Source organism: Rhinolophus ferrumequinum, chromosome 18 (assembly GCF_004115265.2).
Source record: "Rhinolophus ferrumequinum isolate MPI-CBG mRhiFer1 chromosome 18, mRhiFer1_v1.p, whole genome shotgun sequence".
Classification (NCBI taxonomy): domain Eukaryota; kingdom Metazoa; phylum Chordata; class Mammalia; order Chiroptera; family Rhinolophidae; genus Rhinolophus; species Rhinolophus ferrumequinum.
This window is the reverse complement of record NC_046301.1, coordinates 61,095,821-61,231,876: the sequence shown is the minus strand read 5'-3', so window position 1 is coordinate 61,231,876 and position 136,056 is coordinate 61,095,821. Positions and strand designations below refer to the sequence as shown.

At 53.9% G+C, this 136,056-nt stretch overlaps 5 protein-coding genes and 1 non-coding gene across 20 annotated transcripts; 2 read left to right on the top strand and 4 right to left on the bottom strand.

Moving 5' to 3' along the window:
* Positions 1-6,699: 6,699 nt before the first annotated feature.
* Positions 6,700-27,373, bottom strand: BTBD2 (BTB domain containing 2). The gene is made up of 9 exons (XM_033134313.1): positions 26,991-27,373; positions 17,084-17,203; positions 13,640-13,796; positions 12,375-12,480; positions 11,878-12,075; positions 9,472-9,664; positions 9,151-9,238; positions 8,637-8,783; positions 6,700-7,755 (listed from the first exon to the last, which is right to left on the bottom strand). Exons 1-9 carry the CDS (start codon positions 27,362-27,364, stop codon positions 7,594-7,596), a joined length of 1,545 nt encoding a protein of 514 aa, XP_032990204.1. The 5' UTR covers positions 27,365-27,373; the 3' UTR covers positions 6,700-7,593.
* TRNAS-GCU (transfer RNA serine (anticodon GCU)) lies at positions 21,360-21,433 on the top strand. The gene has a single exon. It is a non-coding gene; the product is annotated as a tRNA-Ser (tRNA).
* Positions 27,374-43,322: 15,949 nt separating the features above from the next.
* On the bottom strand, positions 43,323-54,675 carry MKNK2 (MAPK interacting serine/threonine kinase 2). Of its 6 annotated transcripts, none has more exons than XM_033134113.1 (14): positions 54,521-54,675; positions 54,245-54,379; positions 51,502-51,601; positions 51,315-51,416; positions 51,134-51,231; positions 49,175-49,254; positions 48,799-48,872; positions 48,420-48,524; positions 48,199-48,254; positions 47,985-48,080; positions 47,328-47,522; positions 46,565-46,729; positions 45,765-45,808; positions 43,323-45,475 (listed from the first exon to the last, which is right to left on the bottom strand). In XM_033134113.1, the coding sequence occupies exons 2-14, from the start codon at positions 54,293-54,295 to the stop codon at positions 45,238-45,240; spliced, it is 1,404 nt and encodes a 467-aa protein (XP_032990004.1). In that variant the 5' UTR covers positions 54,296-54,379; positions 54,521-54,675; the 3' UTR covers positions 43,323-45,237. The 6 variants fall into 6 exon arrangements, with proteins under 6 accessions (XP_032990004.1, XP_032990006.1, XP_032990010.1 ...); XM_033134115.1 differs by lacking the exon at positions 54,521-54,675 and adding an exon at positions 51,704-51,797 and having other exon boundaries at positions 54,245-54,378; XM_033134119.1 differs by lacking the exon at positions 54,521-54,675 and adding an exon at positions 51,798-51,814 and having other exon boundaries at positions 54,245-54,374.
* Positions 54,676-64,071: 9,396 nt separating this feature from the next.
* On the bottom strand, positions 64,072-83,541 carry MOB3A (MOB kinase activator 3A). Of its 3 annotated transcripts, XM_033134563.1 has the most exons (6): positions 83,303-83,541; positions 78,355-78,501; positions 77,925-78,013; positions 71,926-72,445; positions 68,117-68,319; positions 64,072-65,421 (listed from the first exon to the last, which is right to left on the bottom strand). In XM_033134563.1, exons 4-6 carry the CDS (start codon positions 72,344-72,346, stop codon positions 65,392-65,394), a joined length of 654 nt encoding a protein of 217 aa, XP_032990454.1. In that variant the 5' UTR covers positions 72,347-72,445; positions 77,925-78,013; positions 78,355-78,501; positions 83,303-83,541; the 3' UTR covers positions 64,072-65,391. The 3 variants fall into 3 exon arrangements, with proteins under 3 accessions (XP_032990454.1, XP_032990453.1, XP_032990452.1); XM_033134562.1 differs by lacking the exon at positions 77,925-78,013; XM_033134561.1 differs by lacking the exons at positions 77,925-78,013; positions 78,355-78,501 and having other exon boundaries at positions 83,303-83,540.
* A 294-nt stretch (positions 83,542-83,835) lies between these two features.
* IZUMO4 (IZUMO family member 4) lies at positions 83,836-86,486 on the top strand. 5 transcript variants are annotated; one of them, XR_004425524.1, is made up of 11 exons: positions 83,836-84,114; positions 84,211-84,291; positions 84,376-84,447; positions 84,769-84,783; positions 84,954-84,980; positions 85,078-85,153; positions 85,333-85,380; positions 85,463-85,477; positions 85,808-85,825; positions 85,968-86,056; positions 86,391-86,486. XR_004425524.1 is itself a non-coding variant. In XM_033133467.1 (11 exons), exons 1-11 carry the CDS (start codon positions 83,901-83,903, stop codon positions 86,479-86,481), a joined length of 672 nt encoding a protein of 223 aa, XP_032989358.1. In that variant the 5' UTR covers positions 83,836-83,900. The 5 variants fall into 5 exon arrangements, 4 of the variants coding, with proteins under 4 accessions (XP_032989358.1, XP_032989359.1, XP_032989360.1 ...); XM_033133467.1 differs by having other exon boundaries at positions 86,042-86,056; positions 86,391-86,481; XM_033133468.1 differs by lacking the exon at positions 84,769-84,783 and having other exon boundaries at positions 86,042-86,056; positions 86,391-86,481.
* Positions 86,487-87,942: 1,456 nt separating this feature from the next.
* AP3D1 (adaptor related protein complex 3 subunit delta 1) lies at positions 87,943-123,685 on the bottom strand. Of its 4 annotated transcripts, XM_033134028.1 has the most exons (33): positions 123,339-123,685; positions 113,811-113,906; positions 112,942-113,022; positions 111,769-111,849; positions 109,480-109,587; positions 107,779-107,908; positions 106,842-106,981; positions 106,604-106,677; positions 105,299-105,348; positions 103,720-103,769; positions 102,917-102,965; positions 101,906-102,051; positions 101,679-101,827; positions 101,377-101,607; positions 100,741-100,972; positions 99,798-99,943; positions 99,235-99,376; positions 98,800-98,871; positions 98,010-98,085; positions 97,565-97,761; positions 97,180-97,253; positions 96,768-96,942; positions 96,532-96,597; positions 95,867-95,971; positions 94,861-95,004; positions 94,476-94,523; positions 93,969-94,158; positions 93,696-93,784; positions 93,431-93,519; positions 92,690-92,811; positions 92,511-92,590; positions 92,135-92,246; positions 87,943-89,181 (listed from the first exon to the last, which is right to left on the bottom strand). In XM_033134028.1, the coding sequence occupies exons 1-32, from the start codon at positions 123,432-123,434 to the stop codon at positions 92,172-92,174; spliced, it is 3,603 nt and encodes a 1,200-aa protein (XP_032989919.1). In that variant the 5' UTR covers positions 123,435-123,685; the 3' UTR covers positions 87,943-89,181; positions 92,135-92,171. The 4 variants fall into 4 exon arrangements, with proteins under 4 accessions (XP_032989919.1, XP_032989917.1, XP_032989918.1 ...); XM_033134026.1 differs by lacking the exon at positions 92,135-92,246; XM_033134027.1 differs by lacking the exon at positions 92,135-92,246 and having other exon boundaries at positions 93,431-93,516.
* Between the last annotated feature and the right edge of the window lie 12,371 nt (positions 123,686-136,056).

Sequence of the window (136,056 nt, the reverse complement as noted above, 5' to 3'; positions counted from 1 at the left end):
AAGGCCATTTTCTCGAGGGGGCACTGTGGGGCGTTGCTGCGAGGGTGTGCCCGCCCTGGGCCTCCCCAAACCAAAGGGGAAGGTTGGGCTGGGGGCAGTGCCCCAAACAAAATGCTGCACCAAAGCTTGGGGGAATGGTGTGGCCCACAGGTGTTCTGCCACACCTGCTCCTGGAGCGCGGGGGCAGCCATCCGCATGGGCACTCGGCCGGGGCTTGTCGTGCCCGCACTCAGTGCTGCGGAGCGGTGGGAGACGAGCGCCTTAAAGCCCCATCCCAGCCCGTAGCTGCACTGGCAGCTGCAGTCCGTGGGGTCAGGGGTGGGGGGGTCCTCCGGGTCCCCTGGAGGCCACCGTGCTGCCCGCGGAGCACCTGGGGTCCCGGCGGCAGCGTGTGCGTCTAGGTCTTGCTTTACAAAGTGTACAGAAATGGCACTTCCGTTTCTCTGATGCTTCTTGGAAGCCATAGAACTTAGGGGCTTTTTTAAAAAAATAAAAGAAAATGAAATCAGTTCCAAGTGTGGTGTCGCAGTTTTTCCCAGAGGCTTGGCTGAGAGGGGCAGCAGCTCAGATTACCACGTCTCTGGGAAGGGACAGGCTAGGAGGTGGTGATAAATGGGGTGGGGGGGCGGGAGAGTGGTAGCCAGAGAGAAAAATGGAAGGTCAGAAACAAAGTAACAGAGCTACATTGAGTGGGAGAGCTGGGCTTGGTCATGTTATTGGAGCAGAAGTAGGAAAAACCACCATCAACGTAATGATGAGAAGCCGAGAGATCACAAGCACGGGAACCGAAGCGCAGTGGGTCGCCTGCTGAAGACAGTGCCTTTGGAGCGCTAAGGGCTTGTTCTCTCGCCCCCTGGGAGGGCACCAGCTGCGTCAGGATGGTGTGTCCTGAGCGCACCAAACAGCACCAACTGGGAGGTGGCTGGGAGAGCGGCAGACGGAAAATCCCATCCCCTCCGTGGACTGAATGTGTTCTCCCTAATCCTGGGGCGGGGGTGAGGGGGTGGGAGGAGGGGGTCCTTTGGGAGGTTACAGGGTTCCATGAGGTCATAGGGTGGGACCCCGTGATGGGATTGGTGTCCTTGCCAACAGAGGAAGACACCAGGGCAAATCCAGACTGTTCTCTACCTGCGGACAGGAAACCCACCAAGGTCATCAAGACAGCAAGACTTGGCCCCAACAGCACTTGAAGGTGTGAAAACCATCTTGGATTAGACATTCAAAAACTAAGAACAGAAATGGGCAAGAGACAACCGAAAACAGCAGCTTGAATTCAAGAAGGAAATGTGAGTAAACAAGTGAGTTTAGAAATGAAGACTACAGTGCAAGGTCTGAGGATAGGCCCTGACCCAGCCCAGGAGGCGGAAGACGGGCTGACCACGCAGGGTGGCGGCAGGCGGCGGAGAGGCGGGACTGGCCGAGTCCTTGAAAAAGAAATCCACAACTAATGTTTAAACCTTGTTCAAAGAAACCTTCCAGGCAGAGAAAAGAGCCTGCATCTGTGTTGAAGAGACACCAGGGGAATTTGAGAGCCATCACGACAAGACACAGCCTAGTAAAAGGATTCTGTTTTACAGATGACAATCCTCATGGCCACCAGAGGAGACAAAACAATGTACAAAGGGAAGAGAATTTGTCGCCAGACTTTTCGAAGCTGACACACCGAAGGAAGGTGACAGTGGCTCAGCAGACATTCCCGCAGGTCCAAGTGGCAGTCAGCTGGTTAAAATGAAAACGTGCGTCCAGAGGACCTGCAACCAGAAGACCTCTGACTATTCAGCTTTTGGTTGCCTGAAATGGCTTTATTCCACCTGCATTAATGAAGAGTGTTTTCACTGGGAGTGGAATTCTCAGCTGGCAGGTGGTTTGGGTTTGGGATTTTTTGTGGGGTTTTTTTTTTGCCGTTTAAAAGACATCATTCTGTTGTTTCTGATGAGAGCTGAGTTGTTGGCAGTATTCCGTTTAAAGTACTGTTCCCTTTTTTCTGGCTGCTTTTAAGAACGTTATCTTTTTTTTGAAGTTATTTGACGGTGTATTTGTTATTATCTTTGTATTGTCATACCGGACATTTACTGAGCTTCTTAGATCTGTGGGTTGATATCTTTCATCAATTTTGGGAAATTCCTGCTGTCACCCCTTCCAGTATTTCTCTTGCCCATTTTCTCTCTTTTTCCCCCAGAACCCTGGTTACCTAATATGTAGAACGAGCTTATATGATCCCACAGATCTCTGATACTCTGTGCTGTTTTTTTCTACTTTTCCCCCTTTTCTATTTTTTTTAATCAAAATGACTCTTTGGATATACAGACAGTTCCCCAACTTCATGATGGTTCGACTTCACAATGGTGCGAAAGCGATATGCATTGAGTAGAAACCATACTTTGAGTTTTGATCTTTTCCAAGGCCAGCGATTTGCCCTGTGATTCTCTCGCGATGCTGGGCGGTGACGGCGAGATCATTTTGCCCAAGTGCGCGCTTACCGCGGCCGGGCTGCAGGCCGCGCTGTGATACGCGTAGGTTAGTGTAGCAAATGTTTTTTCCACTTACGGTATTTTCAGCTTACTGTGGGTTTATCGGGACGTAGCCCCCTCATAATCAGTCAAGGCACATCTGTACCTTTCCTTTTGTGCGTTTTGTCTGCCCTTAAGCTATTCAGTAAAATATGTTCAGATTTTTTTAGTTCTGCGGTTTGTTTTTCTCTTTGTGGAGTCCCTACTTCTCAGTTGAAGTCTGCCATCACTCCACCCCATTTTCGTCTGTATTCTCTCACAGACTTATAAGTGACGTTACTATCCTTGATATCTGATTTCAACATCCGGGTCCACTGCAGGTCTGCCTCTGTGGGCTGTTTTCCCCTCTCGTTTGTGGGTAACGTCTTCCTCCCCAATGTCTCGTCATTTTTATTTTATTCTGAACACTGAAAGGATGATAAGCCAGGTGCATTTCTCCCCACACAGCCCTTCCTTTACCAGGCAGCTTGGCCGCGTGGGCTGGGCTCTCATCAGGGTTTGGCTGGCTTCCCACTTGGGTTAGCTTCATTCACCCCTTGTTCGGATGTCTTGAAGTTTGTGTCTTGACCTGTCTTATTTTTTTTCGCCAGCGCCACGTTCTAGCAGGACTTTGATTTCTGTGAGTGGAAAGGCTGCAGGAGATTTCACTCCACCTTTCACCCCCACCCCCACCTCACCCCCCAAGCAACAAGCAGAGTCCCATGAGGAGAATCTGCCGAGGTTTTCAAGCCCTTCCAGGTTCTGGCCCATTCTACGGGCCCACAGGGCACCAGCCTTTCAGCAGCTTCTCCCTAGAGGACGCCCTGCCCCCAGTGCGCCCAGCTCAGAAGCTGCTGCGGGGACGCTCCGCAGCCTCTGCTCACCGGGAGGGGCTCTCTTCTCCCGGGACTTCAGTCCCTCTGGATTTCTTAGCACCCTATCCCTTTGAAGTATTTACAATTATATGTGATTTTTACATTTAGGGTATGCAAGGTGATGAGCTAATATCCGTATACATTGTGAAGTGGTCGCCACCATGGGGTAACTGACACCTCCAGTGCCCCACTCAGTTAGTTACCTTTGTGTGTGTGTGGTGAGAACGAAGATCTACTCTCTTAGCGCCTTTCAGGGACACCATGCTGTACACGAGATCCCCAGGACTGAGAACCAAGTGTGCCCTTTGGCCAAAACCCCCCATTTCCCCACCACCGCCCTGCGACCACCATTCTCGGCTCTGGTTCTATGAGCTCAACTTCAGTGTTAAATCCTCCTGTAAGTGAGATCGTCCTTACCCCCCTCAGCACGGCGTCATCCAGGGTGTCGCACATGGCCAGACCTCCTCTTTTAAGGCTGAATCATTCTGTTGATACATATACATGTGTGATTGTATGTGTCTGTATGTAACGTGTGTATCACCGTCAGTGTCCTCTCCTCCGTCTAGGACACTGAGGTGGTTTCTGTGTCCCAGCTGCTGTTAATCATGCGGCATTGAACGTGGGAGTACAGGTATTTGAGATACTGATTTCATTTCCTTAGAGATACACCCAGCAGTGCAATTGCTCAGTCGTGTGGTAGTTCTAGTTTAAATTTTTTGAGGAACTTCCACACTGTTTTCCGATTTCTGCAGTGAATGTGTTCTTTTTCTAGTGTTTATTTTTAACCAGCTGAGGTCATGGTCTGCCGTGACAGCCTACTGCTAACCAGAAATCCAGCCCCTTACCATCTCTTCGACGTCTGTAGGACCTTTGCTGGTGTCCCCTTTGCATTCCTGGCACTGGTCTTAAAGTTTTAAACCTTTCTGCTTTTCCAATCTATACATAAAGTGTAAATTTCCCCCCAATTCTGCTTTAGCGGGATCCTCAAATTTTGGTGAATTATAATTACAGTATCCAAGTATTTCCTAATTTCCATACAGTTTCTTTTTTACTCTGTTTATGTAAAAGTGTTTCTTGATTACCAGATATTTGGGGGTTTTCGTTGTTGTCTTCCTGTGGTTGATTTCCAGTTTGGTTCCACTGTAGTCAGAAATTATATTTGTTTAGAATTGCATTAGGATACAGAACATAACCTGTTTGGACCATTGTTGGGTGTACTGTCCTGTGTGCTTGTCGATTAGGTCAGATCTGTTGTTCGTGTGCAAATGGTAAAGACACGTCCTGATTTTTGTCTGCTTGTTCTGTCACTTAGAGACAGGTATTAACTCCAACTCTGATTACAGATTCGTCAAGTGCTCATTTTTTGTTCTGTGATCTCTTGATTGAAATATTTTGAACCTGTGTTATGGTGCATAAATATTGAGGGCTATGGTACTATGTCCTCCTGTCGAATTGCCCCTTTTGTCATTGTGAAATGTCCTTAACTTTTACTAACTACTTACTGCCTTAAAGTCTGCTTCTGATACAGGCACATGGACTTTCTTCTGGTTAGTGTTTGTACAATGTAACTTTTATCATCTTTATAATGAGACTTGTCATTAGCAAATAGTTCGGTTTTGTTTTTGTATCCAGTCTGACAATCTTTATCCTTTAATGGGAGTGTTTAAATCTGCTTACAGTTAATTAATGTGATTACTGATACAGTTGAGTTTGTCTACCATCTTGCTCTTCCTTTTCTTTAGACTCTATCCATCTTTTGTCTTTACTTTCATTTTTGAAGGGCATAAGATTCTAGTCTGGTAGTACAGTAGTCCCCCCTTATCCACGGTTTCAGTTACCTGTGGTCCAAAAATACTAAATGGAAAATTCCAGAAATAATTCATAAATTTGAATTTGCACACCTTTCTGAGTATCGTGATGAAATCTCGCTGTCCTGCTCCGCCTGCCCTGGATGTGCATCACCCCTTTGTCCCACGTGATGCGCCCCACCCGTTAGTCACTGCGGAGCGGCCTCTGTCACACTACTTACGTTCACGTCGCCCTTACTTAATAGAGCCACGGTCAAAGCACTTTTACTCTATTGTTGTAACTGTTCTGTCTTAATCCCTTACTGTGCCTAATTTGTGATTAAACTTCATCATAGGTTTGTATGTTTAGGAAAAAAACACAGCATATATTGCGTTTGGTACAGACATCCACAGGGGATCTTGGGACCTGTCCCCCACAGATAAGGGAGATGACTGTACTTTCTCCTGGCTGCTTTTAAGATTTTTTCCTTTGGGTTTTAGCAGTTTGAATTTGTCTTTTGTTGTTTTTTGTTTATAATCCCACTTTGAGTCACTGAGATTTGTAAACATGTGGATTGATGGCTTAATTCTGGAACATTCTTAGCTACCTTTTCATGTGCAGCCTGGGCCCCCCTCTCCCACCCTCCTCTGGGACCCACTGACAGGTGCTGGGACCTTCATGTCCCCATCTCCTGTGCTTTGCTCTGTTTTCCATTCTTCTTCCTTGTGCTTGACCTTGGGTGTTTTTCACTGTGGTCTCCTGGTTCACTAATCCTGTCTGCTGCTGGTCACTGAGCGCCTCATCACAGATCCTGTGTTTTTCAGTGGTAGAAGGTCAAACATACATTCCAACTCTTGAAATTCTCCATTAATGCATCGATTCTGTTCTTCATTTCCTCCTCTGCCATGAACATATAAACTCCCAATTTCTGACCTATGTGTGGGTGTCTCTGTTTTCTATTTTCTCCCTTGCTTTGTAGTTCTATTTCTCGGCATGCTTTGTAATTTTTAACGGGATGCTGGACATTGTCATGACAACTAGCAGTGACCAGCAGGGGCCCAGGTCAGATTACCCACCCCTGCACAGGTGCGGCCTGGGGACCCAGCTGAGCACTTCTAGGTGCCTATACATACCAGGTGCAGCCCCAACTCCAGAGAGTGGCGCCTACAAGGTCCCTGTACAGCTCATTGCATGGGATCTCTGCTGACACTCTGGAAAGTGCTAGCAGGCTCCAAGGGGCACAACCCATCTGGGCACAACCCCCCAGTGTGGCCTCTGCGGGTGGCCGTGGCCATGCTGCCCACCCACCCAGGTCCCCCTCTGCTGCACTGCAGTGGCAGAGCGGGTCCCCAGCCTCCCTAGAGTCCCCCATGCACTGTGGATGCCTCCAGGTGGGAGCTTGGGTTGGGAGACAGCAATTCCAGATGCAGACAGGGGTGCCAAGCTCCCCTCTTACAGTGGTGGAAACAGTCGTGGAGAGGACAGGCCCAGGTCCCAGAGCTGCCAGGGTCCTGCCGGCTGTGACGGGAAGAAGCACACAGGTCAGGTTAGGTATGTTTTCCTTTATTTTTTTTAAAAAAAACATTTTGGGGTGTGGTGTGAGGCGGGTACACCTTTCATGGCTTCAGGGAGGACACAGGTTCCAAAAGGAATCACTGGGGCAGAAACACATGGGAAGGACCAGGGGGTCAGGGGAGGGGCTGCACCCTCCAGCACCTCTGGGACGGGTGGGGTACAGTATGTACAGGTGGGCAGTGCCCTCCAGACCCCATGGGCCAGTGGGGACGTGGCCACCACGGCTGGCCCACAGCATCGCCCCTCGCAGGCGGACGGGCTGAGGCCTAGGCCCTTAGCTGTGGGCCAGGAGGGTCCTGTCCAGAGAGGCTGAGGGGGGCCTGGCGGGAGCCAGCCTGCAGGACCTCGAGGGGTGCGAGCCCCCCATCAGTCCTACCGCGCAGGGCTCAGGCCTGCATCCTGGGGCCAGAGTCAGGGTAGCCTGAGCGGCCCCAGTGAACAGACCGGAATGAAAGGAACACAAGACCCCAACCGGCACACTAGGGGTGTCGCCCACACCCTCTCCTACCAGAGAAATGGAAAGCCGAGATGCACTGCCATGTGCAGTTACACAAACGAGACCATGGCCCACATGGCCCAGCATCAGGCAGCTGGTCAGGCGGCCCAGCGACCTGGCTGACCTCAGCTCAGGCAGGGGCAGGCCAGCCCTGCCCCCAGTCCTGAGGGATTGTCACACGGCCCCACCTGCCCAGCCACTTGCCAGCTCCTCTGAACAGGCAGCCATGCTCGCCCTGGTGCAGATGCCTGGAAACGTGGTGGGAGTGGACACTGCCTGGGGCCCGGCGGGCTGGCGTGAGACGTGGGGCAGCCTACTTGTCTCAGGTGTCTGGGCCGCTGTCCTCACGGCCACGCTGGGGCTGGCGTGCCTAAGTGTAGAAGATCACTTCCGGGATCTGGCCGTCCTCCACAGACGTCCCATTGTTGTTCCCTGCTGCGTAGCAGAAGGTGAAGCACGTCTTGGCCCCCGTCGTGGGCGACTCATGGGTCACCTTGCGCAGGCCTTTGGTGCCGTAGTGGGAGTCCGGGCCCTGTGGGTTTGGGGCCACAATGTGGTCAGGACACCCTGGGACTGGGACCCCAATTGGGTGGAGGGCAGCAGAGCCCCAGCCAAAGATGTCTGCTGTGGGGAAGCTCAGGTGGCAAACCCTCCACACCCACAGCAGATGACCACCCTTCCCTGCCCCATACCATTGCCGGTGAGTGAGGGAATGTGGGTTGGGGTTCAAGTCTGGGTCCTGGAGAGGGATCCGGGATCAGAGTCAGGGTCGGGTCCTGGGTGGGTTCAGGTAGGGTTTTCAGGTGGGAATTCCCGCCCGTTCTCAGGAATTTCGTTTGCTTTCCCATTCCCGAATCCCAAGCTATAAACTGTTTTCTGTTCTCTACAGTGAATTGTCTCCACAAAGTGACGGCCGATACTACCAACCACCTGGGTTCAAGGAGCCAATTCTCCCAATTTCCCAGCCCACTTCTCTCAGGATTCATGAATGGAAAAGCAAAACAAATTCCCGAGAAAGGGCAGGAATTCCCACCCGGAAACCCTAGTGATAAATAGGAAAAATGTCTAAGAGATACATTGTGTGTAGTACGTTTATTTCCCATTGTGGGTATTACTAGGTTCAAGGAGTCGATTTTTCCGATTTCCTGACCAACTTTTCTCGGGATTTGGGAATGGGAAAACGAAAAAAATTTCCTGAGAACGGGCGGGAATTCCCGCCTGGAAACCCTAGGTTCAGGGATCAGAGGCAGGGGTCTGCATAGGTTTCACTGAATAGAGTTGAGGTTCAGCAATCAGTCGGGGTCAGATGTCAGGGTCGGGGTCCTAGGTAGGGTTCACTGAATAGAGTTGGGGTTCTGGGTATGGTTTAGGGATCAGAGTTTACTTCAGGGTCAGGGTTGGGACCAGGCACACCTTGAGTGTGGCGCAGGCCGTGTAGTTGACGTTAGGCAACACTTCCACTGGCTCCTTGAACATGACCCGGAAGGTGCTGGCGGAGCCGTCGCAGCTGAAGCCCGTGTCGTTCTGGCCTAAAACTGTGTTGCTGTCTGTGTGGATGATCTGCGAGGCAGGAGCCAGGCCCGCTCACCTGAGGCCTCCAGGCCCCCTGCCTCCACCCACGGGGCCCTACAGAGGGCCGGCACCCCAGGGCCGGCAGTGCCCACCCCAGGGCCGGCAGTGCACCGTCCAGCCTGTGACCCGCAAAGGAGGCCCATGGGGTGGGAGGCGTACTCCCCATGGCCTCCAGAACATTCTCTCTACTACGGGGTGTGACACGGAGCAGATCCTAGAAGGGGAGGGGCGATCTGAGGGGGAAACTAGGGGGGCGGGGCAGAATGGGGAGGCAGGACACAGGAGGGGCGGGGCTTGGGTGGGAACGGACTGAGTCTGAGGGTGGGGCGGGGGCAGGACGAGGGTAGGAGTGCACCTGGATGTTCACTTGGTAATCCGTGGGCCCGTGGATGGAGCCGTATAGCCCGAAGCCAACCACGAAGATGCGTTTGTTGACCGAGAACCTTATGGACAGGAGCGAGGTACTGAACTCCAGAAGACCACCACCCGCCGAGAGAACATGGGCGAGGAAGCCCCACGGGCTTCTACCCTTCCCTGTGCTGGGGTCTGGAGGACCCCCAGGGTGGGGCCTACTCGGCCGGCAGCAGGAAGCCCCCTTCCAGGCCTACGCCTCGCTCCCAGCGCTCCCCTCCCCCAGCACCACCCTCCCTGGTGCCCGGCCTGTCCCTGTGCCCACCTGATGCGGTCACTCGTGCCACTGTAGCCCCAGCGACTCTCCACCTGCTGGAAGCGGTTGATGCTGCACTCCTTGCCGCGGAGGCAGCAGCGCGGCCGGTCGATGAAGTCCACTCGAGGCTTAGGGTTCACGGTGAAGTGCAGGAAGAGGCTGACCACCTCGCGGTCCACGAGGATGCCCGACTGCGCGGGCCCTGCGGGCACAGGATGGGTGGGTCGGCCCCGGCGGGGTCTGGCCTGAGGCTGAGGAGGGGGCGGGGTAGGGAAGGCAGGGATGAACACCCGGTACAGAAGGCGCCAGAATGCACAGGCATCTTGAGTTCGCAGCATCTCTGAGATGAAAACGGATTTTCTGCAAAATGCGAGGGATCCAGGCAGCCCTTCTACCCCACCATTTGGAGAAGAGTCCCACACAGACATGGGCTGACGCTGATTCGCTGACTCATTGGGCAAAATACCCCATCGTGCCCAAGGTCTCCTGGGCTGCCCTGGGGACCACCCCTCAGGTCCACCCCTACTTGACAGAGCATGTGGCCATCAGCAGCCATGGGATGACTCCCAGCTAGAAGTGGCCTGGGGCTCTTGGCCAGGCAGCACTGACATAGCAGGGGGAATAGGCCGAGACAGTCAGTGAAGGGGACCCAGATGAAGAGATGTGACAGCAACAATGGAGGCCACACGAGAGGACCGGCGGGGCTGGGGGCTGCTGGCCACAGGCGGAAGCGGGAGCCTAGGATGCTTACACAAACCCCCAGGGGACAGAACACAGGACACAGGCCTCACACCTCACAAGAACAACTCATTCCCCAACTGTAAACCCATTTACGCAGAGGGCCACAGCGTCACTCATGGCCGCCCCAGCGCGACACATCAACAGAGGCCCTCACAATGGGAGAAGAGGCGGGTAAGGATTCAGTGAATAAGGAAGATACAAAATTGAATGCAGAATGTTGACCATTGTCGTTTTTAATCTCTGCATAGAAAATGGAGAAAGAAAAATACATCAGACCTCAACAGTGATGCACAGAGCAGGGTGGGGGATTCGGGGGTGGGGCGTGTCATACTTCTACTGTACTTCGAAATGAAACATAAGTCAGGGAATCCCCTGAAGCAGAGTGACCAAGGACCAAAGCCCCACGGGACCCACCACACAGGGACAGGCCCAGAAAGACATACACACTGTCCTTCCGGGAGCTTTTCAGCTGGCGGGAGGGGTGTGAGGGGCTGGTGCTTCCAGAAGGTGGGCCGGGTGAGCTGTGTCACAGGGGCCTGAGGCTCTGTGGGGGCTGGGCAGCCAGGTGGGCTGGGGAACCTTGAGGAGAACGGTTCTGGGGTGAAAGCCAGGCTGCAGAGGGAGGGCCCAGCAAGGCCCTGCAGATGTCTTAGCACAGGACGGTCCGATGCTGTACGCAGGGGTCTCCCCCAGGGGATCCTGGCCCCCCAGGGGACCCTGGGCCATGTCTGGGGACATCTCTGGTTTTCACAACTGGCATGTTCCTGGCATGGGGGCGGGGCATTGATGCTGCTCAACACCCCACAGTGCCCAGGACGGCCCCACACAGAGGGAGGCCGCCCCATGACTCCTAGGACGCAGACATTCTCTGAGGCGTCCCCTCAGCACTGACGTAACACTGGGCTGTCAGAGAAACGCGGGAGAGCTGGTCCACTCTGACTTGCAGATCAACAGGACATCTGCAGGGTAAGTCTGTCCCAGCTGGTGCGCGGGAGACATTTACGCTCAATTATTTGCTCTTGTTGCTAAATCTGGCGACCCTGAGCCCAGGCAAGAGCAGGGCAGCGTGAACCCAGGACAGACAGGATGGCGGGTGTGCCCAGAGCGCCACCCAGAACCTTCCGGGCCTATCTGACTCCCGGGCCGAGGAGGCAGCACAGCCCAAGGGGAAAGGGTTCCACGTCGGCCACTGCTGCCCAAATGGCCCCAGGACTTGGGCGTCCACATGGGGCAGGAGGCACAGCCTGGACCCCAGGCCCTGCAGCAGGGTCCCCACAATGCCAGCCCCTTCCCACCCCTTCATGGGCTCGTCAAGGGCACTGAAGCCAGAGCCCAGCCCCCAGGACGTGAGCCCAGGACGGGGACCCGCAGTGGCGAGTACATTCATACACATGCATGTGGACATGGGACACACGAAGGAAAGGAAACGAGATGCGGGATGCACAGACGGCATCTGTGGGTAGTTCCATCTTTATACCTTTGTGCACAGTCCGAGCTTCCTGTCAACACGGCGAGTGTCATCAGTAGAGAGGAGCATACTTGTGTTCCTGGCAGGGGCTCTCAGGCCAACACATGGCCAGCGCCAGACCCAGTGGGACACGCGACTGAGTCACACACAGGGTCCCCGGGTGTCACACTCCTCCAGAGAGGCCCTGCGGCCCCCCCGACCGTTACCTGCAGCAAACTCCTCGATGGTCATCAGCGGGAAGCGGATGAGGGCCAGCGCCTTGCCCAGGACCTTCCGCTTGTTCTCGGGCGTCACCTGCAGCTGCTGACGGTGACACTCAGCCTCGGACCAGCGGACAACGGCATTGAATAGGCGCACCTCGCGGATGCCCAGCGTGTCCCGCTCTAGGACGGCCACCAGCGTGTCTGCGGAGGACAGGGAAGCTGCGTCAACGTGGACACTGTGGTCTCAGCCAGGGGCTGTTGGCACAGAGTGTGCGGTCTCTGCCTGTGCTGGCAAATGAGGTTCACCGGCTCGTGGCCGCACCCGTCCACCATCCTCTCACCAATGGCTGCACAGTGGGGTGGACTGGCAGAAGCCCTGTGGCCAGTAAGGCCGAAAACACAGATCACTGTCTGTGCAGGACGAGAGTGCCCACCCTGCTTGAGGATGGCGGGGCCCCAGGATGCGAGGTGATCCCCCCCAGGCACCCCGCCAGCCTTACCCAGGTCGATATCCGTGAAGCCCTCTGCAGTGATGGCGTCGGCCGTGTTTTTGTCAATGTTCTCCAGGCACAGGCTGGCAAGTTGTGGTTCATCGAAAAGCCGGGCCTACAAGGGACAGTGCGTCACCATCGAGCCCCCAGACAGGACCCAACATGCATCCCCTGGTTCAAAACTTGTCACAAATTTCAAGTCTCGGGGCCTGCAAAGTGTCAGCCCAAGGGGCCAGTGAGATTTTCCCCAAGTTCAGAGACTGGGGTGGGGTCTGGGGAATGAAGGACCGGCTCCAGCAGGCACCTCGAAAGCCGTGCCACCTAGCGGTTCAGGGCTGGAGGCGGGGACAGCAGACAGGGCCAACCCCCAGGGAGGAACGCCATCCCCCCCACCCCCCGACTCAGGCAGGAACCCTTGGGAAGAGGACCATAAATGACCAGTGGGACACGGAAGCCTGTGCCCTGAAATTGCTACATTGGGAACCCACACACGAGGCAGGGGCCAGGGAGGGGAGAAGCTTCTCATTCATTCTGCCCAGTAGCTGGAGGCAGGTGAGACCCGTAACCCCTTGGCCTCCACTGTGCCCAGGGCCTGGCTAGGACACCCCACATGACCACAGCTCTCAGCAGATGGCTGGGGGCAGCTCTGGCCCTTCAGAGCAGCTCAGTAACTGGTGGGTCAGGGCCCGAGGCCCAGGTGCCATCCCAGCAAAGGGTTTGCAAATCCAACCTGTCTGGGGGTAGCTGTGACCCATCCAGGAGAGGGCGCACCCCCATGCCTATTTGTGCCCAGGTATCTTCCCAGCCTCCCAGTCATCACAGCCCCACCAGCGCCACCACAACCCGGCTGACCACACAGAGCCTGAAAGGGACCTTCTCCAAGAAACAAGGACAAACCTTTCTCCCCACACCTGAGCCCTGGAAAGGGGCATTAGAGCCAACCAGAAACCTATAGCCTAATGAACAGTGACTAGGTGCCAAGGAGGCCTAGAAACTCACCCAGAAAACTCAGGAGGGCCACCATGGCGGGGCGGGCACAGGGATGGGGAGCACTCTCCCCGGCGCAAAATTTAAGGGGAGTCAACAACTGAAGAAATTCCCCCCATGCACCTGCTCCCGCTTCCCCCGCTCACTAGCCCCTGCACGCCTGCGTCTTCACTCGTCTGCCCAGCCCTGCCTTTACCGCCCTGCCCACTGGCGCCTCCACCCGGTGTCCCCCACCCTCACGTGCCGCGCCCTGACCCGGTCCCCCGCATCCTTGCCCGTCCCCACACCTGTGTCAGCAGCATGAACGCATTGTCCGCGCGCAGGTTCTTCTTCAGGAACTCCACACAGTGGGCCTCGAGCGCGGGCACCGCATACTTCTTGGCGGTGTACAGCGTGGTCATGACCGTCTCGGGCCCAATCTGAACCTCATCCGAGTAGAGGAACCTGGAGGGGGTGGTGGGAGGCCAGCGGCCATGAGGCCAGGGCCACGCAGCCTGCTGTGGCTCCACTGGGACCATCAGACCCCCAGCAGGGACTCACACCAGCCCCTACCCCATGGGCCGGCCTGAGGAACCTTCCAAAACCAGAGCCTGTTGTCCTCTGACCTGCAGACAGGACCCCATAAAGGCCATTACCAGTGAAAACCCATGAGGCTAAACCACCCACTTTCCAACACGGGAAACACATCTACTGCGCAGGCCTTCTCCTTTCCCAGACACGAAGGCTGAAGGCCATCATGGATTTGCTGGGGAGACGGGACGTCTCTACACCTCCAGACCTGCAGAGCAGGCCTGACGGCAAAGCTCAATGAGGTTTGGGAAAATCACGGGACTGGAAATGCCAGCCTGAATCACGGAACACTCATGGACACTGACCACTGCCATCGCCGGACTTTAAATGTGGGTCAGAAGTTGGGGGATCATAAAAAAATAAAATGGCGAGGCCATGGAGATATCAGAGACCTTTTGCATGGCGGATGGGGGTATAGAACCAAATACGCCAGGAAGGGGGCACCCCCTCCTGAGTCCAGGCCCCCGCGTGCGCCAGGAGCCCAAATACAGCCCAGTAGCTGGAGTCCCTGAGGCCAGGGAGACCCTGGAACCCTGCTGGACACCCCACCGTGACCCACCCTGATGTCAGCAGTGCAGGGCGGGACCCTGTAATGGGGACAGGCCCGATTACATACAAAGGGACAGGTGTCACACATGAAGGGTGACAGTGTCAACCTTCTCAGGAGGGCACATCAGCATATTTATCAAAAGGCAGAGACAAAGTTTAACCTAAGGCAACGTTTGGCAAACTGCAACCTGCCACCTGTTTTTGATTTTTTAAATTTATATCATTTTATTTTTTTTAATTATGGTAAAATACACATAACATGAACTTTACCATCTTAGCCAGTTTTAAGCGCACAGCTCAGTGGCATTAAGCACATTCACACTGTCATGCAGCCGTCCCCACCATCCATCTCCGGAACTTTCCGTCTTCCCAGACTGACACTCTGTCCCCACTAAACCCTTATTCCCCTGCCCTCCCCCAGCCCCTGGCCCCACCATCTACTTCCTGTCTCTGTGAATCTGACTCCTCTGGGGACCTCGCATAAGGGGAATCACACAGTGTTTGTCCTCCTGTGTCTGGCTGATGTCACTGAGCATCATGTCCTCAGGGTCCGTCCACGCTGTAGCGTATCAGAGTGTCCTTTATTTCCAAGGCTGAGTAATATTGCAGTGTGTGGACGGCCCACCCTTGTTGCCATGCATCTGCCTCTGTCCGCCTTTGGCCGCTGTGAGTCGTGCTGCTGTGGACACTGGTTTGCAGGTTATCTGTTCGAGTCCCTGCTCTCAGTGCTTCGTGTGCACACACAGCAGAGGGACTGCTGGGTCATATGGTGACTCTGTGTTTAAATACTTCAGGAACCGCCATCCCATTTCCCACAGCGGCCACCCCATTTCACATACCCCCAGACGTACACAAAGGTCCCAATTTCTCTATGTCCTTGCCAACTCTTGTCATTTTTCTTTTTAAAAAAAAAATTTTATAACTGCCATTCTAGTGTGAAGTGACATCTACTTGTGGTTTCATCACCTGTTTTTGTAAATAAAGTTTTACTGGCACACAGCTCCACCCATAGTTTACAAACTGTCCCGACTGCTTCTGTAGTCACAATGGCCACAGTGGAGACAGAGCCCACCAGCCGACCAGCCGAGAAGCATCCACCCACCATCTGGGCCAGGGCCGAGGGAACCATTTGAGAAGGCGCATAGAGACAGATAAAGGAGCTTGTTCCTCAGAGTGCTATTGTGACCTGGAGGACACTGGGGACAGCCACAGGACCCAACAGAGTCAAGGGTTACGGGGTATCCACAGATGGAACCAACTAGAACAAAATTATACCCAACAACGCACTGTGGACACCAGTGAGAAAAGGGGTGAGGACACAGTGGGGGGTAGGGCGGCTGTGGCACATCACACACACGGAGCATGAGCCAGGAGGGGCCAGCAAGGTGGTGTCCTGGCTGTCTGAGAGGGGAGCACAGGGTTACCCCACTTTGTTCTTTATGCTTCTCCGTATCAATTTTGTGTGTGTGAGAGCCTGTGCCATTTGGATCACCAGGAGGAAAAAAATAAACTGCATTGAAAAAGATGTTTTCGGGGTGGCCGGCTAGCTCAGTTGGTTAGAGCGCGGTGCTCTTAACAACAAAGTGGCCGGTTCGATCCCCACATGGGCCACTGTGAGCTGCGCCCTCCACAACTAGATTGAAACAACTCCTTGACTTGGAGCTGATGGGTCCTGGAAAAAAACACTTAAATAAAAGTTTTTTTAAAAAAGATGTTTTCACTGTTTGGGATAATCTTTAAAGTTACCTATGACAATTTACACCCAGCGTTCCTGGGAGCCAGCTGGACCAGGAGATGGTCCGGACGTTCTCGAGAGCTCACCCCGCTGGGCAGCCAGGACCTCGGCCTCTACCTGAAGCCACTGCCTGTGGTCACCGCCCAAGCTTTGCCTCTCCTCCCCTCTCATCCAAGTTGGCTCCATTTTCTACAACCGTGTGACAACCCCCATCCCCAGGCATTCAATGTACTTGAGAAAAAATTCTGAAACTTAAAAGGAAAAAACAAAGGTGGCATATAAAATCCTTCCTTTATGCTACTTCTTTAACTCTGTCGACTACAAAGGATCAAAATGAGGGGTTCATATACACACGACATACAACGTGGGTGACCTTGAAAATGACGCTCAGTGAGACAAGCCAGACATAAAAGTCCACATGGTGTGTGATTCCATTTACGTGAAATGTCCAAAACAGGCACATCCACAGACACACAAAGGGGGTTAGTGGTTGTTGGAAGCTTGGGAGGGGGATGGGAGTGACTGCTGATGGGGACGGGGGTCTCCTTTCTGGGGTAATGGAAGCTTCTGGAATTAGAGGCAGTGGTTGAACATATCTATGAATATACTAAAAACCACTAAATTGTACACTTTAACTGACTAAATTGCATGGTGTATGAAGTACATCTCTATCAAAAACACAAAGATTAAAATGGGGTGGGAGCTCCCAGAGACTCCCTCACTGTGGAAGCAAGTTCTAGAAACTTCCAGGGAGCCAGGGCTCTGGAAGCAATGTCACCAGGGTCTCTATTTTCTCCAAGTCCCATCTGTTTTCCGATGTGTTAAACCATCCGGCGTCCATCCCGCCCCTCAGTGGTGAGGCCCCAGAAGGTCTTACTTGAGCAGTGCCAGGAAGGCGGCTGGCTCCACATCGGGCAGCTCGATCTCGGTGGACGTGGTGGCCATGCCCCCATTGAACATGGCGTCAAAGACAGCGCTGCCCACAGCCAGCACAAACCTGGCGGAAGAGAAGACCTGGTTACCTTCTGTGTGGCCCTGCCTGTCCCCGTCACCCGAGCCTGGGGCTGTGGGAAGGGGGGGGAATATGTGTAAAGTGAGTGTCCCCAATGGAAATTCCCTCCCCAGAAAGCCTGGGAGGCACTGCAGCGGCAGCTTCTCTGCCAGCTGCCCCCCTCCCACACTGTGCCCAGAGCATCTCCGTTCATCCAGCCATCCACTCACTCACTCACTCACTCACTCACTCACGTGCTGGCTCTACAACATCTGCCCTGTGCTCAGGCTTGGGGCACTGGGGCCCCCATCTTCTTGGAGGGGAGCAGACACAGGTCAAGGGCACAGAGAGCCTGACAGTGGGATAGGAAGGATAACGCAGGGCTGTGAGGGGAGCAAGGGGCAGGGGAGGTCTGACAGGGACATCTGAGCCAGGCTGAGTCTGCGGAGAAGGGTGTCGAGGGTAAGGGAATGGCATGAGCACAGGGGAACATCAGGAGGCAGTGGCCGTGAGGAGACCTGTGGGTTCTGCCAGGAATGACTCACCCACTCAGGGCCACCTGCCCGTGTCTCCTTCAACTCGAGGGGCAGGAAGTCCCAGTGGGTGAGGAGCCCCCAGCCTTCCCTCCAGCCAGCTGTGAACGCCCCCGTTGGCCCTGCCCATGGGGGCCGGTAGGATTGTAGGGGGATCCATGGCATCTGCACTCAGGATGGGGCCACCCACTCTGTGCAGTCCATGCTCAGTCCTCCAGGCCACCCCGTGACGTCCTCCCCCAGGGAGGCCGAGGACTCAGGCCACAGCCTCGCAGCGCACCTGCTGTAGAGCATCTGTCCCCGGGTCTGCGAGGCCCCTGTATCAACCCCCGCCTGGGATCCCCACTGTGACAAACACAGTTCTGAGCAGCCACCTACTTGGAAACCTCCAGAGTCAGCAGACACCGGCAGGTGTGACAGAGCCAGCCCCACCCTGCACCTCCCGGCCTCTGCCCAGTGCCCGGGATGCCCTTCCCACAGCTCCCAGCAAACCCCAAGCTGGGCCTCCCCCCACTCTCCCCAGGGAGAAGCCCTATCTTTCCCTAGTCCCCACGTCCTCCTCCGTCATGAGACGCTTGTCCCCTGGCCTTTCCAGCCTTTTTCTGGTCTACAGCCTGGCCCAGGACTCGACCCCACCCTGAGGGCCAGACTGAAGACAGAGGGCCAGATGGGAAACCAAGTGTAGTGGGATGAACAGTGTGCCCTAAAATGTACATGTACGGAAAGTCAGCAGGGGACCTCATCTGGAAATCGGGTCTTTGTAGGTGTAATTAGTTAGGTAGGATGAGGTCACACTGGAGTGGGGTGGCCCTGATCCAATGACTAGTGACCTTATGAGGGGAATGTGGGTACAGACACACAGGGAGAGGCCATGGGATGATGGACACAGAGACTGGGATGGTGTGGCCACAAGCCCAGGGACGCTGGAGCCCCCAGAGGCGGGAACGCGCAGGAAGGACCCTCCCCTGAGGTCCTTCCTCGGGAGGGAGCGCAGCCCTGCGACACCTTGGGCATGGGCTTCTGGCCCCAGACCTGAGAGCACCAATCCCTGTGGTTTGCCCACTCATCTGGGCCTGGCCTGTGTTTGTGCAGAGATGCCCCACACTGGACGGTCAGGGGCTTCACACGCCCTCGGCAGCAGATGTGAGGACAGATCCCAGGTCCTGAAAAGACCGTGGGCTTCGAGGCGGTTATGTCCCGTCCCCGAGCCTCCTCCACGCCGGCCCTGCCCACCTGGCCCCTCAGGGCCTTCGTGTTCTGGCCAGCAAGCCCGCTCCCTCGGCACCTTGCTAGTTCCTGCCTCCGGCCAACCACAGGCCCCAGCCCCACGCTGAGGGCCTCCCCGTCCGTCGTGTGTCTTCTACCCTCCTTCTCCAAAAACATAACAATAAGTGCAAATCAAAACCACGGCGAGGCACCACCTCACCCACTAGGATGGCTAGAATTAAAAATAAGGACAATGACAAGAGCTGATGAGGATATGGAGAATCCTCGTGTGTGGCTGTGGGAGCCACGGCGGAAGGCTGGGGGTACCGCAGTCAGCCATGAGCGGCCATCTGACCCATCTCACCCATCTGACGCCTAGGTGTCTGCCCCACAGAAACACACGTCCACACAAAACCTGAACACACGTGTGCACAGCAGCATGATCCCAATGGTCAAAATGTGAAAAGAAATCCCCAAACACTTGGAAATGGAATGACATACTTCCAAGTAACCCAAGGGTCACAGAAGGAACACAGGGACATTAGAAAATGAAGATAAGACACATCCAAATGTGAGGGAGGCAGCCAACAGTGCTCAGGGGTAAATACCACGCACCTATTAAATAAAGACCCAAAGTCAACAAGGTTAGCTTCTACCTTGAGAGTATAGAAAATGAATGGGGAATCAAACCCAAGAAAAGACGGAAATAATAAAAGTAGGAGCAGGAATTAAGGAAATAGGGAATGGGGAAACAGAAAACCAAGGAAACCTGGTTTTCTACTTTGCTACTCTTTGGAAAAAAAAAAAAAATCAGTTGCTAAAACTTCAGCCAGACCGACCAAGAAAAGAGAGAAAAGACAGCAGTTAGCAAAATCAGGAAAGAGGCAACTTCACTGCAGACTCTACAGAAAATAAAAAGTCGTAAGACAACTTCATGCTGACAGATTAAGACAATTAGATGAAACAGACTATTCTTACTTAGAACGACACAAGCTGCCCAAAGCAACTGATGAAGAAACAGAAAATCTAAACAAATACATAACAAGGCAAGAAAATGAACTCAAACGTTAAAATCTTCCGCCAAAGAGAAGCCCAGCCCCAGGTGGCCCCACGGGGGATTCTGACGTACATTTCAGTAGAAATAACACCACTGCACCCACATTCCTCTGGGAAATAAGAGAAAGGGGAGCAGTCCGACTCATCTACGAGGCCTGAGGCTCCACAGGGGTCTGGGGGACGGTTTCTCACCATGTCACATGTAAGACTTAGGCTGTTGGGTCGGCCGGATGGTTAGAGCGCGAGCTCTGAACAACACGGTTGCTGGTTCGACTCCCACATGGGCCAGTGAGCTGCGCCCTCCAAAACTAGATTGAAGACAACGAGCTGCCGCTGAGCTGCTGAAGCGGTGGCTGGATGACTCAGCTGGTTAGAGCGTAAGCTCTCAACAACAAGGCTGCCGGTTCAATTCCCACCTGGGATGGTGGGCTGCGCCCCCTGCAACTAAGATTGAAAACGGCGACTGGACTTGGAGCTGAGCTGTGTCCTCCACAACCAGAGAAGGACAACGACTTGGAGCTGATGGGCCCTGGAAAAACACACTGTTCCCCAATATTCCCCAATAAAAAAAATTAAAAAAAAAAAAAAAAGACTTAGGCTGTAATGCATCTGTCCCACTCCTGGGCATTTACCCAAGAGATAGGAAGCACACCGCCACACGGTCTGTGCCCACCCAGGGAAGCATTATTCCTGCAGTGAAACACTGGAGACGGCTGCGTCCCCATCGCTGGTGAACGGACAAACCGTGGTCTATCCACAAGCGGCGTTTGGCAGGAAAAAGGACTTCTACTTCAGCACCGAAAAGAAACAAGCTCCTGAGAAGCCAAGAATGAGCCTCTAAGAATTTACGTTAAAGAACCCAGAGACAACTAGTACGGAATCATTCCAATTACATGAAATTTCTAAAAACAGCAAAACTACAGAGACTGAAAGCAGACAGCCCAGTGATTGCCTGGGGTTCGGGGTGAGAGCGGGGTCCTTTTGGGGTGACAGTTGTGCTCTAAAACTGGGCTATGACGGTTGACAACTGTATAAACTTTCCACCCAGTCATCAAATGAAACAAGGCCAAATCCAGCGAAAGCGGTTCATATCCCCACTCTCACACTTCCTGAAAATTCTGAATAAACGAGGGATGGACAGAAGGTTTCGTACCTTGTGGCAGAGAATGTGAGGGAAACCAATCTCAATGGTCACTTGTAACTGTGAAAAGCACCAAGGCTGCGTGCTCTCACCTGTTATGGAGCAATGCCCTGGGGATCAGAAATGCAGTAAGAACAGAAAAAAATAATGCAGGAATATGAGAGAGGAAGAGAAAAGATCTGCCTGTACCCACAATTCTCTAATTTAAAATTCCAAGCCCAGGGGTGGCCGGTTAGCTCAGTTGGTTAGAGCGTGGTGCTGCTAACACCAAGGTTGCCGGTTCAATCCCCACATGGGCCACTGTGAGCTGCGCCCTCCTTAAAAAAAAAAAAATTCCAAGCCTGCACTGTCCAAGATAGTTGCTACTGGCCACACAGGGCTATTTAAGTCTAAATTAAAATTCAAGTAAATAGAAGATTCAAGTCCTCGGTTGTGACGGCCACTTATTAAGTGCTTGGTAGCCACCTGTGACCAGTAGTGGACAGCATAGATCTAGAACATTCCCATCTTCACAGAAAAGTCTACTGTGTGGGGCCAAACCGATGAGATGAACAATTATGAATCTAAGTGTTCAGAAAGAAATCGTTCAAATAACATAAAAATAAATAAGCCCCCAAATCTATAGCTTCCCAGCTAGAAAAATACAACAGAGAAAAACAAAAAATACCTGAGCAAAAACTCAGCAATAAACGTGCAAGAGCTACACAATGAAGAAAACTACAAAGCTTTTGTAAGGATGCTGAAAAATGCCCTGAATACATAAGTGGATAGAGATCTCATGTTCTCAGATATATTCTAAATTGCCATTTCTCCTCAACCAAGCATCTCTGGGAAGACAATTCCCCACTCAATTCCTTTAACGTGTGAAAAATTAATGCTAAAGATCATAAAGAACCACTAGAGGGAGCGGAGTAGCAAACTCAGCCCTGGGACCCAATCCAGTCCACTTGCTTTTGTAAATAAAGTTTTATTAGAACATAGCCATACTTGTTCATTTATGTCACTGTTTTTTGCGCTGCAAGACAGAATTAAGCAGTTGGAACAAAGAAAATATTTATTATGTGGCTCTTTACATACGCTTGGTGCTGCTGTGCTAGAATGTAAGTTCCACAGGGAAAGAGATGTTTTTCTGTTCGCACCATGTTTCAATGGCTGTTGGGTGGAGGCGCAGACGGATGGGTGATTCTGGAAGACTCAATATGTTAGACCAGCTGAAAAAGCCTTGAAGCAGAATAAAATTGGGAGCAACTTCCTCAGCAATTCTCAAAACACACCACAGCGCCACCGTCATAATAAAAAGATGTCACCGGACTAAATAAAAACACACAAACAGGTCGATGCCACAGAAGAGACCCCAAACACAGACTACTCCACATTCTAGACTCTCAGTGGGGCGACATTTTCCATGAGAGAGTGAAGACAGTCATCTGAGATGCTGATTGTGTGGGGCCACCCGATTTGGATACCCACGAAAATGCCACAAAGACATTTGCTGTTTGCTCAGAGCAAATCTGAGAAAGAAGACACACATTAGATTCCAGCATGCTGGCCGACGTGTATTTACTGAACACCTGCTGTATGCCGGGCATTCTGCTGGGCATTTGGGGTGCAGGACAGAACGAGACAGGCAAAGCCAATGACAACATAATATCAACGTCGGGCGTTAGGAAGTTAGAAGGAAAAAGGTGTGGGGAAAAAAGAAGAGTGGGGACTGCAAAGCTAAGCAGAGCAGGAGCTGGGATGGGAGCTTAGCCAGAGACAGCCCCTTTCACTGTCAAAAATGCCCACCTGTGTTCTGGGGTCCCCTGCCCCAATTCACCCTGCACCAAGTTCACGGGTCACTCGGAGCCCCAGCAGTGACCACCCCAAGCCTGGCCCTGGGAGCTGTGGCTCCAGACCACACCTTGAAATCAGCACAAGCCTCAACCTCACTCTGCTTTTCAATCAACCTCAGGCGTTGTTCTCATGTAACCATTTTGGCCCAAATGTCCTCTTTCTGCCCCAGGGCCCCATCCAGGACCCCACGTGGCATCTCATCATCCCTTAGGCATCTTGGGCTGCGACAGCTTCTCCACCTTTCTCTGACTGTCCTGTCCTGGGCAGTCTTAGGAGCACTGGCCAGGGTCCAGCAGGTCTCCAGTCCGTGTTTGTTGGGGATTTTCTCGTGATTAAACAGGACAAACTGGTCTCCTGGGGCTGCTATCCAAAGTGTTGGCAAACCAGGTGACTTGAAACAACGGAAATCTATCTTCTTACATGCAAGAGGCCAGACGTCCAAACTCAAGGTGTTGCAGGGCCATGCTCTCCCTTGAGGGTCTTTCCCGTCTCTTCCAGCTGCTGAGGGCTCCAGCGTCCCTGGGCTGGGGACCACATCACCCCATCTCTGCCTCCATCATCACATGGCCGTCTTCTCTGTCTCTCCTCTGTGTGTCTCATGAGGACAGTTGTCATTGGGTTTAGGGCCTACCTGGATAATCCAGAATGATCTCATCTTGAGACCCTTAACTTAATCACAGCTGCAAAGTCCCTTTTCCCAAATAAAGTGCCAATCACAGGTTCTGGGGATTAGGATGGAAACATATTAGGTTGGTGCACAAGTAAGTGAGGTTTAAAAGGTTAAAAATAATTGCAAAAACTGCAATTACTTGTGCACCAGTCTAGTATCTTTGGGGGGACACCATTCAACCCACTACACACCAGGGTTATAGATTTGGGGGAAGAGGACACCCAGGTGAGATACCTTCCCGTCAGAGAACCCCGACATACACACATCACCCTGAGATTGACCTTGACCACCTGGCTGAGAAGGGGGCTACTTTCCATCCTACTCTTTACATGGAGTCCTCAAATCCAGCCCCCCAGAAGGGGGTGGGAACAAGGTCCAGCCAGGGGTGTTACACACACCGTGTTTCCCCGAAAATAAGACCTAGCCAAACAATCAGCTCTAATGCATCTTTTGGAGCAAAAATTAATATAAGACCCGGTCTTATTTTACTATAATATAAGGTTGGGTCTTATATAATATAATATAGGACCGGGTCTTATACTAATTGTTGCTCCAGAAGACGCATTAGAGCTGATTGTCCGGCAAGGTCTTATTTTCGGGGAAACGCGGTAGAAACAGGAACTCTCCAGACTACTCTTTCCCACCACTCGCACATGTTCAATCATTACTCTCCATCGCGCGTGGCCTCTGGGACATTAACTCTGCATTGGCTTATGTCCCCATCTTTATCTAAGCTCCTGGTCCTCTGGAGGAGCCCTGAGTCATGGAGTCGATCTTCCCAGCAGCCCCAGGACTGAGGCGTCTGAGTGGTATGTCCCAGTCCACAGGCAGGGAAACTGAGACACAGCAAACCCAGGGTCACTCACTGGACAGTCATCCACCTGACCATTACAGGTAAATTTTTCACAATTCATATGAAATTATAACCCAAAGGCTAAAAATAAAAAGAATTTGAACCTTCTATTGGGGGATCCAGAGTAGGGCATCAACACCAGGGAAATGGGACAAGAAAAGTGCCATCAGCCTGGCCCCAGACACTCTCTGGACATTAAGCACACAGGGAGACAACTGATGGGTGCAGGGACCTGCGAGGTGTGCTAAGGGAACCAGGCAGAGCGCCATCAGGGGACATGGGACTCATGAAGCTACAAGCACAAGAAAGTGACAGGTCCAGAGGTGGGCCAGTCTGATGGTGAACGTTGGGGTGCAGGCACGCACCCCCACACCCAGAAGAGCCTGCACCCCATACCCCATTTCGGGGTGGCTCCTTGCTGCCATTCCTAAGCGCCCTTTTGTCCACACGCTGCCCCCAGGCTACCCCACACACTCCCACCAGTACGGACCCCTGCATGCTGCCGACCCGTCACACGTCCCTCTGGTCATACTGTTTCCAGCCATCTCTCTGGGGTGTCTCAGCCCCCCCCACACAACATGTACTTCCATGCCTGTCCTCCCCTGGGATGCTCAAGCCAGGAGTCCAGGAACTTCCGCCTGGTCCCATTTTCCCTCACCTGCCAAGCTACCTCCTCACATCACAGAGAAGTACCATCCCCAGAGAAGCTGAACCCTCTGCTTCCCAATTCTGCTGCCCCCACTAAGCCCATCATCTCCCGTAATGTCTGTGGCCCATTCCAGCCTTCAAAGCACAAGAGGTCACTGTGGCCCACAGGGCCCTTTGCTCCCTCTGCTCTGGCCTTGCTGTGGCTCCCACTTGCCCACCCCTCTGCTCTCCAGGCCTCACATCCCTGCACTCCCCTCCCCTTCCCCTGCTCTGCTCAGCGCCACTTGCTCAGAGGTGCCACTTGCTCAGAGGTGTCCGTCTGGAGCAGGTCAGCCCTGTCATTACCCGGGGCCCTGTCTCCCTCCTGCACTCAGAAATTCTCACTAAATGTCACACGCATCCTTCCTCACTTAACCTCCACCTCTCACCAGAGCCAGGCCCCTCTTCTGCTTCTTTCCGGGGGTGCTCTCATCCACCTTTCTTATCCCCACTTTGCCACCAGCCAATGGACCTTGAAGCATGATGGAGTATGTATCTCAAGGTCAGCCGGCATCCAGGGAGGCCCCCACCAACTCCCTTGCTCCCCTCAAGTAGAAACCCTGACGTTCCCTCACTGGGTGGGGTTTCCAGTCGTATCCACCTGCCCGGTGAGGGCTCCAGTCAGGGGTCGGGTGGGCAGGAGAGCCCACACTGGACTGAGCAGCGTTTGAGAACGGGAGGGGTGAGGGAGGCCGATGGTTCAGGAGGGACTGGTAGGTGGCAAACGGACCAGCCCCCTACTCCAAGCTTAGGAAGGTGGCCCCCATGGGTGACAGGGGACAGGGCTGCACACACACCGGGGAAGGAGGAGTCAGGGGAGGTCCTGGGGACCCAACCACAGGCCTGGAACCTTCTGCGGAAAGGAAGCCAGACGCAATTGTACATAAATAACCAAGAAAAAGCCACAAAGACTGTCAAAAGACACAGGTTAAAGGCCACAGGCCAGAGAGGCGGGAGGACCCTCACAGCAGGTTGGGGGACACTCCAAGCAGAGCCAAGAACCCCCCCCTCCCCTTCCAGGGTGGAGCCCTCAGCGAGCCTTCCCCACCAAGGTCCCTGGGGTGCAACGGGGAGCAGGGTCACGGAGTGGGCAGGCCAGTGTCTGACAACAGCTCACCCAGCCCAGGAGTCTGGGGCTGCACCCTAGAAACTGGCAGAGGGATGGGGCCTGGAGCAACAGTGCCCGAAGAGGAAGCCTGGGGGTTAGGGGGTGAAGGGACTGGGGAGTGTCAAGGACTGGGGGAGGGGCAGGAGGGTGAGAAGGTTGGAGGAGGGTCAGTGGGCTGCGGGTTCAGGGGGCTGGGGAGTCAGGGGGCTGGGGAGTCAGGGGGCTGGGGGCTATGTGGTTCGGGAGTCTGGGGAGTCCTGGGTTTGCGAGGCAGGAGTCTGGTGGGGATGTAGGGGTCATGCAGGCCTGGAGAGCACGGGTTACTTAGTGGAGGGGGTCAATGGGGCAGGATGGCAGGGCCCAGGGTGGAGAAAACTGGTGGGGTTCGCAGGGCCTGGAGATTCTGGCAAGAGTGGCAGGGTGGAGGGTGTCCGATGGCGGTGGACGGGCGGGGGTCCAGGGGCCAGGGAATGGCTAGTATCTGGGGGCTGCGGGATGGATGGGGCTCCAGCAGGACCACAGGGCCCGGAGATAATGGGGCCTGGGGAAGGGGGTGCCCTGGGATACTGGAGGGTCCGAGGGCTGCGGATAACGGGGATGGCGGGTACCAGGATGGCGGGGTCCCAGGGAAGGGGGTCCAGGGATGGCGGGCCCGGGGGATGGGGTCCCGGAGCCCGGGGGCCCGGGAGCGGGCGCGGCCCACCTGTGCGCCGGGATGCGCTGCGCGCCGAGCCCCTTGCCCACCAGGAAGTGCACGTCGCACAGCACCTCGTTGTTGAAGAGGAAGGCGAAGCGCTCCTGCACCGTGGGCTTGGTGGCCTGCCAGTTGTACACGGGCTCGCGCAGCAGCGCCGCCGCCCCCGGCTCCTCGGCCGCCCGCTCCCCTCCCGGTGCGGCCTGTGCGCCCGGCCCTGAGCCCGGAGAGGACGTCCCGGGGGCGGCGGGGACCGGGCCGGCGGCCGCAGCCGCGTTGCCGGGGGCGGGGGCGGCGTTGGCACTGGGACCCGGGCCGCCCCCCGCGCCCGCACCGACCGCCGGCGGGCACGATGCGCGGCCGCCGCTCCCACCCGCCGCCATCTTGTCGGTGCGGCGCCGCGGGGCGGGCGGGGCTGGCGGAGCGGGCGGGGCTGACAGGGAGGGAAGGGGAGGGGCGAGGGAGGAGGGAGGGGCGAGAGGAAGGGCATGGGGAGAAAAGGGAGGGGGTCACGGAGGACGAGGAGCGGGGACAGGGGAGGGGAACGGGGAGGACGGAAGTAGGGGCTGCGGGGCAGGAGAGGAGAGAGGGAGGGAGGATGGAAGAAGGGACGAGGGAAAGGGCGCGGCGCAGACCATAGACCGCGGGCCCCAGATCACAGACCTCAGACGTCAGACCTAGGACCCAACATGCTAGATCTCCTACTTCAGACCGCGGACTTTAGAGACTCCAAACCTCGGATCCCGAATCCTGGACCCCAGGTCCGGGACCTCAGACCTTGGACCCCAGATCCTAAATCCTCAGACGCAGGCCCCAGACATCAGATCCCAGATCCCAGACCCGGTACTTCAGACCTAGGCTCCAGACACTGGACCTTAGATCCCGGATCACCAGACCCAGATCCTAGATCCTCAGACCCAGGGGCCCCAAACCTCAGATCCCAGTCTTCACCCCAGCCTCCATAACCCAGACATCAGATCCTACATTCCAGACCTCAGGCCTCAGAGCCCAGGCTCCAGATTCCAAACTCCAGACACCAGATTCCGGACTTCACACATTAGACCCCAACCCCAAACACTGAACCCAGTTCCCTGGACCCCACAGCCCAATCTCTGACCCAGATCCCCAAATCCCAAATCCAGACCCTACCCCAGACCTTGAGTCCTGGGCCTTGGACCCCAGAGTCCAAACCCCACACCTGGGATCCTGGACCCCAGCCCTTAGCCTCCAGCCCTGATGGTCTCCATGCCCAGTGGAGGAGACCCCACTGTACAGAGGGGTCAAACTGAGGCCCCGGGAAGTTGTGGCTGAATGCGTCGGGATGCTCTTTTCATCCAAGACTCAACAGGTATACAGGGCAGAGCTTGGGGCCACGTCCAGGACACAGCCCTGCGGATCCTGGTTCAACTCTTTCCAGCCGGTCACACAATAGGTGCATGAAAAATAAAGGCAGGAACTTGGAAATGCCAGAGAAACACAGGAAAGCAAATTAATATCGTATGTCATCCTGCTATCCATAAACAGCTAGTGTTAACACTTCAGTGTATTCTTTGTCTCTTTTGTGTGTGTGTGTGTGTGTGTGTGTGTTTTGTTTTGTTTTGCTTCATGTTTTACAGAGTAGAGTCTTTTCATATAGTTGGGATCACTTGAATATGTATCATTTGGTAAAAGGATATCAGCCTTTTTATGTGGCTAATGCTGAAAAATGGTTCATCCGAATAAAATCATGGGTGGATATAATACTAGTGACTCGATAAAGAATGAACATCCTGGGGTGGCTGGCTGGCTCAGTTGGTTAGAGCACAGTGCTCATAACACCCAGTTCGCCGGTTCGATTCCCACATGGGCCAATGAGCTGCACCCTCCACAACTAGATTGAAAAAAGAAAAAAAAACTTGACTTGGAGCTGATGGGTCCTGGAAAAACACACTGTTCCCCCAATATTCCCCAATTAAAAAAAAAGAGAGAGAAAATGAACATCCCGATTCTTGCCTTTTGAGGATAATGGATTCACGGCCTTCAGACTCTGGTCGTTTTAATTCCCTGTAATCATTATCGCTGAAGGATACCTTTAGCTGGGCTTCTGCTTATTTCCACAACCCCTGGGACTTGGAGAAGCATCCTTGCCTGCTGATGAGAGATTCTATCCCATGTTGTACCTTCTTTGCCCTGAAACATAAAACCACCTATTCTCCAAAGAGCCCTCATTCCTTGGGGTGGGGGAAAGTACTGATGACCACGTTTTGGATATTGGACATAATATTGCACATAAATTTTTGGTGGAAAACTGATTAAAGTCTACTTCAGTGGTCTGATAGAAATGGGAAGTTTTAGAGATTGCGAGTTCATAGTGTTGTTTCCAGTTCATCTCTAACACTACTCCTTAACAGGTGTCCTCAGTAACTATGCCTGACCCGGCCCACCACCTGTTGATTTAAAGAAAGTTTTATTGACATGCAGCTATGCCCATTTATTTGCATGTTGTCTACGCTGCTTTCCAGCTTCTGAGGCAAATCTGAGTAGTTGCTTCAGAGATGATATGGCGGTCAAAACCAAAAAATTTACTCTGTGGCCCTATACAGAAAAGGTTTGCAGGGTAAGTTATTTTACCATTTTCTTTCATCATCTGGTGAACCACATTAAGTTTCTGAAGATCCTGGCTATAACTTGTGTAATTTCTCATTCGTTTTATCTGTCAACATAAAATTTAAGTCCAGACCATAATAGTCATATAAACAGTATCTAAAATAACTACTAGTTGGAAAATAAGATCTAAGATGCAGCTCTCGCGGCATCAATGATGGCCCAGCTGCTGGGTTCAGACCAGGCATGTGACCAATCCTGGCCAATGAGGTGAGAGGACAAGTCTGCAGGATGGGGGATTCCAGGACAGGTTTCTGCAGAACGATCCCCTGAATGGCAGAGTAGGGAAAGGGAAGGGATCTGGGTCTGGAATGACATTGATTGTCTTGATCATCCTGAGCCTAGAGGCTGCCATGGCTTGGGGCTGTTTGGTCTCTGAGCTAATAAACATCTTTATGGAGTTAAGCAAGTAGAGTCAGGTTTTCTTTTACTCATGGCTAAAGGCATGTAATTGATGCAATTGGCCCTGGTGGCCACCTTTGAACACCTCTTGCTAACAACAGACACGGAAGTGACTGAGTGCTCACCTCCCTTATAATAAGCTCTGAGGTTGTATGATTATGTATATAAACAGTTGCCTGGTGAGTAGTTTCAGTTATCTATGAGCACAGAGCAAAACCACCTACAGATTTAGACGCTTCACTCTAAGAGCAGGCAGGGAGGGTCTGACTGGGAAGGGACAGGAGAGAACTTTCTGGAGGTGTGTATTAGTTTCCTACAGCTGTTGTAACAAATTTTCACAAATGTAGAGGCTTAAAACAGCATAGATGTATTATTGCACTGTTTTGGATGTCAGGAGTCTGAAATGGGTCTCATTGGGCTAAAACCCAGGTGTGGGCAGGGCTGGTGCCTTCTGGAGGCTCCAGCAAGAACCATTTCCTGCCTTTTCCACCTTCTAGAGGTGGCTGCTTTCCTTGGTTTGATTTCTGCTTCCATGGTCACATCTTTTTCTCTGACTGACCCTCCTGCCTCCCTCTTACAAGGACCCTTGTGATGACACTGGGCCCCCTGGGGAATCCAGGATAATTCCCCCATCTCAGTATGCTTAACTTCATCCCATATGCAAAGCCCCTTTGCCATATAATGTAACATATTCACAGCTTCTGGGGACTAGGGCGTGGACATCTTTGGGGGCCATTATCCTGCCCACCACAGTGTATGGACAATCATCTTTATGATTCTATGCGTAGGTTGGCTGGGCATTTCCTCTGTTGCTCTTACCTAGAGTAACCTATGAGACCACAGACACCTGGAGGGTTAAGTGGGCTGGGCTGAAAGGTCCAAGGTGGCCTCACTGGCATATTGGGCAATGGATGCTGGCTGTGGGCTGGGAGATCTCAGTTCTCCATGGAGCCTCCCAGCCTCCAAGAACCTACACTGGCTTCCTTACATCATGGCAGGAGAACTCCCACATCTCACTTCTGCTACATTCTATAAGTCAAAGCAAGTCACATGGCCATGCCTAGATTCACAGTGGTGGAGAGACAGACTCCCCCTCTGGATGGGAGGAGCCTCAAAGTCCTATTGCAAAGAGGCACAATATTAGAATGGGAGAAATTTGTGGTCTCTGCACAACCCACCCTACTCCTTTGATTCCGTTGTTTAAGTTTACGGTCACTGTTGGTGTGCTTTCTCCTGACACATCTCACTGGGTAGCTTTCAACTATCAGTTCTTACTTGGTAATGGAGGATCGGGGAAGTCAGCTCTAAGCAGTTCACTGTATGAGACCAGGGAAAACAATGGAAGCCATTCAATGTCTGGAGATTTTATGAACAGACCCAGCAGTCCCAGAAGCCACCCACCCACAGTGGAATTTGTACATGGTGGCAAGTTGAGATCAAAATGCACACAGCCTGCTTGGGCCCCACCGGGTTGCATCACAACTCATTCTGAAGTTGGAGGGCTTCCAGGCTCGAAGGCTGGTGAAGCAGGTGATATGCCCAAGAGTTTGGAACTCTTCATGAAATTATTGATTCAGGCAAAGTTACTGATGGTGTTGAGACCCTGAGATGTACCACTGATGGGGAACAGAACCATCACACGTGCTGGATTCTCTTCACACACAATACTGCTATCAGGACTTCTCAAACAGCTACAGTCATTTAGAAAGGGGCTAAAGTACAGACGAATAGATAGATCAGGAGCCCAAGACAGACCATATTCACATCTAGAGGGTTGATTTACAATAGAGGAAGTAGTGCAGAGCAGTGGAGAAAGGACAATCTGGTCAATAAATGATGCTGGGACAGCCGGATATCACTATAGAAAAAATATGAAACATCACCCCTACCTGACACCATACACAAACCAATGTGGGGAGGACTGCAGACCTAAATACAAAAGATAAAACGGGCGGCCGGATGGCTCAGTTGGTTAGAACACGAGCTCTGAACAACAGGGTTGCCGGTTTGATTCCCACATGGGCCAGTGAGCTGCGCCCTCCACAACTACATTGAAGGACAACGACTTGGAGCTGATGAGCCCTGGAGAAACACACTTGTTCTCCAGGTGTATGTTCCCCAATATCCCTCAATAAAAACTTTTCAAAAAAGATGAAACAATAGCATTGTAGAAAGTGATGTAGGGTAATACTTTTACAACTTTGTTGTAAGTATTTTTGAAATACAAGTTCTGACAATTAAGTTTGTAATCTCATCCTAGAACAAGTGCTACAGACCTCAATGCTGAATATCACTATGGTCACCTTCAAAGTCCTCCCCTTGGGAAGCTATGCGCCAACGCCAGCGCCTCATCCAACCTTCAAAGCAATTTTGGAACTCTTTTTCTGGAATGGCCATCAGAGCTGTTGTCGTATTAACCTTAATATCCTGAATGTCATCAAAATGCCTTCCTTTCAATATTTCCTTTATCTGGGGCCGGCCTGGTGGCTCAGGCGGTTGGAGCTCCGTGCTCCTAACTCCGAAGGCTGCCAGTTCAATTCCCACATGGGCCAGTGGGCTCTCAACCACAAGGTTGCCGGTTCGACTCCCGCAAGGGATGGTGGGCTGCGCCCCCTTCAATTAGCAACGGCAACGGCAACTGGACCTGGAGCTGAGCTGCGCCCTCCACAACTAAGATTGAAAGGACAACTTGACTTGGAAAAAAGTCCTGGAAGTATACACTGGTCCCCAATAAAGTCCTGTTCCCCTTCCCCAATAAAATCTTTTAAACAAAATATATTTCCTGTATCTTTAGGTAAAGAAAGAAGTCACTGGGGGCCAGATCAGGTGAGTAGGGAGGGTTTTCCAATACAGTTATTTGTTTACTGGCTAAAAACTCCCTCACAGACAGTGCTGTGTGAGCTGGTGCATTGTTGTGATGCAAGAACCATGAATTGTTGACGAAAAATTCAGGTCATCTAATTTATGCACGGAGCATTTTCAGCACTTTCAAATAGTAAACTTGGTTAACTGTCCAGTTGGTACAAATTCATAATGAATAATCCCTCTGATATAAAAAATGGTTAGCAACATTGTTGCAACAAAGTTTGCAAACTTAATTGTCATCCCTGGTAGGTCGCATAACAATAAAGGAAGAGAATTATACATTGGGTTATATTAAAATAAAGAACTGTTCAAAGACACCATCCATTAAGAGAGTGAAAAGGCAAGTCACAAAGGAGATGTTTGTAATACATGCAACTGATAAAAGGCGTATATAAAGAATTTATAGGGGTCAGCCCGGTGGCTCAGGCAGTTATAGCTCCATGCTCCTAATTCCGAAGGCTGCTGGTTCGATTCCCACATGGGCCAGTGGGCTCTCAACCTCAAGGTTGCCAGTTTGACTCCCGCAAGGGATGGTGGGCTGTGCCCCCTGCAACTAGAAATGGCAACTGGACCTGGAGCTGAGCTGCACCCTCCACAACTAAGACTGAAAGGACAACAACTTGACTTGGAAAAAAGGCCTGGAAGTACACACTGTTCCCCAATAAAGTCCTGTTCCCCTTCCCCAATAAAACTTTTGGAAAAAAAAAATGTATAAAGAATTCCTAGAAATCATTGAAAGTCAGGAAGCCAAGTATACTGGCCTATACTTGGCTAGATGAATTTTGAAAAGTTGTCCAATCTTATTAGTAAATAGAGAAATGGAAATTAAATCACAACCACAGTGCAATAGCAATGCAGACCCTACATTTTGGGAACTAAAATTCAGGCGAGTAAGCAAAGACACAAGGCGACAGGAGCTACCTCATGGTGGGTGGGGGTGTAAATTCATGCAACAACTTTGAGAAAGAGTTTAACATTTTTAAGTGAGTCTGAACATATACAAAAACTACAGCTTGCAAATTCCACTCCTATATCCTAATGAAATAAATACACATATATAGCCAGACACATTCATAGCAGCGTTATTTTGGTAATAGCCCAAAACTGAAAACAACTCTTGTCAACCCGATGGTATATTCATACAATGGGGTATCCACAGTTATAAAAATGAATACATTCAGCTACATGGAATAATTAAAATAAACTAGACACAAAAGAATCCATGCAGAATAATTTCACTTATATACATTTTTAAGAGGCAAAAATCAATTTATTTAGACTGCATGCTCATGTTTTCAAACTATAAACAAGGTGAGAAAGTCATAACCATAAAATTTAAGTGACAGGCTACAATGGGGGAAGAAAGGACTGAGTCCAGATAGGTTTTAAGGTTGCAAGAGGGTGGGTGGTGGGGGACTTCTTAGGTCCTAACCGTGCTATGTGTTGGCTTTATAATAACTTGTTAAAATATCCATTTGCCTGGCATGCATTCTTTTGAAAATGCATTACATTTCACAATAAAAAGGTCTTCACAAATGATGTTTGCACATATATCAGTCAGATTATTAGTAGTTCACCTACTTGTAGAGTTTTTGTTTAAAAAAACAGAGAGAGAATTCAGAAAGCTTTAGCCATGTCAACTTGGTTCAAAAATGCAAATCTTTGCAGTAATTAAAACATGATGTTTGACCCCAATGTTGCATCTTGTTGTATGTGCCCTATTGCTACAGAGATGAATAAAAAAAGTTTTTTTTAAATCTTTGAGATGTATTCTTTTTAGCAATAGATAAGGAAATATTCTGAAATGTAAGGACAAAATGTTCAATTTCAATATGCCCGATTCTTGATTATGTTTTAAACTGAAAGCTTCCCTAAATGTGAAATGATTTTTAATTTGTAAGTATGCACTTTTTAAAAATCAGCTGTGGTTAGAGAAGGGGACTACCATTGTCCTCTCTTTGAAGTGCCAGAGCCTTGGAAAAGATTGAGCAGATCATTTGGATCAGAGAACATCTTCCTCATTACCAAAACTATCTTTTCAAATGAAAACCAGGATGAAACACAAACGCTGGTGACCATCATGCTATCTCAAACCACCATTGTTAGGATCCATGGGTGGTCAAGGTAGTCAAATTACTTTCAAGGTATAACTTACACGATCTTCATTTATTGTTTAAACATCTCACACTTGCATGTCCAGCCAGGGAAGAGAGCAATGCTTCTATCAATAAAGGTGTTTATGTTTCAAGGGGGGAAAATGTTTAAAATTTCTCTCAACATGAACTTTTTAACCTCATGTTGTCTTACATTTGCAAGATCAGTTCTTTAGCAGATGCTGAGGATATCCCCTGTGTGGCCCCAGCTAAATGAATTTCCAGAGCAGGCATAACTTCTGTGGTGACAGAAATCAGGACAGTGGTTGTCTGGGGAATGGAGGGAACTTTCTGGGATGCAGGAATGTTCTAGATCTTGATGGGGGTATGGGTGACATATGTTCCTGCCTAAATTCCACATCAAACTACACTTAGGGTAGGTGAAGATCCCTGTAACTAAACTATACTTCAGGTAAGTTCAATTGGCATAATGATAATATTGCATTTTTTTACCTTTTGGTCTGATGTCTTTTGCAAAACACAAAGATTCGCTGTGACTGCAGAAAGCTGAGCTCACCCTGGCGCCAGGTGCGACAAGGGAAGGTTGCCAAGCCTTTTTGCCTCACCTCATTGACATGTTTAGCTGCTTGCTGATCAAACACCTGCCCTGAGCCCTTTGCAGTCTTGCAGTATTCTTTGAGAGTGTGAGTTTTCCCCCAGGGGTCCTTAAATTACCACAGCCCTGTCTAAGCTGGTGGTGGCCTCTAGAGGGGGCTGTTTCCATGCCAATCCCAGGAACTCATTTCTGGAGCTTCTATAATTTCTGTGAAACTCTTATGGTTGATAAGATGGGATGTCATTTCCCACCCAACTGCTCCAACTCTAGGACACTGGGGCTGTCACACAGGAATATCATTCACGCCAAAAATGCCTGACATTGAAGAAAAAAATTGGATGGTTAGCAAAATCTGGGGGTTGGCGTGGGGGGAAAAACTGAAAAGGACCAGAATATGCCACCCCAAAATATGCCACTTTGGCATAAAAATAGTTTTGAACTGAAGGCATTTGAATTCCTGAAACCCCTTATGTCCCTAAAGGCAGGGCCTCTCGGAAAATATCATGAATCTTTTCCTGATATCAACTCTGATTTTCTCCTCTCAGAAAAGAGAAGTAGGCACTACTCCTAGACAGACTTTGTCACAAACTGTTATCTCTCCTGTCTATTCTCCTGAGAGTCCATTTATCTTTCCTAAAATTAATTTGCTCTCCCACACCTGTCCATTGTCACTCTCCCTTCTCTTTATTGCTGTGTATACGAGCTTTCCAAACTCACCATTACTTTTGGTGTTCACTTCTTTCTGTAATGTCCTGAGCACATAAAATTAAAAATTAATACATTTAATTAACAAAATTAAAAATTGATAATGCCTGCTGTTAAAATGTCTTATCAGTTTAATTTGCAAGCCTCCAGGTACAGAACTTAGGAAGGTAGAGGAGAAGGTTTTTCTCTCCCACACAACAGAAGTTTGCCAATGAGATCGGCTGTGGGTTGACGCTGCTTGGTTCCACTCGGCCTACATTAGCCAAGGTCAAAAGTGGAAATGCTTCTGGCAAGCTGGCCCAGAATTCTCCTTGGTCCAGGAGGGGACCTCCTACAAGTGGGTCAGTGAACCCCAAATAGGTGGGCCCAGTCCAGGTGCCTGGTGCCGGAGGACTCTGCCTGGATGTAATCTGCGGGCCATTTTACAGTCTCACATCCCCTTCAGGTTATGGGATTTGCCTGAGCACTGAGCAGAATCTTCACCCATGGGGAAAAGATGGTCCCTGTTGGGTCATGAACTGAGTGTATGACTGGTGTATGACTTGGTTTGGGGAAAGGAAGACATCACCTTTGATAAAGACCAGCAAGACCAGCCAAGAGTGTTGGCAGCTTTTCATGAAATTCTTTTTTTTTTTAAACTTATATTTATTTAAGTGTGTTTTCCCAGGACCCATCAGCTCCAAGTCGAGTAGTTGTTTCAATCTAGTTGTGGAGGGCGCAGCTCACAGTGGCCCATGTGGGGATCGAACCGGCAACCTTGTTGTTCAGAGCACCGCGCTCTAACCTGCTGAGCTATCCGGCTGCCTCCATGAAATTCCTGATTGAGGCAATGACATTCAGTGAGTGGTGTTGAGGTAACAGGTTAAGTTGTGAAAGGACAGCCAGTCCACTGGCTGGGCTGGGATTGTCACGAGTCACAGCCAGGCTGCTTGTATCACTCTAGTCCAAGGATGAATTTCCATGAGTCCTTGTCTCAGGTCCGCTTCTGGGAAACCGACCCAAAGGAAACATCAGAGGAAAAACCGGAACCAGGGGTCTGCAGTTCTTCATATGAACAGAAGGGCCTATGAGCGTCAGCTTCATGGGTCTGATTGATGCACTGATTTCTTTACAACTCAGTTGAGCAAATTCTGTTCCCCACAAAGAGACTCTAGAGATTAGCCCAATGACCTATTTTAAACGCTTCGAGATGGACTGCTATGGTCCATGAAGGCTGACCAGGAATGAATATTTAACAAGCTGGGATGTTTTGAAAGAACTTTGCACTGTGATCAGAAAGGACAGTGCAGCTCTCAGGAACCTCAGGAAAATGGGTGAGGGCGCCTGACCCAAAGCGATGGGGACCCCACCTCCCTCATGCCTCACACCTATCTCTCCAAAGTCCTTGTGTAAGGACATCCTTTCCTCAGCGACCAGACTGCATACTGAGGTCTGCTTCCCCCACCTGGTGGAGGTTGCATCAGACTCATAATATTTCTTTCCCTGAAGCAGCACTGGGGAGAGTGAAACTCTTGGCATGTGTGACCAGGAACTGGCAAGAGGCCAGCTCTACAAAACACGGAGACGCTGGCGTCCTCATGTGGGGGTGGAGGCTATGAGGACCTGGCGTTTCCGTTCTGTTTTCCACGGTGTCTGAAGGGTGCAGGTTTCCCATTAGGACTCAGAGGAAAACAAGACAGGTTTGTGAACCAAATAGCAGCTGAGCAACAGGGAGCCTTGCCTGCCTCATCTGTAGAGCGGGGTGGATGTCCATTCCACCCTTGCCAGCTGGTGATGTGAAGGAGGTGGCCCCGCCCCCACCTGTTCCTCTCCGTGGGGTTCCCTTGCGCTTCCAGTGCTGGCACCAAGCCCCCTTCTCTGGACAGCTTCTGTGCACCAGCCCCCATCCCCATCTGCAGAATGGAGCCAGTCCCAGCAGACAGCTGGCCATGACGATGCCCTGGGTGAGCAGCCCAGCGCCAGACAGGGTGCCGGTGCTGCTGGTCCCCGCTATTCTGGGCACTCTCGGTGCCACTGCAGGGCTGCATCCCAAGCCCCTCGGGGCTGCGTGGGCTCGTGTGAATAGTAGTCTGGCTGATGAGTTATGGATGGAAGGCACGTGACTCACCAAGGTGTGTTCTTCTAGGAGCCTGTCCCCTGTGTCCCATTGCCGATGGAGGCTGCGTGCCCGGTAGGTAGTAGGGAGACAAGCCCAACACCATGCGAATAAAGCCAGAAATAAACCTGTGTGGAGTTTGTTTTACTTTAAGTTTTTTTACTGTGGTAAAATATACGTAACATAACTTTTCCATGTTAACCATTTTAAGTGCACAGCTCAGTGGCATTAAGTAGTCACACCATTGTGCAGCCGTCCCCGCCATCCATCTCCAGAACTTTCCTTTTTCCCAAATTGAAACTCTGTCCCCATTAAACACTCACTCCCAAATTCTTGCCGTTCCCATGGAGAAATCAGTCCTCCCCAGCTGCCACCTGCAACCTGGTCACCGAAGGGCAAAGGGCGGGCCCAGGTGCCAGGACCCGCCCGACTGAGAGGACAGAGCAAACTGCAGACAAACCACAAACAGTGCCACCTGACTTACCTGGTGCAGTGGAGAGAACTCCTTGTAGACAGAGACTTTGACATGTGCAATGGAGCCTCTCCACACCATGCGCTGTCAGGAAAAGCACTGTGTGGACACCTTAAATGAGAGCATTTATTCACTTAGGAATTTGTTAAAACTCACAGCACAAACATATTTGATATGTTTTCATTCTGAGAAATAAAATAGTTCTGAGTATATAGCAAATACATATTGCTTTTATGATAGGAAGTCAGGGAGAGGAGAGGGAGGCAGGGATCATGGAGAGAGAGAGAGAGGGGCAAAGAGGCAGAGGAGACTTAAGTGTGAAATAAAAAGAAACTTGTGTTTGGTCAGAGAGCCCGGCTCCGATTGTAGACACATTAGCTGTGTGCCTCTGAGCAAGTGACTTGACAGCTCTGTACCTCAGTTTCCCCATCTGAACCGCCTCCTCCTCCCTGTTTGGGATGCCTGGAGTGGCCCTTCCCATCCCAGGCCCCAAATGCAGGGGTTAGGGGGCACTCTATTGCCACTGGGTCCTTCACTCTAGGGTGGGGGCCCCAGTGGATCCCCCAGATGCCACACCCTGCTGCAGAGTGTATTACCCCAGGTGGCCGTCACAGGATGTGAAACCCGAGGAACAGCACCAGTGAGGGGTGAAGGTGTGGACGGCAGGAGGATGGCCCACCGGTTTTAGAGATGGGCAAAGTGAGACCTCGGTTGGGGCAAGCCCAGTTTTCTGCAGAGGGAACAGAGTGGGGATTAGGTAGCCATCCAGAGACCTCACTCACTTATCCTCTCCCTCCACAAGCATTTATTGAGCACGAACTGTGTGCCCAGGGCTCAGGACAAATGGATGGAGGACACAAGAGCTGAGGACCAACCAAGAACTCGGGTCAAAACCCAAGACAACACAGAGACTGAGCCTCCTCACTTGAAAAAGGAGGGATTGACCTGCATTCCCCAATGGGGGCCCCAGCAGCCCAGCCGGGCTACATAAATTTAAATCAGTGAAAATGAAGTGACTGAAACATTCTGTTCCTCATTCTCATTGGCCACATGTAGTGGCTGAAGTGTTAGTGCAGATGGACACATCCATCATTCCAGAAAGTTCTATCAAGAAGCTGCCAGGTTCGATGATTCAGTCTGATGTTCTTTTATCTCCAGGTGAGAAGAGAGGGTGAACTGAGGTCTGTAAGATTGAACACATGTGTGGTTTGCTTTGAAACCAGAGGGGCAGGCATGGGAGGAATTGCAGACATAGCAGATACAACTAACAGTGGCCACTTTTGAAGGAGATGCATTGTAGCAATTTTAATATCGTGGTTGTGATGTTGTAATAGAGTTTTGCAAAATGTTACCATTGAGGGAAACTGGGCAAAATGCTATTTTTTGCAATTGCCTGTGAATCTACAAGTCATTGCAAAATTTCCCAGCACAAAATATTATCGTCTTGTTGACTGCGCTTTTTTGTGCCTCCTTCCATTGCCTGCTCAGATGAGGGTCTTGCTCAGTCCTCCCTGGTCCTGGTCCCAGTTTGGAGTGGTTGTGAGCCAGTTTCTTGCCACTGCGCACCCAGCAAGGGGGCAAAAACATCCTGGGACACAGGGACTGTGATCAGTGATGAAAGACCATAGGCTGGCCAGGGTTGAGTCACTGGGCTGATGACCTCAGGCAAGGAGTGACCAGGGCTCCAGCCCACAATCCTTATGTGGCTCCAGCACCCGCGGGTGGGTGCCACTTTGAACATTAGTCCCCGTTTGTCATTCTGTTCTGGGGACTTGCTAACCTTTCACCAGATGCTCTCCCCAAAGGCTTTCTGCATGGGTCCTGGGACCCCAGACTCCGAGGCCTCCCTGGCCCCGGAGTCAAGTATTCAGTGCAGGACAACACCCCTGTAGTTGGTATCTGAGCCTTCTGCAGTCTCACAGGAGGTCACAAATGGGAAACTGAGACAGGGGAGAGATGGAGGCATTGCCCTTCCATTCCACATGGAGAAACTGAGTCTCTGTAGGAGAGATGATGGATGTGACAGGCATCCAACCACGGCATCTTCCCAGGGTTGCCCACAAACCCCAAACCCTACGTGGGGAAGAGTGCTATGTGAGTTTGACAATGGAATGCAGCCCAGATTGGGGACCACACAGTGCCAATGGCAGCGCATGATGGGCTAAGAGCCCCAGAGGCAAACAAGGCAGGTTGGGCAGAGCCCTGCACTTACCCAGGTGTCCTGGGGAACCGGAACCGAGAATCTGGGCCCCCTCCCTTCCTCACACCCCAGCTCCTTCCATCCAGGCTTCCATCAACTAGGTAGGTTCCTCCCCACATCTGACCTATGAACGCTTTGCTCTAAACCCATTTTCAACTCCTTCTGAGTGAGTCCAAGACCAGTGTAGGTCGTGGGTTTCCTCTGGAGACAGGAGAATTAAGGAGGACCATGACATGCAGTGATCCATGGGGATGGCTTGTCAGTGATTAGTGACAACAACAGGAATGAAAATGTGCACAAGTCCCTAAGCTCTGGGGAGAAGATGCCTATGGTGGCCTCCTCCCTACCCTTTGGAGTGATAAATTGCTCCTTGGTGCATTTATTGAGCAATTACTGTGTACCAGACCCAGGAGACTCAGTCCCGTCGTCCTTTTAATGTTTACTAAGAAAAAGTTCACCCTTCTAAAGTGAACCATTCAATGGTATTTACAACATTTACCATGTTGTGCAACCATCACCTCTAATTCCAGAACATTCCATCACCCAAAAAGAAACCCGTCCCCATTAGCAGTCCCCCCTCCCCTCCCCAGCCCCTGACAAGCACAAACCCACGTCCTGTCTGTGGGTGTGCCCGTTCTGGACGTTTCACATACATGGAATAGCACACTGTGTGGCCTCGTGTGTCTGGTTTCCCTCACTTCATTTTTTAAAAAATAAAATTAATTTTCAAAAAAGTTTTAGGTTTTCAGAAAAACCATGAAGACAATACAAAGTGTTTCTATACCTTCACCCATTTCTCCTATTAACGGGGACATCAGTGTGACACTTTTGTCAAGGGAGCAGAGAGAGCAGCTCCCCAAGGCACAGAAATGACGATTCCGACATGATCTTGGGGTGACGGGTCCCACTTGCACAGCCTTTCCTGGGATGTGCATGGACAGCGCCTGTGGGCAGCTGAGGAGCCTGAGCTGGTGTCTCCACTTATCCAGGTGAACCCTGGGCCCAGGGGGCCAGGGAGGCAGTCGTCAGGGATTGGGAAAGGCTCTCGGCTCCTCCAGCTCCAGGATTTTCCTGCTGCTCCTGGAGGAGGGAGACGTGGAAGGGGCGGGATCAGTTGAGAGGAAACCACAAACATAAAATCCACAGCAGCGGCTCAGAGAACAGACTGTGCCCTGCTGCAGGACTTGGCAGGCGGCAGGGGGCAGGGAGCGGTCATCGCTGAGGCCTGGCAAGGCTGGGCAGGGCTCTGTGCCACCTGGGAGGGCGGTGGCTTGGCATGTGGCATGCACCCCTCCCCCATACACACACATGCTAGGGCGGGCAAGGAACAAGGGAGGGACCTGGGGGAATTGAGGGGGTCTGATGGGGGCTGCTAAGGGCCTGGCCCAGGGCGGAGTAGCTGTGAGGTCTGAGGTAGCTGAACAAATGTAGGTGGCAGGGGCCTGGCTCAAGGGTGCCCAGGTTTCCTCCTGAAGGTCTAGGTGGGGGGAGGGTGTGCCACCTGCTGAGCTCAGGGTCCTTGGAAGGAGAGGGGTGACCTGCTGCCCCCTGCTGTCCCAGGGGTCCTGTTGCCTCCTCCTTGCCAGGTGCACCTGCCCTTTTGACAGCCTGGAGAGCCCCTCCCTCATTCCCAGCCTTCGTCCAGGCTGTCCCCACGTGCTAGCAAGTCACCTCAGCAGGCCCTGAATTTGTCGTTTTGTGGTCTCCTAGCCAACATCCCTGCCAGGCCTCACTGGGCTGGCTGCGAGGGTGACAAGAGTTCACCAGGTCCTTTAGGCCCCAAGTCCACACTCCACATGGGGGCAAGAAAGGTCCTTCCAAAAACATCTGACAGGCTCACATTCCTTCTGTGGTGTCCACTCAGGATGAAAACAATGTCCACACAAAACCTGTGCACATATGTCCACAGCAGCATGACTGACAGCGGCCAAAAGTGGGGACAGGCTAAGTGTCTGTGGACGGAAGAATTGATAAACATATGGACCAGCCACACACAGGAGTGTCCCTCATCCGTGAAAAGGACGCATTGACATTCGACACGTGGATGGACCTGGAACACAGTGCTCATGAGAAGCCGGACACAAAAGGCTCTCAGGGCCACCACTGGCCGCACCCCCAGGCCCTGCAGACAAGCCGACCTTGTGCCCCTTCCGCGTTCCTGACTCAGCCTCATCACTGCCCGTGAACTGTTTGAAGCCACTCGGTCTGGGGCATCTTGTTACGCACCAACAGAAAACTAGGATGCAGGTGCACCTGAGTTTTTGAGTTTTATTAAATCCTTATAAAACAGAATACAAAATTCCGGCATTGACAGTTGGTGTCAGGAAAACTTCTGAGCTGTATCAGTTCACCTGGTACAGTGGAGTTAAAGTGCTTGGATGTTTTTCCCCCACTTAAAAAAATGCTTGAGTTTTTTTTTTTGTCTTTTTTACGTCTTAACATTTAAACACTGCCGTTCCCTTCCCCCGGCACCGGAACAGCCTGGGACCCTGACGTTCATTCACAGTAACAGTTCTAACCAGACAGCCCCGAGTCACACTGTCTTTGTGACGAGGGGGAAGAAAGTGGATGCCCCACCTTTGAGGGGGGGGAAAAAAAAGCTGTTCACAGCTCAGCTTTCCAGAGTAAAATGGCCATGTCACCTGCAGCCTGCAAGGCTCCATTTCTCTTCTACAAAAAGGCAGAACCCCCAGTTGTAAAAATGTGGACTCACTGATGGGTGAGAAATGAGGGGGAGGGCGGCTGCCTCTTCCCAGGGACCTTTGGAAAGGTCAGTCCACAGATCTAAGCAGGTGGGGGCAGGGAAGGGCATGAGCCCCCACCAGCCACCAGATTGCAACAATCATACAAGATTTGGGGGGCCAGGCATGGCATCTGAGCCCCCAAACCCTCAAGGCCCCCCTGACTTTCAAGTATTCTTCAAGAACAAGGAAGGGAATTCAACTGTTCTTAAAATACTAACGAAACAGGATGAACTAGAAGCCAGAGGGCTGTGCGGCCCGGCCAGCCTGGACGACCGGGCCAGACCCTGGGCCATCTGCCCTGGTGGCAGCCAGGCTGACCGGCAGAAGCACGTGTGCACGAAGGAAGAGGAAGGCTGTATTGCATAGTGTTTCCCACCCGAGGACAAAGAGGGGTGTCAGAGTCTCCCCGAGCCTGGCGGGTCACACGACGTCTGACCTGGGTGCTGGGGTGGGGGAGGGGAGCGCTGGTTCCTGTGTGCCCAAGGGAGGCCGTTTTCCTGAAGGTGGGCAGAGCAGGAACGCTGCCATGGCGGTGGGGGAATTCAGCGGGTCCCTGGTCAGCCCTCGCTCTGGGGAGGGGCAGAGGCAGGGCTGGCAGAGCTTCCATGCCAACCAGAGGGGCGATGGGGGCAGGATGTGGCCATGGTCAGACTGAGCCCTGAGAAGGGGCACTCGGGTGCCCGGGTGGGGGGTCTACAGGACCCCCATGTTGGCTGACGGGTGCCTGTCCAGCCCTCCCACTTCCTCCAGCACCCCGCTCCTGGGTGCACAGAGCCCCTGGTGGAGAGGGCTGAGGAGGGGCAGTGGGTGCACGCCCGGGTCAGCTGCAGCTTAAGGTCAAAGTTCGAGGGAGCCCCGATTGTCAGTCAGCGAGGGGTGGGGGCGGGGTGGAGGGAGTGTCCAGTGGGTGGCCATCCACCCCACCTGCCTGCACCCAGGCCCCCACTGGCCACCAGGGTGTCTTTGGGGTGAGAGGAGGTGCGAGGTCAGCCCAGCCTTGGAAACACTGAGGGCCGGGGAGGGGGCGTGGGCCCCAGCTCTGGAAGACAGCAAACGGCCTCCTCTCCTGAGTCAGTGGGGCAGGGCTCTGGGTGCAGGGCCTTTCACAGTACAGGTGAGCGTGTGGAGCTGGGGTGGTGAGGCGGGTACACGCAGCCACACGCGCCCTCCACTCTCCTCCCCGGGCGCCTGCTTGCTTTTAACACCATTCAAAGGAAAAAAGAAAAAAAAAGGGTGGGGGAAAGAAAAAAGGAAAAACCCAACAGCAAAAACTTTATATAAAAAGACCCCCCAGCTGAGCCGAGCGCCTTGGAACCCAGCCAGGGGGAGCGCAGCCCGCTGGTCACCGGCTGGCAATAGCTTAAAAAAATCTTTAGCTCTGATAGGGAAAGGGGAGACCTATGTACAGAGGGAGAAAAGGGTCACGCGTGGTCCCCCACGAGGACCACGGGGGCTGCGGACAGGCTGGCTTGCTGTCGCCGCTGGGCCAGCTTGGACTGAGATGGCGGGGACAGCTGCAGGCAGCGTGAGGTAGCTCGGATGACTACGGGCTGGCCCTGTCCTGCCTCCTCCAAAGCGTCCTCCTCACGCTGGGCCAGCTGCCGGTTCATGGCGATGGCCTCGGCTGCGAAGGACGTGAGGTCTTTGGCACAGCTGTTCCTGGGGACAGAGAATGTGGAGGTGGCCACCAGAGGCATCCCTGCTTCCCTTGGGACCCTGGGGTCTGTGTAGTGCCCTGGAGGAGGGGCCACTGAGCCCAGGCACCCCCCGTTTTGCGGGGGGGGCAGCTGGGGGCCCAATCTGTCACCAGGTACAAGGACACCCAGCGCCTGAACGGCTTCCCCCACAACTGAAAGAGGGTGTGTTTGATTTAGACAACTTAACGTTTAACGCCCCCTCACACTACATGCCCCCCTCTCCGGGCCCCAAGACCCCAGGCAGGCCTCACCTCTGTAGGACCATGGGTGTAGGCAGGGTGTTCTCCGGGGCACACTGCAAGGAGACAGGAGGGAAGGTACTAGAAAGCAGAGCCCAACCTGTCCTCCTCAGGGAAACCCTCCCAGTTTCCCAGGGGGCTGTGACACCACCATGGTTAAGGGGTGCACCCTCCTGGAAGCTAAGGCAGGCTGGGGAAAGGCGATGCTGCGGGAGCCCCAGTGCGTGTTGTTGGGGGCCAGGGGCTCCCCAACCGCCCCTTCCTGACCATACCCAGCCCAGCCCCTCTCCCTTCTCAATTGATGAATTTCCTGACACCCTAGGCAGGACTTCAAAGCATCCCTCCACTAGCTTGCTTCCTGCAGGCGGTCCTTGCTCCCCATGGGGGTGCCTTCCCTGGTGGCCTCAGCTTAGACAACCACTAGCCGGGAGAATGCCAGGCTCTTTCTGGATCAGTGGGGACAGAGCCTTGTTGGAGGCTGGCCGCCCACCTGTCTGCCCCTGACTGACCTCAGCTGGCTGGTGTGTGCCAGATGGGGAGAGGCCCCAGTACCTCCAGGGTAAGGGCAGCAGCTCCTGCAGCCCACACCCCAACCTGGCCAGCAGGTGGGGGGACTTCACAGCTGTGCCCGGGCCTCCAGAGGATGTCTGTAGCCGATCCCCAGACCCACGCCACATCTGGGGGTCCTGAGGCTGGTCCCCCCTCCCCTGAGGGTTCTCAAATACTTGCTCTGAGTCACCCCCACCCATCAGAGGCTGGGCGGAGGTGACTGATCCCCACCTCCCCCTGGACCTAGTGCAGCTGGCACTTACCCCCTGCACCCAGGGGTGCTGCAGGACCTGCGCAGCGCTCAGCCTCTGCTTGGCGTCGCGTACCAGGAGCTTCGAGATGAGGTCTTTGGCAGCGAAGGAGATGTGGGCCCAGTCCTTCTCGGGAAACTCATACTTGCCCTCCTGAATGCTCTCGAACAGCATATTCTGGGGGAGCACACGAAGCAGGGTTAGCCACAGCCAAGGACTGAGGCCCAGCCCCCCATACCCAATGGGCAAACCTGGAAGACCAGTGCGCTGCCACACTGCAGAGTGACAGGCTCTGTCAAGGCCCCCAGACCCAACCACGTGGCCTGAGCTGTGGCCCAGTTACAGGGACCTGGGACCGGCCATCCAGAGAGTGGGGTGGGACTCGGGCCCAGGGTAATGGGATCTGCTGGTCAGGACGGGAAGTCCTGAGGATCCAAGGAAGGCAAGAGGACAAAGGTCTGAGAGCAGCAGAGTGGGACAGCCGGCCTCGGGGAGATCCTCAGTGCGCTCTGCCCAAGTGGGGCCTGGCTCCAGAGTGGGAATCGTGAGCCCTGCTCGAGCCCTGCACAAAAGGCTGGAACCTGGTCACCCCAAACCATAGGCCTCACCCTAGCTCAGCTCCCTGATCTGACTACTTTCTGCCTCTGCGGTGTGCCAGGGGACCCAAAAAGCCTCAGGAAACACAGGAAGGTCAGGCCGGGATTCCTCTGCAGACCTGGTCAGTGTTCCCCAGCCAGGCCCTAGGGGTTGCACGGGCAAGGGGTGGGGGCTGCACCTGGCAAGCTGGGCAGGCTTCGCCGCGGTCCCAGCCGCAGTCACTGCCACAGTGGCCCACAAAGGGCGGGTAGCCGCTGAGCAAAATATAGAGGATGACGCCCAGGCTCCAGAGGTCGCAGCGCTTGTCGTAGATGCTGGCCTCCTCGCTGAAGGCCTCCACCACTTCGGGGGCCATGTACTCCGCAGAGCCGCACTGTGGGATGGGCGTGGGGAAGGGTGTCAGGCTGGGGAACTCGGGAGGAGGAGAAGGGGAAGGCCCAAGGGAAGGGGCGCCCCAGCGGCTGGGACTTCCCGGGGTCACGTGGGGCGCGGGAACGCCCAGTCACCTGAGCCCGAGCCGCTGTGCCTGACAGTCCTGCTCAGCCAACCACAGACTACTGATGAGGGACGACCCCACCCCCACCTGACTGTGGCCCCGCCCCAACCCCTACCCCCGCCCAATCAACAGGTGCTGGGAGCCAGCCCCTCCCCGCCTGACCGCAGCTCCGCCCCGTGACGCCCAGACAACCAATCAGCAGCTGTTGCTAAGCGGAAACCCGAGTTCTGAGGCCCCAGGCGGCTCAGCTGAGCTATCCACAACCGCTGTGTGGGACCAGAAGCAGTCTCGTCTCCTTGCCCCCTCCCATCTCCTCCCTCTGACCCTGCAGGCTCTCACCGGGGTGAGCAGCTCTGGAGTGGAAATGGGGGAGCAGTCTCCGTTGAGTTTGATGCCACTACCCAGGTCGAAGTCGCAGATCTTCACCGGGGAAACCTGGGAGGGGTTGGGAAAGGGCAGTGAGGTGGGATCCCAGCCCTGGGGGTCCCACCCAGCGTGTACCTGACCCATCCGCCCCATCCCACAGGGAAGGCCACCCCCTAGCATCCCTCACCTGGTTGGGGTGCTCACAGAGGATGTTCTCTGGTTTTAGGTCCCTGTGGGCAATGCCTAAGGGGAGAAGCATGAGGGAGGATCAGTGGTGGGGTGGGGCCACCTTGCAGGAGTCCTGGCCAGGTGCGTGGGGGCAAGGCTGGACATCCGTGGGACCCAGGGATCTTTGGGCAGGCTGGCAAGAAGTAGGCAGCACCCTGAGCAGCAAGCCTCAGCACCAACCTTTATTGTGCAGGAAGTCCAAGGCACTGGCCACGTCCTGCACCACCACACTGGCCTCCAGCTCGTTGAAGTGCCGTCGCTTGTGGATGTGGCTCAGGATGGAACCTGGGGCCGGGCCACAGTGAAGGGAGAATACGTAAGGGTCACTTCTGTGTCCCCAGGCCATTGCCTAGCAACAGACCCCATTTCCACCTGGCAAGGAAGCCCCCACTCTGGCCTCCCTGGGCCCAAAGTCCTTGACCCTGAGCTGCTGTTTGGACGGGAAACAGACTACACAAACCCCTTCTGATGTGCGGGACCCTCTGAAAGGTCTTCCCTGGTGGCCCTGAGCCCACAGCCCATTAGGACCAGCTGGACACGCCTCCCAGGCCCCACATACCGCCCCGCATCTTCTCAAACACCAGGTAGAAGCGGTCCTCCTCCTCGAAGAACTCAATGAGCTCTAGAACGTTCCTGGGGTGGGGTGGGGTGGGGTGGGGGGCAGGATAAGAATGAGACTTCTTGGCCCTTGTGTACACCCAGCCCAGGAGCTTGTCCTCCCCACCCCCACGGCCCACAGGAAGACGGACTGGGTCCACCGGCGGCTTCCACCTTGCCCACCTGGGACTGCCTGCCCGACACTGGATCCACCCTTGCACAGGGCCTGGCACACAGTGGGTGCTCCCTAAATGCTTGCTAGGGGTGAGGAGGCATTCAGGCCCATTCATCCACTAAAGGTAGTTTGGGGCCCAGTGCTGTGGTGAGGGTCACGTTACCTGTGTCCCTGACATTGATACAGCATCTCCACCTCACGGAAAACTCGACTCCGAATGTGGCCGGGCTGCTTCTCGATGATCTGAAATATGTGGGGGTGGGGAGACACACCAGCTGGATCAGCCAGACTTTCCAGAGACCAAAAGGCCCTCACCAGAAACTTCCCGTATACCTCGCCTGAAACCTTTAAGCTCTAGAAAGCAGAGCTCTCCTATGGGGATCCAGAATTTGCCAGAAGTCAGAACTGCAGCATCAGCACAAGCAGGAGGTTAATGTGTTTCCCAAGCAGCACCAGAGACAGGATGAGTGGGACAGGAAAGGCAGAGGGAAGGAGCCAGGCCCTCTCCTCTCCTGCCCCTGACAGGCCTCAGGGGTATATGTGGGGCCTGGGGCCCTGCAAAATACCCGTTTAGAACGTCAGGTTTCCTTGGACGGAGCAGCCTCCCCTCCCCGACCAGGAAACTGGTGGCCACTGTGCTGGCTCCCACACCACCCACGGGACTAGAGGGGCCGCAGGGACCTGGCTGCCAGCCAAGGTGTGCCCGCTTGCCTCAGTGCCAAATCCTGCCTCCTGAGTTCCACATCAGTCTGGGTACATGTCCCCAGCCCTATGAGCCTGGGTGTTTCAGGTCAGCCCAGATTGGCACCGCTCAGCAGACACAGCCTGCACCTCTGCCCCCAAAGCCCTCTGGCACAAGGAGCATTGAGGACCAGAGGGTTCTGGGCTCATCCCGCTGCCCTCAGGCCCACGGAGAGGTGGGGTCAGAAGGTGCCTGATGGCTCTCACTGGGCAACCTCAGGCCCCTTCATTGGGCAAGTGGGCAGGCTGAGTTACCACCCATGCCTGGGGCACCCTGCCCACCACAGAGGCCTGGAGGAAGGAAAGGTGGTGTATTCCATGGGTCAGGCTCCTGCAGCAGGAAGGCACACAAGTCCACTGGCCTCCAGGGCCTGGGCCTATGCACTATCCCACCTGTCTTGTGACAAACACACCTGTCGCAAATATAGGCAGAACAACCAGATTCCAGGGACTCTGGAGACAACACCCCCAGCCATGCCCTTCTGGAGTGAACTGCAGTCCCTCAGAGGAGGGAGAGGCCTTCTGGGAGGTCATACACGGTGTGATTCAGGCTACCTAATCCCTCCGAACCTTAGGAGGGTCCTCAGGAGGAAGACGCTCAGAGACACATGGGTGTGCAGAAAGCGCTCGATGCTGTGTCCCATTCTCCAGCAATACTGCCCCACCACACCTGGGAGCTCCCAGGGGTTAGGGACCATGAAACTTCCATCAGGGCTTCTGGTCAGTCCTCCTCACCAGGGAGCACCTGGCCTCCCTGCCTGGGCAGCCAGCCTCCTGTGACCCACCCAGCCCAGATGCAGGGTCATGAGAGAAGCCTGGAAGGTTTCCTGGAATGCAGGGTCTGACAGTCCAACCAGATAACACAGGTCACAAGGCTACAACTGACAGGTCGTACCCTGGGTCAGAGGCTGCACCGGGGCACACAAGAGGCTCTTGAGAGGCTGCCTTGGTCTCCCCAAATGCCAAGCCCCCTGGGTCCCGAGTACCACGTGGCCTTTTAATCCTTGTAACCAATATGGGGAAGCATTTGTCAACCCTGAGAACCGGTCTGAGGTAACCCAGCAGGCAAGTATCAGCTCTGACCAAAGCCTCCTGCTCTCAGAGGCCACTCTGGCACTAGGTCCTCAGCTACCCGCATTAGGGGCCACCCCTTGTGGCCACTTCCCACCTCTGCCTGGACTCGGGGGCTCAGCCCAGGCTGACCTGGATTCTTAGGGATAGCCTGAGTCACCGGCCCTGGGGACATTTTTAGACACTGGTTTTCCCCGGTTGCCAGTCCAGGAGCTCATATGAGCTCCCTTCCTCCCACCACCCAGGCCAGTGCCAGATCGCAGAGGCTGCTGGGTAGGGGTGAGGGGAAAGGTGAGGGTGGGGAGCTCACCTTGACAGCATACTCCTGGTTGGTGATGAGGTTGATGCAAGTCTGCACACGGGCGTGGGCGCCCTCTCCGAGCACATCCTCCTGAAGCTGGTAGACATCTGGGGAGCAGAGAAGCAGTGAGAGTCGTCCCAGGTGGCCCCATCATCTCCCTGCTGCCCCCCCACCTGCCCGCCCCACTCACCTTCAAACCTGCCTGAGAAGCTGTCAGTAGCCCGGCACCGCTTTTTCTTTTTGCCCCTCTTCTTGGCGTCCGGGATGTCGATGGGCTGGCTCATGGGCATATCTGTGCCAGGAGGCCCAGAGGTGAGGCTCACTTGGCCCCTTTAACTCTTAGTACCGACCCAGTCCTCACCCACTGCCCCTCCCACCTGGGGCCTCACCAGGACGGGCTGGGCACTCCAGGCTGAAGTCAGTCTCCCCGGGGTGGGCTTGTTCTAGAGAGAAGGCCAGCTCAAAAGGATTCTCCCCCTGCAGGGTAGAGAAGAGAGCTCTCATGCCCCATCGCTGCCAGGGCGGTCCCACCACAGTGACCCCATATGCCAAGGGGAAGAAAGCCTGGCTTTGACTGACCATGAAGAAGTGGACCATTAATCACCAGCACAGGGCCCTTGGGGCCTCTGGGAAGGAGGTGTGTGAGTCACCGTGGACACCTCGGTTTGCTCACCTGCAGAGTGGGGACAGCTGGTTGGAGATCAAAGGCACAGCGACGTCAGTGGAGGGTGAGTCACCAGCTCCAGGGGGCGGCTCCCAGCCGGCTGCCTGGCCTGCTTTCCCATGGCCTCATGGGCTCAGCCCTGCCTGTGCAAGGCCCTTGCCTACTGGCCTCAGTTTCCCCTCTATGAAATGGGGCACCATCACTCTCCCTGCTGTTTCCTCTGGAAGCTCACAGGAGAGGTGCCCAGGGGCTCCAGCATGAACATTGGGCCACCCTCTCCTCAGGCCAAAGCATGCACTGTTCTGTTTACCCCCAGACACCCCCCAAGTGGGAGCCCCTCACAGGCTCATTTCCCAGTGAAGAAACCAGCCCTGCCAGGGAGGGACCTGTTCAAGGCCACCCGGCGGCCCTCAGGCCCTGGGCGAGGACTCCAGATCCTGCCCAGGGCAAGCAGGCAGCTGGGGGATGGAGAAACCTCGTGCCCAAACCAGAAGCTTGCTAGGATAAATGCCATTTCTGCAGAGCATATGATCCCATGGAGGACTGACAGCCCCTTGCACAAGGGGTGAGCCCTTTGAGGCTGGGACACTGAGGCCCGGCCAGATTCCTACAGGAGTTAGCCCTAATTCAGCTCCCCCGATCCGGGTGGACCAGGCGGCCAGGTCCCTGGTGGATGTGGGGGGCGCCTACACACACAGTGGTGGTGCCAGTGCTGATGCTGGGTGACCTGGACCAAGTTACTGCCCCTCTCTGGGCCTTGTGACAGCTGGGGCCACGGCTCTGGCAGTAGAGTCATCCAACAGAGGAGGAACTCCAGGAGAGCCCTAGGGAGATCTCGAGGGGCCCACTCTGCCAGGTCAGATTCCTGCAGATGGGAGGCCCGGAAGCCAGGCCGGCTGCAGAGGGGGCAGGCGGAGGTCAGAGGGAGCGGCTGAAAAACAGGCGCGGGCCCTCCCAGCCTCTCCACCCACCTTGCCGATAGTTGCTAGGAGGAGGCCCAGGCGGGCAGGAGAGGAGGGAAAGGGAGCACTCCTTGCCCTTGCCCTTGCCCACTGAGGAGTCTGGCCCCACAGGGAAGGCAATCGGCTCCGTCCTTCCACCTGGGAGGAGGGACTCCAGAGTGGCCACAAAAGGGGGTGATTAGGATGGAGGATGTATGTGAAGAAGCTGCCTCGATCTCATGGGACCACATAACGACACAAGGACTCAAGGGGACTACAAGTCCCCTTATCACCTCCACGCGCCTGTCCCAGCCCCTAACTCAGAAGAGCCGGGCCCTGGACGGCCACCGCAGAACCAACATTCCCTGTCCAATGTCCCTCCTCCGTCCCCTGGGACTCCCAGTCACACTTCAGCACAGGGCACAGGGCTGTAGGGTGGCCTGCAAAGGCCAGCCTTCAGACCTGAGCAGTGTGGGCGGGCCAAGCCCAGGGCTGGCTGCGGGCCTCCAGTCAGCAGGCCTTGGCAGGAGGTGGCTGGAACCATCCAGAAAGTTTGAGTTTGTGTTGGCCGCTGAGCTGGCCCTGCGCACTGACCCTGTCTCAGCTCAGGCACAGCCCCAGGAGGTGACAGACCACCGCCAGTGATGTCTCACGTCCACCCCTCTCCCACCCAGCCCAGACACTAGGACATACCAAGGCTGTCGCTGCAGTGGGGGGAAAGCAAGGATGACAGGCGTTTGGACAGGGTGGGGCACTGGCCTGGACACTGGCTCGACAGGCCTGGGAATTCTAGCCCAAACAGTCTCAGCTGGCTCCTCCCACCCTGGTGCTCAGCACACACCCCCAGGTCCTCCTCCTCTACAGGGCAACAGGTCCCTGCCCAAGGAGGCCCAGGGAAGCCATTACATAACTCTGCAGACGGGTGGGGCGGCCGCTGACATCACTGCGTCCCCTAAGCCAGGCCCCAGGGGGCCCCTGCCCAGCACCTGCCCGACCACCCTAGACTTGTTCATCTGAGACCAGAACTCAGCGGCTGCAGGGCAACCGCAGCAACTTCCCACTCTGTCAAGAAATAGTGGTGCCTGGGCCTGAGGTGTCTGGGAGGTGTAGGGCTGAGGGGAGCATTCAATCCATTCCCCCCATTCTGCAGACCACCTAGGAAGGCGTAGGGGAGGGTCTGAAACCCTGCCTGGGGTTTCTGGAAGAAGAACCCCACAGACCCTATAGCACTGGGGACAAAATTGTGGCCTGCACACCACCCCCAGCACTGTACACCCAGCTAGGGTTTGAAAGGGACACGCAGGCAGGGGGCCCCCTTTCGCCTGTGGTTCCTGGAGGAAAGACCCCACAGGCCCCAGGGCGCTGAAGGCACGGCTGGGGCAGCCCCGGGCACAAGGTGGGTGTCGGGCACGAACCCCAGGGGATCCTGAGGGCGGGCTCCGCGCCGCCCCCACTCCCGCACCGGCCAGTCCGGTGGTCCAGCTCGGACATCCCCCAAACCGACCCGGCCCTCACCTTGAACGAATGGTGGAAGCCCTGAATTTCCGCTGTTTTCTTCTGCACCATCTTCTGTCCGGGCCCCGCCAGCGGGGGAGAAGACGCAGGGCCCCGGGGTCGGCCCGTGGGCGGGGGGCGGCTGGGGAAGGGATCCTGCGGGCGGGAGCAGACAAAGGAGGGCGTGAGTGGCCGCGACCGGCGCGCCGGGAGCCCAGGCCTGGGCGGCGAGACTCCGCGGGGCCCGATCCCCGCGCCCAGGTCCGGGCTGGGCCCGGGGCGCCAGGCCTCACTCACCGGGGTCAGGCTCGGACCGGGGCTGCAGTTCCTCCGTCGCCGCCGTCCGAGACACGCAGCCCGGACCCGGCTGCGCGGACCGCGCGGGTAACAGCGCCGCCGCCGCTGCCGCCACCACCGCGGACTCCTCCGCCTGGGCCGCTGCCGCCGCCGCCGCCGCCGAGAGGAGTCGCGCGCGCAGCGCCGCCGCCGCCTTTATGGGCCAGGTCCGACCCCGCCCCTGACGCAGGCCTCGCCCCTCCGGCCCCGCCCATACGCGCGCGGCTGAGGCGGAGCTGGAAGGGCGCTGCGGGCTCGAGTGCGGCTGCGCGCTCCGGCCGTGTGGCGAGCCCATGCGCCTGCGCTGTCCGTCACGCCGGGCTCCGGCGCGGAATCCGGGAAGGGTCTCGGCGGATGTGGGCGGGGATGTCTCAGGCTCCGGAAGGCCCGCGGGACCGGTCCTCTGGCACTTCCCTCAGTTTCCTGGCGGGGGCCTAGAATACACCGACGTCTTTTGACGACACCCCTGCTCTAGAACCTGCAGTGGCTCCCTATTGTGGCTCAGGGAAAGGGGACCACAGTAGGGAATGGGGAGATCTGTGAAGGAGCCTCCCTCAGTACAGCGAAGGAACGCTTTGCCTGGACTGATAGGGGAAAAGCTCTAGGGCTGGGGGGGCCAGGACAGGAGGTTAAACAATCCCATTTCGGCTGGGATCCCGGACGCAGGCTTGGATAGAATCAGCCTGTCCTGAACCGGGCCAGCTCCCTGTTCCCATGGTATGGTGGAGGAACAAAGTCCTCAGACCCCATGTCCTGGGCACATGGAGGCACAGGCCTGCGGGCTGGACAGTCCTCCCTGTCTTCCAGCCCCAGCTTGTCCTTCCAGCCACCCACCCCCACCTGCCAGGCCCCGCTGACCTGAAGCTGGACTGTCCTCTGTCCCGCCAGCTGCCTCTGTATGCTGCCCCACAAGGCTGCGGCTCATACCTCAGCCAGCCCCAGAACGTTTGGAGGAACCTCCCCAACCAGCCCCCTGCCATCCCCAGCCAGTGCCCTGCCTGTTCATGCGTGCAATCGTGTGTGTGTGTGTGTGTGTGTGTGTGTACAACATACATGGGCTCCAGGTGCCTGGGGCGGGGCTACCAGACCTGCCTACCCATGGGAAGCCTCCCTGTCCTCTCCACCCCTTGGCTGTTCCCTCCTAACCCTGCCTCCTGTGTGTACGTGGTCACCTGCAGGACTTCATGCATTTGTGGATGGCACGAGTGGGTACAGATGAACCATTGCCCCTGCCCAGAAGGTCAGCTCCACGAGAGCACAGATCTGTCTTCTGCCGGTCCAGCGCGCAGCACAGGGCCTGGCACACACGCAGGAAGTGCTCACTGAATATTGTTGAAAAGAACGGATGTGTTTGAGTGTTCGTACGTGTACGTGCGTGTGTGTGCACATGCACACCTGCATATAAAGGTTGTGTAAATGTAATACGTTCCTGAGGTTGCTGTAACAAAGTACACACACAGCATGGCTTAAAACAACAGAAATTTATGTTCTCACATTCTGGAGGCCAGAAGTCTGAAATCGGTGTCGGCAGGGCCACACCCTTGCCAGAAGGCTCTGGGGAGGATCCTTCTTGCTTCTTCCAGCTCCTGGTGGTGCCAGCAATCCTTGGCGTCCCTTGGCTATAGAAGCATGGGGCTGAGCACTGGGAGTGGCCTGGGTGCAGGCATCGGTGGGTGCCTGGGCTGTGCTGGCCGGTTGAGGCAGCCACGACCAGCCCCAGCCTGGCCTGCATGGGGGCTAGGGGAGTTGCTAGTGGGAACCAGGGAAAGGGAGGAACCTCTGTGCCCTGCCTGCTGGCTCTGAGGCCTCTGTGTTCTGCTGTGGGCTAGCCGCCAGCCCCAGACAGCCAATACCTGCCATTTTCCTGGAGGATGGCTCTGTTTACAGGTCCAGCTCCCAGAAGTGCTGGGCACCCAGGAGATGAGAAGGGAGGGAGGGAGGGCTGGAAGGTACCTGGGGGCGCAGCTGGGCCTTCCCTCTCTGCCTAACTTTCCCGGGACCCCCAGGGGTCTCACCTGTCTCAGGGAGGGAGACCAGACCTGCTGCTGGGTGGAAGGGACCTGCCAAGCAGGTGAGGCAGGAAGCCTGGCCCCTGCTTCTTAAGGCTTCCTGGTTGGTTTGCAGGTGGCAGGTTTCCTCCATCCAGACTGGGGCAGTGACAGTGAGCAAGGCACAGGTCCAGCCAGGGCTGGTGGGCAGGACTGGTGGGCCCAGGACAAGGATACCTCCCAAAGGATACCAGGGGAGATGGTCAGCCTGGGAGGGACCTCAGGATTGCCCTGGGGGAGCCTGGGGCCAGCCTGAGGTTCCCAAAGCGGGGAGAGGTCCTAGGAGGCACTGGCCAGAAAAAAGGAGGGGCTGGTAGTAATGCCTTTCCTGCCCCAATCATGGAGGGGGCTTTGCAAGTCTTGGGCCAAGGGTGCAGGGAGCCAGCTTCTGCCGGGTGACTCTCAGCCTATGTCATATGTGGGGTCACCCAAAAACCCCAGAAGAGATACCAGGCAGGTCCTGACTGCATCCCTGGGGACTCTGCTCCCCGCTGAGCCAGGAGGAGGCAGGCTGGCTGGGTGGCGTCCACTCTGACCTGATCAGGTGGCCGAAGCCCTAGCATCCTAGGGGCTCAGTTGGTGCAGAGCTCACCTCGTGGTCAGTGTCCGAGGACCCTAGGGCAGCTCAGGGATTCCACAACCAGCAAGTAAGGATCCCAGATTTAGCATATAAAAATACAGGATGCCAGGGCTGCCGGATGGCTCAGTTGGTCAGAGCGCAAGCTCTTCAAAGGTTGCCGGTTTGATTCCCACATGGGCCGGTGAATTGCACCCTCCACAACTAGATTGTGAAACAACGGCTTGAGCTTGGAGCTGAGCCTCCGGTGGGCCTCCAGTTGGCTCAGTGGTTAGAGCATGGTGCTCAGAACACCAAGGTCGCCGGTTTGATTCCCAAATGGGCCAGTGAGCTGCGCTCTCCACAACTAGATTGAAAACAATGACTTGATGTGGAGCTGATGGGTCCTGGAAAAACACACTGTTCCCCAATATTCCCCAGTAAAAAAAAAACAACACAGAATGCCACTTAAATTTGAATTTCAGATGAACTATGAATAACTTTTCAGTATAAGTTCCATGCATAAGCATATCATAAGCAATTATTGTTTATGTGAAATACAAATTTAACCGGTGTCCTGCATTTTACCTGACAACCTTATCAAGGGGGGACAGTAAAGACCTTTGTCCTCCAACATTTAAAAAAGGCACCATTTTGGTGCTTGAGCAGGTTTGGGTGTGTATGTGTGTCTGTGTACGTTTAGAGAGGCACCGAGCCTGGGTCTGTGTAGGGCAAACCGTGAGCCTGTGTGGGAGTGTGGAGGAGGCATGGGGGCCATGCACTCACCTGCTGGTGTGTGCACACGAGAACAGTGGGTGCCCATGAGAGGGGCTGGGCACCTTCGGGCTGGTGCTGGGACCACTGCAGTATCCTCACAAAGCCTGTGCCATTGAGAAGGCTGGGCCCCTCCCTCCTCTGCTCAGAGCCAGCCACCTGAGGCTCAAAGGGGGCACAGGGCTCACCCTCAAGCACTGAGCCAATGTGGAAGGAGCCTGGATCTCAGCACAGCTTCTAAGCGAGGATAAGAGTGTCAGAATCAGGGTCAGCACTAGAATCTGGGATGGTTGTGGGTATGGGAGGCAACTGTAGTCGGAGTCCCGGGCTGGCACCCAGTCTTGCCTGCATCCCCTCTGCATGTTCCCGCCTGTCTGGCCCCCCAGGTCCCAAGAGGTCCCCAGATAAGTGAGGGTCATGGGCTTGGGCCTCCAGCCCTGGGGCCAGGAGGCAGGAACATCTGATGCAAGTGCTTGTAAGTGTCCCTTCCTGCTGGCTGACTCATGGCTCATTCTAGCAGTCCTGGGGACAGAGCCAGGGCCCCTGTCCTCCTTGAGGGTGGGGGTAGGGCGGGGAAAGGGAAAGCAGGAGTAGGTGTGGCCAGGAACTCCCTGCCCAGCTCTGGCTTCCCAGTGTCTGGGCGGCCTTGGGGCCTGCCCTGCTATGACAGAGGGTAGCACTGTGCACATCCTGCTTCCCAGGGGTCAGTCACTAAAAGTTCTGAAGGAAGAGGTGGGGGTGGGGCCAAAGGGTGGCCAAAGGCCACTCCCCTGTCCCAGTGACCAAGAACGGGGTATTTGGCTTGTCAACACTTCCTCTCCGCCCCGTCTAAGGCATTGGACACCCAGGTGGCTCTTGGAGGAGCCAGGTCTCCTGCTCCCAGCTGACCTGCACCCCAACAGTGACCTGGGGCATCACATACAAAGGCCCCTAGTTTCGAAGAGGGTGGAGGGATTTCACAGCATGTGTAGGTCCTGGGAGGGGCACAGCCAGAGGAGGGGTGGGGTGTGGCTGGACGGGTATTGGGGGCTTGAAGGAAAAGGGATGCAGATGTGGGAGGAAACCCTGTGCCTGGCCAGGCCACACCACTCAGGTCACCTGCTCCCAAACTCTTGTCATGAAGCCATGGGCCTTTCTCTGCTGGCTGACTCCAGGCCTGGTTCAGAGGCCACCTCTTTGGGGCAGCTCCCTGCCTAGCTGGGCCCCAGATCTGGAGTAGCACTGAGTTCTGCATGTGCTAGTGACACTTCTCCTAGGACCAGGCAGAAGGCAGAGCTGGCTCCATGCTGTAGAAAGTCAGTCACACCCTGAGGTGGGCAGAATAACGGTCTTCAAACACATCCTCTTCCTGGTCCTGGACCTATGGATGTGTGACCTCACAAGATATAGGGACTTTGCCGGTGGGATTAAGTCAAGGCCCCTGAGATGGGGATGATCCTGGATTTCCTGGGGGGCCCAGTGTCATCACTGGGTCCTCATAAGAGGGAGGCAGGAGGCTCAGAGTCAGAGACATGGAAGAGGCTGCACTGCTGGCTGTGACCATGGAGAAGGGGCCATGAGCCAGGGACATGGTGCCTCTAGAAGTTGGAAAAGGCTTAAAACGGTTCTCCCTGGAGCTTCCAGAAGAACTAGCCCTGCCCACACCTGGATTTTAGCCCAGTGAGGCCCATTTTGGATTTCTGGCCTTCAGAACTTTCACAGAATAAATTTCTAAGACAGCCCCTAAATCTGTGGTAATTTGTTACAGCCGCCCTAGGAGGCTCATACAGGCACTAATACCTGAGCATCCCAGAGTTCCCATTTTGCAGATGAGCAAAGCAAGGCAAGACCAGCCAGGCCAGGAGGAAGCAAACCAGTCTTCCTGGCAGAATCCCTTGATGGAGCTGGAGACAGGGGTGATGTGTCCAGGGGGTAGGAGAGGCCTGGAAGCCTGGACAACTGGGCCTGACTCCTGCTCACCTGCGAGGGCCATGGAGGTCGCTGTGTCAGGAGGTGCCAGTTTCCTTCTAACCACGGGCCATGCAGGGACCAGACTCCAGGAATGTACTCCTCCAGGGTTGGGTTTACTTGTGCTGCTAAATGCTCGAGCCAATCTGCTGCCGGGCGTGTGACCCGGAGCCTCTGACCCCTCCCTGCCCTCTGCAGCCCGAAGCCCGCGGCGCCCAGCCAATTCCCACGCCGTTACCCCCACCAGGCATGCGGTCCCCGGGATGCCTCCTCATCATCCACATAGCGGGGCCTCCTGGCCGTCTGTCCTGGGGTGACGGGCAGTGGGGGTCGGAGGCTAGGGGTGCCGTGATCTCCCGGGTCCGGGCCAAGAGCCCAGGGGACCCGCGGTGGCGGCGCTTGCGCCCTAGATCGGGCGCTGGGCGCTGGGTACCCTCTGTCCAACGGACCGAGTGGTTGCCAGGGCAACGCGCTTGCGTCAATGCAGCTGGCTCAGCGCCCAGACTCCAAGAGTGGGGGGCGTGGCCCTGGCGTTGGGCCAATAAGATTCCAGGGACAGATTGTCAGAGGCGTGGCCTCAGCCTGCTCTCCAGCCAATAGGACTGTTGTTGTCGGGACGCGCGAGTAGGGCCGTGCCCCTTTTAAAGGGAACGCACGCAGCTTTCTGAGCTCTTCTTGCCTTAGGGTTCAGGGCTCGAGGCGCGGCCTGGGTTTGGGGGTACGCCGGTCGGGTTCCATCTGTCCCTGAGCCTCAGTTTCTCCAAGTGCGCATATCACGGGCGCGGGGGAGGCGCATCCAGAGCCCGTTGCTTCCTTGAACGACGCCCCTGCATTTACGCGGCGCCCATGCAGCCCCCGCCCCTACCCCGGGGGTCACCCTGGCCCCGTGGCTTTAGGGCCAGCGCGCACTCCAGAAAGCCATATGGCAGGTGGGGGGCCAGATTTGTCCCCAGGCCTGGGTCCCTACTCCCACCCCTCTTCCAAGGCGCCAGGAAGCAGCCCTTGCAAGAACCCTTGGATCACTTGGAGTGGCGGGGAGTTTGGTTCTCTCAGGTCTCAGGTCTCAATGCCTGGAACTCGCCTTGCGGGGGCTCTATCTCCTGACTGCGGAAAGCAAAGGTGGGTGGTAATGAGTATCTGGACCCTGTGGACTCCCAGGGGGCAGTGGCCATGATCACAATGTCCCACCACCCCGGACAGGGACAGGCTCTCTTCTCCACTCTCCGTGTCCTAAGCCTGGGCTACCTCCTGGGGGTGGCCGGTGGGAAGTGGCCAAGTCTGGCCTCAAGGTATAGGGGTGGCAGCGCCCAGAAATTTGGGGAGGAGGGGGCAATTAGCCAGGTAGGGTCTCTGGTCCATGTCAGGCTATGGCATGTGGACTGAGCTTCCCCCTGGTGGCCCCCCTTCCTGTCCCTCCATCACTCCCCACCCCAGCACCCTCAGACACCAGTAACCTGGGGTGACTTGCTTTGATCCTTGTTCCCTGGTGATGTAAGATGTTAGTTTTAGGGGAAACTGCGTAGGGGGCATCCAGGAACTCTCAGCATAATTTTGCATCTTTTCTGTAATTCTAAAACTAGTTAAAAATAAAGTGAAATGAAAAAGAAAGCTCACCACTAGTGCAGCACAGCCCTCCAAGGCACACAGCTGGACATGCCTCTGAGGTGCCACGGGCCTCCAGCTGTTCTAGAATCAGCTTTCCAGCTTCCCAACAGGCCAGGTGGAGAGGGTTGGCTTTGGTCTGGGTGGGCTGTGGGCTATTTGTGGTCTCCACACTTCTCTGGGGACCCTGGCTAGTAGGAAACTCGCCGATGTGTCCAAGATTCTTTGGGGTCTGTGGAGATACCACTGGGGTAGGCTGTGAACATGGAGGAAGGAGCCACAAGCCAAAGATTTGGTGCCTCTAGAAGCTGGAAATGGCCAGAAACAATTCTCCCCTGGAATTTCCAGAAAGAAACAGCCCTGCCCACACGAGTATTAGCCCTATGAGGCTCATTTTGGACATATGGCCTCCAGAACTGAGATGATAAATATGTGTGGTTTGAAGCCACCAAGTTTTGGCAATTTGTCATGGCAGCCCCAGGAAACCACCATGCCCTCACCCTAAGGGATGAGGGTTCATGGATCTTCTGTTGCTGCTGCGACAGATTGGCATGGCTTCTCGGCAGCTTTTGGGGATTGGACTGAGAGATGAGGATGGCCATTTGATAGAGGGTAGGATGGGTTTGCCCGCTCTGGGCCTTTCCTGCAGGACTCCTAGCGGAATGTGTGTTCTTCCCTTGGCCTGATGGAGTGGTCAGAACTCATGGCGGCCCCCAGAACTGAGTTGAGGAACAGGCAGGAAGATCTGCTCATACAAATGGGCCACATGGCAGGGGAAGGACGGGGTCCAACACATGCAATGTATCTGCAGGGACCCTGGGCTCATTGCCACCTCCGAATCATGACAGACCAGGGACCTTGCTGTGAGGTCCCGGCCAGCCTCAGGGCCCATCCCTTGTGAGGTCAAGACCAGGGCCTGGCGAGAGGGAGAAGTTTCCAGCAACTTGGTCCATCAGGGCAGGGGTCCTGGGCTAGGGGTTCAGGAGCCTGACTCCATCTCCTCTTTCCAAGGAAGTGCTGGAGGGAGCCAAGTGTCACTGGAGTGAAACTCAGGCCAACCTTGGCATCTGATGAAAGCTCAGATCCCCAAGGCCTGGCAACAGAGCAACGGGGACCCTGCTGGCCTGGCAGGCTTGGGGACTGGCGTCCCCCTCGTCTGTTTGCAGAGGACAGAGCTGTTTCTGGCTGTTTTCCAGGGTAGGCGGCATTCCTGGGAGCAGAATTCCCGCCCAGGGACTGAGGCCCCAGGCAGGGAGGGGCGGAGCGCGACAGCTGGTTTTGTTTTTCATCCGCTGTCTTTGGTTTGGAAAAAAGGGCAGATGGCTCCAGAAATAAATATCTAGGAACGTGCCCCTCCCCCCCCAGCTGGTGATGGGCGGTGGCATCAGAACCCTGGCAAAGGTGCCATGCAAACAGCAACCGCAAAATGCAGCTCCCGGCACAAAACTGCACATGATTGAGATGGCAGAGATGGACACAGCCCTGGTGTCCATCAAATTACCACAGATTTAGGGCCTTTCTTAGAAATGTATTCTGTGACAGTTCTGAAGGCCAGAAATGCAAAATGGGCTTCACTGGGCTAAAACCCAGGTGAGGGCAGGGCTGCTCCCTCTGCAGGCTCCAGGGGAGAACCGTTTCTGGCCTTTTCCAGTTTCTAGAGGTGCCGTGTCTCTGCAACAGAGAGGCAACATGTCCGCAGGTCCTGGGACTAGGATGGGCACGTCTCTAGGGGTCGTTATACCAAACAACAGTAATAACTCCTAAATTCTTAAACCGCTCCTGGAAGTTGTCATGCCGTGCTTGCAAATCAAAGGGTAAGGCGACAAGGGCTTCTTTGGAAGGTATTTCCAAATAATGTGGAATTAATTCACTTGGAAGACAACTCTCTGCTTTCCGACGGAGCCAGTGCGCCCTCTGGCGGCCAGAAGCCATAGCAGCTCGCAGGCTCCTCCTGGTGGCCGGCAAACCCGGTGGCCTGGCATCCACCTCTGCCTCATCTGCCATCCTCCTGAGGAGCACAGGCTGCAACCCCCCTTGCAAAAGACCAAATGCTGCTGGCTCTGGAGCCATGAAATTTTACGTTTGAAAGGGGCCCCTGAGTAAAATCGACTCCCATTTTTCACACACGAGAAAACTTTGAGGGTGACTTTGTCCTGTGCCCAAGGTCGCAAAGCTAGATAGTCACAGCTGGAACAGAAACACCTATCTGTCCCCTCTCAATCTATTCTTCTGTGCTCAGCCCATTTTCTGGAAAGTTCTTTCACATGGCAATAAGGCAAGGAGTTAGGATCATGTTTGGTAAGTGCAGGAAGCAACTCAGGCAGGACGATGAGAGAGCAGAACCCCGGCCTGTGTCTGACACTTTTATCCTCACCTCCCCCGACCCTGCTCCCCATCACATTCTAATGCCACCCACATTCTGTGCATCTGTTTATGTATTTGGGGCCCTTTGTCAGACCACAAACTGTTGTGACATCTAGTATTTCCTTGCCCTTGGGGCTGAGAGCACTGGTGATGGCAGTGACATGTCCGGATGCCAGGCCCTTCTGACAGGAAAAGAGAAATGACAGCCAGCAGCCGTGGGTACAAAAATGGCACAATTTATTTGGATGCTCATGTGGGAACACCCACAGGCGTGGGAGAGGACCCTCCCTGCCCACAGTCCCCACCACCTTCCCTGACCTGACCGGGCGGAAGGTAAGAGCAGGTGATCTGGGGGTGCACAGTGGTGATGGCGTTTGGGCGTGGTTTTACATTTAAGAGGAGCTACATTCCTTAAGGCGGTTTTCTGCATCCTGCGGGGTCCGTGTGGACCCACTGGTGTCTGGGAGGACCGGGCCAACGCCTTGATAATCACACTTGTTTGGTGTGGGTGACAGCGCCCTTCTCCTCTGCGAGCACCCCAGACATCGGAGGGCCCCAGAGGCAAGTGTGGTTGGGGGAAGGGCTGCCAGGGGATAGGCCACTGCAGGTACCAGCGGGCAGGGAGGGTGGAGCTGGGGGCAATATATGGCTTCCTTCCGTCACTTCGAGTGGCTTCACACAAGCCCTGGCCACACCTCCTGTGGAGACAGTGCTGGGACTCTCGTCCCGTGGCCATGGAGGGCCACAACAAGGTTTCTACACAAAGCGGGCAGCCAGGCTCTGTGCAGGGTCATCGTGTTATTCAGAACACAGGGGCATTTATCTAGAGGAGCGGTGGGCTCACTGTTTACAGGTAGAAAACTTTCTTCCCCCAACATCTCAAGGTGGTCGTCAGGGAGACTGCAAAAAAACTCAATCTTTCATGATATGTGAAAGGCCCCAGGAAACCTGGGGTGCAGGTGTGGGATCTGGGAAGCCCTTAAAGATGAGCCCAGTGTTTTGGAGGGACTGAAGGAACAGAAAGAGACTGAGGAAGAAAGGTAGGAGGGGAGGGAGCAGGGGACATCGTACCTCTGTGACAGACACCGGGCTATGGGGGGCCTGGTGGAGGCGGGTTCCTGTCTCGCTGACCTGGAGCCCGCAGCCTGTCCCCTCCCACTCTGAGCACGTTAGGGGCATGTGGAGCCAGGCCTGCTGTGTCTGGTGGGTGGGGGCTGAGCTCGCCCCTGGGCAGATGCAAGTGCTTCACAGATGAAGTGGATTTTCCTGGTCGCTCACAGCACACAGAACCAGAGTCCAGGTTCACTCTTCCCCACCGCAGAGCTCGGGGAGGCTGGGCCCTGCCATGCGTAGATCCATGGCTGCTGCCACCTTGGAATCAGAGAGACAACTCAATGCCAGTGTTCAGTGGAGCTTGGGCAGCACAGAGCATGCTGTCCGATGGCTGCGGAGGTCACTGAGCTGCTGGGCCTGAAAACACGGTCCATGTTCCGGGGAGATGGCCCTGTCACTGCCTCAGGAACAGTGGGGCCAAGGGGGCCTCAGTGGCACATCCGTGCGGTCATTTCTTTCTGTTAAGAACAAGCAGGACATCAGGTATCATCATAAGAGGCAACGGAAATCACACACACACACACACACACACACGGAAAAGCGGGGATGCAGTCTCTAGGGAAGCACGGGCTTCATTGCTTCATTTAGAGCCAAACCTTACAGAAAAGGGAACAGACAGCAACACTCCTGCGATGGCAAGCTCCGTGAAGGCCAGAGAAGCTACTGGTGTCTACAGACACCAGCTGGTTGCCCATCCAGCTGCTCAACTCTGTGCTGTTGCTGAAAACAGCCACAGCAATGAGTGTGTGGCTGCATGTGACAATAAAGTTTTATTCACAAAACACAGTATACTGGCCCCTGTCTCATACACTGCATCAGACACCAGAAGGAACCTTCTGGAAAGCAGCCTGGGCATAAATAAAGACGAATACCCGTAAAACAACCTTTCACCTGGGGAACCCACTCTTGGAAATCTGTCCTCAACAGGTGACTGATAAACAAGACGTGGAGGCATGAGGACGCCCACCGTCACATTACGCAAGCTCGCAAAACCCTGAAAATCTTGCAAAACAGCTGACCAGATCGTCATACAGTCTGTGTCATCCACAGAAAACCATGGGGAAAGTCAAGACCTTATTACGTTATTGTCCAGCTGCTTCGAGAGAAAACTCTAGGCATCTCTACAAGAGAAATGATGATGGGATTATGCCACTAAATTATAAAAAACCGCAAGCAGATCACAAAAGTGCACACCACAGTGTTTAGTATTTGGTAAATAACAAGTTGAGGAGAGATTCACATAAAATGAACCATTATAAAGTGAACGATTCAGCGGCACTGACATCCACGAGAGAGTGCGGCCTCATCTCCCTGTTCCAAAACATTCCACCCCCCAGAGTAAAGCCCCTTCCCCATTAAGTGTGTGTACTAGTAACTTTAACTGTGGAGAAATGTGTACTGATAGCCAAAGCCTGCAAGGGAATATATAAAACTGAAAAAGTGACGGGAAGATGTTTTTAGCAATTTTTAAAAGTTGTAAAAGAGGGGCCGGCCTGGTGGCTCAGGCGGTTGGAGCTCCATGCTCCTAACTCCAAAGGCTGCCAGTTCGATTCCCACATGGGCCAGTGGGCTCTCAACCACAAGGTTGCCAGTTCAGTTCCTCAAGTCCCGCAAGGGATGGTGGGCAGCGCCCCTTGCAACTAAGATTGAACACAGCACCTTGAGCTGAGCTGCTGCTGAGCTCCCGGATGGCTCAGTTGGTTGGAGCGCGTCCTCTCAACCACAAGGTTGCCGGTTCAACTCCCGCAAGGGATGGTGGGCTGTGCCCCCTGCAACGAACAACGGCAACTGGACCTGGAGCTGAGCTGAGCTGCGCCCAACACAACTAAGACTGAAAGGACAACAACTTGAAGCTGAACGGCATCCTCCACAACTATGACTGAAAAGACAACAACTTGACTTGGAAAACAGACCTGGAAGTACACACTGTTCCCCAATAAAGTCCTGTTCCCCTTCCCCAATAAAATCTTAAAAAAAAAAAAAAAAAAGTAAAAGAATAGCCTTTCAAAGACCCAAAGACCCAAATCAATGGAGGAAACACCAGAAAAAGTGCCCATATGGAATCCAGGGGCCCTGCAAGGGCCTGAGAAGGGAACCTAGAGTTATGATGTCGGGGCAGCCCCGGGTCACCCCAGCGTTTCCAAGCTGGGGGGGTGCCCAAAGAGGGCCACGTAGATGCTCCCACTACCATAATAACTCTGGGGGTTCTGAGCACCAGTCCTGGGTTCTCACATTGGCCCCACCAGGACCCAAGGGACGCTCCTGACCCTTGTGAACAATGGTGGTGGCCGGTGGGCACTGGGAGATCAGCCACCTGCCACCCTTTGACACCACAGGTCCTGCTCAAAGCAATTTGGGGAACCCTGCGCTGGACCTGGGGAAGTGTGAGGTGTCCAGCACTGATCAGGCACTAAGTCTACAGCTCATGTGATGAGGAAGGGTCCCAAGTGAGCCACTTCTGCTACTTGAACTATCCCCTCTCTAGGGTGGGGTCAACATTGACTGATTTGGCAAATCCGCACACAGAGGAAGTGGATTCGCAGTTCTCAGGGTGATGGAATATTCTGGAATGAGTGGAGGTGACAGTCGCACACCCCGTGAATTTACTAAAAGCCACTGAATTATTCAGTTCACAATGGCTACTGTTAAGGTATGTAAATTTTACTTCAATGAAGAGGAGGAGGTTGGGGAGACGGGCCCACTGGGGCCATGGGCCGCTGTGTGTTCGTTCAGTGCACGTTCTATGCGGTTCAGTGTCTGTGGAGACTCAGCTTCCCCCACCGGGATAGTGAGTGGGGTGTGGCTGCAGGAAGGAGCTCCTGGAACCGTTCTGGGCCAAGCAATGGGGGTGCCCCCCTAGGGGACCTGTCAGCACGGCAGCCCCAGTATCCAGGGCCTTTGCATCACATGGGGCTGCATCCCCATGACACCCACCCACAGGGTGGCAGCTGAAAGAACCAAAACGAAATCCAGTGGGTGGGCCCCAGGCACCAGACTCTGGAAACCAAGCAACCTACATCCAGTGTCACCATCACAAATGTGGGCCAAAATCTAAAGAGCCAATGTCTGCTTCACTTGCTGACTCTGGGCATTTGGGCCCCCAGGATCGGGGGCTGCAGTGACTCCCTCCTGCCACCTCGCCGGCCCTCTCACCAGTGGCTCCAGCTCCTTGGTGTCGATGAGGCCGAACTCCTTGACAAAGTAGTAGAAGTGCTTGTAGCAGGTGTTGACGTGCGCCTCGGAGCCCATCTGCGCGATGCGGTCGAAGTGATGGATGTACACGTGCACGAACACACGAAACAGGCGTGACAGGATCTTCCTCACCACCTGCAGGAAGTTCTTGGGGAACGGCGTGCCTGCACGAGAGAGGGGTCACCTGGGGCTCAGAGGGGCTGACAGCCTGCTGTGGTCACACAGCCCGCCACGGCCGGTGACATTCCAGGAGGAGCCCCATTCTCCAGGACGCCCAACCCTGGTATTTGCGGCGCCAGCCCCAGGGAGCCCTCTGAAGTGCAGCACCACTCTGCTGCCTAATGAAGTCCAAGGGACAGGATGGGGACAGGTAAAGCCCATCCTCAGGGCACCTGACGTCAGCTGCTCAGACCCCAGGTGTCGAGGCCTCGCTGGGAACGCTCTGGGAGCCACGCATTCCTTCTGCCTTTCCCCAGAGTCCTTTCAGAACCAGAACGTTCCCGGCCTGCAGGTCTGCCAGCTGTGGGTCTGCTGTTTCCACTTCGGGGTCCGGCCATGGGCTTCTGTGTGTGCGTATTTCTAGTACCGTTTATTTTTCTTAACAGATATTGGACAACACATAAAAACATATTTTTTTCACTTGGTATTTTCCACTTGCTATCTTTATCTCTCTCCTTCTTAGTATGCTTTTATAATATTTAAATTTGATGGTCTTGTCACAGCTTAACTGAATGCAGAGACTATGCTGTAATTTCTTCTCCTGTTACTGAATTTAACACTTTATTTCTTTATCTGTTAAAACTGGCAAAATATACCCACCATGAGATTCCCCATCCGAACCATTCTAGGTGACAGCTGGTGGCACCTGGCACGTTCACAGCACCGTGTGCCCTCATGGGCTCTTTCCCACTTGTCCACCAAGACTTCATGCCCCACAGGACAGATGGAAGGCGTGTGTTCATGAGATCCAACCAGAGCTACCAGGTGGGCGCCTGGGACCAGAAAGGACAGACCAGCCCATCCTCAAAGAGAGGGCCTCAGGGGCTCATGGCCCAGGGGACACACAGATGTCGCTAACCGTGGGGAAGCCCTGGTGCACCAGACACATGCCCCCTGGAGATGGGATGTCAGCAGCTGGACAGCACTGTGCTCAGGGGGCCTGTGGTCGGCTAGGTAACGGCCCAAAGATGTCGAGGCGAGTGTGGGAAGGCTCACGACGTGGTGTCCGCAGCAAAACCGAGACCCGGAGCCCTGACCGGGGAGCTGACAGGGCTCCTCAGAATGGGAAAGGGTCTGAGACGTGTCCAGTTACAAGCAAGTGGGGAGGAACTGGCTCTCTGCGCGTGCGCCCTCCTGCGGCTCTGGGAGCAACAGCCTCCCTGAGTGAGAACTGATGACGGTATTATATTCCCTTGGCTCCAAGCGTCTGAACAGTCTTGTGTCACAGCGGCTCGTGGGGGACCTAACTCTGAGGAAGGTTCCTTCAGCATCAGTGAGACTTCTCAGTTTTCTCCACCTGATGGGAGAAAAGGCTGAAGAGAAGGTATGCTTGACTCTCCTGAGAGGAGCCCATGTTCACGGGTGTCTGAGGAGTAGGTGCTGTCCTTGAAGGCCTTTAAAAGCCACATGGAGGGATGGTCCCCTCAAGGGGGTGGTGACCCCATGCACTAAGGGCCTCTAACAGTGGTTAGAAATCAGAGAACATGGAGCAGAGAAAGGCAAAACAGAGCTCCTGGCTCGGAGCCCGACCTACACGAGACTGGGTCTGATGCTGACCCCACCCCCTCCCTGCTCTCCAGGGCGGTGCTGGGGGAGGGGGCCACGTCGAGCAGCCCAGCCTAGGACAAGGGCCTAGAAATGGAATCCTCAGGACTGTGCTGCCTGTGCTTGCAATGGTACCCTCATGCCGGGGGTGAAAATCTAGCCCACCCCTGCTTTTGTAAATAAAGTTTTATTGGAACACAGGCCCGCCCATTTTGTTCATATAGTGTCCATGGCAGCTTTCAGGCTACATGGCAGATCTGAGAAGCTGAGACAGAACATCTGACTCATAAAGCCGGAGAGATTTACTGTCTGGTCCTCTTTGGGAAAAGTCTGCTGGCCTCAGTCTAACACTACAGAGCACGGGCTGGTGGCTTGGCGACTAAGTGGGTGGACAGGCGTCGACGGCACTTGGAGCCTGTCCTTCCCTTGCTCAGCCACAAATCTAACCCCAAGGGGTGCACGGCAGGCTCTGGTTTTCAGAAGCATCGTGGACAAGAAGCAGGTACCGCTGTTATGTGCACAGCGTTTCATTCCACCTTCCTGGTTTGGGTCGGAACAGGCCGAGGGGCCCAGGATTGGCAGACAGGGCGGGAAGGTGAGGCCTGGGCCAGGCAGGCCCCCGGGGAAAGCAGCAGCAACCCCAGAACCCATGACGAGAGCCTGGATGTCAGGGTGTGGCCTCAGAACCGCTGCTGGGCAGCCGTGTGGTGTCTGCCAAGTTCATTTTCTAGTTTTCGTCAGTTTCCTCTTTGATAAAATTGCTGGCATTCTCCTTCTCAGACGAGGGGCTGACAAGGGGTGCTCAGGGTCTAAGATCTAGGAGGAGGCCCTGTGCCAGCAGGTCGAGTCAGAACAGGGAACACGTGCAGGCCAGGCTTCAGGGCTGCAACACAGTCTTGGTGACCTGTCGGGGGCTATCCAGGAATTCCTCCTTTGAGAAAGTGTCCATCGCGGGCCAGTCTTTTCTCAGACGGGCCTCTGAAAGCCCTCTGCTAGCCTCTGGCCATTTCCTGTACAGATGGCAAGTGAGGTCCAGAGGGGTGAGAAACTTGACCAGCGACCAAGAACTGGAGCCTGAGACCCACAAGGACATGGGCCCCCAGACCCGTTCACCGTTTCCCATGAAGTTGTGTTGAGACCGATGGTGAAAGCGAGAAGGGCCTGAGTTGGTCTCCGGGGGCTGCTGTAAGAAATTACCTGCGGCTCAGGTGCTCCCTCACAGTCCTGGAGGCCAGGGCTCCCACATCGGTCTCGCGTGGCTGAGGTCAAGGTGGGGGCAGCACTGCTTCCTTCTGGAGGTTCCAGAAGAACCCATTTCCTGCCTTTTCTGGAAGCTGCTGGCATTCCTGGGCTCACGATCCCTTTCTGAAGTCTGTTGTCACATTACCTTTCTCTATCTGTCGCATTTCCATGTGCCACCCCTTTGTAAGGATCCTTGTGATGACATTTAGGATCCACCTGGATAATCCAGAATAACTGCCCCATCTCAAGAGCCTTTACTTGAAGCAAACCATGGCCCGTCCACACATGGAGTGCTACCCGGCCGTGGGAAGGAGGGAGGCACCGACACTCACCACAAAGTGGATGGACCTTTTTTTTTTTTTTTAAAGGAGGGGGAAGCTCACAGTGGCCCATGCAGGGATCAAACCGGCAACCTAGGTGTTATTAGCACCGCGCTCTAACCAACTGAGGTAACTGGCCGCCCCCACGTGGATGGACCCCGAACACACGGGGCTCATGAGAGAAGCCAGACACACAAGGCCACACAGTGTGGGATTCCACTTACATGAAATGTCTAGAACAGGCACGTCCACAGACAGGAAGTGGGTCAGTGGTTGTCAGGAGCTAGGGAGGGTCGGGGGTGACTGCTGATGGGGACGGGGCTTATCTTGGGGGGTGGAATGTTCTGAACGCCACTGGACTGTGCACTGTAAGCGGAGGACTTCCTGGCCTGGGGCTTCTCTCAGTAAAGCCGATCGCGGGCACGGCCCCCCGGCCCAACTCACCGACGCTGGTAGGGAAGACGTCCTCGTTGTTGATCTGCACCTCGATCCAGTCCATCAGCAGGTCCATGTAACGCGGGGCGGACAGCGCTGTGGGTTTGCGGAACTTCTGTTCGTCCTGCCAGCGGTACTCGTACTTGGGGCCCCCCGACATGACGGGGCACGACTGCTCGGTGCAGCCGTCGCTGATGGTGCCATAGATGAGGTTGACGCGGTTGAAGAAGTCCACCACGTGCACGGCCACCCAGTCGTTGAGCTCCTCGCCGGCGGGCAGCTGCACTGCCAGCTTCAGGTCCAGCCCCGCGTTCAGCGACGCCTGTGCCCGCTTGTGCAGCTCGAACCGCTGTGTGCCCGGCTCGAACTTGCGCTTGGGGCGGAAGGTCTTGTCCTTGTTGAAGACCTGCTTCAGGAAGGGGTTGGACATCGTGACTCGGCCTCGCTGCGTGCTCCTGGAGGGATGCTCGTGCCCGTCACCAACCCAGAGGTGGCGGGAAACTCAGGGGCCCTGGGTCTTCCCTAAGATCTGAAATAAAGAAACAGGAAGAATTGTCATCTGTTCCCAGAAACCCAGTTCTGGAAGCATGAGTGGGCAGGACTGGGGAGTTCCCCAGGACTTGCGTTTTTTTTTTTTTTTTTTTTAAAGTTTCAGTTTGTACAAAACAACATAAATACACATTTACACCCCTCACAAAGTGATAACCCCCCCGAAGTCTACTACCCATCTGACACTGTACACAGCTGTTACAATAGCGTTGATTATATTCCCCATGCTGTACTTTACATCCTGTGACTATATATATAATATATATATATATATTTAAGTTGACATTCAATATATATTATTTGCGTATTAGTTTTATGTGTACAGCACATTACTCTGCCATAAAAAAGAATGAAATCTTACCATCTGCAACATGGATGGACCTAGAGAGTATTGTGCCAAGTAAAATAAGTCAGACTGAGAAAGACAAATATATGATCTCACTTATATGTGGAATCTAAAGCACAAAATAAATGAGCCAACAAAACAGAAGTAGACTCAGAAATACAGAGAAAAAACTGATGGTTGCCAGATGGGAGGGGGGTTGGGGGATGGGGGAGAAGGTGAAGGGATTACAAAGTACAAACTGGTAGTCACAGAATAGTCACAGAGATATGAACTATGGTATGGAGAATATAATCAATAACATAAAGATGTAGGGTGCCAGATGGGTACTGGACTTACTGGGGGGATCACTTCATAGATTACATAAATGTCTAACCAGGACTCGTGGTTTTGAGTGTCACTAAAAGGGTGCCAGCTCCACAGAGCACAGAACAAAACTGCCCCGTGGGTGTCCCGACTCCTCAGAGCAGGAGATGCTGAGTCAGGGCCCCTGGGTACCCAGACCATCCAGGTCCTCCGCCCCTGCCCAGAGGCTTTCTGTGAAGTGGGAAAGAGCGCTGAAACACGCATGGCAACTAAGGGTAACTGCAGCGGGCTAAGCGGTAGCATCTGTAAAGACATGTCCACATGCCCGGGAAGGAAGAACAGGACCTTATTTGGAAAAAGGGTCTTTGCAAATGTGATTAAGGATATCGGGCCATGCTCATCCTGGATTATCTGGGTGACCCTAGGTCCAGTGACAAGTGTCCTTATAAAAGAAGACAGAGACGCACAGGGAGACGGCCATGTGATGATGGGAGGCAGAGATGGGGTAATATGTCCACAGGCCAAGGGACGTCAGGGATTGCCACACCACCGGAGCTGGGAGAGGCCTGGAACAGACACTCCCTGGAGGCTCAGAAGGGACCAGCCCTGCCGACACCCTCCAGCGGGGCTGGCGGGGGAGAAATTCCTGTTGCTTCTGTTCTTCCCTGTGTCCAGTGATGAAAGCGAACACTCAGGCCGCAGTCACCACGGCCTCCCCCATGGTGGTGCTAGTCGGCGACAGCCCCCCAGCCCCCCCCCCCGTCCCCCCCATCCCGGCTCTCTGGGACTGTGTATGTCGGGGTCTCTGGGGAGCTCACCAGGGAGAAGCCGCAGAAGGGGAAGTGCAGAAGAGAGGAAGTGAGAGCAGGGCCTGTGCAACTCCTGGCTAGCTGCAGTGTGCACCCGCCCGCGGGAGGAATAACCGGTGACAACATTCTAGTGAGTTCCCAGACCCCTTTTGCTGAGTTTAAATTTCAGTGTGAACAAAGAAGGGGCAACAGGGTAAACCTGACAAGCTCAGTGACTGACAGTAACCACATGGGGTGGTCTGATCACAAATTCCTCCTGGGCAGGGCGTGGTGGGCACTCACGCGCCACGACCAAGGCTTCCTCAGTGAAAGGCAGCCTGTACCCTAAGGGAGCCCTGTCCAAATAAATGCTCGTGTCCCTAGGATAACACACCTTGAAATGCCAGAGCCCTTGCGGGTGTAACCACCCTCATAGTCACCCTGTCACCCACATACCACCTCTATGTGCCGTAAATGCGAAATGTCAGCTGTCCTGAACTATCCTGCACCCACCCGTGTCTGCATTTTCCTTTTTAGCCAATCCTATCGATTTCCTGCTTTGTTTTCTCCTTAATCTTGTTAACCTCCCACCAGTGGTTTCATGTAACCTTTCTTCCTGTTCCTCCTTCGAGTCCAAAAGCAGAAAGAACTGCAAACCGCCATTCTCTAGAGTATTTCCTCAGCTCGTTGAGACCTTGCTTCTGGGCATGCCCTCAGTTTCGCTCAAATAAACTCTTATAAATTCTTACAAGGTTCTTCTACAGGTTGAAAGTCCTTTCGTCAACACTGGGAGTTCACTGCTGTGACCTGCACCCTGCCCTCCAGACCCAGCACACTGTGCATCAAATTACCACTGAGGTGCTTTGAACAGCCGAATTATCAGAAAGTTCTAGATATCTTGTGTCTGAAACGGGCCTCACACCTCTGTAGGGACACTGCTCAACCCGCAGTGCCCAGGATGGCCCCCAGGGACAGTGATCCAGAGTCTGGGCTCAGCCAGGACACAGTGCGGCCCTACACCAGGTCCAGTCCAGTCCGTCCTGGGCCCAGAGGCTCCTGCCCGACTCCAAGGGAGCCAGCACACATACACCGTGTCCTGGGGGCAAAGGCAGAGTAACTCTGAGGGTAAAATGGCCCGAGGGCACTGATGATTTCAGCCAGTGTTTAGGGAGAGCTGAGTGGTGACTTTGCCACCTCCTGGAGCCCAGCGTTCCCTTCCCATCTCTGGGTGCAGGTAGAAGAGTATCTACGAGGGTAGGGGACTCCCAGGTCCTGGCCTTCCAGAAATTCCTCTAGAACTGCAGGCAATGCGAGTCTCTCTCATTGTTGGGATCAGAGGGGACGCCGCAAACTGCCAGCACAGTTTTTGTCTGCTTAACAAAGACTTTCCAGCAGAAGGCCAAGCTCTGTCTTCTGGAAGCCTTTGGTTTAATCCCAGAGACTAGACAGACAATACAAAATGCCTACCTCAGTGTTCTCAGCTGGGTGAGCCTGCCCCCAGGGGACGCTGGGCAGTATCTGGGGACCTCTAGGGTTGTCAGACTGGGGATGCTCCTGGCATCAAGACGGTGGGGCCAAGCATCCCAGTGCCCAGGATGTGCCCACCTGCCCCCAGAGAGCGACCCAGCCACAGTGTCTCAGTGCCGTGGGATGAGGGTAGGGAACAGTGGTGGGGAAGAGACCCTGCTTTAGGTCATTTCACACAATTGGTGAAATTGGGCAGAGCTGCGCTTCCATGTGGCCCAAACCATGTAAAACCCAAAAGCTGCACATGGGGACAGAGGAGCCAAGCAAAGACAAAATGGCCAGAAGGATGGGAGAAATGCCAGTGCAAAGGGGAGGAACCCCCTCACACACGAGGATGGCTATGATCAAAAAGGACAATCAGTGGTGCTGGTGAGGACGGGGAGAAATCAGAATGCTTGTGCCCAGCTGGTGGGAATGTGAAATGGGACAGTGCTGTGGGAAGTGGTCTGGCAGTTACGCAAACAGGTACCATCTGACCCAGCAACTCACTCCTAGCCGTCTACCCTAGAGAAATGACAACACATGTCCACACAAAACCTGTACATGGACGTCCACAGCAGCAGGATTCATAATCATCGCTGAAGGGTGGGGTCAGCCCGAGTGTCCATTAGCAGGTGATGGACACACACAGTGTGGCCCATCCACATAAGACATATTACTCAGCCGTGAAAAGGAGGGAGGCGCTGACACTCGCCACAACGTGGATGGACCTTGAACACACGGTGCTCCTGAGAGAAGCCGGACACACAGTGTGTGATTCCATTTACGTGAAACGTCCAGAACAGGCACGTCCACAGAGACAGGAAGTGGGTTAGTGGTTGTCAGGGCTGGGAAGGGGGTGAGGGTGACTGCTGATGGGGATGGGGCTTCCTTTAGGTTGATGGAGTGTTCTGGAACTGGCCACGGGTGGTGGCTGCACAGCACTGTGACTGTACCAGATGTCAGTGCACAGGGCACTTTCAGTGGGTGGCGTGTAGTATACGTGACTGGTATCTAACAAAGCTGTTATTTTTAAAAGTAGGGGGACAAGCAGAGCAAGTGTTAGCTGAGCCTCTGCCCCGGGAATCTCAAAGAACTAAAGATGCTGCCTCTCTCTCAAACTGAGGCAGGCACTCCTGTAAAACGGCTGTCTGCTGTGAAATGCAACCCAACTACACAAAACAAAGGTACAGTGAACCATTTGCCCGGAGTGCGAATGACACCACCAGAGGCCGGCTGTGCTCTGGAGCACGGAGGGTCCAGTGCCGACCACCAGACCAGACATACCTTCACTTCCTTCCCCAAAGCCAGCCCTGGGGCTCTGGCCCCCACTGTCACTTCCTGCCACATTGGTTAACACCCAGCTAGGCACTTTATAGTGACTCTTGGAGGAAAACACTATTCCCACTTTACAGATGGGGAAAATGAGGCCCCAATAGGGTCTCCCCTCGGCATTGCTGACATCAGGGCCAGGTCACACTCTGTGGGGGTGTCCTGGGCACTGTGGGGTGTTAAAGAGCATCCCTGGCCCCACCACTTGATGCCAGGAGCACCTCCTGTGCTGACAACCACAGAATCGCCCAGTGTCCACTGGGGGCATCACTGCCCCAGGAGAGAGCCCCTGGGTTAGAGGATAACAACTCAGTACTAACTAGTTTATGATGATTACGTAGGTCAGTGATTCAGGCTGTGCCGCTGGTAGACGAGAAGCCTGACTGAGCGGGATGCATGGATCCTGTGGTTGAAACTGCAGTTCTTGCTGTCGGGCCTCGTACTGCCATAACTCACCAGCTCTCTGTTATTCCGGCTTCCACCCGTTTTATCCCAAATCCCGGGCCAGGAGCCCTCTGGGCGGGGCTCTCCCACACCGGGCACCTCTGCAACGACAGCAGAGTCCAGACCAGTGACCCTCTCTGGTTTTGTGGGTGGGCATGGCCCCAGGTGCCCTGGACCTGGAGGGTGGAAGGTGGTGCCTCCAAGAAGGGAAAGGGACCCAAGAGGGGAAAGGGCAGGTGCAGCCATAAATACCCACCTGCCCGCTTCTCTTCTACCACGGGAGGGCCCGACGGGGCCCAGCCCAACACCCTCCAGAAAGCTCCAAGTAAGAGGCCACCTCCCAACCCTCATCTCTGAGACTAGCTGAGGCAGCCCAGGACCCTCCATGCCATGGGCATGTGTGCCAGACCTGACGGTAAGGACACTGAGGCACCACCTGGAACTGCTAACTGCCCAAGCAGCCCTCATACCTGCTCAGGTGATGAATATGCAAACAGCTGCTCAGAAAAGCGAGGAGCTTCCTAGAGCCCACACTTTCTCATGCTTGGTCTTGTTGCAGCCTCCAAACACCCCTTCACATGGGCGAGGGCAGCTCCACTTGGCAAGACGAAGCGGGTCTACTAGCTGAGGGGGGCTGGCCCTGTGCCATAGGGCCCCGCAACCGCCTCTATTGTAGGTTCCTGTTTACCCTGCAGCAAACCTACCCGATGGGACCCCAACACAAACAAATCTGTACCCACCTGACCGGTTGCTGCCTTCTATTTATTATGGGGCCTCTTGGGTGACGGTTGGGAGCTGAACCCGACAAGTTCATCTGGGGACAAGTAACCTGCGCAGACAGGAGCCTCAGGGAACCGCAGAGCCTCTAGGCCAGCCACCCTGTCCCTGTCCACATCTACCTAAAGCTGTCACCCAGAAAGTTCTAGAAGGTTCTGTAAGACTGGGCAGGCCAGCGGAAGGAGCTTGCGAGGCTGCTACTCACCTTCCTGACTCTTCTCAGAAGGTGGGAGGGTGTTTTTTTTTTAAGTGGAAACAATGGTTTTCTGGAAACCTTCATGGATGGGCAATTCCCATCAAAGCCAACAACTTTCTGTCAGAAACACACCCACGTTCTGTGCGGCCCAGGGGTGGCTGGCCGCCGACCCCCGTCGCTCCCCCACACCCCATTACCGTCTCTGCAGAGCCTTTCTCCCAGCTCCTTTTAGAACACCTCCAAGGGCACCAGCGTGGGGAATGGTGGGACCAGCGTCTGGAAATCCAATTCTAAGAGGTCTCCTGGCTCCCAGTCAGACAAGATGTGCTGGCACTTAGAAGTTTCTAGAGTGACACAGGTAAGATGACAAAATTCCGCTGAGCCAACATACACCCACCCCTTTTTTTTTTCTGAAAACAAAACAAAACACAGTTCCTCTGAGCAACCGCCTCTTGTGACCCCCTCTACCCCCCCAGAGAGGCGCAGCGGCCCAGCCCCTCGCCACTTCCTTCCGGTGCCTGGTGCCTCCACAGCCTGCCTCTGCGGCTGACACTGCCCCAGACCTGGTGGGGGTGGGGCTGGAGGGGCAGGCCCCACCCTGCGGGGCACTCACAGGGCGGCTCGGCCTTTCCCCCCACCTCCCATCCCCGCATAGGGAGGGGGAGGGTGTTTGCATTTTGTTGGTGTTTTGCACTCACATCTTGGTTTCCTGGGTGAAGTTCTCCAACTTGTATTGTTCGAGGGCAGGTAGTGAGGTTTGTGGGGGCCGCCCCAGGCCAGGTGTTACTGAGGGGTTCCTTAGATTCCAGCCCAACTGAGACATAATTTACATCCTTTAAATTCCTCCCTTTTAAAGTACACGTGCTGGTGGCTTTTGGGAAAATCAGAGTGTGCAACTGTCCCCTCTAATTCCGGGCCACTCCCGTCACCCCAAGACACTGTGCCCATCAGCAGTCACTGCCCATCCCATTACGGGTGGAATCATGTCCCCAAAATAGATATGTTCAAGTCCTGTCACCTTGTTTGGAAGCGGGGTCTCTGCAGGTATAATTAGCTAAGGTGAGGTCACACTGGAGTGGGGTGGCCCTAATGCAATGACACATCTTTAAAAGAGGGAGATTTGGACACACATACACAGGGGAGATGGTCCTGTGACGACGGAGGCAGATGTGGTATTGCGTCAACAAGCCCAGGGACACCAAGGGCTGCCACTAAGTCAGCAGCAGCCGGGAGAGGCAGGAGGGACCCACCCAGGGCCTGTGAGCAGAGAGCCCGCAGCAAATGGAAGTAGGCTGGGACCTGAATTGGGGTCCCTAACAGTCCGTGTCTGCTCCAGAAAAATAGAGGGGGCCTGAGGTGTGCACAGACCAGCGTGAGGATCTTGCACCTGACAGAGAACTCCTCCCCCTGCCTTAGTTTTCCACAGGGCAAATACAGATACAGTGTTTGACAAGACCGTGCTGCCTGGGGAATAGACAGGAGAAGAAGGTGAGTGGTTATGGGTCCTTGTGTCCACCTCTGAGGACTCGGCCCAAGGTTTCAGGAGATGCCACCACGTCCTAACTGAACAGAGCCTGTGTGTCAGGACACACGGAACGGTGCCCCTGAACACGCACACACTTGCCCTCGCTGGCTGTCCACGCTTCCCTCTGCCATCGTGATCCTGGGGCCGTGGACTTGACTGTGACTGACCTCGGAGGAGAGAAACGAAGGGTAAAGGAGCCACAGCTCTGAGCCGTCCACCACGAGCCAGGTCCTTCCACTCAAGGGTCACACTCTCTCCTGGGTGCTGTAAGCTCCCAGCAAGTCAGCTACAGCTGTGGTCTCACCAGGTGGTCATGTCCCCAGGGGACGCTAGGTGATGTCTGCATATCTGTAGATGTCATGACTGGGGGTGCTCCTGGCATCAAGTGGGTGGGGCCAGGGCTGCTGCTCAGCACCCACAGTGCCAGACACTGCCCCCTCAGGCAATGGCCTGGCCCCACCTCGATGTGTTACATGGGACTCGGTCGGCAGGAGTTACCCTGTCCTTTCCAGAATGCAGTTTCTTAAGTCAGATTCCCCGCTTCTGCTTAAGTAATCTGAACTTTGGGATTCCAGGAAATCAGGAACAGGGCTCACCAGCTGGGGCTCATCTGGAACTTCCCAGAGTAAACACCCAAGTTCCCAGCCGCTGCTGGGGAATTTTGTTAAACCTCCATTTTATGAGGCTCTGGGGATGTGAGAACAGCTCCTGAAGGATGATTAATGGCTGACTTTTCCGCGAACTTAGGAGCACAGCCAAAGCGTTTGCACAGATGAAATAGCCCGCCCTACACCTGTCTGAATATGAAACGCTAAAAAGTTCAGGAACTGAACTCGCACTTCTGTGAAACCCTCAGGGACTGAAATGACCTCTTTTGCTTCTGCGGGGGCGGTGGGGGGGAAGAGGGCAGAGAGGAGAGAGAGAAAGGGGAGAGATGGAGAGGGAGAGAGAGAGAAAGGGGAAGAGAGGGGAAGAGAGAGGGGGAGGAAAGGGGAGAAAGGGGGAGAGAGAGGGAGAAAAGGGGAGAAAGGGGAAGAAATGAGGAGTGGGGAGAGAGGGGGAGACAAGGGGAGAGAGGGGAGGCCACTTAAGACTGCAGCACAGGGAGAATTCTCGCTGCACTTGGCTTTGCAGGACATGCAAAGATGATACAGACACAGTCTCTTCTTTAGGGAGGTGCCAATAAAAAGTAAGCTATCAGCCATGAAAAAACACAACTAAATACAGATGAGTAAGGGAAAGAAGCCAGTCTGACAGGGCGACACACTGTGATTCCAACTAACTCTAGGACATTCTGGAAAAGGCAGAATGAGACAGACAGTGAAAGGATGGGGATTGGTGGGGAGGAGGGATGAATGGGTGGAGCCCAGAGGAATTTTAGGGCAGAGAAAGTACTCTGCATGACACTAATGGTGGACACATGTCATCGTACATTTGCCCCCATCCATAGAATGTACACCACCAACAGTGAGTGAACCTGACGCTAATCCTGTCAGTGTAGGTTCATCCTGGAAACAAACGTCCCGCTCTGGTGGGGGATGTTGAGAGTGGGGGAGGCCCTGCATGTATGGGGGTAGGGGGTACTGGAAAGTCTCTGTACCTTCGCCTCAACTATGCCACGAGCCTGAAACTGCTCTAAAAAGTAGTCTATTAAAAAAAATTATACCTAATTCCAATTCCCCCATCCCAACACAGCGAGCGTCTGGCTAAACCCCGTGCATAGCTCACCCCATTTAAGAAATTAGTAGAGCCACAAACAGGAAGCAAAAAACAACAAAGTCTATGAAAGCAGGAGATGGACATACATTTGTGGAAAGAATAAGCACCATGGAAGGCACTAGAAATACAACGTGCGCCCCATGTGGAATTTCAAATTTTCCAGTAGCCACACTGCAAACTAAGAAACGAAACTGCTGAAATTAATATTCTAATGCCGTGTTTCCCCGAAAATAAGACCTAGCTGGACAATCAGCTCTAATGCGTCTTTTGGAGCAAAAATTAATATAAGACCTGGTCTTAAGATCAGGTATAGTATAATAATAATATAATATAATATAATATAAGACCGGGTCTTATATTAATTTTTGCTCCAAAAGACGCATTAGAGCTGATTGCCCGGCTAGGTCTTATTTTTGGGAAAACAGGGTATATTCCATTTAACCCAAAAGCAGCAAGACACCATCTCAGTAGAGAAAATACTAAGGAGATATTTTGCCTTTTGGGAACATAACAATCTCCACAACCTGGCACGCACAGCACATCCTAATTTAGACCCGCGATGTTTCAAGGACTCATTAGCCACGCATGGCTGGTGACTGCTGTCCTGGACAGGTCAGCTCCAGAGAGGTTGTTGTGTGTTTTTTTTAATTATTAGTCCCAGGTGTACAAAACACCACAATGATTAGACATTTACACCCCTCACAAAGGGATAATCCTAACAAGTCTACTACCCATCTGACCAGAGGTTTTTAAAAGAGGGGGAAAAAACCACCTATTGGAAGACCAATGGGACAGGTGTTGTCTGAGGTGGGTGCTGGATGCCTACCCCAGGGAGGGGAGAGCACATCAGAGTAGGTTCCAGGGTGAAGAAACAAAGGGGACTTTCCCACAGGGAGGAGGGAGGCTGGGCCCCCCTGGGGGTTGCAGGCAGAGGGCCAGGGCAGCCAGGTCTTCCACTTGCTGTGTTCTCACTCCATAATCAGTACACTCGTTTAATAAATTCTGATAACAGACCCTGACAGGACAGCGCAAACAGGTGAGGGAAAAACATCAGTCCTTAAGACGTCAACTAGTGGGGAGGGGCGCTGGGGCTCCACCAGGCGTTGGCCAGAGGTGGGACCCTGGCATCACTCAGCAAAGAATCTGTAAAATGGGCTGATAAGAGCCCCCTACATATTAGGTGGACTGAGGAATGAGGAAGCAGTTGCCTGGAGGCCACGTGTAACAGAAGCAGGTCCAAAACCAGATGGTGCAGGCAGGCCCCTGGGCTGTGAAACATGCCAAAGTGTAAGTGCATCATGTTCAAAATTTACCCGACAGTATGCTTTCAGAATGTGCAGCTCATTGTGTGCCAATTAACCTCTATAAAAATAATAAACAAAAAGACAGGAAGAATCTTACCCCAAAGTTCACAGTGGCTCTCTGGGTGGTAGGTCACCCATGATTTACTTTCTGCTTTGTGATTTTCTGTATTTTCCATCCACTCCCCTTCCTCTTTCAGTGACATTTTATAAAATAGTCATTTAAAACAAACGACAGCCGTCCAGGCAGTGCAGAGACGAGGCTGTGAAGTCCCCTCAATGGGCAGTGCTGACACCGCCGATACCTCGTGCACAGCCCTTGCCCAGTGCTCAGTGACTCCGGAGCCAAGGAAGCAAGAGGCGCACTTTTAAAAACCTAGTCCCGGTGGTTTGGAAACCCTGAAATCCTGCGGACTTGATCCAAACCAGGAAGCGGGGTCCTGGCGATAGTTAGTGTCACGGCCCATGGTTGACCCCAAAGTGACATTTGTAGCCGAAATCGACCGAAAGCCCACTACAGCTCGCTTCCCGCAGCCCGCCTTCGCCTCTCCTGAGGGACTAGAACTCCCATTGCCCGTATTCGCTCATCTGAGGACCCACCTATCGTCTCACGCCGCAGAGCCGTGCCGCAGTCCCCTCCGTCCTCTGTCTCCTGTCGTCAGGCCCCTGCTCGGATTGCCTCGCCACCCGTTAGCGCCGGCCGTTAGCATAGCCCGCCGCGGAGGAACACCGCGCACGCCCCGGACACGCCCGCCCAGCCGGATCTACCTCCGCCACAGACCGAGTCTTTTCCGGAAGCGGAGCTGGGGGCGGACGTCTAGACCGAGAGGGGCAGACCCGGTTACCGCGCTCTACGTTGTCTGACAGTCAAAGAAGGGCCGTGATACCATTGGCTGCTGCTCGCGGCTCAGCCCGTGGGAGGAGCTTCCGCAGTGCTGGGGTTGCGGGGCGGGGCCTCCAGCAGGAGCCGTCCCAGAAGAAGTTTGCACCGGTCTGGGCGCTCTGAGGGCGGGGCCAAGATGAGGGAGGGTTTGGAGACGCGGGGGTTGGAGGGGCGGCTCGTGGGCGTGCCATGGAGGCGGAACCGGCCTCGTCAGTTGTCCGTTGCGGGGGCGGGGCCTGCGCCGGGGGAGGTACAGCGGCTCGGCCAGGATCTGGAGGGCGCCGTCGGTTGGTGCGCGGCGGACGGGGGCGGGTCATGGCGCTGCTTCTGTGTCTGGGCCTGACCGCGGCGCTGGCCCGCGGCTGCCTTCATTGCCACCGCAACTTCTCGGAGAAATTCTCCTTCTACCGCCATCACGTGAACCTCAAGTCCTGGTGGGTGGGCGACATCCCCGTGTCGGGCTCGTTGCTCACCTACTGGAGCCAGGACACGATGAAGGAGCTGCACCTAGCCATCCCCGCGGAGATCAGTGAGTGCGGGGTGGGGGGGGGTCCCGCCCCGGAGCGCTCCCGGACCAGCCAGACACCGGCCGGGCAGCTCACCCGCCTCCTCTTCCCGCCCCCAGCCCGGGAGAAGCTGGGCCAAGTGGCGAACGCCGTATACCAGAAAATGGATCAGCTGTACCAGGGGAAGATGTATTTCCCGGGTAAGGGGCTGCCCACCGGCCCAGGAGACGCCCCTCTGTCCATCGCCTGAGCTTGATTTTCTTCCTCCTGCCTCCTCCCATTAGGGTATTTCCCCAGCGAGCTTCGAGCCATTTTCCGGGAGCAGGTGCACCTCATCCAGAATGCCATCATTGAAAGTGAGCCAATAAGGACTGGGAGGGGGGAGAGGGTGCTGCCCAGAGCCTTGGGGACTCAGGGCCACGGGCGTATTTCAGAGTCCGCATAGAGGATGGGGGGGCCGGGCCAGGGTGTGGCTGGGGCTGGAGTGATGTGATGTGGACAGGGTATCAGTGCAGCTGGGTGGTAGAACTTAGAGCCTGCACCTGGCACGGACAGCACAGAAAGCGGGGAGCAGAGCAGCTCCCCTAGGGAGGGACCCTTTCATCTCACGGACACCAACCGGCAAGGCCCCTAAGGATAAATCCCATGCCTCCCTCCCCGCCACCTCTCCCAACCAGTCCCTGGAGGTACCAGTGAGTATTGCTGCAGCCCAGCCCCGTGGTGGCTCCATCCCAGGCTTGGGGCCATACCACGGGGCTGATGGACAAACCCTGAGCCTTGGGCAGACCAGAGAAGGTGGGCTGGAGCGGGGGACAGGCTGGGCCTGCTAGAAGGCGCCCACCGTGCTCTTGTCCCCGCACAGGCCGTATCGACTGTCAGCGTCACTGTGGTGAGTGTGCCTTTGTCCAGGCTGTGGGGTGCAAGGGTGGCAGTGTGGGGCCCTGGAGGATGAGGGGAGCCCGCAGCCACCTCTCGTTGTGTTACAGGCATCTTCCAGTATGAGACCATCTCATGCATCAACTGCACGGACTCACATGTCGTCTGCTTTGGCTACAACTGCGAGTAGGGCTCAGGCGTGGCAGCTATGCTGAGGGCCCCGCTGTCCACGGGGTCTGAGCCTCTCCCCAAGGGGACCCTCCTGTGCCTCCTCCCTGGCCTTTCACCACCTGGGTAGGGTGGGTGGACCCAGCTGGTCCTGTGACCTCGGGGCCACACCACCTTCACGCCCCATGTCCCTGCAGGTCATCGGTGCAATGGGAGACAGCTGTGCAGGGCCTCCTCCTTTACATGTGAGTTGGGGCAGCCCCGCTCGGAGAGGGGACCCAGACCGAGGCCACTTGGCTCCTGACTCTAAACCCACTGTCATTATAGAAATAATTGGCACAAGTAAGTTCCCTGTCGCCCCAAACCCAACGTGAGTTTTATCAGAGGCAGCAGGGTAAGTATGTGCAGGGTCGGCCGCCAGGAGGCAGGACCTGGCCCCTCTGCTCAGGGCCCCAGCCCCTTCCTCCCTCGAGGGTCTCTGAGGTCAATTGGCACAAGAGGGTAGATCATCCTGGTCAAATGGTCCCCATAAAGCCTGGGGGTGGCAGGGCTGTGCTCAGAACGTAGGAGGAACCCCCCACGATGTGTGGGCCCTAAGGAGGGACCTGGGGATCACAGGCACAGCCTCAGCCCCAAACTCGGGGCTGACCGGGGCCTGATCATGTCTTTCAGACAGGACACCAACATGAGGTAAGGTCCCCTTGGCCCGTCTTCTGCAAAGCCCTGGCCTGGGTGGGGGATGAGAACGGGTGGAGTGGGGTCCGATGGATGGGGGTGTTGGACAGGGTGGGCACAGCCAGGCAGGGTTCTCTCTGCACCTGGGACATGCCAGACATCACCTGTGCAACATCCATGTGATCACTTCATGAATAAACATGTCCTCCTCCTCGCCACCTGGATGCCCAGTACCACTCCAGCCTTGTGAGTCACCCAGAGGAAGAGGCTGCAGAGACCTTGCGGGGCCGGGGCGGGGGCTGGGGCAGGGCTCCAGGGACAGGGGTTGTGCTTAAGCCAGAGATCAAAACCCATAGGCCAATTTACAGCAGACTCCACCCACGCACTTTTGCAGCCTGTCATGGGAATACTGGGTGGGGACCAAAAAACAGGCAAGGCCTCCCCGTTCAGCTTTGAGGGTCTGTGTGCAACCTTGTTACATGCCCCCACGGGGAGGAGAGACCCAGTCCCCAGTGGAGACCCAGTAGTCGGGGGAGGCGGGGAAGGGCGAGGAACTACTGAGGCGCCTGTCTCCTCACAGCCTGGTATCACCAAGCTTCACATGTCTAGAGCCCCCACACCTGGCCAACCTGACCCTGGAAACTGCTTCTGAGTGCCTGACGCAGCACTGACGGCCACTGACGGCCGCGAGCCCACCGGCCCCGCCCCAGCCTCGACGTGGGGCCGGGACTCATCTGGGCTGTCCCAGCCTGACCCTGTGGAGCAGCTTGCTGCTCCCTGGGGTTCCCCCACCCCATCAGAGCCTGGGCAGAGGGGGGAGGAGGGGAAGGGAGATGGGTCTGTATATGGCAGATGCCAGGCCGGATCAGAGCTACTGGATGGATGATTAAATGTCCCTGACACTTCTCATCGCGGAGCAGTCCCTGTGGGGGTGGGGACAACCACACGGGGTACCGGGGCCAGACAGTGGGTCCAGGGGATCTGCCTAAGTATATCTGGACAGGCTCTCCTGGAAATGAGTTTGGGAGCAAGTGGGTTCTTCCTATGACTCAAAACCAGAGTGCAGTCTGATGAAAACCAGGGCTGGCGTGTTGTAGGGTTCAGATCATGAGGTTGTGTGGGGCTGAACCTCAGCCCAAGGAGCCCCACTACACTGCTGCTTTCTGCAAACACTCCACGTGGATTCTGAAGGAGGTTTCCCCAGAGGAGCTTGGTGGGGGCTAGACAGCTTCTTTGGGAGGGATGCTGGCTCAGAAGCAAGCACGGCCCGGACGTGTCTGCATGCCTGTCTCGAGCCTGGGGACCCTGCATGGCTTTCTGCTGAGGTTTCGCGGACAATGCTGGCCAACATTTTCATGGGAGCATTTGTGTTTAGGTCAGGAAAACTCGGCAGGGGTTAAAACAGCGGTGACACTCCGGGTAGACTGTCCAATGGCAGTCACAGGATGTGTTGAACAAGCGCCCTCCTGAGGGCCACGTGCTGGGAGCAGGGCTGGTAGACGACCAGAATCATGGTCACTGCTCTTCCTGCTACCTCGGCCTTTTCCAGCCCGTGCGGCTGGCACCACTGCAGGATGCACCTTTTCCTAAAGAACAGCCGGAAAAAGCCTCCTGGTGAACGCTGGTAAAAGGTGGCCTTTCTCCCCATCAGGGCACCCCAAGCTGGGGTCTACTGTGCGGCCGGTCTGTGCTCACTCCTCGACCTCCCACACTCTGGGATTCAAGCTGTGGCTGGTTTGGTCTTTGTCCACTTACCTAGCCTGACTCAGCTCGAATTATCCCTGTCCACGCAGCATCAGGACGGCCCGTGGAAACGCGAATTAATGCAATACCAGCAGGACCTCCCAACATCTGCTCCCACTGCTGCCCCTCTCACCAGTGGGGTCCCCACTACACTGAACCCAGGGGCCTGGAGAGCCGATGGGGGTCATGTCATCTCCTGAAGGGATGGGGGTGCAGGGGGCAACAGGGGCAGGGCTTCCCAGCACGCTGCCCTCCGCCTGGGTGCCCCACAGCCCCCATTCAGCAGCTCAGGGACTGTCTAGAAATGCCGGCTGTGCAATAACCACCCCCTCCCCCACTGTGGAGTGATGACCGGGGCACATACTGCCACGGGCGTGAGACCCAACAGGTAAATGTATGTTTTGCAAGTTTATTGATCATCTTGACACAAAATCATGACAGCAGCGTGATAATGTCTCTCCTTTACACGGGAATGTTGACAGCAAATAAATTCTTATATAACACATCATACAATTTTTGAGATTCTAGAATCACTGCACAGGATTCTGCAATAGATTACATGCTAAAGTGACAGTTTTCATCAAAAGGAAAATTAAAACGTCATTGAGGACCATCATCTCTGAGGAAAGTTCCATCTTACTGGGGTGGGAAGGGTCCCCTTGCCCTGCCTGGGAGGTGCATTAAAGGGGCCCGGCCTCCCCAGGACACACGTGCTTCACCACCAGGGCCATGGAACCGAGGACTAGGCCCTCCTGGCAGCTGCAGGCATACGTGGGACAAACCCTGTGGAACATTCAGTGACGAGAAAGGGACCTGGAATTGTAGCACTCTACAAGTTGCCCCTAATAAGGCCAACCGAGACATATTCTACTGAAAGGAAACTGACAAAAAGGTCAAATCCCTGTTCTGTCAGGGGTCCCAGATGGATCCCTACCCTTGGTGTCCACCGCCATTATCCTCCCGGCACACGAACACCACAGTGGGACACAGAATGCAATGGACAGCGGCCTGCACGACCCTTTTCCCACCATGTGTCCTGGGGAGAGAGGACCTGACTCAACTGTGACAGGTGACGGGTAATGTCAATGTCACCGTGGTGAGCAGCCGGCCCGTTCTTCACTCCCCAAGTGCCACCAGGCAGGGGACTTGGGGGCTTGTGGGACAGGATGACTCCACAAAAGCAGGATGCTCCCCCTCCCAGCCACCCATCCGCTGACTGCCCCGCATCCAGAGCCCACCAGGGCTGGCCTGGCCAGCGGTCACGCTGGCTCCTTGGGCAGCCCGTGGCTGGCATGCAGCCAGCCCCAGCTACAGGAGCCACTGCTGGTTTGGGGACTGAAAAGGGGTTTCACCCCAAAGAGTGGGAAGGGGCAAAGTAAAAGAGATGACAGCAGAAATCAATGAACACATGACCTCGATGTCTAACTGGTGACACGGCGGCTTTAGATTAACGCGGGGCTGGATAAGTACATGCGACAGGAGAAACCTAGCACTTGGAACGTATCTCTCCATCGCAGTCTCGCCAATGACACTCAGCACTTGGCCAGTGTCGCCTTCACCTCCTCCAGCAGGTTGCTGAGCAGCGTCGAGTCGCTACACTTGCCATCCACCGACACAGACTTCTCACCCTGAAAAGGGAAACCGCCGGGAACGCTGCAGCCCCATGGCTACACGCTGTCCTACACGTGGGGCTTTGCTAATCAAACAGGAGGGGTCCCAGGTAAATGGCAAAGCATGTGCACGTCTCCCACAAGGAGCTATGAGGCCTGAATGGAGGCCTAGAGCGGTAGCCTGGGCATCCTGGGCCTATCACCAGACCCGGTGTTGGTGGTGAAGAGCTCGGCAGAGGGGGGTGACCAAACCCCGTGGTCGGTCCTGGGAGGAGCTTGGGACAAGTGACCTGCAAAGGTGTTCATGAACCGAGTTCACCCTAACGAAGCAGCGCACCAGACACTGAGAACACCGAGCATGGGTGGGACAAAGGCTATGAAGACAGACAAACGTTGGAAGGAGACATCCTGCAGCAGAGCCTACGTACTGACATTTCCCACGGGATTTAAACAAGGCCCGAGTCTTAAGTCAAAATGTTCAAGATATAGTCTGAAATTACTCAACACAAAGACCAGGAGGACCTCAGCTCGCTGGAAAACACAATTGGTGAGCACCCACAGCACAATGAGGCGGATGGCAGCTTGGTCGGACAGGTATCAAGCAGCTGTTACAAGAGTCTCCAACAAGCAATCACAACACTCTGACACAAAGAGAAAACAGCATCTCAGCCAAGAAATGGAAGGTATACAGAAGAACCAAATGGAAATTTTAGACCTAGACATATGGTAAGCAAAATAAAAAACTCACTGGACGGACTCAACAGCAGAACGGATATGACAAAGAAGAGTCAGTGAACTTAACAGCCCGTTAACAGACAATCCAGTCTGAGCAGACAGCACAGGGACCAGGCTGGGGCGTGGGGGGCAGCGCCCAGAGACCTGAGGAGCGGCAGCACCTGTGGGTTCAGGTCACAAAACCCCCGAAGGAGGATAAGAATGCAATGCTGAATAAGTAGTTAATAACAGCCGGGACTCCCCAAATTTTGCAACAGACACACATACACAGGTCCACGAAGTTCAGCAGACTCCAAACATATGAACCCAAATAAGCCACTGCCCAGACACATCATAAACTGCTCACAACTGCAACAAAGAAAAATCTTGAAAACAGCCAGAGAAAAAGCTGCACTCCCTATAAAAAGAATAAATAAAGATGGAGTGTGGACTTCCCATCAGAAACCATGGATGCCAGCCAAACAGAAGTGGCATGTTTTTTAAAGTACAGACGGTCTCTGACTTAGGATTTGTCGACTTTATGATAGTGCGAAAGCATTCCATAGAAACCATACTTGGAATTCTGAATTTGGATCTCTTCCAGGCTATCGACAGAAGGCCTGATCCTGGCCCCGCAATCACAAGGGTGAATGACGCGAGCTGTGTTGCAGCATTTTCTGGATCTTGTGTTTGGCACACTTTTAAGGTCGGCCGGGCTAAGCTCTGGCGTTTTGAGGTTAGGTCAACTAAATGCATTTGTCACTTATAGTATTTTCACCTTATGATGGGTTTTTCAGGACGTAACCCCAGTGTAAGTCAAGGAGCACTGACCGAGAGAAAAGATCAGAATTGTAGATGCAGTGAAAGGAGCCTTGAGGAATGTTGAGATGAAGAATAACCAAGTGAAGGACACCTAAGAGAACTACTGGATGGCAGACCTATTCTAAAAGAACTGCTGAATAAAGTTCTTCAGACAGAAGAGACTGAGCCAGAAGGCGGACGGAGAACATTAGGAATGAAAGAGCAACAGACATGCTAAATGTGGGTGAACACATAGACCCCTTTCCTCGAGTTCTCTGAAATCTGTTTGAGGGTGGAAAACAGAAGTGCAGCGTGCTGTGATAGTGTCTTTGACGTCTACGAATACAATACAGGACTACTGCTCACACAAGGGAGGATCGAGGGACAGATAGGGCAGTGAATTACCCATGGTCCACATGAAGAAGTGACATATCAGCTCCAAGTTGGCTGTGATGGGCTAAGTGTGTAGGCTATGTATGATCCCTAGAGCACCACACAACAAACATAGAGACAACGTCCAAAACAACAGACACACAACACCGGAAACTAAACAGCAGTCACAGAAGCCAAAAGGGAAGAAGAGGAATGAAAAATAGAAGGAACAAACAGAAAACAAATAAAATGGGAGACTGAAATCCAAACACAACAGCAATACTTTAAATGCAAATAGTCTAAATACACCAGTTAGAGGACAGATTGGCAGAATGGATAAGAAAACATGACCCAAACTATATGGAGTCTCCAACGAATTCGTTCAAATGTGATGATAAAGAGAGGCTCATAGTAAAAAGACATCCCGTGTAAGGACCAATGAAGAGAAAATGGGAGTGGCTATACTGATATCAGACAGAATGGACCTCAGAGCAAAGAAAATTCCTCGGGATAAAGAGGGGCATCATGTACTGATTTTGCCACAAAGACCCCCTGATCCTAGTGGTCCATGCAACTAACAACTAAGAATTCGTAGCCATGTGTGAAAGAGGAAGTCTTGACAATGTTTTGAAGTGCATAGAGATGAAAATTAAACACAGGGTACAGCTAAAGCAGTGCTTAGAGGGAAATTTATAGCAGTAAATGCTTTACGAGCAAAGAAAGGCCTCTTGGAAAGGTCTAAGCTTTTACCTGAAGAGACTCATCAAGGAGCAAACTAAACTCAAGGCTGGCTGAAGGAAGGAGACAAAGAGAACTCAGTGAAATTTATTTATTGTTTAAAAAACTTTTTTTTTTAAGTTGGATTTTAAAAGGTTTTGAAAAGGTCAATGATATCAATAAACCTCTAGGATAACCAAGAAAAATGAGAGAACACAAACTTCCAGCATCAGGAATGAAAGAAGGCTTATAGCTACTGACTGCTTGGACACAGCTCGGACACCACCTGGACAAGAGAACCACAAATGACTCTGCCCACACCCATTCGGTAACTTAGTGAAACGGACCACAAACTACCAACACTCACCTGAGGGGAAATAGAGAAATCAAGGATCCTATGACTATTAAAGAAAGTGAACTTGTAGGTAAAAACCTCTCAAAAAGAAACCTTCAGGCCTGGATGGTTTCCCTGGTGAATTCTGCAAAACGTGTTAAGGAAGAAATAACACGAATTACACATGATGTCTTCTAGGAAATGCAGGAGGGGACAACAGCTCCCACCTCCTGCCATGAGGTCACGAGTGCCCTGATCCCAAAACCAGACAGAAAACTCAAGGCCCATCGTCTCCACAAACACAGGCCCATAGCCCTCAGCAGAGCCAGCCATGTTACACAGAAGAATCCGAGGGGGAAGGAGCAGACGCGGCGTGAGGGGCGAGAAAGCCACCTTCACACAGGCTCACCTTCTTCACCAGGAGGCAGACGTGGTGGCCCTGGATGGAGCGGCTATACAGGGAGGCGCAGGAGTCCACTCGCTCCACAACTGGAACAGACCAGGCAGGGATGAGGCTGTGCGGCCCCACAGGCAGATCCGCAGGGGCGCAAAGGCTGTGCCGTTAACCAGCCCCACCAAATCCCTTACCAGAAAAATGGTGGTGAAAACAGATCTTTGCCAGAAGATTCTGGAAGGACATACTAATGCCATCGACTTTGATTGAACTCATGTTCAGATCCCCAGACTCTAGCAACTTGGCAAAGGCATCGCTGTGGGAAAGACACAGGCAGGGTCCTAAGCATCAAGGCAGACAAAGGCCCAGCCCCAGGGGGTGGGGCCTCTCCTGTGTGCCTGTGACTTGGGAGGTCTCCAAGGGGCTTATAAAATGTCATGTGCTGAACCCCAAAATGTCAATATTGAAGCCGAAACCCCCAGGACCTCAGGATGTGACTATTTGGAGACGGGGTCTTTACAGGGGTGATCAAGGTAACATGAGGTCACTGGGGTGGCCCTGATCCAATCTGACTGGTGTCCTTCTCAGAGGAGATCAGGACACAGACACGCCCAGAGGGACAGGGACACAGAGTAGACGGCGTCCACACGCCAAGGAGAGAGGCCTCAGAGGGAACCAGCCCTGCCAGCACCGTGACCTGGGACTGCAGCCTCCAGGACTTGGAAAGAAGCAGTATCTGCTGCTGGAGCTGCTGGGCCTGTGCTGTTTGTTACACGGCCCGAGCTGCCAATGTCAGAGGAGCTGGACTTTCTACACTAACTACAAGCCAGTCGCCCGACAACTGTGTCCTTTCACTTCACATATTAGGGCAGACAGCTTTCTGAAGTGACTGCACAGAAAGCCTGACGGCATGAAAACAGGGTGGGCCCGCGCACCTGTAACATGGCGTTGTGATCAAGTATGAGGTGCAACTGAAGTGCAACTTGAAGTCCAGCTTCTCGTGGGTGGACCCTTCCTCGTTCTGCTGGGAGCAGGGGCGCAGGGTGAGTGGGGACGAGATCGGGCGCATCCAGGTGATCTGGGAAGGGCTCCCACCCAGGGCCTCACTTGCCCTCAGGACGCCCGTCCCCGGGTACTGGGTGCACTTGGACTGGTGTGAAGGGTCCTGCAGGCCCCGCCACAGCCTCAGGCCCTGTGTACCTTGGCGATGAAGGATAGGGTCCCTTTGAGTTTCTGGGCCATGACGATGCTCTGAATGGTGAACACGAACTGGGCTTCGTTGGAGATGCCTGGCGAAGGTGGGACAGAGAGTGGGGCCTGAGAGGTGTTGTGCCACGGGCCCAGGAGGGGCTGCCAGCTCCCTGGCAGCAGGTAAGTGGGCACCTGGGACTGAGGCAAGGTGGTGTGACGAGGAGCTCAATCCCTTGGTAGCACGGGGCCTCCACCGAGCCATGGATGTCACGGCTGGCTCACCTGGGGGCAGCTGGAAAGGCACGGGGACGCCATCGTGGACGCAAGAGCCCTCGGGCCGGGCCAGCTTGGTGTTGAGTGAGTCCAACACGTTGAGCTCCATGTTCTTCAGGACGCTGTTGCCCTGGTTCTCCAGGACGATGGACACGGTGACCTGGCTGTGCTTCTGCAGGCTGCCCTGGATGTCGTATGTCTGCACAGCAAGGCCTAGGTCAGCGGGTGCAGCGGGACCCGAGGGAGCGCGAGCAAAGCTCGTTGTCAAGAAATACTCCCGAGTCCTCACTGAAAACCACGTCTCCATTTTGTCTGTACTTTCAAGTGGTCTTGTCCTTTTTTCGAGAACAGTTTGCCATCCCATCAGCCCCTGGCCCTGCCCACACCGTCAGACACGTGGTATGCGGTCCTTTCGCCAGAGAGGTTGCTGATGCCCTCATGGCACAGCTACCTACCCTCACGTGCAAAGGGCCCCTAAGCTGCACCCCACACCCTGGAACCATCCACGTCACTCACCATTTTAACGTAAGAGTTCTCAGCCAAGAGGCAATAGCTGGACATGGGCTGGAAACAAAGGAAAACAGCTCAGCTTTGGATCGCCGGGGCCTCAGAGTGCACCCACCCACCCACAGAATGAGGCCTGCCGTGCGCTACGAAGTGCTCTGGGTTGAAATACTAGGATCATGAGATTCAGGGGGCAAGGAATCCCCCAGACAACGAGCTTATGCCCAGGGGCTCCTGATACCGGCATAGCAGGGCAAAACTCCCAGGCAAGAGAGATGTCCCCTGACGCCCAAAGCCAGGCTCTGAGGCCCACCAGCCCACTGTGGCCACCTCCTGGACTTGGCCTGGTTCCTGCATGGAGGCCAGGGCCCCCAGCAGGCGAGTGAAGTGCCCTCACCGGGAGAGGCTCCTCCTCGAGTGCGCCATTCTCCACGGGCCCCGCTGCCCCGTCACATGAAGGTAGCTTCTTCTTGGATTTCTTCTTTTCTTTGGGTCTCTCCTCCTTCTCTTTCTTGTGCTTCTTCTTATGCTTGGAAGGTTTCTGAAGCCGGAGAAGAGGTCAGAGTCAGCCCCAAACTTCTTCGACAATGCCCTCCCCTTCCATCCTGTGGCCTGAGATATAGGAACCAAGTGAGCCCAGGTAAGGGGCTCACATGTCAGGTGGACAGGCCCACAACCCCCCAGGGTCCACGGGGAATGCACAAGGCTCAGACGGCTGAGGTTAAGAACAAACAATGGCCTAGCAACTACCAAACTCCTCGAAGCACACTAGAGATGAAAACCTATGTCCACATAGAAACCTGCACACGTGTCCACAGCAGCAGAGTCCCAACACCCAAGAGGTAGGAACAACCAAAACGTCCATCAAACGGATAAATGGACACACACAGCGTGGCCCATCCACACAATGGAATACTACTCGGCTGTGAAAAGGAGGGAGGCGCTTGATGGACCAACGTGGATGGACCTTGAACACACGGTGCTCATGAGAGAAGCCGGACACACAGTGTGTGATTCCACTTAAGGGAAACGTCCAGAACAGGCGCGTCCACAGACAGGACGTGGGTTCGTGGTTGTCAGGGGCTGGGGACGGGGGTGGGGGTGACTGCTGATACGGACAGATTTTATTTTGGGTGATGGAATGTTCTGGAATTAGGGAGATGGTTGCACCACTCTAGAAATGTGCTATGACTCAGTGAACGGTTCACTTTAAAAGGCTGAGATTTGTGGTAAGAGTTACAACTCAATAAGCTACCATGAAAACCAGAACGTCCCAAGCACAGCGAGAGGAGGCCCCCGTCAGCAGGCCGACGGCCCCAGTGGAGGGATTTGGGCAGCAGGGGACCACCCTCCTGCCTGGGCCTAGGCTATCCCCGTGAAGACGGCCAGGTGGGCGCCCTCACCTTCTCCGGGTCCTGCTGCTGCTCCTCGTCATCCTGCTCCAGTCTCTTGGGTTCCTCATGCTCTGCCTCGGGGGCAGTGCCCACGGCATTCACCCCCGGCTCTTCCTGCAGGAAGCCCAGTGGTGGGGCTCAGAGGGTGTCCTCTACCCTTGTGCTGACCCGCCCGCAGCCAGGACACCCTGTGAGTGACAAGCCCTGGGCCGCCTCTGCCCAGCCTCCTCCTGTGTCAGGTGCCTTGTCAGAAGGCAGGTGTGTGGCCACCAGGAAATGCAATGGCTGGCAGAGAGGAAAGGCCTGGCCTGAGGCCAAACGAGCACTAACTGGGGTCACCGCCGGGCCCTACCTACTTTCACAAAGCGACTGCTCAAGGCGACTGCCCAGGTCGTGGGCACTGCACTAAGGGCCAGCCGCTCAACCACCCAATACTGCTACAGCCAGTGCCTGGGCAAGCCCTGGGGCAGGGGAGCTGGCCCCAGTCGGGCCCCCCACCTCTGCCCACCCCAGGGAACTGAGTGGCTGGGAAGGTCCAATGGTTGACGGAGGAGGAGGGCCGCTGCAAGCAAGCACCCAGAGGGAGAGGCAGACATGCAGGGGCTGGGAAGCGCATGCGTTCAGCGGAGGACCATGTGGGGTCAGCACAGGGCACCCGCACCCTAATCTCTTACCATGGACAGGCCGGGGACAGCGGCAGGCGGTGGCGTGGTGGACAGCCAAAAATCTAAGTCTTCGCTCTGAAACCACAGAAAGACAGGCCCTGACCAAAGCAGCAGGACGGGCCCCACCAGCCACAGGGCCCCGGGGATGAACACGCATGTGAACACAGGAAACATCCGGTGTTCCACTGAGGGCGGGGCTGGCCACCCCTCGACCGTGACCGGTACGACAAGTCTCAGGGCCTCACTTTCCGCTCCTTCTTCTTCTTTTTCTCCCGGTCTTTCTCTCTGTGCTTCTTCTCCTTTTTCCTGGGTTTCTTGCTCTTCTTCTCCAAGGCATACACGTCCTCTTTCTCAGGAGACTTGGAGGGTTCAGCGTTTCTGTGTTTCTGGATGGGCAGCTTCTCGCTGTCAGCTAAGGGCCTGGGGGTGGGGGGCAGTCACAGGAAGAGCTGGCTGCCTGCCCGCAGGCCCCGAGCCCATCCTCCTGCATGCAGCCCCTGCCACATGGCACACGCATGGCCTGTGACGAGGCCTGGAGGAGGGGGAGCCCTCACCTAGCCCTTCTGTCCATACGTGCTGTGTAAGCACAGAGGAGTGGGGGAACAGGAAGGACACACAGACACGGGGAAAGCCGACACCCAGCCAGCCCCCACTCACTTATCCAAGTCGATGTCCAGGGCCCTGTAAGGGTCATTGGGGTCTTTGTCATCCTCGTCACTGGGCAGAGCATTCTGAGGGAAGAGATGGACTCGGCGTCCAGTTCACCCAGCCCCTGCCGGACCCCAAGCTCAAGCCTAACAGGAATCCCACCCCCTTTCTCAGAAACAGACGATCAGGTCACACCCATGAGGGCGGCTGACGTGGGTCAGGTGCTCAGAACGGGCAGGGAGGTCGGGATGGGTCAGCACCCCCAGGCCGCAGGACACAGTGGAAGCGCAGGGGGGATGTCCAGTCATAGCCCAGCCTGCCCCACCCCCAGCCATAGGCACAGAGTGGCGAGGGCAGGCCAGCTGGGCCCCACGGAGGAAGGGGAGAGCCTGACCTCAGGCATCTCTTCGGTGACAATGTCCACCTGCTGCGCGGGGGCGATGTCCTCATCGCTCTCCGTGTGCAGTGAGCTGTGGCGCCGCGGCTTGCCCTTCTTCTCCTTCCGTTTTTTCCTCCGCCGCTCCTTCTCCAACCTCTGCCGGTGCCGCCGCTCCTCCTCCAGCTTCACGTACTGCTCGGACGTGGGCAGCCCTGCGGGCAGGCATGGTGCTCAGCCCCACGTGGCTGGGAGCCACGCGCAGGCCACCAGGGGCTCAGGAGGAGCCCCCGCCATCTGCACTGCAGAGCAAGGGGACAGTCCCTCGGGCCACCTTGATGCAGACAGGGCTTTCTGAATGCCGTCTGAGAACTGTTGTCCAGGAGTCCCGCCACACTTGCAGCCAGGGGACTCCCTGTCCCCAGGCCTCCCTCCGTCCCTCACTGTCAGCACAAACACTTGCCTGGCACTTTCAGGGGCACCGAGAGGTCGATCTGCACCACAGGTATGTGCTCCACACCTGGTGCGTCCTGGTACCGCTGCAGAGGGAACACAGATGTCACTGGGTGGGACAGTCGATGGTGGCCTGAGGCGGGGGGGGGGATGGGGGGGGGCGCACAGATGCCGGGGGAGCAGTCCATAGCATGAAAAGGTATGCCCATCAAGTTTTCCCTCTGAATCCTTTTTGTCCAAGTTAGACAAGCAAAGCAGGCTCGACATCTTGGTGAGATAGCAGATGCCCCCTGGACGGCAGGAGCAAGCAGCCAGATGACATAGCTGCTGGCGGGTGTGGAAACGCAGCCCTTGCACACGGTGGGTGGAGAATGACCTGCAGGCCCCTCAGGAGGCTGAGCAGTCACCAGGGGACCCAGCAATCCCGAGAGAACACACTCGAGTACCCGCCACATAGAACTGTCTCCTGCAGGGAGCCCTATGCACCCTCAATGGGGGTGCACTGTGTGGAAGGTGCTGATGAAGGCAGCAGGTGCCACCCCAGACCAAGATCTAGAATGTTCTGGCCAGGCAGGACACCTGCCCTCCCAGGCACCACCTCTGCAGCCTCTCAGCGTCCAGTGGTCAGAGTAGCCTGAATGTGGGCACCGTGCTCAGGACCCCCTCACAGTCTTGCCACGTGGCTCTATTGGAAGAGCCCATTGCTGCCCCCTGACGGGAGCTCTTGGTGTCCACCCGAGAATGGCCTAGGCCCCTTAGGGCCAGGGGACAGCCCTGGAAGATGTATGGGCTGGTCTCACCTTTTGGGGAGACGGGGAACTTTTGATGTAGAATGGGTTGTTGGCCTGCTCCTGCTTCCGGGCTTCTCGACGCTGTGGAGACGAGATTCGAGGTCAGTGAACACGTGGAATTCGAGCCCTTGTTCCCTCCCAAGTGTGGGCCACTTCCTCATTCCATGTCCCAGGTGGGGGGGCCGGGGTCCCTTGATACTTTCACTGTGGCTCTTTGACCGACAGGGAGACTGAGGTCGGCGGTAGAAAGGGGCAGGTGTGGGGACAGGCCGCAGGTGGCAATAACCCCAGGAGAGGTGATGACTTCTGCTTTAAGGATGGGGGCACAGCCGAGACGGGAGCTAGGTCGGGCCCTGAGGGTCTCTATGGAGTTCTGGGGCCAAGAGAAGGGGAGCTTCCCGTTTCGGCTGGTGCTGGCAAGGGCTGGTGCAGTGCCGGGCTCACCCGGGCCAGCTCTTCCTCGTCGGCCTCGGGCAGCCGCTGCTTGGCGTGCCGCGTCTCGTCGTCGTGGAAGATGGCCTTGGGCACCTCGTCCTCAGACTCACTGTCTGAGGGCGGCTCATTGATCCAGGTGTCCAGGTCCAGGCTGCAGGGCACAGCGAGATCACAGTGCTTCTGGCTTGTGTGCCCAACCCTGGGACACTCACCGAGGGGTCATGGTGGATGAGGCAGCGCCCAGGGGACCCTGGAGTCTGGGCTGCCCCTCACGGCCCTCCCCACATCCTGGTGCTCCCACATAGGCTCACACTACCTCCAAGGTTTGTGGGTGAGGGCTGTCAGCAGACCCACTTCCTGGGGGTAGCACCAGGGATGGGACCAGCAGGGCCCCACAAGAACTGGTGAACACCCAGTATGGTCTGTGTGATGGGGATCCATCCAGTGCACCGGGGGCTCAGGCATGGGGGCGGGGGTCATTCCTACTGCACTTTTTCATTTTGTCCACACCACTCCGCTTGGGGTCACGAACCCTGCCCCCAACTCCATGTTCTGACGGCCGCTTGACTCACCCTTCAGGGACCGGAACCTTCTTCTGGGCCTTGGGAGCCACTGGATTCAGCTCCCCAGCAAAGAGGGCACTCACTTCTTCTGCCACTGGCACGTCCTTGGCCTGAAGCTTCTGGATGTGCTTGACCAGCTGCAAGATGCAGGAAGCCTGTGGGGGCCATAGAGGAGACATGGGTCAGTCGTGGAGAAGGGGGCTCTGAAGGCCACTTGACAACTGCAGGACGTCAGTCAGGCCATGTGGAAGCCCCTGCCGCCCGAGGAAGGAGATGCTGAGCCGCTCAGCCACACCAGGGCCAGAGCCCTGATGAGACCACCCAGGAGGCTCCATGAGCGGCCCTTGGCTGTGGAGGGGCCGGCCCAGGAAGGAACCAGACCCGTAAGCAAGACCCCGGGGTCACACCCTCCCGCAAGGAGAGCGCCCAGACAGGGCAGCGCCCCGGATGCACAGCAGCGTCATGAAGCTCCAACTCCGGGCTCCCAGGGCTGTGGCATCTGGCCTCAGCCTAACACAGGAATCAGGGTCCCCGGCCACTGGATGGCGAACGTCACACACCTGCCCTCAATGTCAGAGAACAGCAGGGTCCACTGAGCACTACTAAGTACTGTGTGTTGTCTCGGAAACTGAGAACTCCACGTCAGCAGGGGGGCAGAAGCAAACCAGGACGTCTAGCCATCAATGCCCACGTTGCCACCCTCAGCTGTCACCCCGTTGTCACAGTTCGTGCCATACCAGCTCCTCTGTGGTGAGAAATAGCATCCTACCCCCAGCACCCACCAGAAACCTGCCATCCCTCGGATGTTTCCCTCTTGGGCTGATCAGCCCGAGCCCGGCCCAGTGATTTCCAATCACCTGATCACACACCCTGAAATCGTGTCCCATTTGCCCACACGCCCTTGGCAGGCTTTGCTCGCCCCCTCCGAGGTGCCCTGGCTGGCGGTGCATACCCTCTCCTGGACCTCCAAGTCTGCGCTCTGCACAAACTGCGGCAGCCGCTCCACCATGAGCCGGGTGAGCTCCTGGGCCGCCTCAGTGTCCGAGCCCCGCTCCGTCTGCTGCAGCATGGACGCGTACAGCTTCACGACGTTCTGCACGTACACAGCCTGGATGTGGCCTGGCAGGGTGGTGACCTTGGGCCTCAGCATGGCCTCCAGGGTCTGCTGGGGCTCCTGCAGGTGCCTGAGGGCAGGGAGGCCAGGTGAGCATGTGCCCCCGCCAGGGGGATTCCCGGGAGCCGGGAAGGGGCCAGGTGCTCTGCTAAAGGGGGTGGTTGGGTGTGCTCCAGACCCTACCCTACCAGGGGCTGAGGGAGGGGATCTGAAACAGGAAACCATAGCAACGATGTGACAATCATGGAGTAGCCTAACGGAGAAGAATGAGGAGAAAAAGGAAAGGAAACCTGTTCACTTGCATGAATATATGATGGACACCCAGCAGCAGGCAGAAGGAAGCTGGGTCCCACGGCCTGCAGACTACTTCCCGAGGAGAAAGCAGCTGCCGCGCGCCGAGGGGGGCGCCGGTCTGCAGACCAGGCTTCGGCACAGCAGGTGCCGGCATAGGCCCAGGGCCCCGCGCCCACTCACTCGGAGAACTCCCCGCAGATCCAGGCGGCCGCGTACAGCACCTCGCAGAGCCCGTTGCGCTGGGTGCTGCTGGCCACCAGGTGGGCGCTGTCGAGCAGCGCGGACATCTGCGACACAGCAAACCTGCGGATGGCCTTCACGCGGATGGCCACGTCCAGCATCTGCGCGGCGATGAGGTGGCCATGGCGGGTGCCCTCCAGCCGGGTCAGCTCCACCAGGATGCTGATGTACCTGTGGGCAGGGGGGCGCCAGTGAGCTGTGCCGGCTGGAGGCAGGTCCCCGCTCTGGCCGCGGGCACGCACCACTCGAAGTTGGTGATGTGCTGGTAGTTGGACTGGCTGCAGATGTCAATGATCTTGGTGAGCAGCTCGTCCCGGTAGGTTGTGCCCTCTGCCTTGTCCACGTGCATCATCAGCTTCTTGACGATCTCCATCAGGTTCTTCTTGGACACCTGGGAGGGCGAGGTAATGGTGAGGGCGGGGCAGGCAGGACACGGAGCAGCGAGCGCCCACCCGGGAGGGGCACGCACCATTCCGTACAGGAGGTCGAGGGCCCGCAGCCGGATGGACTCGTCCTTGTCGTCCAGACACTGCAGGACGAGGTCCTTGTGGGCCTGCACGGACTTGGGGTGCGTTCTCAGGATCTTAGACATGGCCAACAGCCCCAGGTACTTCACTGAGGAGACGCGAGGCGTGGTTAAACCTGTGTGTGCCCCGCCAGTCTGCAGCACTTCAGGCCGACAGTCTGCAGCACGGCCCCCGCCCAGCCCTGACAGCCTGGACGCGCTGGGGCGTGTCTCACAGCTGGCACCGAGGGGTCCTGGACAGCTGGTGGACTCGAGTTGTGCTCTGGAGGGTGTGGTGGGAGAGCCAGCCTCGGGGCACGTCACCAAGAAGGCAGTCAGGCTACCCTGCACTCTAGCTATCACCTCTGTCACTCAAAGAGGTCACCAACGCTCTCCAAGTGTGGCCATGAACATGACACCCACCTTTCTGCGTGGCCTGCACCAGTGGAGTTGACAAGAGTATCCCAGGCTCCATAGGCCCCACGAGGACCTCACATACCAGGGGCCACTGTCCAGTGCCGAGTGGCCCCAATACAAATCATCTAAACCAGGGATGGCAAATTGCAGCCCGCAGGCCACGTCCAGCCAGAAGCCAATTCTGTGAACACTGGTGAGCCGGCACACGGCTACGCCCGTCACTCACACGTGGACTAAGGTGGCTTCTGGGCTCCAGCACCAGGGACTATGTACTGCGAAACTCAAATGTTACTAGCTGACCCTGCTCTAAACAAACAGATGTGCACTCAAAACGAGCGGCCAACACGCCCGGGCCTCAGAAGCCCTGGTCAGTGCAGTCAGGCAGCAGGCAGTGTCACTGGCTGGAATCTCTCAAGAGAACACGTCTACAAAGAGCACGCATGTGCAGAGGTGCTGTGTGCCAGCTGGGACAGCCACCAGGGAGCCATAATGACAAGATAGCCTCACACCTCCCAGAGGGAACACACACAGCTCTACAGAGGGAGGGCAGTGACTTACAGTTTTGATCGGAGTCTTCTATTAATATCCTCAGCTTCTGAACACAGAGCTGCAAATGAGGAGGTAACACTGGTCACATCTCCTGAAGCCATGGTGAGTGCAGCGACCCCGGGCCTGCCCCACTGGCCCGTGGACGAGGAGGCCTGCATACATCAGGGCCTCACTGCGGATAGAGACCCACCACACAGGAGACACCACAGAGGACAGACAGCAGGTCCCAACATGGATGCATGGGAAGCACCCACAGAAACATGCACGGGACAACCTGGCGCTGCCACGGGTGCCTGCATGGGTGAGGACACAAGACGAGCACAGTGGTGTGGTGCCTTCTGGGGAAATGCTGGGACATGGGGACCTACTTACAATTTAGGTAATTAAAATAAACTCCAACCCCCCCCCCAAAACAACGGAGCAACCACTGCAATTGTCCTTAGGCCACTCAGGGAACCCCTGGGGCTCTGCACTCAAGGATGGATGCAGCATTTACAGGTCTGACGTAGAAGCTGGAGACCCAGGGTGGTGGGGGACAAGACACAGGCATGTGTGCCAGTGGCTGAAGGGGGAGCCAGAAGCCGCTAGAGAGCTCGGCTGGAACTGTCACCAGGGCAGTCAGCCACTGGCTTGCTCCCTCCCAGGCCCAGTGCAGGGCCCTGGGCATGAAGGATGGTGGCGTGCGAGGCTGGGCCAGCTTCTGTCAGACCACAGGGGCAGGGGCTTCGGGGGGGGGGGGGGCACTGAGGGGAGAAGAGGCCCAGCAACAGCAGATCCTCGGGACCCTGTGCTGTGTCTGGCCCGCAACGTACCTGGATGCTGGCACTGTGGTTAGGCATGCCGGAGGACAGGGAGATGAGGACTGAAACAGACAACCTTGGGTTAGGAGCTCACTCGACGTGTCCATTGTGTGTCCAGTGGGAGGGACCCAAGACGGAAACACCATCACATTGGGAACTGCACGGCCCAGGTGACGTTTGTGCAGGAAAGGGTTAACACAGCGGTCCGACCCCACGCATACCCTGAAAAGCCAGGCTAAGAGGCCAGCCCTCAGAGGTGATACCTGGGAATGAACTCTGGGGGCGCCCGCCACCCTCACTGATGGCAGTGGCTCCCTGTCCCCAAACGGTCTGTGCAAACACATGACTCACGCTGAGCACCCACTCTCCTTCTGGAGTCCAGGGTCTCATACGTGCTGGGCCCCCAGTGAGAACCCGGGCGTTGGGTCTATGGCCAAGAGAGCAGATCGAAGACCTAAGGGCACTGTATCTGCCCAGAGCAGTTCTGTGGAGCTCAGGCTGCATACTCCTGCAGACGCTCCGCAGAATCTCCTGAGACCCGCTGCGCCTACGATGAACCAGCCCCTAGACAGCCCCCCCCCCGGCCCCTCACCACCCGCCCTGAGCCCCAAGTGCTCCACCCATCTCCAGGGCTGTCTGATCCTGCCACGCGCAATCCTCCCCACCAACTTTCCAGATGCAGAGCCCACTCTCCAGGGTCTGCAGTCTCCACCGCCCCATCCCGCACAACCATCCTTACTCTTCTTTACTGTCACCAAGCCACAAGGACACTCACGCCTAGGCCGCGCAGCCCCAGACACGGAGCACAGACCCTGGGCCAGCCTCCTGTGCACCACTGCATGTAAGGTGGCCCACAGGACCGTGAGGCTGCCTCCCAACATCTTTGGGAACGGACTGGCAGGGACAGGCAGGTAATGAGAGGCCGAGCCCCTCAAGCCACCAGCTCCCACTGCTGGTCTACAAGGCACGGGGCTGCAGAACACGGGACCCAGACGGCAAACCAGGAGACGGCCAGTTGGGCCCGGGAGCAACAACTTGGGTCCCAACAGATACGGGGTAGAGGGGCCTATAAATCAACGGTGCGGACACACGCCTGTAGCACACTGTAGCACACCGGGCCGGGTCCTGAAGGCGACACGTGGCCTCTCAGGAGACCTGAGGAGCACCTGTGACTACACGTCACTCACTGTCTGCTGTGGACTCCTACACCTAAGTGCCTGAAGGGGAAACAGAGGATGCTGGAGGTCTGCTCTCAACAGAAAAACAAGGGCCTGCGGAGGCGGTGGGATAGGTGGACCAAGAGTGGCAGGGTTTGACACGGGGGACTGGGTGAGGGCAGTGGGCTCTGGCTGTGACACTTCCCAGGGGCTCTAGATGGGGGTGCGCACAGCTCAGCAATGGCAGAAAGCACCATGCACTGAGGGCGGATAGGAACCTGCGACTCTAGGTAAGCTCTAGGTAAGCTTGCACCACACTGGTGGGGCCTGGGGACGGCCATCAGGGACGGGCCTGTCACAGGCCCCACCACCAGGACCGGTAGCCTCCCCTCCCCACCTGAGTACCCATTCCAGAACCAGGTACCAGTTCTCACCTGCAATGACGGTGTTCACACACTCGTAGAGCAGGGACATGGCAGACGTGCTGGAGAAGGGAAACGAGAGATGTGAGGACTGCGCTGGCCGCTCCGCACCATGCCTGGGAAAGTGCAGTCATGACGGCAACGGGGCCCGGACACCTACTGCCTGGAAGCCACACTGGGGACGGCACTGCCTTTTGGCTCAGACCCCTCACCTCTCCCTTTCTCCAAGGCGGGACGGTGGTGGGTCCTGGCTGCTGTCCATGCCCCTGGCACTTGTGTCCGCTCAGCACGGCCCAGGGGCCGCTCTCACCTGAGTCATCGGAATGCTCCCAAGGACAAAAGCACCCCCCTTCTACTCACCACAGGCGGCCGGAGGTGCCTATTCCCCTAACCTTCCACCTGTGACACCCATGAAGAAAAAACAAATTCCCTGTACACTCTGGCAGCATGGAGACGATTCTAGCAGCCCAGAACGCCACTGCCTATCCCTACTCCAACGGGGGAGGCTGAGAGGCAATCGGACACAGGCACACACAGGCAGGCAGAACAGTGTGCTGCGCCAACACGACCCCAGGGCACCTAGGGGACACGGGGAGCACAGCCCAGACCGACGACCGAAGCGGGCACCCAGTGGGTCTACTCCACTGATATTCTCGTGGGTGATGCTCTCAAGCCTCATCACCAGCATGTCCCAGAGCACAGGCCATCAGAGCTAGGTCACATCCTTGGTCATCTAAAACCAAAAATGTCCCAAGCCCAGATACCTGTTGTATCTAATTATCTTTTAACATCTGATCGGTTTATGAGCCAGGAGACTGAAGCCCAGGGGATGGCAGACTCGCCCAAGGCCAGGCCTTACTCGGAGGAACATGTGGCCCAGGGGACTGATGGCCCCGGTTCCTCCTGCCTCCCACAGGTACTTGCCATTTGGGACCCTGGGAGCAGATATACTGAGCCACCTGCTGCTTAATTCAACCACATAATTCAACCACAGGCACCCAGGGTGGTGTTGAATCCCTTAGAACATTCCAGAACTGGCCAGCGACAGTCATCTAAGGCTCTTGACTAAGACCACTGAGATCCACTGTGAGCAGGGAGCTGAGCGGGGCACTTCTCTTCCTTGTTTTTGCTGTTTCAAAAGTTGAATGAGAGGGAAAGCCAGCCCAGCCCATGCCCCAGGAGGGCCGGCGGGTGCCAAGGCACAGCTCCTCAAAACTCATCCGGAGCAGTCACCCTGTGTGCCTGCTTCTCACCCCTGAGACCTCCCTTAGGCATGCCTGAGGCGGGCGGGGCTGAGGATGGGGCCCCGAGGCTCACCTGTGGATCAGGTTGGTGAGAGGCTCGATCAGCTTCTTGCCCAACCTTGGCTCCAAGGGGGTCAGAGCACCAAACTAGGGGATGAAGGCCAGTGGGTCACAGGCAGCAGGAGCAGTGCTGCGCGTTGACCAACCCCACCACGTTAACCAACCCCACCCGCTACCCTCCCGCACCGAGCTCCCAGGACACCCCCATGGCCTTTCCACACATGAGAAGAGGGAAGGTCGGGGACACGTGCCAATTTGATGATTTTGATGAGGACCCAGTTGTTGGTGGAGGAGGTCATCAGTTTGAAGAACAGTGGGGCCAGGGAAAGGTAGTTTTTGGGATTGCGCCTGGCCAGCTCGCAGATGACATTGACGGCTGCTGACTGGACCCCTGTGAGGCAAGGGACGTCTCCATCAATAAGGGGTGGTCCTCAGCAGGCTGGCCATTCCGTGTGCAGGGCCCCTGCTGTGCCTGGCGCTGCGCCCACTGACCCCAGCCCCTTAGAGCCCTGATCACCACCCCCGCCCAGAGAAGGGGGCCCGAGGCTGCAGGGCTGGGCCTGGCAAGACCAAAGTGACTGCAGCAGCGGGACGCCCACTACATGAAGTGACTATGTTCCCCTCCACCTGGAGTGGCCACCACTTTCGCCCCTAGCCTGCCATGCCCAGCCAAAAGTTGCCGCACCTGTAATTCCCCGTGATGCGGCACAGAACCCCAAGACACATGGGAACCCACAGCAGCTTTAGAGAAGCTACCTTACAGCTGTTCAGCCCAGGGTCTCCCCAGAGGAGGAGTAACAGAAAAGGATGAGCAGAGGGCAGGATGCAAGGAGCCCCGCACAGTGGGCCGGCGGGGGGCCAGGGTGGGGGCAGAGGCGTGGGAGGAAGCTCCTGACGGCCACTGTGTGGACAACCGCCCAGACAGACCCCCAGTGCGCCTAGAGAAGCAACACCGTGGCAGCATGGGCACACCCAGCACTTCTATCTCGGTGTCTAGAACCTGCACCAATAAATGGGAATAGGGCTGCATGGAGAGACAGCGGATTCCAGGGCCCAACCCGTCCCTTGTGGCACCAGAGACTTCGTGGCGGTGCGTCTGGTGGGGAGCGGAGGTCCCGGACCAGCGCCCCCTACAGCTTCCTCACACCAGGTCCCTGACAATCCCCATTTGAACTCAAACCAACAAACCGGGGTCAGGGTCCTCCAGCTTCTCTTTGAGGCGGGGGAAGGCAGGGCGCAGGGACTCAGGGTACTTCAGGAACACCTTGTACATGATCAGCACGGCCTTCTTCCGGATGTACGGCTTGGTGTGTGACATCTGCAGGGGCGGACAACCATCAGGCTCCCCTGGCACTGCCCTGTGCACCCGCGTCCTCACCTCCCACCCTGTCCGCTCCTGTGTGCTCACCTCCCACCCTGCCACGCACACCCACGTGCTCACCTCCCACCCTGTCCGCTCCTGTGTGCTCACCTCCCACCCTGCCCTGCGCACCCACGTGCTCACCTCCCACCATGCCATGCATACCAGCGTGCTCACCTCCCACCCTGCCCTGCGCACCCGCGTCCTCACCTCCCACCCTGCCCAGCTGCCCTGTGTGCTCACCTCCTACACCCGCCAGTGTCTCACCTCCGTTCCTCGGAGGAAAGCCCTCTCCAGCTCCAGCCTTCGAGCCCCACATGCACACCTGCTCTGCAGCCCCACCAAGTCCAGGGACCACACAATGGTGTCCTGGGCACTAGCGAAACCTGCCTCCCAGCGTCCATGACCCACGGCATGTCGCCCGCAGGCTGAGCCCCTCCTCCTAAAGTCCCCGGGGACCACTGAGGCATGGGGAGCAGGCGAATGGAAGGTCACACGAGACAGCCTCTGCCCCTCAGCAGTGGCATACAGCTCTTCCAGCTGCCGAGGCCTGTCCCCAGAGCAGGGCGCTAAGGGGTGTCCCAGGCCCCCTCCCAGGCCTCAGTCCGCTCGGCGACTCCACACTGCACTGCCCTGGACTGTCCTGCTGGGACCCAGCTCTGGGCGGGAGGCCTCTCGCCACCATGTGGCCACACAGCTTACCTGCCAAGGCCCTAGGGAGGTTCCCCCCGAGAACACCACCCCATCCCAACACCAACACGCACTGTGAGCAAATCACTAACACCCCTATAGGTTCGAACCACTGTCACCTAGACCAGGTCAGCACACTTTCTGAAATCACCTGATGGTCACTATTTGCAGCTTTGGTGGGCCAGGTCTGTCCAACTACTCGGCTCTGCCTTTGAGCGTGGAAGCTGCCAGGAGGTGCGAACGAATGGGTGGGGCCGTGTTTGGATAAAATGATTCACAATAGGTGGCTGTGATGTGCTGCCCTGATCTAGAAGCTGATGGCACTGAGAGATAGACCGTGAGCTGACACCTGCCCACGGCACAGCAAACAGGCTGACTGCTAAGGACAGAGCCTCCACGAGGCTTTAACATGACCACAGAGGAAAGAAGCCACCCCACCGCGCTGCAAGGAGCTGGAGACCTGGCACAGTCAGTGTCTCCCTGAGCACACTGCCTGTTGGGCCAACTGCTACCGTCACAGGCCTCATTGAGAGAGTAACTGGGTCATGTCCTGACCGCCCTTGGCCAGACCTGACCCGCCAGCAGCACCCACTCTCCCCCAAACAAGACTATTTCAAAGGAGATGAAATAATGCAAGAATGACAGTGGCCCCAGGCCGGCCCCACCACGTGTTGGAGGGGAAGACAGTGACTGAGCTTCCCGTCATCCTGGGGTCCCCAGCCCAGTTGCGCATGCCTGTGTTCTCGGTGCGACGTTTCAGCCTCGGCTTTCTGGGTAGGCGTGTCCCAATCCCCTCGCGGAGGAAAGGCTCAGGGGTGACAGCGCGCTGACAAACTCACCAGTGTCATGATGTCATTGGCCAAGTCTCTGGCAAGATCAGGGGTAACAAAGCAGGCCAGGCCGGTCAGGGCAGCACCAGTGTCATACTGGCTGGGGCTGCTCAGGTCCTGCAAAGGGAGGGAGAAGGGTTAGGGGCGGGCGCCCACCGAGCATCGCTGGGGTCCCTGCTGCCCCCGCCAGCCCGAGGAGTAACACGGAGCAGCCGATTCCTCGCTGTCACTGAGAAGAGCGGCATGAGTGTAAGAGGGCTGCCCCTGGCTCCCCACCCAGCCCGTGTCCCAGGGGTGCGACCAGGGCTGGGTTCTTGAGGAGGCTCCCTGCCTAAGAACACAGGGCTAAGGAGACAGCAAGGCCCACTGGCCCTAGTCACCCATCGGGCATAGGGCGGGGAGCCCCGGCACCCCTGATTCCATTGGGGTGTCACCCTTACAACAGCCAAAGCAGAAGGTTTGGCCTGTGCCCCATCCTCCAGGTGAGGAGGAGGAGCACGTATCTGCCCTACCCTCCTCTGACGTCTCACCTGCGGCCGGCCCTCCATTTCTAGTTCTCACTAAGACTGACGGCACGAGCGCCGCGTCTCAGCACTAGGGAAGGGTTCTCACCAGACTTGCTCTTGCGGAGACATTTTCTAAGGAACCCCCCAAAACTTTTTACACATGCATATGTGGTAAAAATACACTGAGACGCATTTGAAACAGTTATGCTTCTAGACTGCGATAATGATTTGAACACACAGGTTTCTCACATCCCTCTAGCCCAGGCTGAGGAGAGAAAGCACATCAGAAGCCGTGGTACAGAACTTGGCCCGATGGGCCGAACTGTGCATCTGTGCGTGGTTCATGAAGGGCAGAGCAGAGCAGCAGATGCCAGGGGGAGCTGCCACGGGGCTCCTTGGCAATGGGGCTTTGTACAGAGAACTCAGTCATTGACAAGCGGGAGGAAGCCCAGCCCTGACGGGCAGGTCTGTGGCAGCTGTGTTCAGAAGTCTCAGGTTCATTTACAATGGCACGTACACACAGGGACAGCCAACACTGGGGACGTGACTGGAGTGGAATGGCAGCGGCAGGCGCGGCTGTGGCTGCTTAAAGATAGGACCCTTTGTGCGAGACTGAGACAGCAACAGGCAGAGGGAGCAGCGGCAACGGTCAAGGTCACCTGCCCAGATCTTACTCTAACAGGATGCATTGTTCCCTCAATTATGAGGACATCTCAGGGTGACCTGCCTCTAACACATCTCAATGTGAAGTGATGACAAATCTGTGTCTGAATCAAGGCTGTTACAAAGGGACAGGCAGGGAGCAAGCCTGTGCCAAGATGAGCAGCAGAAAAACCAAAGATGGGCCTCAGCGAGCGGGCTGGCTGGCTGGCGTCTGGGTACCTAGGCGGCCAGAGCCCCTCCGCCCTCCTCTCTCTTGCCACCCTCCCATTTACTGTCCCAGCACCCCACACCCAGAGCGCTTGCTCGGCCCTCCCTTCCACCTATCCAGAGCCACTCCAAGCCAAGCTCACACCTCACCGCCCCCTGGCATCTATGGCCCCCAGCACTGGGCACCAGTACCCGCACAGCCAGCCTGCCTGCCCACAGCATGTACCCGGAAGCCCGTTCCGAGTTCTCTAGGTCACTGTATGGGGTGACCAGAGCTCACAGGAATCTGCCCCTGGCCCTCGGCCGCTGAGAGCCTGCGGCTACAGGCTATGGCCTCGGACTTGTGGTCTGGGGCTGGGAAAGGGTGGGTGTCTAATCCTCGCTGAGACCCTCTCTGACCACTCTGCCATGAGGCAGTAAACAAAAGACGCTGCATGTCCTGGGACCAAAGAGGAAATTCATTACTCAGTGGTCTTCAAAGCCCATTTCAAAACGTGACTAAAGCACACCCAGTGGGCAGAAAGCCCCCATACTTGGGGTGGAGGGTGGGGGTGCGTAACCTCAGCAGGCACTCAGGTCAGAGGGAGAGGACCAAAACGGAGGAGCGTGGCCGCGGAGACAGCCTTCCAACACCAAGAGAAAAGGAAAAGAGGGCAGTCCAGTGACCTGCCGCGTCTCCCACCCGCTGGGTGGAAGGGCAGACCGCTCCGCCATGTCTGGGTGTGTCCTGGGGCTGACGAGGCTGCAGGTGGAGGACGCTTGCTGAGGGAATGCTAACAGTGAGATCTTGCTGACCTCAGCACTTTCTACTCACACGTCAGCGACAGGGAAACCAGCATGCAGCACAGACATTCACACGGGGGCCCAAATGAGCCCAGCCCCGGGCCGAGGAGGACACAGGGGTGCGGCAGGGCCGGCCTACCTTGCGGATCTGGTTTGTGGTCAGCATGATGACATCAGTGCCTTCGTGAAAGCACTGGGAGGCAGCGAGGTAGCCAATGCGCTGTCGAGTTGAACAAATGATGGTGTCAGAGGGGGGACTAGGGGACAACAGCGCCCTTCCAGGAAGCTCCCAGCCCTTCTTGAGATGGGCCCCAAGCAGCCGCAGGCCACAGGTGGGCGGGCCCAGGGAAGCCATTCAAGAACCAAGCCGGGGGTCTATAAATCTCCAGGCGCACAAGTGTGTGGTCTTTGAAATACCATGTTCCTTTAAGATTTGCCAAACCGTGGAGTCCAGTTAGTAATGCTGCATTTTCCCCTTCAATCAGGAACTGCTTTTATGACGTCAAGTAGTAAGTCAGTCAGCCTGAGTACAGGGCTGTCTAGGACAAGCTGACGTGGCTACCTGGCCACACTTGCACGTGTATATATGATGCTTTAACACACGTGCAAACACCGCCCCAGTTTTGGCAAGTGTGCCAATTCGTTTCTTCAAGCGTAACCAGCAGGGAGCTGGAGTCCGATCACAGCAGGGACCCATAGGCAGGGGCTCGGGGCCGGAAACAGCCTCCGCCACCTGGCCGCTGTGCCTTCTCACAGAAAACCAACCCAACCCAGGAAAATGACAGAGCACCCACAAATGAGCCAGGGTGCCAAAAATGGTTTTTCAGAATATTTACTAAAACAAGAGACACACTTGTAATATCAAGCGAGAAGAAAGCAGTGTCCCAAATTGCTCACGAGTGGGATCCCTCAGACGATGACCAAGAGGCTACAGGACAGGGTGACGAACAATGGTGGCCTCTGGGTGAAATGATCAGCGTTTGGTTGGTTTTTCTTTTTTCATTTTTGAACAGTTATGAATTTATTTTAATTTGTATAAAAAACACATAACCAATCCCACAAACCCATAATTTCACTGACATTACTGAAAATTAAAAGTGTTACATAAATACAGTTAATAAATAATTTGACAAAAATTATGAAGGTGTGATGTTTGAGTGGCTATAGTTGGACTGAAATAGCTCACTTGTGTTTTTGGTTTTTTTCATAGCACAGCTTGTGGCTACAGGACACTCTGCAGGGATGGGTATCAGGGGACCCACCCCGCCCTCGTCCCCATCACCATGGGGTTCAGGCCCCAGAGCAAGCTCACCTTGAATGTGAACTTGGAGGCACTCATCACTTCTATGATGTTGAAGGCGGCCCAGCTGATGTCGTATCCCAACATCTGTAACTGTTGAGAAGGGACACACAGTGACTCACTCACTAGATAAAGCTTAAGCCCTAACATCCAGCATCCCATCCCGGCTCACAAAGGACACACATTCGCAGTCTGAGCACTCAGGCTTCACTCGACACACAGCCCTGGGCATTTCATGTCCTCTGACCAGTTATTTTCACACTGGCGACTATGAGGACAGGTTAGCAACAAACACTACAGGAGAATGAATGTCTGAGCTGAAATCCTAGTGGCCCATGTCTGGTTAAAAGTCCCTACAACGATACTCATAAAACCTATAATGTGATGGGATACCCAACCCACAAACCCCAAGTCTCCCCTCTCTGACCAGGAAAGAAGTCAGGAGGGGGTGCCTAGCCCAGCCGAGGCTCACACTCCAGGCAGGGAGCCTTGTAGAGAAGCCACCCCGGGCCATTCAGAGCTCCACCCACTAGGCTTCCCAGCGCAGTCCTCAGGAGAGCTGAGGGCCTCCTGCTGGCCTCCACGTGCCAAGGGCGCCAAATGCCCAGTGATACCTGATAATCATGGCACATCTCTCTCTTGACTCTTAAGAGTTCGCCCTGTGTGCCTCAAGGCCAGCTCCTAGAGCTGATGGCATTAATGAAGTTTTGGCAGGTGGACAGATGGACAATGGACCAATGGATGGATGGACAAATCGATGGACCAATGGGTGGAGGAACGGAGGGGTGCTGCAGTTGACAATCGGCCTGACAGCACGAGAGGCGCAGGACGTGGGCATGGCTCAGAAGTGCTGCGTGAGCAAACAGCCCCGTGGCACTTACATACGTCAGCTTACAGACCGCATTCGCTTTTACTGCAATGTTGTCTTGCTTCAGTTCTTGTTTGATTTCATCAATGCACTGAGAGATATACTTTGCCTAAAAGAAAAAGAAATTGAGAAATTAGCAGTGCCTGGCGAAAACAGTTAAGAATAATTATTTCAGAAAGAAGCCAGACTCAAAACAAAAGGCCACACAGCATTTGATTCCATTTATGTGAAATGTCCAGAACAGGCGAATCCAGAAGTGGACTCGTGGTTGCCAGGGACTGGGGAGGGGTGGGGGGATGACCGCTAATGGGGAAGGGGTTGCTTTGTGGGGTGATAGAAGGTTCCAAAACTGATTGCAGTGAGAGTCACACGACTGAATATACTGAAAGACCACTGAATTGCACATCTAATACAGCTGATGTTACAGAAACGATTGCAATGCGGTAAGATCCCTGTGATTCCTTCACAATCCCGAGGGCAGTAAGGGCCGTGGGAGTGGGGATGGAACAAGAGTGCTGGCTGAAGGGAGAGGACGCGCCAGTTCCCTGTGGCCATCCAGGAACTGCATCAAGGCACACAACGCACAGGCAGGCCAGATCGTGTTGGTGCTGGGGGAAGATCGGCTGTGTGCAGCCCGTTTTGTCCTCGGCCCCCCAGGTATCCGGTTGCTCCCAGGGCTCCAGCCATATCCGGTTGGCTATCCACTGGGCCCCCCACCATTGGGCACGCTCCTTGAACCTGCCGCCCACTGGCTCCCCGGTCCCCTTTCGCAGAGCCTGTCACCCGGGCAGCCTCTCCCACAGCAGCAGTAAGCTTAATTAGGTATCTCTGTCTGTGGCTCCCCACCTCTTTCTGGGCAGCTCAAGGCTCATCCAAGCCACAGCATCAGCCCTTGGCTCCTGTCCCACCGTGTGACGCGGACCACACTGTCTACCCACTTCCCTGTGGACACTTGGGAGCTTTTCCACTTTTTGGCTCTTGTGACTTGTGCTGCTGTGGACATTTGTGTACAGGTGTGAACATGTTTTCGATTTCCTTGCTGAATCAGCAGTTCTCCTCAAACACCATTCAAAAAGATTTGACCTGAAGCAGTACTGATCCACAAGGTCCAGAGTGACTGATGTGCTCCCTCCGGGAGCAGCAGGATGCCAGGCTCCTACCACCCCCTGGGCGGACATGCCATGGCAGCCGCAAAGAGCACCGAAACCTGTTGCACGGTAAGCGGCGGTAGCCTCGGGATTCAGAACAAATCCGTCCAGTGCTCCATGAAGCACAAGGAAGCCTCTCAGTTATGTGACCAACAGAAACAACAGCCGTCCAGGTGGTGGCAGGTTTCCATAGTCCCCGTTTTCCCCCAATGCGCCATCCAGACAACCTGCCTCCCAGAGACCAGGCTGGCAAGCATGCAAAGCAAGTGCAGATGGCGGGCTCCTGCTTTGTGAGGATGGCCCCAGCGGCTCCCGCCATCACGTGTCACTTGGACTACCCCAAGACCCTTGGAAAAGAGCTGCTCAAGTGCTCTCTCGGCCACAGAATGTTTTATGAATATTTTATGATCAAGAGTTGGTACAATGGAACAAGTGTCACCATATCCTTCCAACGGACTTCAGATTACTAAATCCCGCTCAGGGGACCTCCGCTCCTGTCCCTGTGCACGAATGATCCTTCCTGCCTCCTGGATCAAGACTGTTAATGATTTAAAAGGGAAAGAACAAGAAGACAATAACAAGTGTCGGAGAAATGGCCCCAGACACAGCAGGTGGGGGGTGAACGGTGTAGCAGCTGTGGAGGACAGCTGAGGCTCTTCAAAAGGGTAACACAGCTCCCACTGCCAGGTGGCCCCCCGAGATCGCTGACAACAGGTAACAGGCGCCCAAACACACACTGGCACCTGAATGTACAATCAGTGACAACCCCAGAGCAGAAACCACCCAAATGGTCCCTGGCTGATGATGGACAAACACAATGTGGTCCACCTCCCTGTGTCAGCTTCCAGGATGGCAGGACAGGGTCCAGTTTCAGGAATGTCTGAGCAGCTCCCATCAGACCAAGCCCCCCACAAGTACTGTTTTAACAACTCTCCGGAGCCACTGGAGACAAGCAAAAGCACGGTGGAGTGTCCTGTTTATCGTGGCTTTTATCTTGTGTGCTGTGCAGAGCAGCTGAGACTGAGAGGAGACTCGTGTCCAACTGGCTTCGAGAACCAGAGCAGAGCTTGCCGTGAACACAGCCGCTGGAAAGTGAAGAGGGAAATCCCAGAGACGAGACAGATGGGGTGGGTGCTGTGACACGCTGCGTACAAACTCAGCCCAAATCTCCGGCCGACCGAGGACGACCGTGTTTCCCCGAAAATAAGACCTAGCCGGACCATCAGCTCTAATGCATCTTTTGGAGCAAAAGTTAATATAAGACCCGGCCTTATATAATATAACATAATGTAATATAACACCGGTCTTACATTAATTTTGCTCCAAAAGACGCGTTGGAGCTGATGGTCCGGCTCGGGCTTCTTTTCGGGGACACAGGGTGTGCAGGAACAGGCACACTCCACACAGAGAAGTTACACGTAGACAAATAAACCCGTCTCCCAGGCCTCGTGCCCCTGCAAGAGGGGCAGAGCTGGAGTCTTGGCCCGGATGAGCTAACAGTCCACCAAGTCCCCTCCCACAGAATCAACACCCTGCCAGAGAACACAACACAATCCAGTCTCCAAAAACATCCCATCCACAGTGTCTAGGACATAATCCAAAAATACTCAAAGTGAGAAACAGGAAAACATAACCTACCCTCCACAAGAAAAGGACAGCCAACGAGGACTAGCCCTGAGAGAACCCAGATGTCGGAATTAACATACAAAGATATCAATTTAGCAACTATAACCATGTTCTCATGGAACAGAAAGAAAACATGCTCATAATGAACAGAGAGGAAACCTCAGCAGAGAAAGTGACAGAAAACAACCAAATGGGAACTCTAGAATTGAAAGATAATTTCTGAAACAAAACATTCATCTAACAGACTAGACAGCAAATTGGAGGTGAAAACAGAGAGTGGGAAAATTTAAAGGCAGAACCACTGAAATCATCCCATCTGAAGGAGAGAAGTTTGAAGATGACCAGAGAGCCTCACGGACTGTGCAACAATGACAAAAGGTGTAACATACATTTAACTGGGGGCCCAGGGAAGGAAAGGATGGGACAGAGAAAATATTTGAAAAATAATGGCTGAAACTTTCCCATATTGGGAGAAAGACCTAAATGTACAGGTTCCAGAAGCTCCGCATCCCCAATAGGAAACAGAAAACCACACCTGGACAGATCATGGCCAAATCGCTGAAAACTGAAAATAAAGAGAAAATCTTCAAAGCAGCCAGAGGAAAAAGACATGTCGCATACAGAAAAGCTGCCAGTGTGTGTTGTCAGAAACACTGGCGGGACAAGACACTGGACAACACCACCGGCCCAGACCTGTCCAGCCAAGAACACATCCCTGAGGAGCGACGGCAGAACCAGAGCCCGCTGACATCCATCCCTGCCCGTCACAGCTCTCAGGGGAGGACAAACGAGACCCACAGAGAGTGGCTGACCTTCAAAAAGACCCTACTTGAACCTTAGTTTTAGGTATAAAATAGCTGCACAAGCTCACGGTTTCTCCACACTGGAAAAGGGAGGAAAGGGTTATAAAATATGGAAAAGAATCTTGGGAGTGCTAAACAGTGATCTAAAACATAGTTATATGAAGTTAAAGTGAGGAATGTGGAAAGGAGGATATTAATCTTTTATTTCCATATAACACTGCGAACGGAAAGTAGATTATTTATTCCCCCTTTTACAAGAAGGAAAAAAAATGGTTAGGGTATGCAGACATGATCTAGATTGAGAAAATTATATTACGAACATAAATTAGAAATATTTTAAGGTACAAAGTATGAATGGCTGCGTGTCACTGGCACATTTTAGGAGAAGCTAGCGGTGCAGCGTGACCAAGGTCCCAGGCCCATCCACACTTCGCCGCAGGGCAAAGCCGTCAGGCGCCCGTATCACCATCATGTTCATTGCCACAGAATTCTGTCTGGAAGAGGCTACAAACACCCTTCACAGCTGTGCCCCGCAGGCTGTAATAAAACAGCCGTGTCAACCCTGGCCACCTAGCAGACTTCCTGGAGTGGAGCAGGATCTCGAGGGGTGAGGCCCTGAGTCTGTTTTCACAAAGTCCTGCAGTTGATTCCAAGACCACGTCCCTGACATCGCCCAGTGTCCTCAGGGGCAGAAGTGCCCAGGGAGAGCCACTGCCGGAGAACCAGAACACGCAGTGGAAGGACAGGTTTGGTGGCAACAGCAGCAATGAGAAGGGCCCGGAGTGGCTTCTATGCTCTTGGGAAACCGGGAAAGCACATCTGTGAGAGGCGGTGGGTAGTTTGAGGACTTTTCCAGCATAAGTGGGGACAGGGCGCATGGTGGGCCAACCCAGGGCTGGTGTCATGTGTGCAAGGTAGATGGCAAGCGAGAGGGTGGTAGGAAGGCAGCTGGGCCAGGATGATGAGGGCCGAAGGAGTGTGGTTGCACTGTGTGACCTGAGGGGCTTAGGGCGGGAAGCAGGGGCTGTGGGAGCTGTCGGGAAAGGAGGTGAGACCCAAAGGCCAGCAGGCTGGTCAGTGTGAGTCTCCTGCAGCTGCCGTAACAAGTCACCACACATTTCATAGATTAAAACCACACACATTGATTCTCTGACAGTCCTGCGGTCAGGAGTCCCACACGTGCCTCTCGGGGCTAAACCCAGGTGCGGGCAGGGCTGGTCCTTCTGGAGGCCCCTGGAGAATAGTGTCCGGCCTTTTCCAGCTTCTAGGGGCACCGCGTCCCTGGCTCGTGGCCCCTCCTCCATCGTCACAGCCAGCAGTGCAGCCTCTTCCATGTCTCTGACTCTGAGCCTCCTGCCTCCCTCTTATGAGGACCCGGGGATGACACTGGGCCTCCTGGAATCCAGGGTTGTCCCCATCTCGGGGACCTTGACTTAATCCCATCTGCAAAGTCCCTCTGCCCATGTGAGGTGACACATTCAATGGTCACGGGGACTACGATGGGGACATCCCTGGGTGCCATTATTTAGCTGACCAGTCAGATCACCCAGGGCCCGGGGGGAGACCAAGACCAGGAGGGAGGAAGCCACAGACCCCATGACCACAGCAGAGAGGCCAGCCCCACCCTTGTCCTCAAGGGCACAGGCAGCCCATCTAGAGGACCAGGTGGGTCCAAAGTGGCAGTCCCAACCCCGGGGCCCTGGACAACAGGCAACATCAGCCCCAGGGGACAAAAGGGGAGGCTGCAGTGTCAGCATGGGCTTTGGAGACTGGTGACAGGGAGTGAGGTTAACAACTCAATCCAGGGCCTCCCAGTAGTAGCTGACCCCAGGATGGGGTTAAATGTACCTGGATATTGTCAGGGACAACTCCTACAAGAGGAAACGGGAGGGAGCTGGGAGACAGCCATGCGGGTCTGGCCCTGAGTGAAGGGCCAGGGAAGAAACGCTGGGTGGAAGTGGCTAAGGAAAGTTTAGCAAGGCCAGTCACCTGCCTAGGTGGCTCTGTGCACTGTCACCAGCTGGGAGTGGGCAGCGGCAGCGTGGCCTTTGGAGCACAAGGTGATAGACCACAGAGCCCTGTGGGTGGGCCCCCAGAGACGCCAGCTTGGGGGCTCACCTAGAGGCACAGAGGGAGGCCTCCACAGCCTTGGGAAGTGCAGGGAGCTTCCAGGAGCGGGGTCTAAACCGAGTATCAAAGCAAAGGCAAGGGAGGGCGTGCAGTCACTGGGTACTGAGCACCAGGCAGGGGCAGCAGACGCCCACACGTACAAGGCTTCCCAGAACCTAAATACCAACAGGTGTGTGCAGAGTTTGTGCCCAGTGGAGGGAACTGTGGCCCCAGAAAGCAAACTGGAAGCACTTAATGCCCACCCGAGGGGGACTGGCTACGCTCACAGGGAAAGCTGGCAGTGAGACTACACTCATGGCAAATCCCAACAGTCTAAACCTACAGAGTCATCAGTGATTTCTACTAACAGACAACAGTCTAGAAGTACAGACACCAAACTGATTCGCAGGGAGAGGTATTGTCCTTTTTAACTTAATGAACACTAAGCTTATTACAAAAAGTTATGGGTATAGTTAGATTAAAAGAAAAAGTTTCCCCTGAAATATAAAAAGTACCCATGAGAATGAAATATTAAGTCACTTGGGGTTGTTGTCACGCAGCAGCCTACCCGTCTGTCCCCTCGTACCTGCCCCTAAAGGAAGGAGAGTCTGTGAGACTAATCCTTTCAGGGACTGTGCTTCACCTTTGAGCTTGCACCTTATGTCTCCCTGTTTGGCCCCGGAGGATGGCTGGTCAGCCAATGACGGGTAAGATTCCCCATAGGGGGCAGGGGGCGGACAACTCAAGCCAGGCGCAGTGGAGTGGGGACCAACAGGAGAATCCACGGGGTTCATAGAGGTGGGCACAGCCCCTCCCCCCCGCCCCAAGGAGAGCCTCTGCCTCAGTGGCTGCATTCCTTCCCACAACCTGCAGGGGAAGAGACTCAATGGTGTGCTCTCCATCTATTCATATGCATACAGGTTTTGTCCCTCAGGGAAGTACACACATCCTGAGACTCACGGTTCTGCTGCCTGCAGGCAAGGGTGACTGGCTTGTATCAGTTTCCTATTATGATGTGTGGGATTCACAGATCTTGAGATTGACAAGCTTTATCTCCTTTACTTACCCACCTAACTAATAAAAGCTAAGCGTAGGCCCAATTCAGGGCGTCCAGTCCTTGAGGCTGCCGGTCCCTTGGCCCCCGCTTAAACTCTATTCAGGGCTACTGTCTTTCTTAACCCTGCGCTGCCCTCCTCACTCCCCACAACCCTCGTCGTGCAGGACGCGACAGGGATTTCTCCTAGTCGTATCCAACTTTTAGAAGCAACAGCATTCCCCAGTGGATTCCCCCCTACTTGCCAACATCATCCTTGCTGTATCTTAAGGACAATAAATTCAAGCACCCATAAATGTGTGAATTAGGCCACTATTTTTCAAACTTTGAGGACTCATTTCAAGAAATATGCTTTCCATGCTAACCCAATACACACATACAGGTACACTTAGTATCCTAAGCCGAACTAAAAGTTTATCAAGAAACAAGAGTTACCCTACGTGCTGCTTGCGGTCTGGGATTTTCGTTTTTCTTTTTTACATAACCCATTAAATTGAATTCATAACCCACTATGGGGTCAGAGAATGAGATTTGGAAATAGCAAGGCAGACAACTTCCTGGGATGCTCTGGCACTCACAGAAGCCTGCATTACGTCACTTACTGCACCCTCATAAGCACTCTGTGAGGAGGGGAGGCAGCTGTCGCCCCCACTTTACAGGTGAGGAAACCAGTCAGGGGCTTTCCCAAGGTCACACAGTTAAACAGGTCCAAGAACTTGGACTCAGGTCTCCTAAACTTCATACAATATAACTTCCACTAAATCACCCTGCCTTTCCACATGGTTTTTAAAGTTACTGCTAAGCCTCATTTCTATACCATATGGATGTTTTAAGCTAAAATCTATCATAAAAAGTAAACTTTGCAGGGGGGAGGGAATTGTACTGGTACAGAAAAAACGATATTGTCAGAAGTCTCTTGAAGGGGTGTGGTGGGGTGGGAGGGGAGAGCCTATTTTAGAGAGTGGGGGAACTAGCAGAGTAATTCAGCAATCCTTGCCTGCAGTGCCACAGGGACAGAGATGAAAGTCAAGTCAGAAGTGACGTCTCAGTAATGACCCTCGAGACCATGACAACCTGAATACAAAAGATCACAGGTGTCTGTGCCACATTCTGCTGGGAATCGCCAATAGGCTAAGGGCAAGGTCCATGCAGAAACCTGACTTTTGAGGACTTCCAGCACCAGCCTGGCACTGTGCTATTTAAAAAATGCTTCCATCATCAATGCACCCGTTGAATGGGCCCCAAGCCTGTGGGAAAGACGTTATCAATTTCCACCAATTCCAAATGAAGAAACCAAGGGTCGGGGTACTGCCCAGTGATGATGGACACACCCTCCTAAAAACCCAGGTGCCCTAACTGGAGTGTGTTTCTCTGCAGGAAAGGCCCAGTGGCCTGTCCTCAGCATCTGGAACAGGCTGCTCAGTGAGGGAAACCAGGGAGGATAACCAGTGCAAAAAAAGAAATCTATGGGTGCAAACCAAATTTGCTTAGCCACTGCTCGGTAACAGGGGCCAACCAGCTACTCTTTTAACTCAGAAAGAAACTGAAGATCAGGACTAGAGTTAGCTGCACATTGTAACACTTGCCATTAGGCAGAGCTTCAACATAAAGCAAAACCCAGGGAAGGGAAAGGTGATGGAAATGAGAGAAAATAACCTAATTACATTTCAGTGAAGTCACACCTATTCTGAAAAAGTGCTACACAGGCAGGAACTCAGGCTCCCAGCACAGGGACCTGGGCTGCGGGTGCCTATGCCTCCCAGCAAATTCAACTTCCTCCGCACCTTCCAGTCTGTCAAGTACACTTGCCTGGGTGCCATTGTGAGGAGGGCATTAGCCTCAGGCAGTGGGACCTGCACAGCACCAAACAGCTGCTCTCCTCAGGGTAGCCTCTCTCCATGCAGCCTGTAAAGCGGAGACTTTCTTTAATGTCCCACTGTATAAGGGAGGGCTTGGGCCTCATCCATGAGGCCAAAGGTCTGGTGGCTACTAACTGTCCCCATTCCTCCTAAATCTAGGTCACAGGTTGGGGAGAGGAGAAAAAGGAAGGAAATGGTGCCCACTGTTACAATTTTACTTCTGGAAACCTTTCCCTCACCCTGGCTTTTGGGTTTCTAGTTAAAGTCGGCTTCCCCATTCCAGGAGCCCTTAGCAGCTTCCTTATTTTGGGCAGGGACACTCCTAGCCTCCCCTCCCTCTCTAAGAGGGGCGGGCCCCACCTTCCCCAGGACACGTGCCCACGAGGCAAGGACCAGTTCCGGGCCAGGCCGCAGGCAGCGACCTGGCCACGCACTAATCCCATAGGGGGTTCCTCTGGGGGCGGCCTGCGGACAGGAAGGTTCCGCAACCAGGAGTCCAGAGGCTTAGGGCGAGGCCGGGGACCCTATGTTTTGAACAGGTGATCCCAAAACACAAGGTTGGAAGGCCGCCGCTCGAGGGGACCTGCGAAGTCTCTTCCGGAGTCACCGGCGGGGAGGGGGAAGCAGCCCCCATTGCCGAGCGTATAAACTGAGACTCCAGGAGGGAGGCCACCCAGCGGCAGGGTCCCGCAGGCGAGCAGATACATGGGGGGTGGGGGGAGTCTGAGAACCGCAGCTTTGAGGGCCTCCGGGGTCTCTTCTGGGGCCGCCTTGGGCCCTCAGGGGTACACTGAGGTTCGGACAGAGGGTGTGCGGCGCCCAGACCGCGGGCAGGTGGGACTCGAGCCGGGAGCGGGACCTCTAGGGCGGGCTGCAGGCCAGGATGGAGGGTCGGGGTCGCGAGCAGAGCCAGGCCGGCCCCGCGCGGCGCTCCGGTCTCACCTCGTCCTCCTTGTGGTTGCGGATGCCGCGCACCAGGTCCTGCAGGTTCTTATCGAACATGCGGTCGATGCTGCCCTTGACCATCTTGAGGGCCATCGCGGCGGCCACCGGCAGGCTCGAGCCCCGGGAGGCTCGCGGGTGAGTGCCGTGCGGGGGTCTGGGGGCTGCGCCTGCCGCCCGCGGAGTGCTTGCCGCCGCGGCGGGACGGGATCCCAGGCCAGGCCCGCGGCGGTCTGCGAGGAGGAGGAAGAGGCGGCGGCGGGCGGAACCCGCTGGGCAGGCCGCACTGCCCTCCCCTCACGCTTCGCCGCGCTTGCAAATGGCGGACAAGATGGCGGCCGGTCAGCTGACCGCGGGTGCCGCGGCGGCCGGCCCTCCCGGAAGCCCCGCCTCCCACTAAGACCCGCCCCCTAACTCCGGATATCACATTTCCCTGACGACGCCAGGCCGCCCAATGGAAACGCAGACAACCCTGTCTGCGCCCACATGGCCCCGCCCACTCCCTCTCAGGTCTCTTCCCTCTCATTGGTCAGTGTCCTCAGGAGCTCCACCCACTTCCTCGTTTCGGTTCCAACCATGCCCCCCTAGGAGAAACCTCCCAGTCCGCCCCTCAGTTAAGTGACAGAAGTGGGCGGGGCCTGCTGTGGGCGGGGTGCTCACGTGGAGCTTCTTAGGCAAGTTCCTGGAGAAGAATCCTGCTCCGCCTTTCTGATTCTAAAAGCTGACGCTGCTTGAGAACCTTAAAACCTACGCTGCAGAGATCCGCTTCTGCGTCTCTTGCAAGTCTCACAAAATCGTGTGATATGAGCAGGAAAAGGAAACCATGGCCCAGAGCTAGGACTCCCAAGCAGTCATTCATTCAACATTTATTGGAGGACCTGCTGTGTGTGCCAAGCATGGTAGCGATCCCTGGACACCCAGCAGTGAATGAGATACCTGCGGTGCTTGCCCTCCGGATACACCACTAAGAGAATAAAAAAGCAAGCCACAAACTGGGATAAGCCATTTGCAATACATATATTTGACAAAGGACTTATTGCCATAATATGGTTCAACAAGCAGAAAACAAAGCAGAACAAGACAAAAATGCCTACAAATCATGAAGAAAAAAAACCTACTTAAAACATGGCAAAAAACAAACGTGCGTTTCAGAAAAGAAGACATCCAAATGGTCAGTGGATATGTACAATGGTTATATGCTCCATCTCAGTCATCAGGAAAATATAAATTTAAACCACAATGTGATATGTCTCTGTACCCCTATGAGAATGGATAAAATTAGAAAGATTGATGACATCAAATGCTGAACTCTCCTCTTTTATACTTAAAGTAGAACAGTAAAACTACACAGCTAAATTAGAAACCCACCTGGCTGTTTCTTAAAACTAACATATGCATATCCTATGACCCAGCAATTCCAGTACTGTTCCTAACAAGAATGCATTAATATATCCATCAAACATTCGGACAAGAATATTCAAAGTAGTTGTATTTATATTAGCCAAAAATCCAAAATAACCCAAATGTCCATCAACAGAAATTGATAAGTAACTTGTGACATATTCACACAATACTATGCAGCAATGAAAAATAACAAATTATTAATACACCGAACAAAATGGATGAATTACACAGACACATTATTATGTTGAACACAATAAGACAAATACAAAAGATTGTACAAAGTATGATTCTATTGATGTGAAGTTCAATTACAGGTGAAACTAATCTAAAATGATAGTTAAGTATTAAGAATGACTAAGATTTTTAGCATAAATAATTCATACCAGAAGACAATGGAATAATATTTTTAAAGTACCAAAACAAAATAAACCCCTATAATTCTATATCCAGTAACAATGTATTTTAAAAAATGAAGGCAAAATACATATTTTCAGACAAATAAAAGCTGAGAGAATTTATGAGCAGTAGACCTACATTAAGAAAAATGTTAAAGAATATTCTTTGGGACAGAAGGAAAATGATGCCAAACAGAGATTTGGATCTATGCAAAAGAAAGAACACAAGAAATGTTTAAAATGTGGAAAATATAATTATTTCTCGATTTACAAAAATGGTAATTGACTCTTTAAAGCAAAAATAACAATAATGTATGGTGAGTTTACTTGTAACATATTTAAAGTAACACAGTAGTATATATAAGAATAGAAGGTGGAAATGGAAATGTACTGTTGTAAGGGTCTTACATTATGTGTGAAGAAGTAGTGTGGTATAACCCTAGGAAAATCACTAAAAATAAAGAGGAATCATTAATAAGACAATTATAGGTATAAATGGAATAATAAAAAAATGGTCAATCCAAAATAAAGCAACGAGGAAAAAGATTACAAAGAACAGGAGGGAAAAATAGCAAGACGGTAGATTTAAACCCGACCATATTGATACTTCCATTAAATGTAGTAAGTGGTCTAAACACTAATCACTAATTCAATGGTGGAAACTGACAGCACTGATAACACACACACACACACACACACACACACACACACACACACACACACGGTGCCAAAAACATGCATACACATTTTAAGAAATGTTAACACTTTGATCAACATTGCTCAAGCAGTAGTTCGCCATAATCAGAAGTGTCTGGACTCTGATGGTAACCACTTTGAGCACCTCTTATAATTGCAGAAGTCAAACATTACTTATAGGGCCGGCCTGTGGCTCAGGCGGTTGGAGCTCCGTGCTCCTAACTCTGAAGGTTGCCAGTTCGATTCCCGCATGGGCCAGTGGGCTCTCAACCACAAGGTTGCCGGTGCAAGAGATGGTGGGCTGCGCACCCTGCAACTAGTAACGGCAACTGGACCTGGAGCTGAGCTGCATGCACCCTCCACAACTAAGCCTGAAAGGACAACAACTTGACCTGGAAAAAAAGTCCTGGAAGTACACACTGTTCCTCAATAAAGTCCTGTTCACCTTCCCCAGTAAAATCTTTAAAAAAAATAAAACACACAAAAACGTGACTTGCATTCATTTTTTGTTATCTATATATATGTTGAGTGTTACAATGTTAATAGTTTTCCTTTCTTAAAATGTCTATAAGTATTTTTGGCACCCTCCGTATATATGTTGTCCACTTTATTTTTAAAAATATTTTTATTAAGATATAGCTAACATATATTAGTTTCAGGTATTACATCATAGTTATTCAACAGTACCCACCTGGTACTATACATAGTTATTACCCTATAATTGATTATGTTCTCTATGCTAAAGAAGTGATAACCATTGATAAAAGCGAACTGGCATTTTAAGGAAACCGACCAGGGAGTTGGGAGGTCATGGATGGAGCGGGGCTTCCTGTTACTCTCTAGTCCCGACTTCCTGGTCAGTTTCCTTAAAGTGCCAGTTCACTTTTATCTCCATGATAAGTCCAGCAACCATCTGACACCATAATCACGCTATCACAATATTACTGACTATATTTCCTATGCTGTATATTACATCCCCAAGACTTTTTTATACCTGGAACTTTGAACCTCTTATTTCCCTTTATCTTTTCCCCCTTTTTAAAAATTTTCAATTACACTTGACATTCAAAATTATTTCATATTAATTTCAAGGATACAGCATAGGGGTTAGACATTTATATAATTTACGAAATGATCCCCCTGCCTAGTACCTACCTGGAACTATACCTAATTATTACCATATTATTGATTATCTTCCCTATGCTTTACATGCCCACTACAGCTTTATAACCACCCATTTGTATTTCTTAACCCCTTCACCTTTATCATCCTGCCCGAAACACCCTCCCATCTATCACCCCAACAAATCTAGCACCCATCTGACACCATACAGTTCTTACAATATTATTAACTATATTCCTAACGCTATACTTTAAATCCCCGTGACTGCTTTGTAACTACCCATTTGTACTTCTTAATCCCTTCCCCTTTTTCACCCACCCCCAAACCCCCTCCCATCTGGCAACCATCAAAATGTTCTCTGTATCTATGAGTTTGTTTCTGTTTTGTTTGTTTGCTTGTCTTGTTCTTTAGAATCCACTTATAAGTATAATCATATGACATTTATTTGTCTTTCGCTGTCTGACTTACCATACTCAGCACAATACCCTTTAGGTCCATCCATGTTGTCACAGATGGCGAGACTTCATTCTTTTTTGTGGCTGAGTAATAGTCCATTGTATATACCAGGGGTACCAAAAAAATGTATACAAGTGGACACTTTGGTCAACGTTGCTCAAGCAGTAGTTCACCATAATCAGAAGTGTCTGGACGCTGATGGTAACAACTTTGAGCACCTTTTGTAATTGCAGAAGTCAAACACAACTTGTATTCATCTCTTGTTACCAAGTATATATCGAACACTACAATTTCAACAGTTTTTTCCTTTCTTAAAATGTGTGTATATTTTTTGGCACCTTCTGTATGTACCACCTCTTCTTTATCCATTCATCCATTCAGGGACATCCAGGTTGCATTCATATCTTGGCTGATGTGAACATTGTTGCAATGAACATGTGGATGAGCGTGTTCCCTTGAAGCAGTATTTCGGGTTTGTTCAGATAAATATCCAGGAGTGGGATTACTAGGTTCTTCTTTGTGTCTTGTTATAGTCTTTGTTTTAAAGTCTATTTTGTCTGGTATAAGTATTGATACCTCAGTTTCCTTAAAGTGCCAGTTCACTTTAAGAACTTTTTTTGGTTTGTTTGTTTCCATTTTCATGAAATATCTTTTTCCATCCCTTTACTTTCAGTCTGCATGTGTCTTTTGATCTGAAGTGAGTCTCTTGTAGGCAGCATATGTGAGGGTCTTGATTTGTTATCCTTTCAGCTCCCCATCTTTTGATTGAAGCATTTAATTCATTTACATTGAAAGTAATTGTTCATAGGTATGTAGTTATTGCCATTTTATTATTCTTATTTTTTATTTTTTATTTTTTTCGTCTTAAAGAAGTCCCTCTAAGAGTCCTTAAAATATTGATTTGGTGGTGATGAACTCTTAGCTTTTTCTTGTCTGGGGAGCTCTTCATCTGTCCTTCGATTCTAAATGATAGCTTTGCTGGGTAGAGTAATACTGGCTGTAGGTCCTTGCTTTTCATCACTTTGAATATTTTCTGCCAGTCCCTTCTGATCTACAAAGTTTCTGTTCAGAAATCAGCTGATCATCTTATGGGAGCTCCCTTGTAGGTAACTAACTGCTTTTCTCTTGCTGCTTATAAGATTCTCTGTCTTTAACCTTTGGCATTTTAATTATGATGTGTCTTGGTGTGGGCCTCTTTGGATTTATCTTGTTTGGTATTCTCTCTCTGTGCTTCCTGGGCTTGTATATCTATTTCCTTCACCAGGTTAGAAAAGTTTTCCATCATTATTTCTTCAAATAGGTTTTCAATTCCTTACTCTTTCTCTTCTCCTTCTGGTACCCCTATAAAATATATATTGGTATGTTTGATGTTGCCCAAGAGGCCTGTTAAACTTTCCTCATTTTTTTGGATTTTTTTTTCTTTTGCTTTTCTGATTGGGTGTTTTCTGCTACCTTATCTTCTAAATCGCTGATTCGATCCTCTGCTTCATTTAATCTACTGTTGAGTCTCTGTAACATATTTTTCATTACCATTATTATATTCTTTATTTCTGACTGGTTCATTTTTATGTTTTCTATCTCCATTTTTATATTTACTATCTTTTTGCTGAAGTTCTCCTTGAGATCCTTTAGCATCCTTATAACCAGTGTTTGGAACGCTGAGTCTGGTACATTGCTTATCTCCATTTTGTTTAGTTCTCTTTCTTAGGAGTTTTCTTCTGTTCTCTTATTTGGGACATGTTTCTTTGTCTCCTCATTTTGGCTGCCTCCCTGTGTTTGTTTCTATGTATCAGGTAGGGCTCCTTTGTCTCCCAATTTTAGTAGAGTGGCCTTATGTATTAGGTGTCCTGTGGGGCTCAGTGGCAGTCTTCTTGGTCACCTGAACCATGCTCACGTGGTGCTTCCTTTGTGTGGGTCGTGTGTGCCCTCCTCTTGTAGTTGAGTTCTTGGTTGCTATTTGCACATCAGTGGGAGGGATTGACCCTAGGACTCGTTGGTTGTGAGGACTGGCCTTGACTACAGTGGAGGAGTTGTGGTGCAGAGGCTGATCCTACAGAGCAGGATCTGCCTCGCCAGGGTGCCTGCCAAATCCATCCCCTCAGGTGTGTCATCCTTTCAACGCTGGTCAATGGGTGGGCCACCTGGGAGGGGACCCACTGTAAGTCAAGTTCAGCCACAGCCCATGTTCCACCTGGGGCTACCCAGCAGGAGACACAAAGCAATATGCAGAGGCAATCACAGCCACTGCCTGTGCTGTGCTTGGAAGTAAGTGCCTCAAGAGGCCAAGCCATGAAACAAGGCGAGCTGCAGCTAGTGTTGGGTTTAGGGCTGCTCAGCCAGGGGTACGGGACACACTCAAGCCAGATGTTGCTTGTCTGGATTCTGCGAACCTTTGAGAGACCTTAAGAAAGCCTGCAGCTTGAACCAAGGTGGGCAGTTTGAACAAAAGAGCCACTGGAAGTGGCTTGGGTGTGCCTGAATGTTGGGTGGGGCAGGGTCTCAGAATCTTCAGGGCAGGGTCAGGTTGATGGAGACTCAAATGTGGTGACTGCTTATGTCAGCACACCAGGAATGAGGAGGACTAAACAAAGAAACAACGGCTTCTGCAAGTTCCTCCATAGGGGAGAAAGCTGCCCCTCCAGCCCTCATCCTGAAGTCAGACAACTCAGTTAAACCCCCCTCCCCATATGTCATTGTCACCTCTCCAGCTGCTGCTCCAGCATTGGAACTCAGAGTCGGTGAATCTGTTGGTAAGTAAGTCCATGCACAGTCCCTTTAAGAGGAATGTCTGGGACTCCAGCTGCCTTCCATCTCATTCAGCCACAACCTCTACTGGTTTTCACAACCAGAAATTATCGGGACTTCTCTCCCTGGTACTAGAACCATCAGCTGGGGAGCTTGGTGTGGTGCTGGGACCCCTTGTTCCTTAGGGGGACACCTCTGCAGCCAAGATATGCTTCCCAATTCTTAATGGTCACACACAGGTGTGGGACCAGCCTGTTCCGCGTCTCTGCCCCTCCTACCAATCTCGAGGTGGCTTCTTCTGTATGTCTGTAGTGGTAGGGCTTCAGTTCAGCAAGATTTAAGGTGATTATCCATGTTGGTTGTTTTGTAGTTTGGTTGTAATTTTGATGTGGTCATGAGAGAAAGTAAGCACGACATTTACCTACTGCACCATCTTGACTGGAACCCTGTTATCCACTTTAAGTATAAAGGCATGGATAGTGTAAAAGCAGAAAATGTAATTAAACCATTTAAAAATGAACAAGATTGAAGGGCTAACTTGTTTCTAAGACTTATGATGAACCTTTGGTAATCAAAACAGTGCAAAGACAAAAGAGAGTCAAAAAAGTGGACCCGCACTTATATGGTCAATTGATGTACCACAGAAGTGCCAAATAACTCAACAAGGGACAGAAATCATTTTTTCAACAAATGGTGCTTAACAACTGAACATTAAAATGGAAAGAAAAAGTTGTCCTTGACTCTTAATGTACCATATACAAATTTAACTCAGAATGGATCATAGACCTAAATGTAAAAGCTAAAAGTATAAAACTTATGGAAGAAAACATCGTAGAAAATCTTGTGAGTTTGCTTCGATTTTTTTGATAAGACACAAAAAGCACAAACCATTTTTTGAAAGGAATAAGATAAATTATCAAAATAAAAAAGAATTTTCTCTTCAAAAAATGTTAAGAAAATGATAAGGTAGGCACCAACTAGGAAAAAATATTCACAATACATATATCTGACAAATAATAAGAAATAATTTAAAAATAGGCACACCAATTTTTAAAGCAGATAATATATTTGAACAGCAGATCCTTCACCAAAGAAGATTATGAGTGAACAATAAGGACATGAAAACATGAAAAGATACTCAGCATACTTAGTCATTAAGGAAATGCTCCCCAAGGGGATACCACAGTATATCTATTAGAAAGATTAAACTAAAAAGTCTATTAACACCAACTATTGGCGAAGTTGCAGCACAATTGGAACTTTCATTCACCGCTGGAGGAAATGCAAAATGGCACAACCACTTTGAAAAATGGTTTGGCAGTTTGTTACAAAGTTAAAGATACATTTACCGTATGACCCAGCAATTCCACTCTTGGGAATTTACCTGAGAAATACAAACCTATTTCCACACGCAAACTTGTATGCACACAATCATAGCATCTTTATTGATAGTAGCCGCAAAGTGGAAATAATTCACGTATCCATCAACAGGTGAGTGGTATATCCATCCAATGGAATAATCCTCAGCAACAGAAAGCAATGAATCACTGATACACACCGCATCCTGGATGACTCTTCAAAGCATGATCACACTAAGTACAATAAGTCAGACTGAAAACACGACCTACTGTATGATTCCAATCTTTGGAATTCTAGGAAAAGGAAAACAATATTGATAGAAAACCTATCAGTGGTGGCCTGGAGTCAGGGTTCAGGTTGACTGGAAAGGGAGAAAGAACTTTGGGATGACAGAAGTGCTCTGTATTGTGATATATTTACACAACCATAAACAATTTCCAAAACTTACTGTACTGTCATCTTACGATAAGTGAATTTAATTGTATGTGAAGAATGCCTCTATAAAGTTGAGAGGGAAAGGCTATAGGTGGTAAAAAAAAAACTTTATATAGACAAAAAACAACTAAAAGATGAAAAAAGCTATGCCTCCCAAACACTAATTGTAAGAAAGCTGGAGTAGCTCTGTTTCTATCGGGGGGGGGGGGGGGGGGAAGCCGAAGCAAGGAATATTAAGGAATAAAGAAGGACATTAAAATTAGAAGGGCAAAAAATTGACCTAACATCAGAGGGGTCAATTCATCAGGAGGATATAACAATTCTGAATACGTATGACCCTAAACTAAGTTCAAAACACACAAAGCAAAAATTGACAGAACTGAAATGAAAAAAAATAGTCAAATCCTTAATTATGGCTAGAGACTTCAACACCCCTCTCTCCGTAATTAGTAGAACAAGAGAATCAGTAAGGCTATAGAAGCTTTGAACAATACTTTCAACCAACTTGATATTTACAGGACACTCCAGCAAAAACCAGCAGTATGTCTAGTCCAAATGCACACGAATAATATTCATTAAGATGGATGGATAATGTGCTGGGTTGTAAAATAAGTCTCAATACATGTAAAAGGATTAAAATCATACAGAATATGTTTCCTGACCACAATGGAATTAAACTAGAAATCAATAACAAATACAATTGGAAAAACCCAACATATTCCTTTGCAATTAATAAATATTTCAGGGGAGATACTTCGAGACTATATATTTATCTTGCTTCTTATCATATTTTCCCATGAGACTTTAGTGTTTGATGCATTTATTGATTTCAGACTTGCTGAGACACTGCACAGCTTCTGATTTTTCTGTCTCAGGGCCTTCTCCAAAACCTATCCAACCAGTGCCCCAAGCTCCTCTCCCCAGAGAAAACCACCCATTAGCAGTTTGGGAGGTTTCCTTCCAGACCCTTCCCTCTGCATTTATACACTTCAGCCTCTACCTGGTTCATCTCGATGGGCGAATGCATTTTCATGTAAATGAGGTCACACTGTCAGGTCCTTCTCTTCATTTAATGTCTTGGATGCTGTGGTGGGCAGAATAATGCCCCCCAAAGATGTCCTTGTCCTAGTTCTGAAACCTGTGAATGTGTCACCTCATGTGGCAGAGGGACTTTGCAGATGGGATTAATTAAGTCAAGGCCCCTGAAATGGGGACGACCCTGGATTCCAGGGGGCCCAGTGTCATCACAGGGTCCTCATAAGAGGGAGGCAGGAGGCTCAGAGTCAGAGATGGAACACGCTGCACTGCTGGCTGTGACGATGGAGGAGAGGCCACGAGCCAGGGACGTGAAAGCTGGAAGAGGCCGGGAAGGTTCTCCCGGGGGTCTCCGGAAGGACCAACCCTGCCCTCACCTGGATTTAGCCCAGAGCTACCTGTGTGGACTTCAGACCCCAGCATGGTACGAGTGTGTTATGTGCTGTTATAAACCAGTACATTTGTGGTGATGCATTGCATTGCAGCAGCTGCAGGAATCTCATACAGATAGTTTTCTGCAACAGATTATGAAGCTCTGTCTTGTTTTCTGTTTTAATTGCTGTACTGTCATTGTTTTCTCTTGGTGGAAAGATATGTTGTTTCCATATTTTCCCCTTACAACCACTGCAGCTTCTGTGATACAAGGGTGAGGGGTGTTCTGGGGAGAGGGGCAAGGAAAATAAAGGCTGGAAGGTAGTCAGCATCATGGCAGAATTGGGGCCCGCTCTGTGTGTGTGGAGGGAGGCAAGATGTGGGGCCTGGGGGGCAGCAGGGAAGGGACTTGGGGTCCTGTGAAGAATGCCCTGCTGGGGAGGGAGCTCCGTGTCCCCTCCCCTCAGAGCTGACAAGGCAGCACTCGGTCTCCTTCCTCCTTCATCCCCCACCCTCAGTGCAGGATTAGCACACGACAAAGTTCCTGATGGTTGGATGGGTGCTTACATGAGTGAGTGAAACGTGTATTCCTAGCTCGGCAGTCTATTGCACCTATAGAACTTCCTTCTATGATGGCACATCCTCCACCTGGCACTGTCCAGTGTGGCAGCCACCAGCCACGTGTGGCGACTGAGGAGTTGAAATGTGGCCAGTGGGACTGAGAAACTGAATTTGAAATCTTACTTAAAATTGAATATAATATCAAGAAACCAGACATTAACAAGAGTAGGTGAGGATATGAAGAAATGGGGACTCTTGTGCAGACCTGGGGGCGGGGGATAGAAAAACAGGGCAGCCACTGTGGGAACTGGTCTGGCGGTTCTTGAAAGAGTTAAACACAGAATTACTGTATGATCTAACAATTCCACTTCTGGGTAGACAGCCAGGAGAATGGAAATCAGGGACTCAAACAGATACCTTCACATCCGTGCTCACAGCAGCATGATTCACAACAGCCAAAAGGCGGACACAACCCAAGTGTCCGCGGATGAATCTGGAGGCCAGTGAAATGACCCAGTCACAGAAGGACAAATACTGTGTGAGTGCACTCACAGGAGGTCCCCAGAGGAGTCAAATCCACAGAGACAGAGAGACGGGCAGGGGCCCCGACATCTGCCGTCAGTTCCAGCTCCACCGTGAATCACTTCCGCCATCCACGGATGACCCCTCCACCCATGCATCCATCCACTCACCCGCCCACCTACCCATCCACCCACCCACCTATCCAGACAGCCAGGTGACTGGGAGAGGCGGAGAGAGAGGGGAATTAGTTTTTAATGGGGACTGAGTTTCAGTTTGGGATGATGAGAAAATTCTAAAAATGATGGTGGGGACAGCTGCACCACGATGTGAATGGACTTGATGCCACTGAGCTGGCACTGAAAATGGTCAATTTAATGTTATGTGTATTTTACCACAATAAAACATTGAATGTGGTGGCTACCAAGGGCCATGTTGGAGAGCACAGCCTCAGAGGATGGTCAGCTGGGGAGGCGTGAGACGCAGCGAGGGGGTCTGCAGTCAGAAGGACCCTTGTTATGCTCCCGAATCTGTCGGGGACTCAGGGAAGTCGGTATTGGGATCAAAATTAAACAACAGCCTCAATTCAGGGGGCAGAACTAGCATTAATCCAGGATTTCTCAACTGTGGGTAATTTTGCTCCCAGGCGACACTGGGACGTCTGGGGACATCTGTGGTTGTCATGACTTGGGGTGCTCCTGGCATTGAGTGGGTGGGGGTCAGGGATGCTGCTTAATCCCCACAGTGCCCAGGACGGCCCCCCCCCAGAGAGAGTGACCCCAGTGTCAGTAGTGCTGAGGGGAAGAGACCTGATCTAGCTGAGGGGAAGAGACCTGATCTAGAAAATGCAAGTTAACCTATAGTGACAGAAAACAGATCCGTGATTACTTGGGGACCGGGGGCTGGGAGGAAAGGGAAGGAGGGTCACAGATGGGCATGAGGGAACTTTTGAGGATAATGGAGACCTTCATTACTTTGATTATGCTGAGGGGGTATACATGTGTCAAAAGTCATCAAATTGTATGTTAAACATGTGCATTTTATTGTATGTCAACTATACCTCAATAAAACTGTTTTTTCTTTATAAATTGAAGCCCCCATTGTACTCTGTTCCCTTCCGTGTTGGATTTTTCTCCTTAGAATGTATCACCTTCTAGCGCACCATATTTTTTACCTTGTTTTTGTTTATTACTTTGTTTATTTTCCGTCTCCACCATGAACACAAATTCTGTGATCTAGGGATCTTTGTCATTTTGTTTGCTGCTGATGCTTAATAAATGTTTAAGCTGATGAAGACTATAGGATGGTTTTGATAAGAGCTGATTTTTACAATACGGGGAGCTGGTAGGTTGCCTACAACCCCCAGGAAAGCCAGCAGAGGGCGGTGCTAGCCAGGCTCAGAGTGGGGAAGAGCTTCCAAACATCGCGGCCTGGAGCCCTGAGCCTGGGGACTTGCCTGAGGCCGCGACATCTGCGATCAGTTCCAGCTCCACCGTGAATCACTTCTGTCATCCACAGATGACCCATCCACCCATCCATCCATCCATCCACTTACCCGCCCACCTATCCATCCACCCACCCACCTATCCAGACAGCCAGCCAGCCATCTACCTGTCCAT

Excerpts from the sequence above, each read along its gene's own strand:
- BTBD2 (XM_033134313.1), bottom strand. The coding sequence starts at position 27,364 with ATGGCGGCGGGTGGGAGCGGCGGCCGCGCATCGTGCCCGCCGGCGGTC. Across the intron at positions 8,784-9,150 it reads ATTACCAAGTGAACATCCAG|ATCATCCACACAGACAGCAA; the intron begins GTGCACTCCTAC and ends CCTGCCTCGCAG. Across the intron at positions 7,756-8,636 it reads CGGCCTGCGCCACACTCAAG|GGCCCGGACTCCCACTACGG; the intron begins GTGTGCCTGGTC and ends CCAAACCCACAG.
- MKNK2 (XM_033134113.1), bottom strand. The coding sequence starts at position 54,295 with ATGGTGCAGAAGAAAACAGCGGAAATTCAGGGCTTCCACCATTCGTTC. Across the intron at positions 51,417-51,501 it reads CCGTCCTGGTGAGGCCCCAG|ATATGCCCATGAGCCAGCCC; the intron begins GTGGGAGGGGCA and ends CTCCTGGCACAG. Across the intron at positions 49,255-51,133 it reads ACCAGGAGTATGCTGTCAAG|ATCATCGAGAAGCAGCCCGG; the intron begins GTGAGCTCCCCA and ends CACATATTTCAG.
- MOB3A (XM_033134563.1), bottom strand. The coding sequence starts at position 72,346 with ATGTCCAACCCCTTCCTGAAGCAGGTCTTCAACAAGGACAAGACCTTC. Across the intron at positions 68,320-71,925 it reads CGTCTTCCCTACCAGCGTCG|GCACGCCGTTCCCCAAGAAC; the intron begins GTGAGTTGGGCC and ends TCTCTCGTGCAG. Across the intron at positions 65,422-68,116 it reads CCAAGGAGCTGGAGCCACTG|AAAGAAATGACCGCACGGAT; the intron begins GTGAGAGGGCCG and ends TGTTCTTAACAG.
- IZUMO4 (XM_033133467.1), top strand. The coding sequence starts at position 83,901 with ATGGCGCTGCTTCTGTGTCTGGGCCTGACCGCGGCGCTGGCCCGCGGC. Across the intron at positions 84,115-84,210 it reads AGCCATCCCCGCGGAGATCA|CCCGGGAGAAGCTGGGCCAA; the intron begins GTGAGTGCGGGG and ends TCCCGCCCCCAG. Across the intron at positions 84,292-84,375 it reads GGGGAAGATGTATTTCCCGG|GGTATTTCCCCAGCGAGCTT; the intron begins GTAAGGGGCTGC and ends TCCTCCCATTAG.
- AP3D1 (XM_033134026.1), bottom strand. The coding sequence starts at position 123,434 with ATGGCCCTCAAGATGGTCAAGGGCAGCATCGACCGCATGTTCGATAAG. Across the intron at positions 96,943-97,179 it reads CTGGACATCGACTTGGATAA|GCCCTTAGCTGACAGCGAGA; the intron begins GTGAGTGGGGGC and ends CCCCACCCCCAG. Across the intron at positions 89,182-92,510 it reads TCTGCCTCCTGGTGAAGAAG|GGTGAGAAGTCTGTGTCGGT; the intron begins GTGAGCCTGTGT and ends TTCCCTTTTCAG.